This window comes from Vulpes vulpes, unplaced genomic scaffold (assembly GCF_048418805.1).
Source record: "Vulpes vulpes isolate BD-2025 unplaced genomic scaffold, VulVul3 Bu000000627, whole genome shotgun sequence".
Lineage (NCBI taxonomy): Eukaryota > Metazoa > Chordata > Mammalia > Carnivora > Canidae > Vulpes > Vulpes vulpes.
This window is the reverse complement of record NW_027325667.1, coordinates 1,569,068-1,713,246: the sequence shown is the minus strand read 5'-3', so window position 1 is coordinate 1,713,246 and position 144,179 is coordinate 1,569,068. Positions and strand designations below refer to the sequence as shown.

Genomic DNA, 144,179 nt, shown 5'->3' with positions numbered 1-144,179 from the left:
AGAAATAGGTTTCTATCTATATTTTGAAAATAAACACTTGGAATTGGACCTCCAACCACGTACACCTGTCCCTGCGCATCCTGAGGTTCCACGGCTCGGGGCCCAGTGATGCCAAACTCAAATCTCTCAGTATCTTCTCGGCTAGACCTTCTCTCAGCTCCCATGTCTGTTGGGGGGTATAGAACCCTCAGGGCCAGAAAGCTGAGCCAGTAGTGTTCTCAGCTCATGACACCCCAGCATCATCACCGTGAATCCATTCCAGCTCATTCTCTCTCTCTCCCTGGGCCTGGCTCTGCCCCTCCATCTCTGTCTCTGTCTCTCTCTGTTTCTGTCTCTCTTTCTCTCTCTTCCTCGTTCTGTTTTCATTCCTTCCCCTCTCTCCCCCAGATGTCTCTTGCCTCCCAGACGGGTCACTGCTACAATGTGAGATTGTCCCCTGTATACGTGGGCACCCTTGAGAAATGCGAAATACTGTTTTCTGTGCCTATATCTTAAATGTATACTAGTGACACTATGCTGATATCTCATTTTGACAAGAAAGTCCCTCTGGTTTGTTCCTTCTGACTGCTTCCTGCCCCATAGTGTGCTCACACATTTTACCTGTGACCCCATGGGTGGGCACCTGGGCTTTCTTTCTAGTACCTCCTGCTCACTCAGAGCAGAAATGAGCCACCTTGCATTTGATCCCTGTGTGGCAGCTTCTCTGCTGGGTCATTGGCTGTGCACCTGTTATTTGACCGATGCCGTCTGTCGTCTCCCCTGGTACAGAGGAAGCAGCGAGTGGGGCCACCCACCAGCATCACCACATTCCCATGCCCACATCCCCTCTGACATCCTGAATTACACTTCCTTGTCATGTTTGTCAGGGTAAAAGGTATCCCTTTAATCGTTTAAATCAGCATTCTGTAATTACTGAATTTGGACATTTTTAATAAACACATTAGTGAATTAGGCTTCCCCGTCTGCCAAGAGGCTACTAATAGCCTCGGCTCATATTTCTACTCCATTTAGGCCTTTTATTTTTTTTTTATAGTCAGGAATTTTTCTTATTATTATCTATATAAATCATGTATCTGTTTCAGAAGCTGGAAGAGTCTCTTCCTGGCTTGTCATTAATTTAATTTCTATTCCTTTGAATAGGGATCACTATTTCCTGCGTAGTGAGGACAGCTCTTACTCCCCCGCAGTTGGGGATTTCTGTGAGCCTGTTCTGTCACTCTTCATCCCAAATGACAGCCCCAACGCGCACCATTTCAGAGCTCAAACTACTCATCGTCCCTAACTGCTGTCTCCCCCCTCTCCCGATTGCCAATCACCAGCCCTGCCTGTGCCTGAACTCAGCCCCCACCAGCGCTGTCGCTGCCCTGGCTGCACCTCTCCAGCTCTCACCTGGACTGTCCATGGCCTCCTGACTGGTCTCCCTGTGTCCAGCCCCAGCCCTTGTCCCTCCGCTCTGGACTCCCTGCGTCCAGCCCCAGCCCCTGTCCCTCCGCTCTGGACTGCCCGATGAACCACCACTCCGGGCACCCAGCCCAACTCTGTCCCCGACCTGCCTAAAATCCCTTCGTGGATCCCATCAGCCCAGCAGTCTCGCCTAATATGGCTGCATCACAATCATCAAGGGAAGCTTTTTTTCCTTTTTAATCATAATTACTAGATCCTGACCCAGGATTACAGGGTAAGAATATCAGCACACAGGCCTGCTTGTGGAGCTGTTTTTAGTGGCTGATTCACATGCCAAACTGTCTTTCCAGGATGCTCCACACGTGGTGCTGTACACTCCAGTCCCGAAGATGGCACACCTTCCCCTCTGGGAGGTAGCACCAGATCGTCATGCCAGCATCCTCCACCACAGCTGGCCTCAAGTGCCCCAGGAGTAATGCTGGGATATTCATTCTTTCACTCAGTAAACGACGATTTGCTTCTCTGCCTTTGCCAGATTCATGCCACCTTTGGGGGATTCTTTCCCTTGACTTCGTTTCAGTTTAATTCTTTAATTCAGTTGAATTCCTCAAGCGTTCATCAGCCCACCCTTTCTTCAGGAAGCTCTGTCCTGCCAGTCATCCTCACAGATGTTGCCCTTCCTTGGTGTCCGTCATCGACCTTGACCTTCACCCTTTCCAGCAATTAGTCGCTGTGTTTTCCTTTTTCACCAGACTCTGCACTCCTTGAGATACAGCAGTGTTCACGATCATTGTACCTGGGACAGTAGGTCTAGAATTTCAGCAGTGAGAAGAAGGACGATGAAAGCTGATTAACCAGAAAATCTCAAGGCTATCTACAGAACTGTAGGAACTGCAAGTGAGAACATGGCCATTTCCTAGAGGCACAATGGCATCTTTTATAATATGAATGAGCGTGAGCTTCTGAGCCCAGGGCTTTATGCCCAGAGGTTTACTGTGAGATTCACTTATCTATGACTGCAAAGTTAAGAAACCACTCCAAACTTAGAGCAAGAACAAACCCCAATAATACACCATTTTTATCATTGTCTGTTAGTATTATTACCACTCCTCTTGGTCTGAGGGCCAACTGGACTCACTCACAGGCTCCCACTCCTGGTCTCTCGTTCAAGTGCAACTAGACGTGGCTGACATAGACTCTCTGAAGGTTGTCCACTCTCACGTCTATCAGTTGGGGCTGCTTGTTGGCTGGGGCCTTCGCTGGGATTGTCAGCAGGAACTCCCACACATGGCTTCTCTGTGTAGTCCGGGTTTTCTCACAGCATGGTAGTCAAGTTCCAAGAGCAAGAATCTCATGAAAGAGAGAGAGCGAGGAGCAAACTTCATTTCAGTTCATGACCCTAAGTCACATGGAGTCACTGCCCCTACAGTGCATTGGTCAAGGCAGCCACAAATGTCCACTAAGTTTCAAGAGGAGGGACACATACCCCTCCCATGGATGGGGAAGTAGCAGGTGGGTCACACTGTCAGAAGAGCATGTGGACTATTGTGATGGCTGCATTTGGAAACCACGACCCGCCCCATCAATAAGCTACTGAACATCTCTGAGACTCCATCTTTCCATCTGTAAAAAATGGGCAATAGCACAGACTTCATGGGAATGTTGGTTGTGGGGTTTAGAGATGATACTGGATTTCTGTTCAGTACATATTAAGCATCTGCTGCGTGAAAGCAGTAATGAGTGGAAAATGCCTAAGGTACACAGACATAACGCATCCACAATAACTATTCACTTCAAACTCCCTGTGGAAAACAGCAACATGCAGTGCTCTAAGTTGGATTGTCCATTTGGGAATGGGTCTTTCTGAAAAATAGCAGAGCCGTAAATTACCGCAAACGCTCTCCGCAGCCACCACGGCACCCCTCCTGCCTTTTCTCACCCTCTTTCTGGGCTGCTTTCATCCAAATCTGGGCATATTTCCAGCATACAACACCCTTCAGTGTTTTGCCCTCAAATATTGCATTTTGGAAAAAATCCAGGTATAATTAAATGAACAGCCCAGTCGGTGTTGAGGAAAAGACAGATTATGCCCATTTACACTAAAAGAAGGTTTGTGAGTCTCTTTTCCTTTTCATCTTATTAAGCTTCTTATATTCACAGATTTCCTCCCACAAGTCACACTACACAACATGCACAAATTGTATGAAAGAAATATGGGGCTTCATTTTTTAAAGATTTTTATTTATAATTATTTATTTAGACAGACAGTGAGCAGGGGGACAGGCAGAGGGAGGAGAGGGAATCTCAAGCAGACTCTCTGCTCTCGCAGAGCCTAACATGGGGCTCGATCTCATGGCCCTGCAATCATAACCCAAGCCAAAATCATGAGTCAGATGCTTAATCAACTGAACCACCCAGGTGCCTCTGAGGCTTAATTTTTTTATCATGTAATAATTTATACTCATATACCTAGACTATTATCTCATAAATGACCAAATTAATAAATGCATATACACGTACAAATATACATATGAAGGATTTATGTTATATACGTAAACAATAAGGCAAAACGAAAAAACTTAACCGTGGATGTACTACCCAAATAATAACTACAGCATTACAACACCAATGACTCAAAACACGTGCTAACACCCAACCCGTCCTCTGCCTCCCACCAAAGGTAAGTTTCATTTTGAATTGTGAAGTTATTATCCTCTTGGTCTTTTTTAAAAAAAATTACACTATACATGCACACTTATATCCCCAGCAATACAGTATTTAATTTTGTTTATTTGGAGAGATTAAAAATAAATGCTTTCAGGAGTGAAGTGAATAATTCCAAGATGGGTCTTGCTAAATTATGGAGTAGTAACTAGGTGGGAGCACGGTATAGTGATTTATGCCCAACCTAAGGAATTCAAAGTCAGTTAGAAGTAACAACAGCAACACCAGGACCACCACAGTTCTTGTGTATAAAGTGTATCTTCAGGCTTTGGGCTATAGGCCCTCCAGCTTAAAAACCTTGGCTTTGGAGGAAATGTCTGAACCCCAAAGGTAGGGCTTCCTAAAATCTATCCCCAAATCACTTACCAGCTTCTTATTTCACTCTGAATAATAAGGATGTGGAACAGCTACATGATTTATATGCTGCCAATAGAAGAGTAGATTTGTCCAAATGCAATGGAAAAAAATTAGAACTCATTATTAAAGCTGGTATGACCCATCCTTCATGACTGAGCATACCATTCAACATAATATATACTCAATGGAAATAAATACATATGTGTATCAAAAATATATACAAGGATAGTTTATCTAGATTTATAGTACCTAAACTGGAAGCCTAATACATCAGGAATTACCAATATATATTCCATCCCATATGCTTTTCTTACAATAAGACATTGATATTTCTCCATTGAAAGGTGAAGTTTTTAGGGGCGCCTGGGTGGCTCAGTCAGTTGAGCAGCCAACTCTTGATTTTTGCTCAGGTCACGATCTCAGGGTATTGAGATCGAGCCCCTGTCAGGGGTTCTGAGCATGGAGGCTGCTTGGGATTCTCTCTCTCCCTCTCTCTCTGCACCTCACCCCACTCACTCAAACAAACAAACAAACAAACAAATAAATGAAGGAAAGGTGACAGTTTTATTTTTCTTTTTCCTTGAATCCGGACAAAGTTTTGTATTGCCTAAACCAGTATAATGCAGTGGAAGTTATACTGTGTGACTCCCACTTGAAAGCTAGGAAGGAAAAGGAAATTTGACTTTTGCTTCACTCTCTTACTCCCTCAGACCACTCAATTTTGAAACTCAGGCATCATGTTATGAGGCATCCGAGTTCACATGGAGACTCCTCTTGTGGGAGATCATATTCTGGCTGGTAACCAACATCAACCCCAGGCACCGGAAGGTAAAAATGAACAAACAAACAAAAAACAAACAAACAAAAAAAAACCTGAGCCTTTTAGCTGAGCCTGATATTGCAGAGGGCAGACACGCCTGCCAGGCCGTGCTCTGTCCAAAGTCCTGAATCTATAAGTACAGTGAGTTGTTGTGTTATGCTACAAAGTGTGGGGATGCATTGTTATGCATAGCATAGTACCCGGAACAATTATACACAAAAGTTAATAAACATCATAAACATAAAAAAGTTAAAGAAGCAACAGAAGTGAGTACATACTGATGAATCCCTTGACACCGAGTTCAAAATCATGAAAAATCAGCTTATAGTCATAGAAGTTGAAAGAGTGGTTACTTTTCAGGGTATATTTACCAGGACAAGACATGAACAAGGATCCTAAACATGTGATGACAAGAAAATCAAGAAAACCTCTGGAACTGCACTAATTCTTTCAGACATTTAAGGAGTTCTTTCAAATCATTTGACAAATTACTGTTCATTTTTAAAATTACCACTTATTTTGTAAATTTTGTTCTTTCAAGTAGCCCCCCTTCTTGTCAGGTGGGAACTTAGACTGGTCATCTCATGCCATTGATGCTAATTGGTGAGACTTGGGGTACCCTCCTCAGAGGAAGGCTCAAAAGAGACACCAATTGCATTTAGTGTGTTAATAGACAACTATGTTTTGTGTGCTTTCTTCTGCTGTTGAAATTCTATTCACTCTTTAAATTTTTAATTGAACATTTTATCCTTCTTAACGACTTCTCTAAACTTTTAGACAGAATTGGTGGTTCTCATCAGAGATTATAATATATACATCCTATATATTATGTATAATATTGTGTATATAGTCAATCTCTACTGCATTATATAATGGAATATATGTGCATATCCTTGACTCTACCAAGAGGAAAGTGAGAGATGTTAAAGGGAATATCTATTGAATGACTCTTATGTTCCAGCAATGTATAAAAAGAGCAATATAGCTTGACCTAGGGGGATTTATTCCAAGAATGAAAGTTCAGCTTAATGTTAAAATTCTTATCACTTTAACGTACACATTAACAAAATACAGAAAACACACAAAAAGATGTCTACTGTCATCACCTTTAATCAGCTTTGTAGTGGAGACACTAGCCACTGTCTAGCCATCATGCACACACGAAAAAGCTATAAAGATCTAAAGTGGAATTTAAAATGCCATTTCTCTTCATAACTGACATGATTGTGGATGTAGAAATTCCCTAAATCTATAATTAGAGCTAATAAGTCAATTTAGCAAAGATAGTTGAAACGAGGAAATGTAAGTTCTGTATAAAAATAATTATGCTTATCTATTCTAGCAGTGAAGAATATAAAAATAAATTTCAAAGCACTACCATTTATATTTGCATAGGAAAATTCTCAAGTACATAGGAATACATCCATAGAAATATATGTAATATTAAAAATTATCAGATAATTGTTAATAAATCTAAGGAAAGTTGTGTAAAAATCATAGACAGCGATACAAAATATTGATGAGAAAAATAAGGAATATGTAAATAAATATACAGGTAATCTACATTTATGAATTGAGATACTTAATGATATTAATATTTCAATTCTTCCCAAATTCATTTAAGAATCAATATAATTCCAGCCAAAATCCCAGAAGTTCATTATTTTTGTTAGTGTTGTAGATATCGATAAATCCAAACATTTAACGGAAATGCTATGGACATAGAATAGCCAAGACAATATTAAAGAAGAAAAAATTAGAGGATTTATAGGTTTCAAGACTTAATATGAAGCTAAAATAATTAATTCAATGTGTAATGATGCATAGATAGAGCAATCAGCCAAAATACATCCCTACATACACAGTCATTCGATTTACAGTGACACAAATTTTCACTGGGAAACAGTCTTTTCAATTCATTTTGCTAAAAATGTTCTATGTATGCAGAGAAAAATGAACTTTTCTCCCTATTTCACAATCTAATTTGAGGACAATAATTTGCACAATTCTGAAAGTTTAAATAATCAACCTTCAGAATAAAGCTGTAACATGCCTTCATAACCTTGTTTTTTGAAAAGCTTTCTTCAATAGGCTACAAACCACTAATCAAATAAGAAAATAAGACAAATTAGAACTTATCAAAACTAGGAAATTCTGATCATCAACAGCAAAATTGTTAAGAAATGGTGAGTTGGGCCATGCCTCAGTGACAGTATCTGGGATCCATGCCATATCCTGGGCACCCTTGTAGCCCAGGCCAGGCCCACCTTGGAACCTGGCACTCATTAGTGCCAGCAAGGGTTGCCTTCTCCCTGTCCCTCTTCCTGGCCCCAACCGGTGGCCTCTTGCTGTGCCATGCTGGCATGAGTCTCTGGCACTAGCAAAGGGATCAAAGGCCTTCCATGCCTCATATGAAGACTTGAGTCAAGGTCTGCTATCTAGTTGTGGTGCTTTATTGTGCAAACATCCAATAGAAATCATTTCAATAGCAAGGATGTAAGATTTAATTTGAATGGCCCAGTACACACACAGATCAAGATTCAAGTTGCCAAAAGAAATGCATACATCTAGGAAACATACTTTGGAATCAGACAGATAACAGGTTTAAATTCCAGGGATAGAATTTACTTGTTGGTTTTATTCAAGTCACTGTGCCCCTCCAGATCTTATTTTTCTTATCTGTGTTGAGAAACCTATTTACTAGTTTGTTTTTAATGATTAAAATATCAAAACCTATTCCATGAAACACCAATTCCCATGATGCTAATAAATATTGCACATATTATCTGTTCCATTATCAAGTATGGTTCAACAGCTCTGAATTTCCTTTAGGGGTACCTGGGTAGCTCAGTCGGTTGAGTATCTGACCCTTGATTTTGGCTCAGGTCATGATCTTAGAGTTGTGAGAGTAATCCTCATGTCATGCTCCACACTCAGCAGGGAGTCTGCTTTAGATTCTCTTCCTCTGCCCTTCTCCCATTCACAAGTACTCATGTGCTCTTTCACTCTTTCTCTCTCAAATAAATAAATATTTTAAAAAAAGAAAAAAAATTAACTTTGTGACTCCTACTAAAGATATTTTTCTGGTGGACATTATAAATATCCATGGAAGGACTAGAGTATTCCATTTTTCCAAAACATCTCTGTCCCAAGAAAACATTATCCATAACCAAGGACATGTTTTCAATGGGGAAATGATGATGTAGAATAGAATAGAAATTCCAAAATGGTATCTGATATTATTGTTGATAGCTTGCTGTAGCTATTGATATGTGTATATATCAATATATATATATTAGGTAAATATTACTTTGCAGCAACGAGAATGATGCAAGAGACAAAAATCTGAAAAAAATCCAAGTTCCAGCTCAAAATCCGTAAAGCATCATTTTCCAAGGAAAATTTTGCATGTTGGATTTTCCTTGGCACTTTGCCTCTGAATTCCACTAGTTTAAAATAAACAATTTGAAAATAGACAAATCCCTTCACTCCTTGCTAATTTGCATGATAGCTTGTTGAAATGGGATTGTTTCATCACAGTCAAGATGATGCCATTGCTTTTAATTAAGCAAACAAGGACTTGAATTGATTCAAAAAGAAGGAAAATTCCTGAGCATGCCTACTTACCTGGGTTAATGACTAAAGACGACGGGAAGTAGCATAGCTATGGGCTTATATTTTCTATTGAGCTTTTTACATGACAGTGGATTTATGCATACCACTTTGAATATTTGCAGTCGTCTGATTTGTTATAAGATGGAGCTCATGAGAACATTGACAGATAAAGTGGTAGACTCACATCATTCTATAATGCTCATCTTTCTTCCACTGCTTTCCTGGTTTATGCTATTAATTCCATGGAAAGTTTGAGTCATAGTAGTTGCTAGATAATGAGTGATTTTCCATTATTCATAAGTTCATTCTTGGGATCCCTGGGTGGCGCAGTGGTTTGGCGCCTGCCTTTGGCTCAGGGCACGATCCTGGAGACCCGGGATCGAATCCCACGTTGGGCTCCCGGTGCATGGAGCCTGGTTCTCCCTCTTCCTGTGTCTCTGCCTCTCTCTCTCTCTCTCTCTCTCTCTCTGTGACTATCATAAATAAATAATTAAAAATATATATTAAAAAAATAAGTTCATTCTTGTACATAAACAACAGTGTCTATGTGCCAGCATTTGTTTTACTTACTGAGACAGAGGCCCCAGACACTGCACTTCTGGCTCATGGCCACTCCATTATCCCAAGGTCTCTGGGATGCATGGAATACCACAAAGAACCCAACTGGGGCTTTTGCCTCTGGGCTTTTATCTGGACTCTTCCTATGTGGGAACTTAGACAACGGCCTCTATCATTCTCATTGTCTTTCCTGGCAGGGCTCGATGCTCTCCAATTCCAAGACTGCATGACTTCATGGCTTCAGTTTCACATCAAAATGAAACCATTGGGTTGGATGAAGAATATGGGAATATTTGGGTTGTTGCTGGTTCCAACTATTTTACAACTATCTAGCAGGCATCTACTGATGTACCAGGCTGTGAGTAACTAGAGAAACAGAGATGCTCACAATCGAATTGGCAACATAAACAATATGCCAATAAAATAATATGATGTGGAACATTCAACACTGAAAGGAACATACTACCCAAGGGACTAAAAAGGGGTAGAATGATCGCAGTGGGCCTCACAGAAGAAGGTACGCTAAAGCTGAGATCTGAAGGTTGAATCTGAGTTTGGCACCTGGTTAAGGTATAGGCATGAGCACTCTGCATAGAGAGAACAGCACATGAACAAGTTCAGTGAGACTGAAATACACAACTGGACAGTGGCCAAGCTATAAGTAAAAACAGAACTCTGACCCATGATCTGCAGCAACCAGCCCAGAACCAACCCACAGTTGTCAGGAGGCAATTTACCATCTCTCGAAACTGACCCAGACAGCCAAGCAATGACTCCATAATACTCAGCTCCAAAGGGCCATTTCTTTGTTAGTAACTGACAGCTTCTCTAATTTTTTCCCCCACTTCCAGCTCAAGACCAACAGGAAAAAGATGAAGACTCACCCCTAAACAACCACACAGGATGCCCCTTGTAGTTAGCAGACCTCCAGCTCCCCCAGGCCAACATCCTTGAGTCAGGGCACACCTGAAGCCTGCCCTTTCTTCCACTCAAAATCTTTTGCTCTCCTCTGCCTGCCTTTGAGTCTCTGCCAGATGCAAGTGATGGTGGCCAGAACCTTTGCCATAACCAGCCTTGAATAAATAGCCTTCACTTGTTCTCTTTTGGATGATCTTCATTAATTTTTACAGCACAGAGGCATGAAACCGAGTGTTTTGGGTAGAGAACTAAAAGTGCATACTTGGAGGTGTGTGTGTGTGTGTGTGTGTGTGTGTGTGTACATTCTGTGAATGTACATATGTGTGAGTTGAGGAGAGGCAATGGCAGATGAGTTTGGATAAATAGGTAAGAGCAAAGCAAAATAGCCTTTTATATAATGTCATAGTTAACCATCATTGTGTAATAATATTACCACAATCTTAGCTGCTTAAACCAATGCACATTTTTTATCTTACTTACTGAGGGTCAGGAGTGTAGGCACACCTTACCTTCAGTCAAGCTGAGGCTGGTCTCATTTGAGGCTCAACTAGGGAAGCATCTGTTCTGAGCTTTCGTGGTTGTTGGAAGCATTTGGTTCCTTGTGGGTTGTGAGTTTGAGGGCCTCAGTTTCTTCCTGGATGTTGGCTGTAGGCAGAATACTGCCCTCCAAAGATGTCCATGTCCTCATCTCCTGAATTTGTGAATATGTTCCCCACTGTGGCAAAAGACACTCTGCTGGATGACATGATTCTTTACATGGAAAATCCAAAAAACGCCACCAAAAAATTACTGGAACTGATGCAGGAATTCAGCAAAGTCACAGGATATAAAATCAATGCCCAGAAGTCAGTCACATTTCTATACATTAACAATGAGGCAGAAGAACGAGAAACCAAAGAATCAATCCCATTTATAATTGCACCAAAAACCATACAATAGCTAGGAATAAACCTAACCAAACAGGTAAAAGATCTATACTCTGAAAACTATAGAACATTTATGAAAGAAATTGAAGAAGACACAAAGAAATGGAAAAATATTTCATGCTCATGGATTGGAAGAACATTGTTAAAACGACTATGTAACCTAGAGCAATCTACATATTCAATGCAATCCCTATCAAAATACCATCAACATTTTTCAGAACTGGGATAAACAACCCTAAAATTTTTATGGAATCAGAAAAGACCCCAAATAGCCAAAGGAATGCTGAAAAAGAAAACCAAAGCTAGAGGCATCACAACTCCGGACTTCAAGTTGCATTACAAAGCTGTGATCATCAAGAGAGTATGGTACTGTCACAAAAAAAAAAAAAAAAAAAAAAAAAAAAAAAAAAAACCAGACACATAGATCAATGGAACAGAATAGAGAACCCAGAAATGGACCTTCAACTCTATGGTCAACTAATTTTTGACAACTCAGGAAAGAATATCCAATGGAAAAAAAGGCAAATCTCTTCAACAAATGGTGTTGGGAAAATTGGACAGCCAGTTTTCATTCATGCAGAAGAGTGAAACTGGACCACTATCTTATATCATACACAAAAATACACTCAAAATGAATGAAAGACCTAAATGTGAGACAGGAATCCATAAAAATCCTAGAGGAGAACATAGGCAGCAACCTCTTTGATCTCGGCCACAGCAACTTCTTGCTAGACACATCTTCAAAGGCAAGAAAAACAAAAGCAAAAATGAACCATTGGGACTGCATCAAGATAAAAAGCTTCTGCACAGCAAAGGAAGCAGTCAACAAAACTAAAAGGCAACCTACAGAATGGGAGAAGATATTTGCAAATATCTTACCAGATAAGGGGCTAATATCCAAGATCTATGAAGAATTTATCAAACTCAGCACCCAAAAACCAAATAATCTAGTCAAGAAATGGACAGAAGACATGAACAGACATTTCTCCAAAGAAGATATACAAATGGCCAACAGACATGTGAAAAAATGTTCAATGTCACTGGGGATCAAGGAAATATAAATCAAAACCATAATGAGATACCACCTTATACTAGTCAGAATGACTAAATTTAACAACTCAGGAAATAACAGAAGCTGGTGAGGTTGCAGAGAAAGAGGAACCCACTTAACACGTTTGGTAGAAATGCAAACTGGTGCAGCCACCCTGGAAAACAGAATGGAGATTCCTCAAAAAGTTGAAAATAGAGCTACCCTACAATTCAGCATTGCACTACTAGGTATTTATCCAAAGGATAAAAACACAGTGAGTCAAAGGGACACCTGCACCCACATGTTTATGGCAGCAATGTCCACAATAGCCAAACTATGGAAAGAGCCCAGATGCTACTGACAGGTGAATGGATAAAGAAGATGTGGGCTATATATATACAATAGAATATTACTCAGCCATTAAAAAGAATGAAACCTTGCCATTTGCAATGATGGGGAACTAGAGGGTATTATGGTAAACAAAATAAGTCAGTAAGAGAAAGATAAATACCATATGGTTTCATTCATATGTGGAATTTAGGAAACAAAACAGATAAACATAGAGGAAGGCAAGGAAAAAGAAGGCAAATCAGAGGGAGACAAACCATAAGAGACTCAGACAGAGGGAACAAACTGTTGCTGGAGCGAAGATGGGTGGGAGGATGGGGTAACAGGGTGATGGGCATGAAGGAGGGCACTTGATGGGATGAGCACTGCGTATTATATGCAACTGATGAATCACTAAGTTCTGCCTCTGAAACTAATAATACACTATATGTTAATTAAGTTGAATTTAAATTTCAAACATTTTAAATTAAAAAAAAAAAAGACACTGCAGATGTGATTCCATAAGGACCTTGGGATGGGGAGTATCCTGGATTATCCAGGTAGGCCAATATAATCATGTGAATCTTTAAAAGTGGGAACATCTCCCAATAACAGCCAGTCAGAGAGAACCCTGACGACAAAGGAGTGGTCAGACCACTGCTGGCTTTGAAGATGGAGGAAGAGGGTCATGAGCAAAGGAATGTGGGCCACTTCTAGAAACTGGGGAAAGCAAGGAACAGGTTGTCCCCCCGCTAAAGCCCCCAGAAGGTATCTGGATTTTTGCCCCTTGAGCTCCTTGTCAGACTTCTGAGCTCTAGAGCTGCAGAAGAAATCTGTGTTGTTTCATGTCAGCAAGTTTGTGGTGATTTGTCACAGCAGCAAGAAGAAATGAACATAGTCACCCTTAGTCCCTTGCCACATGGTCCTCTCCATGGCAGCACTCAACCTCGTGGCTTCTCCAAAGCCAGCAATGGAGAGTGTCTCCTTGCAACTCAGAAGTTATAATTTTATGCAACATAATCACATCCATCCAGATCATCACCTTTGCTAAGTTCCACTGGCTAGCAACAAGTCACTTATCCTGCCCACACTCAGAAGAGGTGGCTACACAAAGGTCCCAACACCGGTCACAAATACCAAGTGTTTGCACCTTTCTGCAGGTCTGAGGTTCTGTCTTTTCTTGCCTCTGCACATTTGAGGGACATCCATGACTACATCTCTTGAAACCACACCCTCTGATCCTGGGGAGCCTCACAAAGGAGGGATCAGACCCCCTGGGGTCAAGAGCAGTGGGAATTGCAGATGCAGATGAGGGGGGTGCAATTCTGTGGGATGCCTGCAGGGAAAGGGTGTGATCAGGTTTGTGCTTCCAAAGGGAGCCTCTGGCCCCAGCCTGGGAGATGCTGGGCTGTGGATGGAGAGGAGCTGTTTGATTCAAGAGCTATTCACACAGTGAAATCAGTTTGAATTGAGGACTGGCTAGATGAGGTCGACTCTGTGCAGGGAGGCTTCTTTCTGCATGTCTGTGCAGGTAGGGCTGTGCAGATGCCTGGTTTGCACACAGCACAAAGCTCCCTGCCAGACTCCCTCCCTCCCTGGCCTGCTGAAACCCTTCCCGTGCTCTGCTCACGGAGCAGCAGCCTACCCAGGCAGTGTCTACTCCCAGGGGGTCATCTGTCTAACTTGTCCACCTGAAGATGGTGCTATTTTCTAAATCTCTCTAGAAGGAATGTTCTTTTACCTTTTGCACAAAGGCAGCAAATAGCAAGTCCTGTCTTCACTTTTACAAATGTCTCCACAAAGTTACTGTAACCTACTCCCTGGACACAATGCTTAGAAGTAAGTGGCATTTTGCTGTCAACTCAAAGGGATCTTGGCTCTAATTTTCATGCCTTCCCCCCGCCCCCCGCCACTGCCAAGCAAGCTCCTTCATTTATAAAATCCCCAAAGCCTATACCAGTGAGAGGTGTGGATGGTGCTTGGTAAAATTTACCAAGTTTGTTGCATTGAAGTGATTCACTTGTAAAGAGATGTGCATAATAATGAAGCTCCCATATTGGGGCTGCAGTGAGGAAGATCTGTCACCAAGGCAGAGCCCATGTGGAGTCTACTCCAAGCTATTTGCACTCATGACACTTGCCCTCACAACAACCCTATCTCTTAGGTGTCCTTGTTCTCAGTTTCCAAATTAATAAAAAAAAAAAAATACAAGGCTGAGTAGGTTAACTAACAAGCCCGGGGTTGTGGAGTTAGTAAGGACAAAGCTGAGATCAAACCCTGCCTCCAGACACCAATCTGACGGAATTCTCTCTATGAAGTGCTTGTCATCTCATCATAAATTGCCCAAAGGAAAAGAGAACCAGGATCACAAGAGCCAGTTTCTGCCAATCTGCTCTTGGAAATTATTTTTCATCTGGGTTGGGGATAGGGGATACTGTCTAATGCAGTATTTTATTTTTGCAACTAGGCTAAGTTATTCACAGTCCTGCAATGCAAACGTTTATTCTCACAATTTATTATTATTCACACATGTGACACCCAAATTCAAATAAGAAAACTTCTACAGGAATGTAAATTATGAACACTGTTAATCCAACTTTACACTCCCAGATGCCTGTGATATTATTATGTGTCAGATTCAACCTGTACACACAGATTTCAAGATGACGCTGTCCCAATTAGCCACTACTTCAAAACAAAGCATATTGGATGAGGGCCGTGTAGAAACATTGCTTTGAAAAGTCTGTTGGAAAAAAAAAAAAAGAAAAAGAAAAGAAAAGTCTGTTGGAGAGGAGGAAGGATGGGAAATTCATCTGCTTTCTTCGTTGGTCAACTTGACAGTGTGTTAACTCCTTGGAGATTCAGGGACTGTTATCTAGACCCTGCAGGAAGCCCTGGGGGAAGCCAGAGCCTCTGGTGGTCCAGCCCTGCCCAAACACAGGTGTGATTCCTCTCTCTGACCAGGTGATGGTGCACATCAGGGCTCTTGTACTGTGGCAGCTGTGCCCAGACCTTTACAAAATCCTTCTCTGATTGACTTACTTCACTCAGCATAAGGACAATCATCATATGGTTTCACTTGTATGTGAAATATAAGGAATAGTGAAAGGGATTATAAGGGAAAGGAGGGGAACTGAGTGAGAAAAAAACAGAGAAGGAGACAAACCATAAGAGACTCCTAACTCTGGGAAACACACAAAGGGTTGTGGAAGGTGAGGTGTGTGTGTGTGGGGGTAACTGGGTGATGGGCACTGAGTGGGGCACTTGATGGGATGAGCACTGGGTGTTATACTATATGTTGGCAAATTGAATTTAAATTAAAAAAAAATAGCACAAAGTCCAGTAGCCTTTACCAGGACACCACTTGCAAGGAAACAAGATGTGGAACCAAGAGCTAGAAGGAGGGGTGTGCTCAGGCTTATGTAGGCAGAGGTATAATTCAGGACCAGTTCAGTCCAAACAATAAACTGAACAAATGCTTAGAGAAATAATATACCATTTGCAACATATCAATATAATACAATATAATAGTACATACAAATGTGTACACAGGACACTTGAATCAATAGGAACAACAATCACCAGCATTAGATCTTTCGGAACTTCAGATAAATAATGCTTGGAGTTTATGAATACGTATACTTAAGGTGAATTTTAAAAATGAAAGGTGGAACAGATATCATAAGAAAATAATAATATGCCAAGAACTCCTATTTCATCCAGGAATGAAAACAGTCATCGGAATGTTAAATAAAGTTAATGAACTGATAAAAGCACACATTGAAAGAAGGTGACAATACAGTATGTGATGTAGACATTAGATGTGATGACATTGCCATATCACCCCAAACATAATCCAGAGAAATGGGGATAGAAAAACACGAAAGACATGAATTCACAAGGAAAAAGATATAACATGCATGTAATTGAAACAAGCCGATGAGAAGGTCAATATGTAATGGGGTAATGACTGGAAAAATTGATAACTGCCTAGGACTTCTTAGGGACATAAATTATCAGATTCAGGAGGCACAGAAGCCCCAGTAAAGATGACTAAACAGAAAGATGCACCTTGGACCTGTTGCAGTGACATTGAATAATGCCAAAGGCAAACAGAAGATCTAAACAAAGAACTCAAGGGAAGAGAGACATTGCCTACACTGGAATGGCATTTACGCTAAATTACTAGGTTCTAGGGAAGATATTTTTGTCGTTAAGATGTCTAAAGCTGCAGGGTTTTCCCATTCCCCCGTCTCCAGAGAGAGGACAGCTGAGGATACAGGAGACACCCAACCACATGGAGTGGAGGGCCTGCGGGGACCAACCTGCCCAGTAACGTCTGGTCTTCTGGTCTTCGACTCAGTTAAGCATTACCCCTCTTTTTGCCAATGCTGCTGTGTCCAGAAAACCTGTGCAAACGAAGAGCAACCACAGGCGAGCCAGGTGACCCATAGCTGAGCTCTACTTGATTGGGTTGGTTTGAGTGGAAGTTGGGATACTTTGCAAAGGAGAGAGTCAGTTATAATGGGGATGCACTAGCCACATAGGGGATTGCACTGAACCTAAGCATGACTCTTGCCTCTATCCTTTCTTTCCTATTGCATAAATAGGAGAAGACTTTTTAAAATTCAAATGGCCCCCTCTGTGTAGTTTCTCGCTGTTGGCTCCCACCTAATGAAGGTAGGAGATCCACCAACCACAAGGATGGAGCCCCAAGTCTCTGCTCGATAGGGGTGCTGAGTTAGGGACAGTGACCGCTCAGAGCAAGCACGAAGGCAATGCCAGCTTTGGCCCTACCCTGCAGATTCCTGGACTCTTCTCCTTACCCGCAGACCATTTGTCCAGGTTCCAGCCTCCCCCAAACACCCAGCTCTCCCTTGTTTCCACACCCATACCCCTTCTGTTTGTTTTAGGCTGGAGGATACGGGGACATTGGATGAAAACACAGCACAGTCATCTAAACAACGGATGCCAAAGAGAGAAATTCCAGCCTCACTTTAAGGCAAGAACATGTTTTCATGGCTTTTTAAGCTGTCTTGAGAGCATTCAATCCCAATGTACTTGTGGGAATGCAAAACCCAACATAAAAAGAAAAAAAGCAATAAATATGAAGAAATAAAGATGGGGTGCCTGGGTGGCACAGCTGGTTAAGCATCCAACTCTTGGGTTTTGTTTAGGTCAGGATCCCAGGGTCTTGAGATCCAGCCCCGGGTTGGGCTTGTGCTGAATGCAGAATCTGCTAAAGTTCCTCTCTCCCTCCCCTCTGCCCCTGCCTTATCTCAAATAAATAAACCTTAAAGAGAGAGAGAGAGACAGAGAGAGAGAGAGAGAGAGAATATTTATACCCATAGGCTGACTGCCATCTCTCCCAGAAGAGGTCCTGTCTCAAGGCAGTTCTGACAAAGACCATCGGATGAACTGAAGCAGGTCAGGTCACCCAGGGCCTGAATTACTAGCTTTTTTTTTTTATTTTTATTTTATTTTTATTTTAATTTTTTATTTATTTATGATAGTCACAGAGAGAGAGAGAGAGGCAGAGACACAGGCGGAGGGAGAAGCAGGCTCCATGCACCGGGAGCCTGACGTGGGACTCGATCCCGGGTCTCCAGGATCACGCCCTGGGCCAAAGGCAGGCGCCAAACCGCTGCGCCACCCAGGGATCCCTTTTTTTTTAAATAATAAATTTATTTTTTATTGGTGTTCAATTTGCCAACATACAGAATAACACCCAGTGCTCATCCCATCAAGTGCCCCCCTCAGTGCCCGTCACCCATTCACCCCCACCCCCCGCCCTCCTCCCCTTCCACCACCCCTAGTTCGTTTCCCAGAGTTAGGAGTCTAGCTTTAATTCTTCCTTCCTCAGAGTCTCTTTGGCTGCTTATTTTAAAGAAGACAAATATCTTTTTTTTTTTTTTTTTTTTAAGAAGTAGTCAGTGGGAAAACAGTCTACCTGGGCAGAAGGGACTCCAAGTACTCTCCAGTATGAAATGGCCCAGTGGAGCAGATCAAGGTGTCTGACCTTGAGGCCAGGAGGGACCAGGAGACACTTGTCTCTGAACTTGCACATTCGGGTTTGCCCACATCCATCTCCGTGCAGCAAGTGACTTCAGACAATCAGAGCTCGTGACTCTTCTTATGCTCCCCCTCTCGTATGCAATCTCAAGTCCAAATGCCTCAGCAAGACCTGCCTGTCATGACCTGCTCTTGCCATGTCCCCAGCACCCTGTTACCGCACATGCCTGCTTGGAGCCACCGAGCCCCCCTGCTGCCTCGGATGGATGCTGCTCTCCACCTACCCGATCTAAGCGTTTGCTTCCTCCTTTTCCTTTGACGTTGTCTCTCTGCTGAATCCATCAAACTGACAACCCCTGTGATCCAGATGTGAACTCGGAGCTGAGGACAAGAAGGTGGCCCCCGACAAGTGGCCTGGTGTTCTGTTGCTGAACATGAACATTTTGCGGCACGTCGACAGCTGACCAGGCCACTCTGCCCATGATGGATTGTGAATAAGGATCTTTACCCAAACTACAGAAAGGACCAAACATGCCCCACTCCTGGCTAAGAGAGTGACTGCAGATTCTTCACCAAACACAGCTTGAGCCTCCCTCTGATTTCCCCTCCATGGGGGAGATTCCCGTAGGTAAGACTTAGGTCAGATGCCCACTATGGAACTACCTGCTTCTTTATCACATCTGAAGCAGAGCATGGGCCTGCTTCCTTAAACCCTTCCCAACGCCACCTAGCAAAATAGGCTTTTATAAGCATAAACATACCTAGAAGAAAGTCGTTATGGCCATCATCAAAGAGATTATTTGCTGTGTTCTCCTCTAGCATTTTTATGGTTTTAAGTTTCATATTTAGGTCTTTTAATCCATTTTGAAGTTATTTTTGTGTTTAGTGTAAGAAAATGGTCTGGTTTCATTTTTTTTTTTTTTTGCATGTAGCTGTCCAATTTTCTTGTTGAAGAGACTGACTTTTTTCCATTGGATATTCTTATTGTAATCTTATTAAAACAATCTTGTTTTTGGCGCAGTTGTAAATGGGTTTCCTTAATTTCTCTTTCTGCTGCTTAATTATTGTTGTATACTAATGAATAGATTTCTGTATATCAATTTTGTATCCTGAGACTTTACTGAATTTTTTAAGTCATTTTAGCTGTTATTTGATGTAATCTTACGGATATCATGTTGTCTGCCAATAGTGAAAGTTTCACTTCTTACTTGCCCATTTGAATGCCCTTTCTTTCTTTCTTTCTTTTTCTTTTTTCCTTATCTTTTTCTTTTTTTCTGATTGCTGTACTTAGCTCTTCAGGTACCATGTTAAATAACACTGGTGAGAATGGACATCCCTCCCTTGTTCCTGACCAAAGAGGAAAGCACTCAATTGTTGCCCATTGTGGATGATAATAGCTGTGGTTTTTAACATATGGCCTTTATATTGTTGAAGCACGTTTCTTCTCAGCCTACCTTGTTGAGGGTTTTCAATCATGAACGGATATTGTACTTTGTCAGATGCTTTTTCTGCGTCTGTTGAAATGATCATATGGTTCTTATCCTTTCTTTTATTAATGTGGTGTATCACCCTGATTGACTTGTGAATATTGACCCAAGCGTGCAACCCAGGAATAAATCCCATTTGATTATGATGAGTGATTTTTTTAAAGTATGTTTTGGATCCGGTTTGCTAGTATTTTATTGGGAACTTTTGCATCCGTGTTCATCAGGGATATTGGCCTGTAGTTCTCTTTTTTAGTAGATTTTTTAGTAGAATCTTTATCTGGTTTTGGTATCAGGGTAATACCAGCCTCATAGAATGAATCTGGAAGTTTTTCTCCCTTTTCTATTTTTTTTTTTTTTTTGGAAAAGAATGAGAAGAATAGGTATTAGCTCTTGTTTAAATGTTTGGTAATTTTCGCCTGAGAAACCATCTGGCCTTGGACTTTTGTTTGTTGGGTATTTTTTGACCACGGATTCAATTTCTTTGCTGGTTATCAGTTGTTCAAGTTTTCTATTTAGTTTGATTGGTTTATCTGTTTCTAGGCATTTGTCCCTTTCTTCTAGGTTGTCCAATATGTTGGCATGTAGTTTTTCATAATATTCTCTTATAATTGTTTGTATTTCTGTGGTGTTGGTTGTTTCTCCTCTTTCATTTGTGATTTTCTTTGGGTCCTTTCTCTTTTCTTTTTCATATATTTGTCTTGCAATTTCAGAATATGTTGTAATCCATTGCCTATAAATAGCCAATGCGTCCTAATAATACTTTTTAGATGGTTGACCTTGGATAATCCTCAAATATTTAAGCTTTTCCTTGAAGAAGAACCTCTCTTCCACTGACAGGATATAGCTAATATCATGGAAGTTTTATAAAATTTTAGGTTTTACTTGGAGATCATGTATTCTTTATCAGTTTTTTAAAAAGGTTATATTAAGAAAAAAAATTAAAAACTAGTTCTAGACATTCTCATAACTCTATAGATCAGAAGAATTAAAAAGTCAATGCCTCCATATTAAATCAGTGGAAACTACAAGGAAATTATTTTTAATTTTCTGTTTTAATTTTTTTTAAATAAGATGCGATTTCTCAGCCTATTCAGCTTGCTATAACAAAGCACCAGAGACTGTGTAGCTTATAAAAATTAAAAACAAAACAAAACAAACAACAACAAAAATCCCATACCAGAATATTTCCAAATACAGGAATTCCAGTGTTCCAAATAAGAACACAAGGAGACCCACTGCAAAACACATTATAATTTAAATGAAAATGTTAAAGACAAGAAGAAAATATTAAAAATAACAAGAGGAAGCCAATTGTTAAATACAAAGAAACTCCCATAAGACTGCAAATTTTTCAGCAGAAGCTGAAAGAAAAAATTCCAATCAAGACTACTCTCCCCAGTAAAGTTATTGTTCAGAAGTGAAGCTGAGATAAAGAGTTTTTCAGAGAAGCAAAGGCTAAAAGAGTTTATCACTACTAAACTAGCCTTACAAAATATGTTAAGGGATTTAGGCTGAAAATAAAGGTTGCTAATTGGTAACAAGAACATATATGAAAGAATAAATCTCAATGGAAAGGTAAAGGTAATAAAAGTAGTGGATTAATTATTTATAAAACTAATATTAAGGTTAAAAGACAAAAATAGTAAAAAATAATAACTATCATTACCACAATTAGTTAAGGGATACACAAGATAGAAATATTTAAAATGTGATATCAGGAACATAAAATGTTTTTGGTGGGGAGGAATAAATATGTTGAATTTATAATGGGATCAAACTGAAGTTCTTATTAACTTAAAATAGACTATTACAGATATAAGTTGCTACATGTAAACCTCATGATAACCATGAAATAAAACCATTTAGTAAATACGCAAGATAAAAAGAAAGGTATGTAAGCATAACACGAAAGAAAGTCATCAAACCACAGAGGAAGAGAGCAAGAGAAGAAAGACGAGCAAAGGAGAACAACAAAAACAGCCAGAAAACAATTAAAATGGCAATAAGCACATATCTATTAATTATTTACTTTAAATATAAATGGACTAAATCCTCCATTTGACCAACATAAAGTGACTGGGTGAATTAAAAAAGAAAGAGAATAGAAAAAAAAAAACTGTCTATAAGCTGCCCACAAGAAACTGACTTTAGATGTAAGGACACACACATACTGAAAGAGATGGCATGGACAGATACTTCACGTAAAAAAAATAAAAAGAAAACTAGAGTGTCTATTCTTCTATCAGCCAGGTTGGCTTTAAAATAAACTGTAATAGAAGACAGAAGGGTGTTACATAATGGTAAAGGGGTCAATCCAGCAAGAAGACATAACATATATAAATCTTTGTGCACCCAGCATAGGAGTGCCTAAACATATGAAGCAAATATTAACACCTAAAAGGAGAAATAAATGGCAAAATTAGAATACAAGGGGGATTTTAATAGTCCACTTACATCAATGAATAGGTCACCCAGATAGGAAGCCAATAAAGAAACATTGGCCTTAAATGACAAGTGAGATTAAATGGATTTAACAGATAATTTACAGAACATCCCATCTTTTAAAAGCAATAGAATTCACATTCTTTTCAAGTACACAGGATTATTTTCCAAGAGAGATTGTATGTTAGGCCCCTTAATAAGTCTTAATAAATATAAGAGGATTGAAATTATTTCAAGCGTCTTTTCCAACCACAGTGGTATAAAACTAGAAGTTAATTACATGAAGAAAACTGGAAAACTGACAAATGTGGAAGTTAAATAACATGCCACTAACTAATTAATAGGTTAAAGAAGAAATAAAAAACACTTGGGACAAAAAAATAGAAATGTAAAATACCAAAATTAATGATATGCAGCTAAACAGTTCTTTTTTCTTTTCTTTTTTTTTTTTAGATTTTATTTATTCGTTCATGAAAGACACACACACAGAGAGGTAGAGACACAGGCAGAGGGAGAGACAGGCTCCATGCAGGACCCTGACATGGGACTCAATCCTAGGTCTCCAGGATCACACACTGGGCTGAAGGTGGCACTAAACCCCTGAGCCACCCAGGCTGTCCTAAAACAGTTCTAATAGGGAAAATTATAGCAATAAATGCCTACTTGAAGGAACAAGTCTCAAATAACACGAAATTACATCTGAAGGACCTACCAAAAAGGAACAAAACACAAAATTAGAAGAAATAAATAGTAAACATTAGAGCATAAGTGCATAAGTAAACACAACAGAAACTAAAAAGAAAATCAGAAAAAAATCAATGAAACTTAGAGTTGGTTCTTTGACAATATAAACAAAATTGGCAGATCTTTCACTAGACTCAATAAAAAAAGAGAGTGAAGACTCAAATGGAATCAGAAATGAAAGAGGAGATGTTACAATCGATACCACAGAAATAGAGAATCATAAGAGGCTACTTTCATTAATTATATGCTAACAAACTAGACAAGCTAGAAGTAAAAGATAAATTCCTAGAAACATAGGAATTTCTATTGCTGAATCATGATGAAATAGGAAATCTGAACTGACTGATAATTAGAAAGGAGATTGAATCCATAATCAAAAATCTCTCAACACAAAAGATTAGGAGAAGACTTCACTGGTAAATTTTACCAAGCATTCAAAAATTAATACCAATCTTTCTGAAGAAGAAGAAGAAGAAGAAGAAGAAGAAGAAGAAGAAGAAGAAGAAGAAGAAGAAGAAAGAAGAAAGCAGCAGCAGTAGAGGGAGAAACTCTTCCAAACTTATTTAATGAGGCCAGTATTACCCTGATACCAAAACCAGATGAGGATGCCATTAAAAAAAGAAAATTATAGGCCAAGATCCCTGACATATATAGGTACAAAAATTCTCATTAAAATATTAATAAACCAAATTCAGCAATACATTAAATGATCATACACGATGATCAAGTCGGATTTATTCCAAGAATGCAAGGATGTTTTGACATTCACAGCAGTTCATGTGATATACCACATTAACAAAATAAAGAACAAAAGTCATATAATCTCAAAAAATGCTAAAAAGCCTTGACAAAATTCAGCATACATTTGTCATAAAAACACAAAAAGCAGGTATAGAGGGAATGTACCTCTACATAATAAAGGTCACAAATAACAAACTCACAGCTAAAGTTATATTCAGTGAAGAAAAGTGGATTTTTTTTTTCAGAAACAAGACAAGGATCCCCATTCTTGCCACTTTTATTCAGCATAATATTGGAAATCCTTAGGCAAGGAAAATATATCAAAATCATCCAAATTGGAAAGGAAGAATAAAACTGTGACTATTTGTAGATGACATGGTATTATAGGTAAAAGCCCTAAAAAAACCTGTTTGAACTAATAAATGAATTCAGTTAAGGTGCAGGATAGAAAGTCAATAAATCAATTTTACTTCTATACACTAGTAATTAACTAGCAGAAAGAGAAATTAAAACAACTCCATTTACAATTGCATTAAAAAGAATAAATAAATATTTAGCTTAAGAGGTGAAAAACCTGTATATTGAAGTATACAAAACATTGGTGAATGATATTGAAGATGATACAAATAAATGGTCAGAGATTAGAAGAATTAATTTTGTTAAAATGTCCATATTACCCAAAGGAATCTATGGATTCGAGGTAATTCTTATCAAAATCCCAATGGCATTTGTCACAGAAATAGAACAAACAATCCTAAAATTTGAATGGATCCATAAGAGACCCTGAATAGACAAAACAATATTGAGAAAGAAGAGCAAAAATGGAAGCATCCCTCTCCCTGAATTCAAATTTTATTACAAAACAGAGTAGTATTGGCATAAAAACTGACATCTAAATCAATGGAATAGAATAGATAGCTCCTAATATAAACATGCAATTAATTTATGACAAAGGAGCCAAGAATAAGCAATGAGGAAAGGATAGTCTCTTAATAAATTGTGTTGGGAAAATTGGACAGTCACATGCAAAAGAATGAACTTACACCATACACAAAAATTAACTCAAAATGAATTAAAGAGTTGAACGTAAAACCTGAAACCATAAAACTAGAAAAAAATATAAGTGGTAAGCTCCTTGATATAGTTCTTGGTGATAATTTTTTAACATGATAGGAAAAGCAACAAAAACAGTAGTAAACAAGTGAGACTTCACCCAGCTAAAACTCTTCTACACAGTAAGGCGACCACCAAGAAAATGAGACAGCCTATTAAAGAACAGGAAATAATTACAAATTATATATCTGATAAGAGGCTTGTATCCAAAATATATAAAGAACTCCTATAATTCAATCACAAAAACGAAGCATCTGCTTAAAAAATGGACAGATCTGGGGCACCTGGGTGGTTCAGTCAATTAAGTGTCTCCCTTTGGCTCTGGTTATGATCCCAGGGTCCTGGGATGGAGCCCCATGGTGGGTTCCCTGCTCAGCACGTAGTGTGCTTCTCCATCTCCCTCTGCTCCCCCTCTGTCTCTCTCAAATAAATGAAATCTTAAAAAAAATATACCTAAGTAGACATGTATCCAGAAAAGACATGCAGATGGCCAACAGGTACATTTAAAAAGGATCTATATTATTAACCAAATCACCAGGGAAATGCAAATCAAAACTACAATGAGATTTTACCTCCATCTGTTAAATGGCTATTATCAAAAAGACAAGCAGCATCTGGGTGTCTCAGTCAGTTAAGCATCTGCCTTTGGCTCAGGTCGTGACCTCAGGGTCCCAGATCAAGCCCCTGTGTTGCATTCCCTGCTCAGCAGGTAGTCTGCTTCTCCATCTCCCTCTGCCCCTCCCCCTGTATTCTCTCTCTCTCTCTCAAATAAAATCTTTTTTAAAAAAAGACAATAAATAACAAATATTGGCAAGGATGAAAAGGAAAAGAGAACCTTCATGCACTGTTAGAAGGAATGTACATTCGTGCAGCCACTGTGGAAAACAGTATGGAGATCCCTCAGAATTTTAAAATAGAATTATCCTATCATCTAGCATTCTACTTCTGGCTATTTATCCAAAGAAAACAAAAGCACTAATTTGAAAAGATATTGCACCCCTATGTTCATTGCAACATTATTTACAATTGTTAAAATATGGAAACAGCCTAAGTATTTATGTGTAGATGGATGGCTAAAGATATAGATGTAGATATAGAAGTTGGAAATAGTTCAGATTTAGCTCCAGACCATTACAATAAAGTGAATATTGGAAAAAGGAAGTCAAATGAAATTTTTGGTTTCCCAGTGAATATAAAAGTTATGTTTACACTATAATGTAGTCTATTAAGCGTGCAATAGCATTATGTCTAAAAACAACAGTGTATACACCTTAATTAAAAAATACTTAATGGCTAAAAATGCTATTATCTGAGCTTTCCACAAGCTAAAATCACTGATCGTAGATCACCATAATACATTTAATAATAATGAAAGAATTAGAGATATTATGAGAATTAACAAAATATGGAACAAGGACATGAAGCGAATTAATGCCATTGGGAAAATGGGGCCAATCGACTTGCTTGATGCAGGGTAGCCAACACCTTCAACTTTTATTAAAAAATGCAATATCTGCAAAGTGCAATAAAGTGAAATATAATAAAATGAGATATGCCTGTACAGTGGAATATTATCCAGCCATTAAAAAGAATGAAATATTGCCATTGGCAATGCAAATGGACATCAAGGGTGTAATGCTAAGTGATATAAGTTAGACAGAAAAAGACAAATATAGTATGATATTTCTTATATGTGGAATCTAAATGAAAAAATAGTCTCATAGACACAGATTTGTGGTTGTCAGAAACAGGGGTCAGAGGGTAGGAAAAATGGGTGAACTGTTTTGCTCTTTTGTATGTTTAGTTTAAAAAACTGATTTTTTTTAAAAGGAAAAAATAGATTTATATTTTACTGTTCTGAATGTTGGGATGTCAAGATCAAAACACTGGCAGACTTGTTGTCCTAGGAGGGCCCAATTTTGGTTCATAGATGGTGTCTTCTTGCTATGTCCTGACATGGTGGAAGGGGCAAAGATCCCTGTGGAGTATCTCTTTCTAGAGTACTAATCCTATTCAGAGGGATTATCCACTTTGATGACCTAAGTATCTCCCAAAAACTCCACCTCCTAATTCAATTACATTGGTCCTTAGGTTTCAACATACAAATTTTGGGTGGACTCAAACATTCAGACCATAGCATTGAGCTTTATGAAAATTTTGATGCCTTAGTGTTCAAAGTATTTGGTTATAATATGTGAATTTGCATAATATTGGCTGTCATGATTGACTCCACATCTGAATATCCTGTCAAAGTGCAAATTTTTCCTTCAAGTGGCATTATATAGGGCATAGTGAGATTGCAAACCGTTAGCAAACAATACATGATTATTTAGCCAACTGAAATAATTTATTCTCAACTATACTCTCAACCATTAGGCCTTTAACCAAAGGACAAGGTACTGCTAAGACAGTACAAAGAATACTATTTTCTATAAAAAGATATTTGTGTGTACCTGAGGCTTTCTGTGAGTTCTATCTTAATAAAATACTAAGGTAGCTTAGTCAGTATTTTGAGATGACAATTCAGGCTTTAAATGCTTTTGTTTTTATTATCCTACCTTGGTTTATGGGACCGTTACTCCAGTTAGATCTATGAGATCAAGGTTTAGTTGCAGAAGCAATTAATTTTGTTAGTCTTAAAGGAGCAGATATCAGTTCAGGGGCTATTGCTTAATTGGTAATACTCTTTTTGAGTACTTATTTTCTAGGATACATTCTATGTGGTCATGCATATACTTTAATTCCTCTGAATCAGTGATTCTCCATATAATTTGATGTTTTCCTTATTAAATGTCTTATATTGCATCTTAGTCAATTGACCAAACTTCCTTAAACTTGGAAATCTATTTCTATTGTTGTCACTAGACTCATTTTGATATTGGAAATCTATTTCTGTTGTTGTCACTAGACTCATTTTGATATTGGGAGAAAGTTTCATGAAGAGACTCTCTAAGCTATTATCAAGTCTTATTTCTATATTTAGCTGTTCTTGAATTTATAGAACTCTAATTATACTAATATGATCTATGTAGTCATCACTATTTATCCATTTTTCTCATCTGATGACTCAATAGATGAATTAAGTGATAAAGATCATGCAGTTCTAAGCAATACATTTGTAATACAGTTCTGAAATCAGTTGTGAATTTAATTCTATCTTTTTTATTCTAGAAAAGTCTTTGCAGTGGAATGAAGTGCAATTTTGATTGCACAGCATTGTTTTTTTTTTGGCTTATTTTTCTTCAAGGGTAATTGGATATTTCCTTCAGTAGGACTATCTAAGAGAAGGAAAATGTTGAAGACTGAAGGAGTGTTAGCAGCACACCGAAGTGTTAGAGAAAGATACAAGGAAGAGACAGATCTAAGGATATTATTACAGATTTACTGTTGGACTTGAAAAAAGAAAAAGAAGTCAATAATGGTACAAAAATTTTTAGGCTGAGCAAACAAATGGATGAAATTGTCATCAACTAAGATGGGAAAGAATGTAAGGGGAGCCAATTCAACATGTTACATTTGAGATGTTGCCTAGATTTTCAAGTAGATGTCCAGAGGAAGCCATTGAATAGTTAAGTCTGGAGTTGAAAAGTCTGGGACTCATGGACACAGAGATGTACTTACTGCTCCAAGACTAGGTAGATCACCGAGGGATTAAGTTCGCAAACAAAATAGAAATAAGAAAAAAGCCCTGGGTCAATCCAACATTAAGAATGTATATTTATGCTATGCATCTTTGTGCATATAGCTCACCAGTTCATGTTCATTACTTCTTTTCAAGGAATGTCTTGTGCTGCTTCTTCAGTTGTCAGAGTCCCATCATTTTTGAAAATTGATCTCTTTCTTTCACCCTCCTAATCAAGCTGGCACTATTGCCTCCATACTTTTCAGTTTCATTATTGTCTTGTTACAAATACATCCAGCAGTTAAGAGTGAACATTTGTTTTTTCTCCATCTGTATGTGTGTTAGTTTTGTTCTTACTGCTAAGTTTTAACAGCTTAGATGGGTATTTGGTAAGGCTGAGTAGAAAAGGATCATTGGTATAATCATCCAATAAAATTATTTTATAAAAAGCAGTCAAAATTAGCAAAGGAAAATTATGTTTATCTCCCTGATTTTTCACTTAGAAGAATTAGAATTATTCTATTAAAGTAAGAATACACCTCTGCCTCCTCAGGATGGGAAAACAATTTGTGATACCCCCATAAGTCTGCCCTTGGTGTTTGTAAAGGCTCCATTAACTGAGAACTGTCATCCAGTTGGAAGATCAAAAGTAAAGGAGCAAATTCATATAACTTTAATGCTAAGATTGGAAGTAGGTAGTGTGTTTGCATGATGATTATACCAAAAACACCAAGGTGAATAAATCTGGAGTTTCAATGTGTAGTGGTTATAGTCAAGTTAAAAATGGAATTTGGAAGCATTTACTTCTTTGAGCATTAAAGGGACTGTTGTTCCTAGCAGTCATAATAAATCCCCTCTCTTGTCCCAAGGGACATGAGGACAAGGTTAGAGGGGAGAGCATATGAAGTATTATACTGTTTTATTCTAGTAAGTAAATATAGGTTTCTTCATGTCTGGCATGCTAAATATTCAAAGTCAAAGAAGAAAAATAGAACTTTTAAAGATTTTATGTTCTGTGGTTTAAAGCTACCACTTTTTACAACTTCAGACTTAAAAAGTTAATTTTTAAGAATATATATATACTTATTTTAGGAATAGTTATACATCTGCTTAAAATAAACCATATGCACATAAGCACATGATAACTAAGCTTGTTGCCATAGTAAATATGGTGAAAATGATGGTTGCTTTTTAGAAACAGTTGATATTCCTCTAACAGACGATAAAAAAACAAATTCTCACCCCCAAATATTTAGAAGTATATCATTAAATAGAAGATTATGTCATGAGTAAAATAAAATGTACTACAAATGACAGTTATTTAAAATTCTAATAGAAAATGTCTATTTTGTTGGAATTATTTAAAAAATTGCTATAAATACAAATATAATAGTTCTGATATATATTAAGCATTTTTTTTCTAATTTGAGAATTACTTTTTAGACAATCACTAAACCTAGATAAAATAAGTTGAGGTTGCATCTTGTTATGCTAATTTTATCTTACATACAAGCTTTGAAATTTATTTTTAAAATATCAGTATATGTAAAAATGTCTTACTATTTTTTTGTTTATCGACCATCAATATTAGTCATTAGAGCATTTCATATAATAGTAAACTACAATAAAGTTATTTTTATTCACTTAAAATAATTCTTGGTACCATATAATGTGATTACTGAGTCAAAAGATAAACATCATTCAAACACATATTTTTTATACTTTCAAGTAATTTTTTATGAATTTATTTATTTATTCATGAGAGACATGAATAAATGGAGAGAGAGAGAGAGAGAGAGAGAGAGAGAGAGAGAGAGAGAGAAAGAGATAGAGACACAGGCAGAAGGAGAAGCAGGCTTCTTGCAAGGAGCCTGATGCGGAACTCGATTCCAGGACCCCATAATCACACTCTGAGCCAAAGGCAGATGCTCAACTTAATGAGCCACCCAAGCATCCCTCAAGTAATTCTTTAATTAAGATTTTGTGGGTTTTTTGTTTGGTTGGTTGTTTTTAGAGAGAGAACATGGGGGAGGGGTGGCAGAGAGAGAGAGAGAGAGAGAGAGAGAGAGAATATTAAGCAGACTCTATGTCCTGTGCCAAGCGTCTGACTGTGCTGAGAGTCTGACTCGGAGCTCAGTTTCACAACCCTGAAGTCATGACCTCAGCCTAAATCAAAAGGTGGATGCCTTAGTCTGAGCCACCCAAGTGTCCTTTAAAAATGTGTTTTGTTTTTTTTTAAGATTTTATTTATTTATTCATGAGAGACACAGAGAGAGAGAGAGAGAAAGAGAGAGAGAGGGGGGGGAACAGACATGGGCAGAGGGAGAAGCAGGCTCCATGCAGGGAGCCTGACATGGGACTCGGTCTGGGGTATCCAGGATCACACCCTGGGCTGAAGGCAGCGCTAAACTGGTGAGCCACTGGGCTGCCCTAAAAATGTGTGTTTAATTGAAGAATTGCTTAGTATTACATTTTAAGAATGGATATATGATTCTCCTACTATTTTTTTTTAATACAGGAAAGCAGTGGCTTTTCTGTTCTCAAAATTTAGAATTTTCTTAGCCAACTATTAAGGACTGAATGTTTGTGTCTAATGCAAAATCCATATGTTGAAATCCCAGTCCACAATCTGATTGTATTTAGGAGATGGAGTCTTTGGGAAATTATTAGGACATGAGCGTGGAGCCCTCACAAATAAGTGCCTTTATAAGAGGAAACCAGAGAGCTTGCTCTCCCTCTTTCTTGTTCTCTGCCCTGTTGAAGACACAACTAGAACTTAGCTAATTGCAAACAGGGCACTGCATCTGGCATTGGTGCCTTAATCTTGGATTTCCTAGTCTCCAGGACTGTGAGAAATAAATTTCTCTTATTTAAACCATCTTTTTTTGGGTATTCTGTTATAGCAGCCTGAACCAACTAAGGCAACAACATAATAGAATTTTCATTTATATAGATCAAGAGGGTGGAAAAAAGTTTGTTCTTCCTTCTGGAATATCTTGAACATGGGCTTATAAAAGAGAATATTATTTTTTATTATATGCAACCATACCACATAAAACCTATCCCTTTTAAGTTATACTCAATTTAAACACTATTTAAACTTCTAATCAGGATACGAGATTGGGCTTTTCCTTATATAAAGTGAAAATTTGCATTTGAGGTACATTGGATTGATAAATCTTTATAATTAAGAGATAAAAATTATAGGGTTATGTGTGTGTGTTCTCCAGATTACTTAGATATAGCAATAGTTTTCAACCCTAATATATCTTAGAACCACCTGGTGGTCTTACAAAAAATATTACTTTTGCTGGCAAAAAAGTAAGTTAAAGGGGGAGAAGAGAAGACTGAGAATTGGTATAATTTACTAGAACTCCAAAAGATTTCATTGTGCAGTGAGGGATAAGAACCGCCTGCCTAAGTACAGGTAGATAATGGGACAGCATTTTTTTTTAGTAAATCTTGCTTCTGGTGAGAGAGAGAGAGAGAGAGAGAGAGAGAGAAAATAGTATTCATTGAGGAAAGCTATTTTCTTTCCTTTGGTAAAAACATATTTGTTCTTTGTCCCAGGAAGGAAACAAATGTTGAGACTGAGGGAACTCATTTGGGACTAAAATGTATTTTGGGCCATTTCCCTTTCTGTCTATCTGGGTGAAACCTTGTGACCTATCATTTTCAATATTTCTTGGTAACCTTGAGGTACTTTAACAAAGAGTTGCCACACTTGTTTTATATACTCTCCATTTCCAGTATGAGCAAATTTAGATTCATTTTTCAAGTTTTTTTGCTGTAGCCAGAAAAATAAGAAAGCTTAGGCATCTACAATAAATTGTGTTTGTCTTTGCAGGGAGTACTAACAAGTTTGTTTAAGGTATTATAAGAGTTGTTGGGCCATTTTATTTTATGTATAATTTGAGGCAGTGTAATGCCAGGACAAAAGTGCACAATCAGAAATATGTAATTTTTACATACGTCAGAGTGAGAATGCATTTTTATAAAAGTGCTCCACATTTATTACTTTATGCATTTGATTTGGCAAAATTCATTGCTATTTTCATGTACAATGCAATGCTAGTTTCAAATTTGTATATATTGAGTTTGAAAGGGTAGAAATGTGCTTGATGGATCTGTCAATAAACACCATTAGTACCAACTGTATATCTGATAATAATATATTATTAAAACAATGTCCCCATCACATTTTAATGAATCCATCATGCTTCCAGATGGTGAACATGAGATTCTGTTTTAACTTAATATCATCTTAGTTTTGGTGAGATGATGTGTATAAATTGTAGCCTTAAGAATAACTGGAGCAAACAGAGCTGTCATTTCTCCTTTTCTAAGGAAGGAAGGAAAGGAAAAAAGGACAACTAGAATTCTCTAGGACCTGCTCCTCAAACATATTTGAAGAAAGAGAGCAGAACAATGAAGTAGGTAGGCTGTGGCAGACATGGAGATGCACTTCCTAAATTGTCTTCTCAGGTAGGGTGAGTTGGCGTGTTTTCTGTATGCATATGCAAGGGATACTCATCAGACACCCTCTAAACCCTCTGCCTCCTTCCATACTGACCCTGGCAGGGTCTTAAGCTACAGCTAATGAGGGAGAGAAGGAAGGAGTTGACTTGAGAAAGAGAGGGAAGAATGATAATGATTGCTTTTGAATTGCTAAAATCCTTAATTATGGGAGGGGCAAGATGCCAGATCCTGTCCTTTGAGGTTACATGTATACAATTCTGAGTTAAAATGTCATTTTGTGGATAAGGAGAAGTTTTACGATTAAATATGATGGAGATGCTGAAGACCAAAATGAAGTTGTGTTTGCAACCTAAAGAGTCTCACAAACTTTCATGTAAAAGGCTACTAAAACAAGTTAGGTATCTGAGGAATTTTTATCTCATTAAAAAGGAAGAAACAGGGATCCCTGGGTGGCGCAGCGGTTTGGCGCCTGCCTTTGGCCCAGGGCGCGATCCTGGAGACCCGGGATCGAATCCCACGTCAGGCTCCCGGGGCATGGAGCCTGCTTCTCCCTCTGCCTGTCTCTCCCTCTCTGTCTCTCTCTCTCTGTGAGTATCATAAATAAATAAATAAATAAATAAATAAATAAATAAATAAATAAAATAAAATAAAAAAAGGAAGAAACACTCCACACTGATTACATTTTAAAAGGATGGTGGGAAAGAAATATGTGTATGTGCCTTGATTAGGTCATGAGACAATTCAATATATTCGTCATTTATATTATGTCATGTATAAGCTTTATATGATGTATGAATATACGATATCTTTTAATAATTGTAAAGTATATAAATATCAATATCATGGAAACACCATGAGGGCTCAGGCTTCTTATATTTCCATTGAATGCTATAATACCAACTGTAGAAGCCTGAGCCCTCATGGTGATTCCATGATATTGATATTTATATAATACTGTAAAATTATCAAAAGATAACATGTTCAGTTTCTTACAGTTCCATTGAATGCCATAAACCTATTATCAAAAATATTATTTTTATTTATTAAATTATATGCTATAACATGTATAATCCTAATGTTTTTATTGGGTTATATTGTTTTCTTTCTTAACATATATTTCTTTTCTTAATGATCTAAACTTTGTTGCCAGTGTGTAGGTCTGCAACTCAACTTACTTTTTAGACCAAACCCATTGCTCTTCTGCTTACATTTATAAATTATTTTTTGCCATATTGTATGTTTGTTCCAAACTATATAGCGCATTATAATGCTTTACTGTTCTCTATTTGAACAACGTAGTTATTTATTTGTTTTTTATTTAAGTAGGCTCCACAGTCAGCATGAAGCCTAATGAGGTGCTTGAACTCATGACCCTGAGATTGAGACCTGGGCTGAGATCAGAAGTTGGATGCTCAACCAACTGAGCCACCCAAGTGCCCCTCAACAATGTAGTTTTAAATACTGAATTTTATCACAAGACTTTTGAATGTTTTGGATGTGTCTTGTAATTTGTTGCTGTCATCTGTATCAGATGATGTTGTTTTAAAAAAAGATCTAGTCAATCTCCCTTGAGTTCACAGTGCAGCTACGGAAAGCTTACAACCTCTCATATCAAGCACTTTTGCTTCTTTCCTCTGGCTTTACTATCTAAAGGCTTGCTTGAGAATTTTGGGGATTCACTTAGCCCTCATGTACAGGATCATACTAGGGATTTCATGTTCCTCAACCAATGAGAGACGAGAGTTGACAGACATAACTCCTAGCCTCTCTATTCCATACAATTCTGATAGGAGCTGCTCAAAGAATTCCCAGCAGGATTGAGTCCAGTTACTCACACTGATCACTTTTTCATTGGAACACTACTGGCTGGTCTCTCCTTACTTTGTCAATTCTCTATTATTACTTGTACTTTCTAGAATCACCTCCCAAATGAAGTACCTGCCTTCCAGTGCCTGGATGTGCTTTCCAGGGAATCCAAATCAGGACAAGATCTTTTTCCATTTTTATGTCACTGGCTCGTTTTCCTTCAGAATTAGCCTTAAGTAACATAGTACGCTGAATAATCATCTCTCAAAGATGTTCACATCATCATTCATGGAATATGTGAATATGTTACCTTACGTGGTAAAAGGGACACATGATTAAGTTAAGGTTTTTAAAATGAGATTGTCCTGAATTATCCAGGTGGTTCCCATGTTATCACAAAGATACTTACAGTGAAGAAGAATCAGAGAAGAGTAAGAGAAGAGAGACTGGAAATAGAAGACACAGTAGAAAAGATTGTATATTTCTGGTTTTGAAGATGGAAGAAGGACCGCAAAACAAGGGATGTAGGGTGACATCTGGAAATTGAAAGGGCAAGGAAACAGTTTTTCATAGATCCTCCAAAGGAATGCAGCCCTGTAGACTGCATTCTTAGACTTCAGATCTCCAGAAGTATATGGCACTTAATTTGTGTTTTACGTTGTAGTATTTGTGATAATAAGTTACAGCAACAATAGGAAACTAATACAAATGTCTCTACTTAAAAAGTTTTTCTTTATCCCCTTAACTACAGAAAATTTCCCTCAAACAACATATGGAAAATATGATCTGGTTTTGTTCTGTCACATAGTAAGTGTCCTGCATTAAGTCAAAAATAAGGATTTCATGCACCTTTATTTTGCTATTTATAGTATTATTGTCACTCAGTATTATGGAAAAATCTATGTTCCCATCTCTAACTTATGATTCACATTTAAAGATTTATTCCAAGATGGTGTCTTACCACAATTTCTGAACTTTTTCACAGACATTATTTCCTCAGGCTATTTTAGTGAATACCCAGATAGTTTATTTTTCTGCCTTCTCAATTTGTGGGGCTACATATGCTTTACAGTTCAGAGATGTGTGTGATTTGCCAGGCACATAGTGATTTTGCACTTAGGTTATTTAACTATGCTGCTTAAGCTTCACAATAAACAATATAACTGATTATCTTCCTAATATAACTCCTTTATTACACGTCTCTAATCTCTTGTCAAAAAGGACACTTATTTGATATGTTTCCTTATCTCTCAGTGTGCACAAAACATCTCAGAGCTCTTGAGTAAAAGAAAACAAAGCAAAAGAAATAAACAAAAGATGCAAAAACCTCACCCTGACATACTCAAGTTAGGCAACCAGTTTATACCTGTTCATCACTATTATACTTTCTACTATTTAGAAAATTACTTACTTTTTCCAGGATCCCTGGGTGGCGCAGCGGTTTGGCGCCTGCCTTTGGCCCAGGGCGCGATCCTGGAGACCCGGGATCGAATCCCATGTCGGGCTCCCGGTGCATGGAGCCTGCTTCTCCCTCTGCCTGTGTCTCTGGCTCTGTCTCTCCTTCTATCTCTCAAGAATAAATAAATAAAATCTTTAAAAAAAAAAAAAAAGAAAGAAAAGAAAATTACTTACTTTTTCCTAGTAGCCAATGCTCAAATTTGTGGATCTTAATAGCACGTAGTGACACTTTGCTCTCCCACAGATCTCTATTGTAAATTCGACTGTTTTAATTTCTAATGTATATATTTTCCTACCTTAATTTTTTGATGTGCTATTAGTTATATTTTATACTATTTTTGTTTAGCCTAGATTTTTTAGCTTACCATACCATATTTAGCAGATCATAAAATGTCATGATTAGTAAAAATCCCAAATATTCTTTTTTTTCCCCAAATATTCTTTTTAAATAAGATCTCTGAAAGATCAAGAAGATTCTGAGGGCTTGTTGTGAATTTAAAAAAAAATGCACTCTCTGTTAGATTATGGATTAATTGCTAGAAAGCTGCCTCAAATTATCCATAAATTAATGCATTTGATCATACTTTCTACAAGTATTTACTGAATACATAGGATAATAAAGACACTGTGTTAATATCTAGCATGCAGCACAAACTAAACATACATAGCCCTTGCATTCATGAAGCATCCTTGTGAGGTGTGGATAATAAAAAACAAACAAACAAACAAACAAAGAAAACCTTAAGCAACAAACAAAAAACCTCCTTAGTTATGGTAAGTGCTCTAAATGATAATAGGGTATATATAAGAGAGAAAAATGGGGCAGCCCAGGTGGCTCAGTGGTTTAGTGCCACCTCTGGCCCAGGGCGTGATCCTGGAGCCCTGGGATAGAGTCCCACATTGGGCTCCCTGCATGGAGCCTGCTTTCCCTCTGCCTATGTCTCACCTCTCTTTCTCTCTCTCTGTTTCTGTGTCTCTCATGAATATATAAATAAAATCTTCTAAAAATATTTTAGAAAAATAGGAAGGATGTGTACTATTGTATCTTTGTCAAACAGTGAGAATCTCTTGGAAGGTGACATAAATTGAGAGTGGTAACTGAAGAATATCCAGAAAGAAGAATGAGGCCTCCCAGAAGGAGGACACACAATATGTAACATCCCTTAGGAAAATACGTGCTCATGAAACAAAGGAAAAGTAGGACAAAATGTAGGGAGAGTGGGTAAGGGTAGGATGAGATAAAATTTGACAGACTTTGACCAGAACTTGAACAATTTTTTGAAGTCATCATGAAGAGTCTGGATTCTCTTTCCATGTTGGAGCAGGTCATTAAAGGAGGCAACCACCAGTTGACTCTGAGTTACACTTGGGCAGTTAGAGGCTCCTCACCTGTCTCCTTTCTTTGGAATATATGTTTTGTCCATTATTCTCTTCCATTATTCAATGGAAGCCATTTTTAAGGTCACAGCCTTGAGAAAGCAATGTGTTGTTGAAACCATCTGGATATTATACATGACAAAACCTAGTTAAGGCCTCCGTAGAAACTTTTAAAATTTTGGCAAGTGGGTCCAGAGATCTACTTGTCTTGCAGCCACCCAAGTTTGTATGTAAGATCCCTTGCTTATTAAAACTATCACCTACTAATCTGGAATGGTCTGCCTCTTTCTCCTATTTTCCTCACCCTCAGTACACAGGGACGAGTTCGAGAACCATCATACCATTGCAATGTGATGTAGTTTTTAATGAAATGAGGTGACTTTATTTTCTTAGAGAGCACCCTAGGTACTGTGGGAAAAGAGATGGGAGTCTAGATATTCCCGTTTTAAAGTAAAAAACAATAAACAAAAACAAACTAAAAAAATACACTGGTTTTGTTATTCTCATTCTTATAGTCAATAAAGTTGACAATTTAATTTTTAAAAATATTTTATTTGAGAGAGAGAGCACAAGCAGATGAGATGCAGAGGGAGAGGGAGAAGCAGATTCACTGAGCTGAGCAGGGTTGCCATCCCAGGACCCTGGGATCATGATCTGAGCCCAAGGCAGATGCTTAACCAAGTGAGTGACCCAAGCACTCTGATCATTTAAATTTTAAACCTGTAACTAGGGGATCCCTGGGTGGCGCAGCAGTTTGGCGCCTGCCTTTGGCCCAGGGCGCGATCCTGGAGACCCGGGATTGAATCCCACATCAGGCTCCCGGTGCATGGAGCCTGCTTCTCCCTCTGCCTGTGTCTCTGCCTCTCTCTCTCTGTGTGTGTATGTTACTATCATAAATAAATAAAAATTTTTAAAAAAATAAACCTGTAACTATTTTCCATGAAATCAGTAATTTAATTTTTTAATTTAATTTAATTTAATTTAATTTAATTTAATTTAAGTGAAAATAAAGCCACCCAAAAATTCTGATTTGTCTTCAGTTGATTTTTCTTCATAAACTGTTACTCAATCCAAAACAGTGAAAGCATGGAAAACATTACATGTCAATTACTCTGTTTACCCTCTTAGGAAAGTTGTGTGGCTAATGTTAATACAGCATATTCTCAGTAGAGATTTTTTTTCCCTTTTATAATGCTTTTATAAAATTTCTTTTTTATTCTGGATCTAAAATTATTGCTCTATTTATAGACAGTGTGTTTCTTAAAAGAAGAAGGCATCAGATTTTGGACACATAGGCCATTATATTTCCTCCCCATCACATACAATTGATTCTTAAATTAAAATCCCTAAATAGAATTTTTCCTTAGTTTACATGCTAACAATTATTTACATCTAATGTAAGCACCCTAAAGAACTAAATCTTAATGCATCAGTTTGAGGCTAGACAAACAGATGTCTCCAAATATAATAAGATTTTGCCAAAGATCTGATTAAGAAAATGAACATTGCCTAATATATTATAAATAAGGAATAAATGCCAGTCAGTGAGTAGCAATCAATCCAAATCTCAATAAATTGTATGCAAATAGAGATGTAAAAATGATTGTTTGCTATGGCATGCAGTAGCAATAATTATAGTACTGCCAGTAGCAACAGCACTAATATAAAGAACACCAATAGGATCAGGAAGAGGAATAGGATGTTGAGGAAAAAGAAAAGGAAGATGGGAATGAGTAAGAATAATAGCAACAGAAGCAATGTTAATAATAATCTGAATTCAAGTAAATTATGGACACAAATGGATTTCTAGTCAAAAGTCATAGCTGATTGGTCTTAATTAGCTTGGATACTACATGGGTAATTTCTTTAATTCTTTTTGTTGGCTTCACTTTGGTTTCATCAATTTGGATAATTCAAAATAGGTTCTGCTAAGAAGGCTGTACTGGCCACTTGTAAATTCAGTGAGAATTACTCTCAGTGACAGCCTCAGTGGTTTTATTCAGGTTGGAAGCAGTGAAGTTTAAATGAGTGATTAATTCATTAAAACTTATATCATGAGAAATATAGTAACAGGCTGAATACATTTCTCACCTATAAAACTAATTAATCTGAACTATATTTGTCTTGTAAACACTTGTCATAAAATAGAATTGACTTAAAGAATGAAAGCAGATGTTCTTTTTGTTTGTTTAATGATCTTTTTAGTGGAATGACTTATTAATGGAGGACCGCAAAACACAATTGTAACAAAACTTTGTTGCATGTAGACAAAATGATATGGAGATTTGTGTAAATTATCTTTGTTGAGATTAATAGATGCTCTTTTGCTGGAAATGTTAGATACCCATGAGCATAATATAATTTTATGTTGTGTTGACAGGGTAAATATCATATACAGATGCAGAGTTAATTATTTAAGGAAGTAAGCAAATGGTATCCCCATTTTACAGAGTTCTTCCAAGAATTTATTCACTGTTACTTAAAATATTAAGTCCAGGTATAAAAGCTAAACAAATATCAATATAGAAATCATGTAGTTTCTCTCACATTCATTATGGTCTATCAAAATCTGATTTTTATATTTAATTTTCTTCTAGTTGCCTGGCATTAATTTGAGAGTGCTACTCTTGCAATTTTCATATTGATTTTCATTACCAAAATAAAAGGGTTTTTTATAGCTGTTTCCTCTTCTTGCATTTGTTCCTGAAAATTACAGCACTTTAATTAAACATTTGTGTTAATGGGCTTAGGACTAGTCCCTACCTCAATAAATCAGAACTACCAAATCTGTTCAGTTTACTCAAAGTGCAATCAATGCTATTTCCTTTTGGTTCAGCAATTTCATTTACTTGTGTATTGGAAGTTCAATTATTTGCAATTATAGTTTCAGTGTGTTAAGATAAATGTGACATACATCTAAATTGTAAATTACTGAAGCTCAATTTTTATTATTTTGTGTGTTGGAACTTACTTAGAAATAATCATAGAAAATAAATATAAATGTTCTTAATTCTAATATTTGTGTATTTATCCTAGACATTAATTAGGCAAATCTACACATAAAACTTCACTTTCAACATATACATTTTAAATGATATGAATAGCAGCATCATGTAGCAAAAGTTGAAGTAATCCACATGTAAGCACTGTTATGTAGCATGAAGATTGAAATCATACCTGCACATTTTCTGACCACAATGTCGTGAAAGTAGAAGTCAACCACACACACACACACACACACACACACACACACACACACACACAAAACAACTTGGAAAGGCCACAAATACATGGAGGGTAACCCCCATGCTACTAAAAATGAATGAGTCAACCAGAAAATCAAAGAGGAAATTTAAAAATGCATGAAAACAAATGGAAATAAAAACACAATGTCAAAAATCTTTTTGTTACAGAAAAAAAGATCTTAAGAGGGAAGTTCATAGCAATACAGGCCCTCCTCAAGGAGCCAGAAAATTCTCAAATAATCAACCTAACATAATACCTAAAGGAGCTAGGACGAACAACACATGAAGCCTAAAGCCAACAGAGGGCAAGAAATATTAAAGACTAGAGCAGAAATAAGTGATATAGGAATTTAAAAAACAATGGAACAAATCAGTGAATCCAGAAGCTGGTTCATTGAAATAATTATGAAAGTTGGAAAAAAAATTAAAATTGATATTTTTTTTGCCAGACTTATCTAAAAGAAAAAAAAAAAGAAAGAACCACAAAAAATAAAATCACAACTGAGAGAGGAAAAAAATAACCAACACCACACAAATACAAACAATTATGAGAAAATATTATGAAAAACTACATGCCAATATATTGGACAACCTGGAAGAAATGGACAAATGCCTAGAAAACTTGAACAGACTGCTAACCAGCAAAGAAATTAAATCCATGATCAAAACACTCCCAACAAACAAAAGTCCAAGGCCAGATGTTTTCTCAGGCAAAAACTACCAAACATTTAAACAAGAGTTAATACCTATTCTTCTCAATCTTTTCCAAAAAAAAAAAAAAAAAGAAAAGGGAGAAAAGCTTCCACATTCATTCTATGAGGCCGGTATTACCCTGATACCAAAACCAGATAAAGATTCTACTAAAAAAGAGAACTACAGGCCCATATCCCTGATGAACACGGATACAAAAGTTCCCAATAAAATACTAGCAAACTGGATCCAAAACAATACGTTAAAAAAATCACTCATCACAATCAAGTGGGATTTATTCCTGGGTTGCACGCGTGGGTCAATATTCACAAATCAATCAGGGTGATACACCACATTAATAAAAGAAAGGATAAGAACCATGTGATCATTTCAACAGACGCAGAAAAAGCATCTGACAAAGTACAATATCCGTTCATGATTGAAAACCCTCACCAAGGTAGGCTGAGAAGAAACGTGCTTCAACAATATAAAGGCCATATGTTAAAAACTACAGCTATTATCATCCACAATGAGCAACAACTGAGAGCTTTCCTCTTTGGTCAGGAACAAGACAGGGATGTCCCCTCTCACTAGTGTTATTTAACACAGTCCTGGAAATCCTAGCCTCAGCAATCAGACAACAACAACAACAAAAATAAAAGGCATCCAAATGGGCAAAGAAGAAGTCAAACTTTCACTATTTGCAGATGACACGATACTCTATACAAACAGCATTTTCACAGAACTAGCACAAACAGTCCTAAAATTTGTATGGAACCACAAAAGACCTTGTGATCATTACCAATGAGATGTGGCAGAGAAGGACAGCTTCTACGGGGTTAGACTTATCTGAGTCCCTCCCCCCTTGCTGGAACAGAGCCAGCCGTGGAATCACCATCTGTCAGCATAGCCTCTGATCCCAGGTTCTTTTACATATCTAGAGGCATAAATCTGGCTTTGTTATTGGTATTTTTAAAAAATTAAGATGTTGGTTTGAGGAAAGCACTGTGAGAAGCTGCAGAAATCCTATTTTCATTGCCTTATAAAAAATATAGGATGCCAAGTTTAAATGAGAAGTGATTTTTATAGCATGATTATGTCCCATGTAATATTTGGGACATTCTATTAAAACAGCTGTTTTTCTGAAATTCAAGTTTCACTGAGCACTATTATCTGGCAACCCTTTCGAAAGTAGATTATAAGACAAGCAAATAAGTCAACAAGTGGAAGTTGTATTTCAGAATAGTGTGGAGTAAAACATGCAGAAACCCATGACCTTCTGAGTCCAAAGGGCTATGTTAAAATGGACACTTCTATTTAGCATCAAGTATATTGGACATTCTATTAATGTGGACCAAATTGAAGTGAATAGAAAGAAAACTAATAGAAGCCAGTGAGGTGCAGCATATGAATTGGTGACCAATTCCCTACAATCAAAAATCTCCACTTGGAATGGGGCTTTTTCATCCTACTAGTCTCTTTCTAGCTTTTAAATTTGGCTTGGAGTCCTTGTCAGGCCACATATCCAGCCTTCTGTTATTTTTTAAACAAATTCCAAACAGTCAACATAGTATAGTGAGTACGTTCTTTAGAAGGGATATAGCAACATGCAAAAAGCTGGGGATGAAGCTGTGTTCTGTTGGGTGTTAAGTCTGGAAATAATTCTGTAGATAGCAGGCCTTCAACTCCACAGAACCCTGTAAACTAGGCTCACTGCATGAGATCGGGGCTGTAGGAAATGCAGGTTTTTGAGAACTATCACCATGGGGGCCCTTTCAACATTTACACTGAGCCTTAATATACAGGACCTGCCCAGCCATACTCAACCAGTTCCAGTTCTTATTCACTCCAGCTGTTCGATCGGCCTCCCTTACTCTTTGCCGCATGCTAGAGAGGTCACAACACAACGCATCCCCCTCCCATCTAAGTTCAGAGATGGAAGTCAGCCTTTTTGTAGGTACTTGAAATACCTACAGGGCTTGTCACAACTGACTAGGCCCCACTCAGTTTGATTCAGCAGGTATGGGATAGGGCCCATGAGCCTGCATTTCTAAAAACATTCCCAGAAGATGCTGATGCTGGTGGCCTGGGGACCACATTTTGAGAACCACCACTCTAGCTTTACCATTCCTGTCAATAATCCACTTATCTCCAGGGATGAGATCCTTATCATTTGACTGGTAAGCAATTCGCCTTCAAGAGATCCCATTCCATAAACCCTCCTTCCAAGGAGGGCTTCTGGTAGCAACTGCCTTGCAATTATCCCAGAAACATAAGATACATGCAAGTGGTTTATGAAGCAAAGTGCTTCCATAAGGAAGTAACAAGGGAGTGGGGATGAGCAGCATAAGAAAGAGGAAGCCAAGAATAAGATTTCACATAAAGCGCCATTGTAGTGGCTGTTACTCATGTCCCGCATGTACAAGGGGCAGAGTCCAGGAGATATCAGCCACAAGTTTCTAGTGGTCTTCTCCCAGTGGGGTCAGATATTTAGCTCTCCCAGTAATGTGTGAGCATTCACATGGAACCAGGGCAACTCATGTGAGCCTTGGCAGCCAGGTTTTTTTTTTTTTTTTTAATCGGTGGTAGGCCTGGGATGTCTACTTCTGCATGTGGTTCCTAGCCCTCTCCAGAGGTCAAGCCAATACCTCATGGCCCAAGTCCCCCATAAGTCACATTGTTAACAGACTGTTTCATGTGGCTCATGGGCTCCAAGTCAATAACAAACCACTCATCTGGCAGAACATCCCAAGGTGTCAGATTCTTAAGAGCCAGGCAGGGGCCAAACCCTTATTTAGAACATGCAGGGAGTAGACAACTCAGTACTGGGTTAATCTTTCAGTACATCCGTACAATTCCTCAAAGCTGAAGCACTGGTTTGCAGGCAATACTGGTTCCCAGGCCCATGGCAGTAGTAATCACAATCCATCCTTTTTATACTTAAAACGCACTTGTTTGAATGGTACACCCCTATAGATAGGTTCAGCCTTAAAGTATACTGCATCAGGGGGTGGTCACTCAAAAGGCTTCCAAGTAGGCATGCCTCCTATTTGCCAGCACTCCCAGTGACCCTGTTGTGGTTTTGTATTTCTTCCTGATCCTACATCTCTGGGACTTAGATTTAGAGTTACTGGTTCCCAAAAGGCACATGCTTGTATCAAGGGACAAAGACCTACTTTAAAAATGAGCTATGGTTGCTGCCTCAGCCCTCAAGTCTCCTTGAGTTAACGGGCCAGCAGACAAGGACATCATCTTGGCAGAGGTAATTGGCTTTAGTCACCAGGAAGAAGCAGGGTTGCTCTTATACAGTGGGATAGGAGACAACCTATTTGTAGGTTTCTTGGTGATCTGATTTGATGATAAAGTACACAGCATCCAAAGCCTGAGAAATACAGGATTTCAGCTCAGGTCCAGGAGAGAGGAGGACCTTGTCATGCCACCAGGGAATCCACCAAAAGGGTATATAAGGGTAAGAGAAATCTGGACAGAGGAAGGGGCCGCTATGTACCAGTTGAAACCCCAACAGAACTCCTTCACAGGATTTGTCTTTCCAGTCTTTAGTTTCTTCAGGAAGAAACCTACTTGAACTTAGGGAAACTCCCTCTAGAATTTATTCCAAGAAGTGGCTCTGGGTGGTGCAGAGGCTATAGTGGACATGGTTATATGTTACCCACATTCCTCTTTAGATGCAAAGAACCGATCTCTCTCCCCACCCCAGCCCAGCTACTTGAAGTGCTACGTGAGGAAAATCCTGTACTCTTCTATGGGATTGCCTCAAAGATCTACTTAGCTAAGGCCAAGCACCATTCTCAGGGACACATTCCAGTGGAGCTGAGAGCTCTGAATCACCAAGATGCTTGAGAGGACCAGGCCTTTATGTTCCTAAGTGATAGATTAACTTCTCCGCCCAGTCCTGCTGGATCACTTCTTTTACAGACATTGCTCCTGATAGCACTCCATAGTACGCTTTTCTGTATATTCAACTCCCTCTCAAAAGCTGCTGCCTGAAAAGCTCAGTCTACAACAGCTTTCACTGTTAAAGACGATGGCCAGACTCCTTCAACCTCCTAAGCTCAGGCTGTAATCATTTCCCCCCAGATAGAGAACCTGTACAATCCCAAATACGCTGCATAGAGTGCACATATCTCCTCTTCAGGAATGATCCACAACAGAAGCTACAACAGTGGCCATAGAGGCTTCACCCTGGAGGACCTGGCATAAGAGAATAAAGGGACCTTGTCTTCAGAGATTCTGGTGTGAAGGAGCAGAAGGAGACCATTACTGCCAAAGAATAGACGGCTCCTGCTGACAAAGCATCTCCAGCCCCCCTCTAAGACCACTACAATTAAAGAGGGGTCAGTGGGTTTACCGGAAGTGTACTCTTCATTCTTAAATCCTGTTATTAAATCAGATCTGGAAAGATTGACAGCATCTGACCTTTCTCAGTGTCTGGGGATCTCCCAGGCAATCTCAGTATGGGTCATGACTGCATCCATCTGAAACTGCTAATGAGCCAAAACTTTACTATCGGCTCATTAAGGTTGAGTTGAAGCCAGTTCCTAAAAAATCATTTATTATGCACACATAGTTCTGCCAAACACATCTTCTAATACTCTTAGAAGTTCTAGAAATATGATTATGTGGTTTTAACATCTTGGTTTTACTGATAGGAGGATCCTTTGAGTACACAATAGTTCATTCAGATGGATCCTATATAGCTCTCCAGTTGATCTCCCAGAAGACATTTCAAAGTTATGAAATTTAACAAAATTCACCATTTTAAAATATACGATTCCATGGCATTTAGATATCTACAATTTTGTGCAGCCATCACTGCTCTGTTCCACAATGTTTACGTCATCCTAATAGGGAACCCATACCAATGATTTCTTTACATGGAGTTATGGTCTAATGTCCTTTAAGTCTGAAGGACTGTTTAGGATTTGTGGGGGTTTTTTGTATTTTTTGTGGGCTAACTAATGACAGACTCAGTTTTTATCTGGAAATATCAATCTGACTTTGTTTTGGAGGATAGTTTTGTCAGATATAGAATTCTTTTACAGGGTTTTTTTTTTCTTCTTTCCTTTCAGTACTTTAAGTATTATCCTTCAGCCTTCTGGCCTTCTTAATCTAATGAGAGTTGTTGATCTTACTGGAGGATACCCTTGTACATGATGAGTGGATTCTTTTGTCCTTGGTCTTGAAAATTTGATAATACATCTTGATATGGATTTGTTTGGGCTTATCCTCCTTGGGCTTCATTGAACTTTTTGAATAGATTCATGTTTTTCTTCATATTTGGGGGTACTTTGGTCCTATTTCTCAAAATAGTGTTTGTGCTCCTTGCTCTCTTAGTATGCTTGAGCAAAGAATCAAGCAGGCCTGAAGGTTGACCAGGTATTTCTTATGGTTCCTACATATCTGAGACTGAGATTAGGCTTTCAAGAGATTTCCATGAAGCGCTTGCTTGATTCAAGACAGAACAAGGCCAATTCTACTACTCACCCCTCTTCATCTGAGGAAGATGCTAACACTTGAGTCTTCCCCTCCCTCTAAAGATACCATTTTAATGCAAAAGGACAAAAATCCACCTCTAGCTCTACAATCCACTAGTATCAGCTCCTACTCTGCATTGTGGGCAATATTTAAAGAGGCCTTTTTAATACCTACTACTTCAATCCTTAGTGGAAATACATGGTCAATCCTCCACCATGTTCCTTGAATCCTCATGTCAAGTTCTATGCACCCTGGGCTGACATCCTGAATCCTGCATCTTCTTTGGAGGCAGCCCTTGGGCTACAGAACCCATGTTGTCTAACATGGTAAGCTTAGAATTAACAGCTCACCAGAGGTACTCTAAGTGACTAATAAGTGTCAGGAGTATACATAACCCATATTTCTCAGTCCAGGATAATTCTGAAGTCTGTTTTATACTAATTCCTAAAACTTTTCTGGAGGATTAGTCTCATTTATCCGCATAGCAACTGGTTTATGAGGAACCTCCGCGTCCTGCTTGCTGTCACATCTTTCTAGATCACCTCCCCAATTTCTTTGCCAGCATTTCTTCCCACTCAAAGCCCTTGTCTCAAAGTCTTCTATCTTAGAGCCTGATTAGGGGGGAATCCAGTAGAGACCATGGAATAAAAAGTTTTGCTGAAATACAGTAAAATATTTGATGCTGGCTATTGATAGAACTAATGTCTCATCTTTAAGGCAAAACCTTTCTTCAAGTGTCACATGTGGAGAACTAGGTAGGAAAAGCCAAAGGAAAATTGCTTCTGCTCAAGAGTGTTGCCAGAGCTCAGGTTTGATTGCAAGTGAATTAGAATGGCATCACTCATTACTGTAGAAGCAGCAGACTTGGAGTGGAAGGGGTCTACCCCAGCTAAGATTTATTGAGTTTATACAACTTGTATAGAGGCAAAGGGAAGATTTTGAGGGGAAAGGTGTTACAGCTAACCAAAGCCTACTCCTCCCAACCCCATTAAGTCATGTTGCCCTCTTAGGCTTCCCTTCACACTAGAGCAGAAGCCTTGTCCATCTTGTTCACAGATGCATCCCTTACACTTAGTGCCTTGGTAGGTAGATTCATTAGCCATTTGGTTAATTGATCCAAGAAGTCCATTGTGTAGACAACCAGAAATATTAGAACTTCCCAGGGGAAGGGGAATGCTAGACTCCGCATGACGGTAAAGAGGGACAGGGTATCTTTTCACCAGCTTGTGGCAAAAACACTGCTTTCAGAAGGCTCCTCACTTACCCGAAAGAGAAAAGATCTAAAACAGGGCATCAAGCAGTGTTGCTTTTGGTAACAGCCACACAGCTAAGCTGATGGCCAGGGAAGGTAGTGTTGAAAGCTTCAGCTGAAGGCCTCCAGTGTTTGCCTTTGTTTCAGCACATACATACCCAGTCCCCCTCACCTACTTGAGGGGCTGGTATAAGCTATTCCCTATAGGAAGTAAACTCTAGACACGATCATTCATGTTTGAAGCCCAATGGCTCATTCTTGGATTAGATGCTTAAGTGATCAGAAAGTCAGTTGTCGTGGTCTTACATTAGTGTGCTCATTCTTAAAGGTCATGTGACAATCAGACTAAAGCTCCTATAGAAAACAATTTTTACTGTTCCTAGCACTGATCCTTGTATTGTTTTTGTTCTTCCCAATGCTGCATTTTATAAGCAAAGGTATTCAGTGCCATCTATCATAGTGGCAGAAACTACCCTTAGGGCCAAGCTTGGTCTCTCCCCAAAATGTATTGGTCTACTCATTCACCCTGAAAACAACCTTAGGAGTCCATTAGCACCACCAACCCTATAAAATGGCATATTATACTAGACTGACCTCACAGAAAAGCCTGGATGTTACTGGAAAATTCCTAGAGACCTATATATTCTTAAGTGGCCTGAGACAGGTTTCAAAGCCAAAATGTTTTTAATTTGGGAGGACACTGGGTTATAGACTTTTTTGATAAGACTAATAGTACCACCTCTTCAACATTTCAGAATAAGGATGCTAAAGCCTTTAAATATGGTTGTCTTATTCAAGAGTCACATTAACCCATCTTATGGAGTAGGAGGGAGACTGTGGCATACAGGCAGAGGGTCGTATACTATTGTTTGAGAACCACCAGTTTGGCAAACATCTCCTGATATCACCCTTATGGACACTGAATTCTAAAGTGCTAGTTGCAAAGACCATGAAACCAGAACAGGACCCAGGCTGTGACCATCAAAAAAGGAGTTTTAAGAATGTCCTCCAATCAAGCTACAGGCAAGGTGTTAGACCATAGCATTTTCTACTCCATGAGAGAGGGCTTTAGTATATATGATAGTATCCTCTTACCTAAGTGGATCATCTCTAAGATTTTTCCTTACAGGCCATTTTCTACTGCTGTAGTTCAATTTTAACTAGGAACACAAGGCCTCATCTAGAGTATTTAGACTTGGCATGGGTGATGGCTACCTATGTTCACTTATTTGGGTCACTGGGTGCCTAGATATTTGGTCAAGTATTCTGGGGGGTAACTGTAAGCATTTCTGGAGATTAACACAAATTGGTGGAATAAGTAAAGCAGAGTGGATGAGGGCCATTCACACTAAAGAGGGCTGTTAAAGACCTGAGTATAAAAGACTGACCCTCTCCGGGAGATAATTCTTCCTGCCTTGCCTTCACACGGATGTCAGTTTTTCTGGTTTTGGACTGACTGGAACATTGGCTCTTCTTGGATCTTGAGCCTCATGGCCTTATGGATGGGAACCACATGATTAGCTCTCATGGGTATATACCTTACCAAGTCACCCTGCAGATTTTGGGACTTGTCCACCTCCACACAATTGCATGATCCAGCTTTTTATCTGATTTATCTCGTTTCCCCAGAGAACCTGAACACAGCAAGTCTAGTTAGTGGCATTTCCCACGAGTTCAGTTAGCATTCCAGCAGGATGCCCATCACATTATTAGCTTTCACTTAGTATCCTCCATATCTACTCTATCATCCATGGAAGAGACTTGATAAAACCCCAGGAGGTCATCCTTGTATACAGGTGCAGGAAACCTAGCATCACAATCTGGGAGGTTAGCCCAAATGTACCAGGTCTGTGGTAAATCTAAGGCACAGTTCAATTCTTGATCCCCAGCATCAGGTAGTAAAGGCCTTCAGCCTAATTGGGAGGCTGCATACCCCATTCCTTCTGCACCAGTAACTAGTTGTGTTGCTTTGAGCAAGTCAAGCACCAAGCCCATTTACTCCGCCTGAAGTGGGAGGATGGCTTCTGTATACTTTTGAGTAGAGAGATCTTCTACATTACCTCCTCATACACAAGTTGTCTAGGACCACAGTACTCCCATCACCATGAATCCTACTGAAACATCTTAAGAAAAAAAGATGGACTAACCAGAATTCCATTTGTAAGATTGAGTCTTAGTGAGCTGATGTTTACTTAAGTTGCATAAGCAAATACTGTCTATAGTAGAGATTGGGTACTAGACTTCAGTACTAAGACAGTGCTTTATGAACATATTTATGAAGTTTACTTGCAGGTTTCCTGGGATCAGCAGGAGCTACTGACGGTCTCTTAGGTTATACTGGAGGCTCCATCCACCTCTTGCATCCCACGCATAGTTAATGAGATCTCTCTAGAGGGATCTAGAGACAAGCTTCATGTTTATTCAGTTACAGCTAAGAACCAGCATCAGGAATTTTATACTTTGTTTTACTGGAAGCATCTTGCCTTTTTCAGTCCCTGGAAAAATCTGTCCAATATGGGTTTATTTGAATCAAGTGATACACTGAAGCTTTACATAGAGCTCTACTAGTTAATGAAGAGAGCATCTCTACCCATCACCGTTTAATCCTCAGAGACCACAAGAACTATTGATTTAACATTCTAGGACAGAGCCTGGCTCTCTATGGGCACTGCAAGGGCAGCTATTTTCCCCTCACTTTGAGGAGGAAATAGAGTTGCTAATTAAAGACCATACTGTATTTCCCCATTTAGGGATCCACAGGACTGCTCATAATCAATGGAGAACTACACAAGGCTCGGCTGTCTAACAATTGCCAGGTTAAAGTAGAAATTAGGGAGTTCAACAAGGAGTATGAAGAGTTTCACTGCTTGGCTCTCCCACATGTGCACAAGGCTCCACCCCTCCAGTATTTAGCAGCCCTCCACTGCTTCCCCAAGCTCCCTACCAGGCACTGGTTTCCATGGTGAGGTCAAATCCCTCTGTCCCTCTGCTGCTGCTCTTCCTTGCCCTATCTTTTTTAATCTGTAACCCAATTCTCTCCCTGGCTTCCTGAATTGGAGATACTCCATTCTCAAGATCCCTTTCTGAAGGACATAGGAAGCTTCCAGAAGAAAATAAGGCTCTTCAAAGGGGCAAAGCTCTGGCAGGCCCCTTATTTAGTCTCCGGATCCCCTGAGAGGCTCGCATTCCAGCAGCCCTGCCTGTCATCCCCTTAGGATGAGCAAGTAGCAGCAGTAAGGGCAGGAGAGCTGTTAGGGAGACAGCCAGAGAGCTTGGAGGACCAGTTTCCTAAGAAAACAGCCCTTGCTTTTGTGCCCTGCCCTGTATTGTTGCTCAACATTAGAAACATGACAAATATAAGGCAATTAAGTGGAATATAGGTAAGACTATGTAGAATTAAGTGTTGGAAGGAGGTAAGCTTAAAAAGGAGGATTAAGTTAGAATGCTGCTGTAGTGAACAGGGAGAAAGAGATGAAGACTAATTCAAACCAATCTTTCACCTGTTGCTTAAATCCAAACTCTAGAGGATTAGAATCCAGACTCGGATTAGATTTAGGTGCATGGCTAGGTAGAGAGACGAATCCAGCAGTGTGGTTCCGACCTGGCCATCTAGGTGCAGAATGCTATCAGAAAGGGAAGATAGGTTTGGAGAGAATGCACACAAGATCCATTTTGTGATGGGAGAGATCATGAAACAGGTAGATGAATATACCTGGGTCTGAAGCTCTGTTCAGGCTGGTCATTTGCAAGGTGGAAAAGAGATCTAGAGGTATTAGGTCACCGGGGCTTTCGTTTGTCATCCTGGAGAGAATTCTCAGGATAAACAGTTTAGAGTCCCATGGAACAGAACTGTTAAGGAGAACATGGTAGAAAAAGGAGCCAGCAAAGGAGATGAAGCAGCAGCACAGAGGGTGAGGGTACAGATCAGGGGAGTGTATCTAAAGGAGAGCAGAACCCGGGCAAGGAAGAAGCAGGAGGATCAGACTCAAACTTGAAGTACAGGAAAACAAGTGGCACCTCAGCCCTTCGTGGAGAAGTCCACGATGACCTGGTAGGAACTTGGATATTCCACAACCCACAGAAGGTTCTCCTTGAAGTCCTGTGGTGCTCTGGCCTCCGGATTTAAGAGGAGTCAAAAGACTCACCTAGAGCCATGAGGAACAGAAGTTCCAACCCAGGGGTTGTCAAGAAAACTGACAAGAACATTAAGGTGAAAGACCAGGAGAGTCTATATTCTAAAAACATCCAGAAGCATTGGTGAGGGGATAGCCCCCGAAAGACTTTTCTGGAATGCTGTATTCGACATAGAATTCAATGTGCCTTCTAGTTTTAAAAAGCAAGCCTGCCTGGGCTCTGTCCTACAGGTGATGGATATTAAGAGACCTGGCTGGGGCTGCATGAAAATTCAGCCATGCACCCAACCAACCTCAGCAAAGAAACTCAATGTGGGCTTGACCCACAGTGCTAAGCCTGGAGCCAACACACCGAATTACACCATTGTTATAGTCCCAAGCCAAGGATTCCTCCCCAGTACCTGGTCTTGAATTAGGTTTCTTAGCAGTCAAGAAACCAATTGTTTCCAATAATACTCCCAGCGGAGCCCTGAGAACAGGTGTGGAGTCTCATCTAGGTCTTCCGGCTTTCTGAACCACCACTAGACTGGGCCCCAACTAGCTATTCACTGTGGCTCCCTGTCAGTTATACTGGAAGCTGGACCACCTCACTCCACAGCCCAACCCTGGAGTCCTGTGACATTTCCCCCCCCACCCCTTACATGATTGGGAAGGAAGTCATGGCATGCTAGGTAAAGATGCCCAGCCTAACTTCCTACAGAGGATCTCAAAATGTACAGTTCCACTTCTCTAGGGCCCAATAAAGTCTGAAAGCCTTTCTCCATGTTCCTGGGAAGTCACACCTCTTAAGGTCTGCTCTCTTCCTCCTGAGAGGGGAGGAATTTGAACTGAGAGGGTTTTGAGGTAGGAGGAGACATCCTCAAGCTTTGCCTTCCTGCCCCTCAAGCTTTGTTGGGAACTGGGGAGATGACAAGGGGTGAAGTGAAGTGCCAATGATGCAGTAGGAAGCAAGATCTATCCTTTGGCTGGGCACTCCGTGCTTCCAGACTGGTCCATATTCTGGTAGCTCATGGAGCACTGAGCACTGGGAACATCTTAATATATTCAGGTTCTGTTTTTATTAGTAGCATTGTATACTGGAAATAGGAGTTATAGCCTATAATATACAGTTGCATCAGAAACTTCAGACACATTAAGAAAACATTGATTTTGAGTAAATGAGAGATCACTTAGTCTTTTGTTACAAAGGATAAGCTCCTCTCCTACATCTCCATCAGCACAAAGGAACCCATCAGAAACTGAAAGCAGGTGGGATGGTTTGAAGAAAAACCATTAGTCACAAAAGACTGAATCATTTTCTTCAACTCCTATCAAACATGGTTAGTGTCAAATCCAGGGCCTCTAGAAGAGCGGGCCAGGCTCACAAAGGGTCAGAAACATCCTGGGGTCCCCTTCTTACTGGTTATGTAAGGCAGAAAAGGGAGAGGGGGGCCTCACAGCACAACTGGGTCAAGCCTGTACCTCAGGAGCCTAAGTGTCCAGTTTCAAATGTGTGTGGGGGAACCTTTCCCCTCCAGACAGGTTGCCCCTCTACTTCACCCTCACAGCAGTGGTCAGATTCAAGGTACTTCAAGCAATCCCAGAGCTCTAGTGCTGGTGAGGACTGCAGAGGAGCATCAGTTAAGGATACTGCCCCTGTGCAGGGAGCAGCTCTCAGAAGAGCCCCATCAGGTTTCATCCTTGGCAGCATTTTTCCATTACTTCAAGACCTAGAAGCATTTGTTCCACCAGATGGTTTACTTCATTTGAGATAGGGCCCTTTGCACCATTTGATTTGGAGGGGGATATGGTCTATAAGTTCAAGCAGCAGTTAGAGGCTGTGGCCAAGACGCACTGGTAGAGAAGTCAGTTTGGGAAGCTATCAGAACCATTCCCAGGATAGTCCTTCTCATCCTGGAACCAGTACTCCTGGGCTTTTAATTCTTCATGCACATGAACTTGCCCCTATCCATGGCAGCTTTAGTCACCAGTGTGGCCTGGTAGCCTTTCCCTCATGACCTCCTTACTATCAACCAGGTTAGTATTGCTATATCCTATGAAGGAATCTCTCGCCCAGGCTTAGTTGGAAGTAGAGGAGCTACTTCTAGCCTCCTAGAACCATCTTGTGATTACAAGACCAAGGACTTTCAGAGCTGATGACACCATCAGGCCCCTCTCCTACTGTTCCCAAATCAGATGCCCATCAACATAACAATTGGATCCGTCCAAATCAGAATCCACTGGGGACATCATGTAAAAAAAAAAAAAAAAAAAAAAAAAAAAAAAAAAAAAAAAAAAAAAAACAGCCTGGGAACACAACACCCTTTGGGATCTAAGATAATTTCCTTTGGCCTGCAGTACAAAGGTCTTTCATTCAAAGCTCTAAAAACTTGTGCTTTCCCATCCCTCGATGTTACTTGGCAATGGGAAGATGTGTCACTATTTTTATAAAAAAAATCAAATCAAGGGTCAAGGACAGACAAGGACATTTTGTCCTTGAAGGATACCCAAAGTTGGCCAAGGTCATACTCACTTGGATATATTTGCAGAGTAGGTCTGCAGCTGAGCAAGGAGCTAGCTGTGAACCTTTGGGATTTTTGTCACAGGACATGGGGGAAAAGTACCTCTTGCTTAAGAGCCACCAAACACAGATTGGAGCATGTGGTGGGGGCAGAGGTGAGGGTATATGTGGCAAGACCTCGGGTTCAGGCTAACAGAGGCCAAACAAGGAGTTCTGGTGACAACATGGTGACATGTCAGAGACCCTGATACCAGGAGAGACGGTGGGATTCAGGACCACCAATGATAGAGCTCTACCACTTTCTAGCAGTCTTCAGGTTCTCCAGTCCAAGAAGCTGTGCCATGGCCTTTCTGGAATCCATTTATAACTCAGCCCTAGGACACTGGACACAGTTAACAAAAGTTAGAAGGGACCACGGCCTGGCAGAATGGTTCCTTAGAAAAAGGGTCACTATCTTATGCACAATATTGAGATATTGTGAGCTACCTTGGGGGGTTGGCTCTAAGGTTTCCTCTCTGGTGGAAGATGCTGAGGAGACAATCCTGGAATCTAGTGGCTGAAGCTTATGCTAGGCCTTTCAGGGGGTGCTGGTCTGATAGAGCATTGGAACAGCTTCCTGAAGACATAGCTATAGCACTAGCTCAGAGGCAACCCTCTGCAAGGACAGGTATCCTCCTGGATGCATGCAAACAGAGGTCTCTAAGGGGCTAGGTCCCTAGGGGAAGGGACACATGGGTATAGAAACCAAGAGGTTGAAATAGCAGAGCACCTCCCCCCTTTGCCATAACTGACTCGCTGGGGACTTCGTGCTTCCTGTCCCTGCAACTCTTGCTTCTTCTATAATAGATTCTGTTCAAGAATAGCACACTCTTGCCATAGGATCCTGTTGACCTTCCAATCTTAACTGTTACTGGGGATCTTGGGTTCCTTGTGTCCGAAACCAGCAGACAAAAAGGGCCACTATTCTGGTAGGAGCATTGGCCCTGATCATCAAAATGCAATAGGGCTTCTTTGATATCAGGCAGCAGGAGGGGATCTAGGGCATGGAGTAGTCCTCTTGGACATGTTGTCCCACTTGAGTGAAAGAATGACTAGTACAGCAACACCAGCCTGAGAAGGGAGGAGTATCAGGCACTCAGACCCCTCAGGAATGAGAGTTTGAGTCATATCATCAAGTTAGTCACTGAGACCAGGGAAGGTGTGGGTTGGTAAAGAGAATTTAGGATGGATAGTGGAGGAGTAAAAGTGAGTGCCAGTAGCCCCCGGAGACTGCCTGCAGTGATGGGCACTAGTTCTTTCTTCCAGTCTCCCACTTCTAAGTTTGCCCACTAGGGACTGGGAAGCTGTTCCTCTACACATGTGAGGTGGACTTCAGTAGGACAGGTGAGGGCTAGGGCAGCTATGAAGTATAGGCCTTGCATCCTTAAGGTTTACCTTAAAGGGGAATACTTGTCTGACAGGCTCCAGTGGTCAGTGATTTCAGGAGTCATCCCACCATTTGATTGGACGGTGTATTCTTCATAGGCAGCCCTTGCCAGTGATTTTGCAGCTCTACCCCACACTGGACCTCCAGTGGCCGTGCCCTGGAAGTCCCCCATTTGGTTGAAGTGGCCAGATCTGTACTGTGACTGGGCCCTGCTAGGGGGAGGAAGTGGAGGAGGAAATGAAGTGATGGGAGGCCATACACTCCTCTGGCTATCTGGTCAGGAACTACAAGCTGACCTAGGTGATGCTTAGCAGGTCTGTTCACTGGGACCAGAAGTGTTACAAAGATTATACTTTTAGTCCATTGAACAGAGACCTGTTCCGCCTGTGTCTCTGCCTTTCTCTCGTGAATAGAAATATTAAAAAATATTTTATTCATGAGAGAGATACAGGCAGAGGGAGAAGTAGGCTCCATGTAGGGAACCTGATGCGGGACTCGATCCTGGGTCTCCAGGATTCCACCTCGGGCCAAAGGTGGCACTAAATGGCCGAGCCACAGGGGCTGCCCAAATAAAATCTTAAAAAAAAAAAAAAAAGGAAAAAAGGAGAACCCAAATACTACACCACATGTCATAGGGTTTCAACTAGCTGTGAAAGTAGGTCAACCTTCAACTGGCCAGCTTGGGGGTGGGGGGGTGGGAGGAACTTAACAGGCCAGCTTGGCACTTGAGGGCCAAAAAAAATTCTGAAGTGTGTACAAGATTATCACCAACACACTCTGTATCCTTAGAATAAGCTGTTCCATTAAAGTAGAAGTGTTCACACTGGGAATTGCCCATGAAACAGCTTTCTTTTCGAAAGGGAGTTAACCCTGCTTCCTAAAGTGAGCAACTGATGTGCTGGCAGTACACTCACAGACATGGGTCTAGCTTTGGAAGACTTGACACTCCCTGGCATGGGATTCTGGAGAACTTAGGGGGTGGTCATGAAAGATGCCATGTGGAGACTTGAACTGCAAGGAGAGATGCCCCAGTCAGAGGTAGTGGGAGTGAGACAGGGCCCTGGATCCAAAGAGGAATGTGGGATTTCAAGACCTAGAACAAAACAGAGGAAGGTAGAGATTTTTCCATATACCTCCTGCCCCACAGGTGCATAGGTACCTCCATTATCAGCATCCTCCAATAGGGCTGTAATATCCACATCCAATAAAGTTGTAATATCTTATTTACAATATTGTAATATCTGGGGATGTTTTAGGTTCATTAAGAGTTCATAGTTTACTTCAGGGGTCTACTCTTGGTGGAATAGCATTTTTAGGGTAGTGAAGACCCTCTATGACCTAAGTACATGCTGTTGTGTATTTGACACATAGGATGTACAATGTCAAGTCTCCATTTTAATTTCCTTCAAGAAGCCTCCTGCCAACATCCTAGTATTAACTTCCACTGGTCCTTTTCTCTCTGAAGGGCTTGGACCCTGAGAATCACTTGTTCCCAATGATCTTGATATATGGATTATTTTAGGACAAGGAGATCTGGCAATGCAAGTGTCGGGAAATTCCACCCTCCACTAGAGGCAGGGGAGTTCTTGAACACCTGCTCCCACGAAGTGTCTAATGATCAGAGGGGACATTCCTCTCCCATTGTAAGGGCTACCCATATTGAGGCATGTGCTATTTTCTTTGGGCTCATGTTTAATACCAGTAAAAATTCAGGTAAGAAAGGATTTAGGAGGTTTTCCTTGGACTACGGTCCTGAGAAAGAACAAGTCTACTTACAAGTCTACTTACTGGTAGCTTCCATAATTGATTCCTATTATGGCTGTGCCTGTGATCAGATGCACAGATGCCACAGGAAAACAGCTTTTCAAGTTCTGGGATGTCTGAGAAAAGCAACTCTAAGTCTGGTAAGCTGACCTATTTGACTTTTGCTTTGAGTATACAATCCTTCAAAATTCCAATCTACTTCATTTCCAAGGCCACTGAATCATCTTTCAGCGCAAGCACCTCTGAGCCTCTCCAAGAAACATTGGCCTACATCCTACTAAATACTGTGTTAAGACTCCATTTGTGAGCAGGTTGGCATGTTTTCTGTGATCAGGCGGGGGATAGACCCCTTGCTGTGAGGGGAGTTAGAGCCTCCAGGTTTTTTTTTTTTTAATATTTATTAATGAGAGAGAGATACAGAGGGAAAGGGAGAAGCAGGCTCCATGCAGGGAGCCTGAGGTGGGACTCGATTCCAGGTCTCCATGATCAGGCCCTGGGCTGAAGGCGTCGCTAAACCGCTGAGCCACCCGGGCTGCCCTGAGCTTCCAGATTTCTTAGAGTGGATCAATGCCCTTCCAAGGAAGAAAGGAGCATTTCTGGAGAACTTGCGGACGGTCAGGAATTGGAGTCACGTTGGCCATTGTCTGAAACCTATCAAGCAGAGGGCAGAGTGACACCTCTTTGGTCTGAGTTTTGGGGGAACAGCTCTTCCTAGGCCCTGGTAGGCCCCTTCTTCCTGAGCTCAGGAAAGGGAGGAAAGGGCTAGCAATATGATGCATAGCCAGTGTCACTGCATTTGGTCCCAGGACCTTGTCTTCTCCCATCTCCAAAGATTCCCCTGACCCTCAGTCACCACCTTTGCTACCCTCACTGGTTTAGGGGAGAATTAATCCTCATTCCTGAGGAGGAGTCCCCAGTAGACTTCTTCTTCTCAGGTTGGGTTGCAAAACTTGTCCATTCATAGTCACACCTGGGAAAGGGAATACAGTTGTCCAAGTAGATCACTGGGCTACCATACTTTGCCCATTGCCCTCCTCGTATACTGGCAGCTCCACACCTTCACCTGATCAGCCAGAGTCAGCCACCCCTGCTGCAGTCATGACTTTTCCTGCCTGTGGGTCCTGGATACCAGGAATCCAAGTTGTCTGGGCTGCAGTCATATCCTAGGATTCAATGGGACCCTTGCTGTGTCCCCTGGCAAGAATGAGCCCTCCCTCCTATCCTTTCCCCCAAGCTCTTCTCTTGGAACTAGGCCTCTAACCCTGCAGAGCCAAGTTTGAGATAGTAAACACAAAGTCCCCCATGGGTCAGTGGCAATGGTAGTATTATCACCACACCTACTTCTACACTTTGGTTTCTAGACCCATGTTCTCTTTATTGGGATAGACCACCACAGAAGAGTTCTGTTCAGGGTTCTCAATCCTCAAGGATGGCACCCATCCTCACAGATCATTGCTAAACTATTGCTTCAACTGCTTAAACAGCAGGCTAATGTTTTGCTTCATTAGGACCATTCTCTGTGGGGCTATATGCACATGGCATACCTTTAGGTAGGATCTTGGGAACCCACAATCTGATTTTCTCTGGACGGTGTGCTATGAGTGCCACTGTGCACCTTTTTCCTCATCGAGCTCTCTACCAGCCCTGAGGTTTGCTGGATTATGCAGCTCAAGTTTCATGTCAAGGCCATTTGCTCCACAGCCTGGACGTGTTGTAGAGCCCTTTTCAGCTCTCAACCGCAAACAAAGCTGACAGCTTCTTCCAGGTCATTGAGTATGTGGGTTAGAACAGTACATGCCTAGATCTAGAGTATAGCCTCTAGAACCCTCATGGCACCTGTCAGGCACTGGGATTCTTTGCAGTTGTAGATGCAAGATGCCACAATTTCTTTTCCTACAAAGGGATGCCCCAGTGTACCTTAAGCTCTTGAATTCTACAAGATTTTGGGAACTTATTTCCAGAAGAATTGGAGTTTGTCTCCTACCCTCTGAGATACATGTGTTTTACCAAGGCCTCCTATATACTAGCCTCTTCTTACTCCGCATGGTCAACATGACACTGAACTGGCTGGGCATCCTGAAGGGAAAAAAAAACAATTATGTTGACAGTCCTTCTGTAGTATGGACAGAACAAGTTTAGACAGTCTTGGAAAACTGAATGCATATGGTGATCAGGCTCAGGAGTTAGGCTTGAGTATTATGTCCCTTACCCTTTAATCTTTTGATCCTAATATTCAGCCAAACGTGCTGCTTAATATCGGACATGTTCTCAATCATTTCTACAGTTCTTTGAAAGTCATGGTTCCTTGACTACAATAGTCAACTGCTCTGACCACTTTGCTTGGGTCACTATAAGGGTGTGGAATAATCCCCATTGCTAATTAGGGAGCCAAATTCCATGAACACTTCCCCTGCCTTTAACCTAGTCCTGTAGGAAGTGAACTTAGGGTTGCCATGTCCCACTCACTAGTGGGTCCCCAATAGCCTTCACAAGTGCAGGATCTCCCATTCAATTTCTGGACTCCTGTAATAGATTCTCCCCAGCATGCCCACTTCACTGGGCCCCATCGCCCCTTTCTGTGCTGCCAAGGTAACTCCAGTATTTCATTTAGAACCTCTAGGAAATTTGTGGAGTAAGGTTCTGCCTGGTGAGTTTCTACTGTCCTGGAGGTCTTAGAGTATATTCCAAGAAAGGGACTCCACGTTGACAAGCTCCTTCATTCCATCTTAATTTAAGCCCCTTTAGATCAAGCAGCTTCACTATCCGGTCCTATGTGAACTATCCTGGCTCCTAGAGCCACATGTTTAGACGGCTAGCTGTTTTTGGTAGAGACCAGTTCTGGTTCCCCTGCTTTATCTTCTCCTGGACCATACCATAGAAACCTGATAACTCTTATGAGAAGAGTGGCCCAGTTTCTCGGCTGTGAAGGCACCACCAAGGAAGCCAAGATGGTCCCACCCAAGGAATCTGGGACAGGTGAGATTCAGTACTATGCTCCAGGAAAGCCTGCTGCAACTTCTACAGGAGATGCTGCCTTTGAGCTCAGCTGCACATCAAGGCCAGAGGATTCCCAGGAGTAGGAATTAAGGATCCTGGGGCCTGCTCCACCACGGAGAATTCGAACTCCTGGGAGGAGCCCAGTTTTTATGATGTTTGGTGCTTCATAACCATGTGGCGGGCTTCCTTGCCAGGATGAGGCACTTGGGTTTTGGTAACCATAGGTAGAGGTGCTTCATGTGGACATAGAGCCTCAGGAATGGTGTTCCTGCAGCCAGACTGGCCATTCACATGTTCCTTCTCCCTCCCTGTCCCAGGGGCTAACACTGCCTAATCAGTGCAAGATTTAGGCTCAGTCTAATCCTGGCTGTGTCAGGAGCCTCTTAGACCCTAGCCTGAGAGCAAGAGCCAGGCTTTGGGGGGGGGAGGGTAGTTGAATATTTAGCCCCTGAATATTTCATTGAACCAGAGAATGCCTAGATCTTCTGTTTCTCAGCCTCAAGCCCTAGCAGGACTATGGAGGATGTACAGGCATTTCAGAAGCCCTAGAAATATCACCATTTATTTAGGAATGAACATGAATTATGGAGATGAACACTCAGGTCTCCTACTGGCTCTGAGGTTTTCTCATATTGGAGACTTCTTGGAGGTTTCTCCAAGCTGTGAGGAAACCAGGACCCCCAGGTTCATCCAGAACCACACATGAAGGGTCTATTTTTATATGTGAACTGATTTCTTTCAACACTAGTCAGAACTCAGGCAAAAAGCCTCCAAGATACAGGAGACCCAGTTAACGTTAGAAAGATAGGAGCATCATGGTAGACCACCACCTCAGCCATGCTGGTGGAGCCCTTATTTTGGGCCCTGTACCCAAGGGCCTGCCTGGCCGCATACCCCCACTAGCCCACTCACCCCTGATTTTTTACTTCCGGTCTCTTTAGCATTCTCCAGCATTTCTCTTTCGGCAATCTGGACTTTCAGTTCACCGTTTCACAATACCAAATTCTACCGGGACATATACGAGTCAGTTATTTTGTTTAGCACTATACCAAGTTTTCCTTTTTGCTACAAATTAGCAGCATAATCACATCTGAGAGGTTTACAGAAAAAAAAAAAAGCCAGAACATAGAATTATAGGAACTTTCTGCATCCTGGGCATAATGAGCCTATGATAGTTCTGTTTCATGATGTTATACTAAATTTGGAATTTTGAGTTTCTGAAGAGTATTATGATCAGTTGAGAGGCTCTGAGAAAACACTTTAGAAGTTTGGGGGGAAAAAATGATCTGTTCCCAAGACAAAGTTATACTTAAGTCCAGATCAACTAAGTGAATCCTACAGATGGATTTTCAGTTGGAGTGGTTAGTCTTAATTTAGGTTTAATTTGAGACTTAACCTACAATGTCCATGTGAGTAAGGTGCTGTTTGGGAGTAACTGCCTATAGGTCTGAGAGTTGAGACACAAGGTCTTAAAGTACTTACCAAATGGCTCTTTTATCTAGAAGTTCCTATGATGATTGAGGATTAGGGTTTTCTTGTACACAAATGAATTCCCTGTTTTCAGTAGGATAGCAAAGTATGGCTTAATACAATCAGTTGGAAAAGAACTATGGGATGGCCCGTGAGATCTTGTTTTTCTGTAAGTGAATAAACGCTAATGTGTGAGGAGTTAAGCTATCAGCTTTTGACTTTCAGGCTTCCAGGTACGTTTTTACCTACTCCCCTACCCCACATTAGGAAAAAACTTAAGCGTATTGAAAAGTTGAAGTTTTATAGTGCTGCACCACTTAGTCACTACAGTTACCATTTTGGTATTTGCTTTGTTTTTGATGTATTTGTTACAGGCGTCAGCTGCGTTTGCCCTAAGTACATAGAGTAGTTAATATGCATGTTCTAGTTCGATATTGGTTTACAGCTTCTTCCCTTTGAAAGAAAAGGCACTTAAGATCTGTGCATCTCATCACAAGGGTGCCATTTAAGCCATGTTGGAAGTGCCTGTGCCAATAACCCAAATCCTGATCACAAAGTCCTCACTACCCCAGAGATCTCCCTTCAAGTCTGCTCTCTTCCCTTTTCTGTCCTGTGTACAGCTCAGGACATTGAAGACCAAGAGTAGAATTTACATTCTTTCTGGATCATTTATTATTTCATACAACCTCTCGCTTTCATTTTGACTAAATCTATTGGCAGAAGGGTCTTGACCTTCACCAATATTTCTATCCCTTTAACCTTGTAAATTTAACAGGAGCTATTACTCCAAGGCCTGGCCATTCCTGAGGGTGTCTGGGTCTAACAGAGGACCTGCACCTCGGACCTTCCCTGGTCTCGGCCCATCATACTACTTCAGCATGTCCTAATGTATCTTACTAGTTCAGCTAAGTCCTCTTGTACAAATTTAATCTTGAGACCATAAACTGAGACAACACAAAATAAAGCTGGGTATTTGGGTTGGCTGGTTTTGGAGAAAGATGGAGTAGGTATCGCCAGTCATCCTGGATTTTCTCAAGCTAAAAACTCCTAAGAATCTGTTCCCTAGCCAGTACAGACTGGTCAGCTCCATGAACTCAAGTATCACCATGGATATAGAGGTCCTTTTACATAGCCTCATTTGCTACAGGTGAGCAGCAAGACCCTAAGTCATTTCAGCTACCAGCTCTTGCAGAATTTGCTTCATTTGAGCCACTTTCCCCCCACAATCCTCCCTTTAGTATTCAACAGTCAGTGGCCAAACAGATGCGAGTGTAGAGTACCTGCATGCTTTGACCTAAGGCATTTTTGGGCTTGGATCCAAGTTCGATGGCTCTTTTGCCCTCGTCTTAGGCTTAATACCCATCCATCCTGTCCGACTATTTCTCAATATCTTCTGGAAAAATTGAAACAGGAGAGAACTACAAGATTCAGGGGGAAAATCATGCTGCTTACTGATACTCGGTCATTGGAAGTTTATCTGCATGTAGGCAACAGAGATCTTAGTGCCCTCATTCCATCGTTGTGGGGTGACAAGTTTGCCGGTATTCAATAGAACTGCTAGGAAGACCGGCACTATAAGTCTTCTTTCCATCCCTGTCCCCCTTGTTGGCCTCTTGGTCAACGGAAGAAATAAGACCATCCAGATCTTAACTATTGTAGCAATTCCAATTAGAGAGCTTTCCTGGGAATGTAGCCTGTAGTTAGACTGAAGTCACTCCTACTCCTTAATTGCCAAAGATGTAGAATCATCTGACTTAACAGATGTACAGTTGAATCCTAACCAGAATCTTTAAAGCATCATCCAACTCTAATACAAAGTTATTGGAAACAGAGCTTGTTAGTTCTTAGAGACCTAGTAGCCAGGGACCTAGGTTACTAAGTGCTATTCATGTTGAATACTGGTCCAAAAATACAGCTGGGTCAGTTCTAGAAAGCCAGGTGGTTTTTGTTTTTGACCTATTGACTTGTTCTTGACCATATTCTAGTTCCAGCAAGAAGCATTTGTACTAGCTCCAATTCCTCTTTACCCAACTAAGAACTAAGTATAATTGCTCAACTATAGCTAGTGAATTTATATTTTTGGGCCTCTAGACAAGAGCAGGTGTCACAAGTAGCTTTTTTTTTTTGGAGGAGAGGAGTTACTGACCACCTTCCATTTGTATTATTCTTATCATGGGAATCCACGCTTGTGTATCATGCAGGAGGGAAGTATCGGTCTTAGAAGTTTTCCAGTAGCCCGTACTTGCCTTAATTTGGGGGCTTCTGGATATCCTTAGGGAAGGACAGTCTACTGGAGGGGAGAGCATTTTAAATATCTGGAAGTCTAACAATCAGCCCCAATAGAGGATTAGTAGGGAGCAGGGGGGCAGGCAGATTTAAGCCTGGTATCTGCATAGCAGTAGTACCCGATTTGGATACATCCTATTTTGAGAGTACAAGTATTGTTTATCACAGACTTAGCCTCAATCTTGACCTCTGCTTCCATGGTGAGGGAGACCAAGAACCAGGACTTGAACCAGGAGATATTATCATTGTTTTAGATCAGAAGGACCATGCTGTTTTTACTCGACGAGGAGAAGATCTTTTCATGTGTATGGATATACAGCTGGTTGAAGCCCTGTGTGGCTTTCAAAAGCCAATATCTACTCTTGACAACCGAACCATCGTCATCACCTCTCATCCAGGTCAGATTGTCAAGCATGGGGATATCAAGTGTGTGTTAAATGAAGGCATGCCAATTTATCATAGACCATATGAGAAGGGTCGCCTAATCATCGAATTTAAGGTAAACTTCCCCGAGAACGGCTTTCTCTCTCCTGATAAACTTTCTTTGCTGGAAAAACTCCTACCTGAGAGGAAGGAAGTAGAAGAGACTGATGAAATGGACCAGGTAGAACTTGTGGACTTTGATCCCAATCAGGAAAGACGGCACCATTACAATGGGGAAGCATATGAGGATGATGAACATCATCCTAGGGGTGGTGTTCAGTGTCAGACTTCTTAATGGGGCTGGTGAATAACACTGCTGCTGGCATTTTATATGCAGTAGTGGATGAGTGAAGGACTATAATCATAGCTCACTACTTGCTATTGTTTTTGTTTTAATATTCAACTATAGTAGTGTTTTAAAAGTTAAATGAAGAATAAACTCAAATATAAAAGCTCTGACTTTGCCCTGTATGTATGATGACTTCAGTGTGCAAGATTCTGAGTGGATTAGAGCATGTTGGAAAAAAAAATTCTTCCATTTCTGCAATGGTCTATTTGATTCCTTCGAACCTAGCCCACCACTAGCATATATTCCTGATGAACTGGCTTTGGCTGATAGGGTTGGAATGAAGTCAGCAGCAGTCCTGATTATTGCAAGAGGCTTAAAACTGGAGGTAGTATTAATGATAGGAGGGGAATTGGGGAATTGAAGTATTAGAGGAAATCTGTAGAAGGAAGTCTGCCTTCTGAAGTGTTTAGAGGTGGTACTAATTGGTCTGAAGCATAAGGGTAAAGACCATGGTTCTTCCAGAGTGGCTTAGGCCTAAAATAGAGACCCTGTGTTAAGAACTGTCTTGTTCCCTGGGGAAGATCAGAGGGCCTTGAATGGCCTTACAAGTTCCCCACTAGACTCTGCTCCTGTGGAGGAGGCCCCCCAGCTAGACAACCCTTCTTGTTAAGGGACTAGGCACAGCTTCTGCTTATCCCTAGGTGTCTGGTTTCCATTCCCTGCTAGCTTATAGAATTAGACAAAACTTAAGACATCTTCCATGGGAACCAGAGGACACCCACATCCTTGTCACTACAGAGCCAGCCTTTTACAACTCCTGGTTGTCCCTGTTCCATATGGCCCACATGGCATGTGTCCTCACCTAGGCTGTATGTAGGACAAGTTTCTGATATCTCATTATATCCCCGTACAGTGGTAATTGTTTACTTGCTCATCCATGGGTGAATAGGAGATTAAAACTGTTATATTCACAGCAGTAGTCATGGTCTGAGACAACATTCAGGATAGCTTTGTTTTTGCTTAAGTGTCAGAAGATGGGAATGGGGGCCAGAAGGATGAAGATAAGCAAACCAAAAGGTTTTTGTACTTTGATAATACTTAGCTGCCAACTATAGTTAGGAGTAAGGAGAGATTCTGGGAAGTATATATTAAAAAAACAAATTCAGGGGTCGGGCGGTTTGAACAAGACGAAGACGGAATCGAAGCCGGGCACAGGCAGTGGACGCGGTCCCGCCGAGAGCCGAAGATGGCAGTGAACGTATACTCAACGTCCGTCACCAGTGATAACCTAAGTCGACATGATATGCTGGCCTGCATCAATGAGTCTCTGCAGCTTAATCTGACAAAGATTGAATAGTTGTGCTCAGGGGCTGCCTATTGTCGGTTTATGGACATGCTATTCCCTGGCTCCATTGCCTTGAAGAAAGTGAAATTCCAGGCTACACTAGAGCATGAATACATCCAGAACTTCAAAATACTACAAGCAGGTTTTAAGAGAATGGGTGTTGACAAAATAATTCCTGTGGACAAATTATTAAAAGGAAAGTTTCAGGACAATTTTGAATTTGTTCAGTGGTTCAAGAAGTTTTTTGATGCAAACTATGATGGAAAAGACTATGACCCTGTAGCTGCCAGACAAGGTCAAGAAACTGCAGTGGCTCCCTCCCTTGTTGCTCCAGTTCTGAACAAACTGAAGAAACCTCTCAGCTCTAGCAGTGCAGCTCCACAGAGGCCCATTGCAACACACAGAACTAATGCAACCCCTAAGGCTGGCCCGGGTGTGGTGCGAAAGAATCCTGGTGTGGGCAACGGGGATGATGAAGCAGCTGAATTGATGCAGCAGGTCAATGTATTGAAACTTACCGTCGAAGACTTGGAGAAAGAGAGAGATTTCTACTTTGGAAAGCTAAGAAACATTGAATTGATTTGCCAGGAGAACGAAGGGGAAAACAACCCTGTATTGCAGAGGATCGTGGACATTCTCTATGCCACAGATGAAGGCTTTGTGATACCTGATGAAGGGGGCCCACAGGAGGAACAAGAAGAGTATTAACAGCCTGGACCAGCAAAGCAACATCCGAATTCTTCACTCCAAAACATGTGCTTAACTGTAAAATATCCCATTTTATTATTCTTAGAGGACTCACTGGTTTCTTTTCATGAGCAAACAGTACTTCTTCTTAAAGTGCACTTTGCAGAAGTTTCACCCCTTTTCCAATGAGTTTGAGTTGGGAGCTTTTACCCTGTAGCAGAGCAGTATTAACACCTAGTTGGGTCACCTGGAGAACAGAGAGGCTGACCATGGGGCTCACTGTGTGGATGCTGGTAACACTCACTGCTGGAGAAGGTGCTTTTTATGTTATACACTCAGGTGGAGTCCTCAGTAGAGAAATGTAAAGACTGATTTGAATTTTAAGCTAACGTGAAATCTTGGCAGAGAACGTTTTAATAAATAAATGCCTTAAGAGTATTTAAAATATGCTTCCATATTTCAAAATATAAAATGTACCATGACAGGAGATGTTACATGTTTGACAAGGTGTCTGGGAAGGAAGGGCCAGACCTCTGGACCTTTGGAATCTGCTGTTCACAGGCCTTGCAGGGCTGCTTGAATCCTCAAAGACCTAGACATTGGCTCAAAAGGGAAGTTTAAAACGTTGCTCTGTAAAGCCATTTGGTGTCCTTGACCAATCGTATCCCTCCTCTAAGAAGCAAGAGGCATTGTTGCCTGGATGAATAGAGGGCACGCTTCAGCCCTGAGATGTTGAAGAGCTTGAATTTCATTGAACATTTCTCTGACGATTTTTCCAGTTATCCCTGAAATTTCTATGTATTGTGTTTTTGGGAAAGGAGGTGTGTCCAGTTTCTAAATCTAACAACTACTTTTGGGGACTTGCCCACATGTCTGGGATTTGAATGGAGCTCATGTCCCATTTTACTGTCTTTTAAGTTTACATTGAACATGTTTCTCTTCTCGGCTCCCTGTGCCCACTGGGGACTCCTCTTTGGCTCCTTAAAGTTTGCTGCTTAGAGTGTAAGTTCAGCAGGCAGGTGGTCACGCTGCAAGTCTTTCTGGACCTCTGGCAAAGGGAGTGACTAGTGAAGGCCATTGCTACCTTAGGATCTGCAAGGCTGGGTGTTCTCGGTACCTGCTGTCCACCACCCTCCACTGTTATCGGAATACTTTGCCAGTGCACTAATCTCTTTGGAGATAAAATTCGTTAGCGTGTTGCTAAATGTTCATTTTCTTTTGCAGAAGATACAGTACCGTGTCTGAATTAATTATTAATATTTAAAATATTTCATTCCTTAACTCTTCCTCATTGCTTTGCCCCTAGCCTATTCAGTTCCTTTGTTTGGCAGAATTCTGCAAAATGTGTGTCACCCACTACTGAGATTGTTCAGCCCCCAATGTATTTGTGTTGATTTGTTCCTGGTGGTAGCTTGTCCTAAAATGTGTGTAGAAAGCAGATATTTTATGATAAAATTGTTGTGTAGTGCATGCTCTGTGTGGAATTCAGAGGACAACCCAGATTCAGTGATTAACAATGCCAAAAAAATGCAAGTAACTAGCCATTGTTCAAATAACAGTGGTGCTATTTCTCTTTTGTGGCCTTTTAGACTTTTGTTGCCCTAAAATACCATTTTATTGGGAACCCATTTTCCACCTGGTCTTTCTTGACAGGGTTTTTTTCTACTTTAAACAGTTTCTAGATAAAATTCTGTATTTCAAAAAAAAAAAAAACAAAATTCACTCTTCTTTCATGGTCTTGAGTAGTCCCTGTTGTCAGCAGCTTAATTTTAGAGTGGTGGCTGGAAGTGACCTATTCCCTGAAGAAGTCCCCTGCCAGAAGATTCTAGAATAGAGAAGTCAGCATACTTGCTAGGGATCTTGAGACATGAGCAACAAACCAGCAAAAAAAATTTCCTGGGTGATCTTCTAAGCTCCTAGATGCCCTTGCCTGGGCGCTGCAGATGTCTGCAGCCAGGAGATGCCAACAGGCACAGATAAGAAATAGCCCCAAGGAATAACTCCAGCCAGAAGCCTGAGGCAAGGACACCCAATGGGACAAGAGTGCTTTACTGGCACCTGCCCATTCTTGGTGAGAGGAAAACAACCCAAGCTCCTTTCTGACCATAATGAGCACTACCACAGCAGAGTTCACAGAAGAAGCTGTTCCCTTTACAGTTATTAGGAGAGGGACACCTCCTGGAGTCTGGGGCAGCAGCACACTTCCCCCTCCAGCTAACATGGAGGGAATGACTGGAGTCTTGCCATCTGGGCAACACACCTGGAGACCGACCAGGAGAGCTCTGCAGGTGCTTAACTGAATGGACATTTGTTTTTGTTTTTTTTTTGTTTGTTTGTTTGTTTGTTTGTTTGTTTTTTTTTGAATGGACATTTGATCCACAGCTCGTGAAAGTGATGTACATTCTGGGCTGATTAACTACCTGCTCAAATGGGGACATAGGCCTGTTTTATAAGAACAGGATTTTAAGCCTGATTTCTCAATACAGCCGAAAATTACTCCTACTGAGAGCCAGGAAAATTTCAGCTTGAAGGGGGAAGACAGACAAGAAGTGAACACTGAGAACAGATTAGAACGATCAGAGAAGGGTTGTCAGATGCTCCAATGAACAGTTATGAACACTTGAAACAAATGGAAAATAGAAAATCTCGAAATAGAAGACGTGCATTTCAGTTGGAGAACTATTGGACTTTCCCAAGTTCTAACTCACTGGCTGGACTCGAATAGAGAGGACAGAAGAGAATTCATGAACTTGAGGTAGAGCAGAAGTAATCTGTTCAGATTGGGTCAATAGAACCAAGTGGTCTGCAGAACCAGGGCTCGCCTTGATATCATTGAGGTACCCCTAACTCTAGCAACATGCAGGAAATTGGGTCAGCCTTAAACTTCTAGGTCTATTCTCTAGTTCTACAGAGAATTTCATCTCCCAGGACGATTGTAGAACAGGCAGGTTAAGAAAGTCCCTTCAGGAGAGTTTGTCCTAGGAATACTGTAGTCAGAGCAGGATCATTGGAAAGAACATCTTCCCCAAGCTCCTGGCATCCTGTATCCCAGGATATCTTTGGTTACAGACCCAAAGACAAGCAGATGGACTTAGTACTGTATACCTCCTCTACTCAAGGACAGAACAGTGACAGACAGAAATAGCCACATCCTTAGAGGCCAGGGGTAGGCAGTAGGGAAGGAGTCCCAGAGGCAGCCCTGACCACTAAGCCCAGCTCTAGGCAAGGGCTTTCCCAAGCTGACCTAGTTCATGGAGCTAGCACCTCTGGCTGGTGAGAGGTCAGAGCTCTACTTGGTCCATGTCAAAAAGCCAAGGGACCTCTGATTTTTGGGATGGGGTGGTGGTGCTAAGAATCTGGCTGTGCTTCAAGCACATGCAAGGAGAATGCTCTAGGGAGAGATGTGCCTCAGGGTCACTACGGTGGTCAGGGATCTGGAACTGGTCAGGAGATACTTTCCAAGACAAGGGCAAGTTGCTGTCTCTGCACTAATGTGAAGAATTGGAAGACCCAGCACATTGGGTCTTGGAGGGCTCAGACCTGTGGAACAGTTCACCCTTACAGCTGCTATTTTGGAGTAGGATGCAGAGCCAAGGCGGCTTGGCTTCATGCAGGCCAGTATAGGGGTGGCCATGCCACGTAGTATACAACTTAACAGATAATATGGAAGGATCTAGGGCAGAGAGAATACAATATAGAGCTAACAAAAAGCCTCAGTTGATTGATCACAGATTCCTAGAGAAGCAGCATGCCTAGTCCTGCTAGTTTGATAGTCAATTCCTCTCCTGCCGGGGTCCTGGGAGTGATACATGCCTAGAGAGGGGTCACTAAATGCCTGCAACTTTCCAGTGACTGAACTATCAAACTGGATGTCATCTGACACAAGTAATCACAAGCTCATACTGCATAGAAGGTCAGTACAACAAATTTGAGACCAAGCTAACTCCGAGGTCAAAAGACTCCAGTTTCACCAGGTTACCATCTTGCGTCTGAGGGTTATTCCCATTCAATCTCTGGTCCTGGTTTGAACCTTGATCCTAAGGCTCATGCTGACTTGACTTAGTTTGTGCATGAGGGTCAGGCCTGACTTGAAGTCAAGCTCAGCCTGACTTGAAGGCGTTTGAAGAACTTTGGCCAGACTCCATCCTCTGTACGTGTTGTGCTGAGGTCTATCACCTGGGGAGACCCATCACTGTCCTTCAAACCTCGGGGAGGTGGGAGTAAAGCGGTATTTGAGAGGATTCGGTCATTTGACCTAGGCCTGATGCATTCTTTAGAAGAACACAAGTTTGGCCTTGTGTGGCCCTGGAATCTCCTGTGTTCGATGCCTGTCTAGAGGCCCACGGAGAATCTGGTTTCACTGGACATCACCAGGGGTACCAGTGTCCTAGAAGTGGAGTCTATCCTGGTGGTAACTCTAGAGGAGGTGGGTGGTTTCAGACTAGAAGCCCCCCCGCCTTTTTTTTTTTTTAAACACCATACTTGGTTTGCAGACATGAACTTCCCAGCTTCTCTGGGCTTCTGGTTAAGATTTTTTTTTTTAAATGGTATCAGCCAGCTTCCTTTCCTTCACTCCAGGGCTACAGGCTCTCCCTGAACAGAAGACTTCAGGTCACCTTTTTCTATTTCGCATTGGCTCAGCCTTCTTTGACTCTTCTTGCTACGGTCACTTGTCACCACAGATTGTTCTCTGGTTAACTTTCCCTTGTCTTGGTTCCCTGTAGGAACCTGTCAATGGTTTCTGGTGTGTGTGAATTTGTAAGAATATTCTTGTATAAACTACTAGTACCATGATCAAAACATGTGCCCAAACTCAAGGTATAACAAGCATGTGTAGTTTTTACATAAGATACACCTGAGGAAAAAAGCCCTCTTTATCCCTGACCCCTAAGACCCAACTATCTTGAATTCCAAGGTACTTCTCACCTTGTTAGCCAGTTAAAGACAGCATAGAGCTTAAGAAGCACACTTCTTGACCTTGCCAAGGAAACCAAGTGTTCTTGCAGAACACAAGACGTTGCTAGGTAGGATGCTCCTACTTCATCTACAGAGGATTCAAGCCGTGTCCTGTCCTAGTGAGCACAGTTATGATGTATGAAGGTCAAGGCCCACACTGTAGACCCAGAAGGGTTATTGGTCAGGTTCCTGAGTGAAAGCTGGCTCTCCACTCCATCTCCTTGATCTTTGGAGTGCTGTCATATTTGATTGTACCAGGAAACTGGGCATTTGTGGCCAAAGTTCTTGTTCCCTGATGGTATGTTGGGAGGTCCTTTGTTTGGAGTTGTGGTCCATGCTGGTGTTCTAGAACAAGACCACCTAGCATGAGGCGCAAGGAAAGGAGAAGCTCTGAGCAGAATTTAATGAGAATTTAAGCTTTAAGCAGTTCACTGTCAAAGCTATTTGCTCTTATTGATCAAGCTTGGTTCCTCACTCCACTTTCTTGAACTTTTTTCATACTGGCCTCCCTACCTCGAGTATCCAGCAATTGTTCATCCTTCCTGAAAAAAAGGTTTTTTGGGCCCATTCTCACTTCCACTGCCATGTACACCCTGGGCCAAACCACATCTTGATTTCTACATGGTGCTCTTAACTGGTCTCTTCCCTACCACCCGTCTTCTACAACAAGAACTTAAGGCTCTTAATGGCTATTTTTTTCCGCATTGAGTGAAATGGGAATCTAGTGGTGAGCTTTAAGTAGAAGACCAAACACAAAGTCCTTGCAGGATCTATGACCTGAGACTTTCCTATACTCACTTGGCTATATGGTCTACACCACTGACTAGAGAAGGGGCTCCTTGCTGGTGGAGGCACATTTGCTCCCTTAGATTACCACTATACATTATAGGTACTCCATATTTGTTCATTTAAATTCGATTTGTCAACCTACTATAACAACCAGTGCTCATTCTATCAAATACCCTCCTCAGTGTCTGTCACAGCTACCCTATCCCCCCCACCTACCCCTCATTCTGCAACCCTTTGTTTCCCCAGAGTTAATCTCCCTCTAATTCCAACCCCCCTCAGATCCCCTCTTTTCAATCCCTTTCACTATTTCTTATATTCCATGTATGAGTGAAACCATAGGATTTGTCCTTCTGATGGACTTCACTCAGTATAATACCCTCCAGTTCCACCCACACTGAAGCAAATGGTGGTTGTCATTTTTAATGACTGAGTAATATTTCATTGCATATACAGACCACATCTTCATCCAGTCACCTGATGAAGTACATGGAGACTCCTTCCATAGTTCGGCTATTGTGGACATCACCGCTATCGTGGTGCAGGTGTCCTAGCATTTCACTACATATCTTTGGGGTAAGTGCTCAGTAGTGCAATTGTCGGGTTTTGGGTATTTGACTTTGAGGAACCTCCAGTTTTCCAGAGTAGCGGTACCAGTTTGCATTCCCACCAACAGTGCAAGAGGGTTCCCCTTTCTCCCACAACCTCTCCAATATTTGTTGTTTCCGGTCTTGTTCATTTTCGCCATTCTCGCTGGTGTCAGGCGGTCTCATTGTGGTTTTTGACTTGTGTTTCCCTGATGGCAAGTGATAGAGCATTTTTTCACATGCCCGTTGGCCATATGTAGGTCTTTGGAGACACTTCAGGTCTTCTGCCCCTTTAGTGACTGGATGGTTTACTTGGGTGTTGAGTTTGATAAGCTCTTTATAGATCTTGGATACTAGCCCTGTATCTGATAGGTCATTTGCAAGTATCTTCCCCCATTCTGTAGGTTGTCTTTTAGTTGGTTTCTTTTGCTGTTCAGAAGCTTTTAATCTCGAAGTTCCAAGTTCATTTTTGCTTTGGTTTCCCTCACCTTTATTAGATTGGTCTTGCAAGAGGCTGTGGACAAATTCAAGGTTTTTGTCCGTTCTCTAGGATGTTGTATTCTTGTCTCACATTTAGATACTTCAGCCATTTGGAGTTTATCTTTGTGTATGGTGTAAGAATGGTGCAGTAGCATTCTTCTGCATGTGGTGGTCCAATTCTCCCAGCACCATTTTTTTTTTGAAGAGTGTCATTTTTCCAGTGGATATTCTTTCCTGCTGTATCCAGTATTAGTTGACCAGAGTTGAGGGTCCATTTCTGGGTTCTGTTCCATTGATCTAGTGTCTGTGCCAGTGCTATAATGGTCTTAATGATCAGCTTTGTGATACAGCCTGAAATCAGGCATCATGATTCCCAAGCATTGGTTTTCTTCTAGATTGACTGATTTGTTGACATATGGTTGCTCATACTTTAAGAGTCTTGTATTTTTTCAGTATTGGTGATCTTTCATTCATGATTCAGTGTTTTTAAATAAGGCCAGACAAGAAAAAGGACCATTAAAGTGAAAATTTTTAAAATAGTAAAAGGGAAAAAAAAAAGGTGGAGTAGATAATAGAGTCTCCCAAAGGGGACCCTAGAGGGTGATCCTCCTGGTTTAGAATGGATTTCATTCTCTATGTTAGAAGATGCTCAAATCCAAATTTAAGTAAACCAGCAATACTCATCAACTACAAAAATGTAAAGATAGAAGAGGGGGGCAGACTGGGAAGAGACTGTAGTCTCACAGAATGAGCCAACATGGTGTTCCAATTGGTTTTGGGTGTATCTTGATCCAGGCGTTAGAAGGCATTAACTTTTATCATTGGAAAACAAAATGAGACAACCCCCCCCCCATATCCCATGGGTCTACCAGAATTAAGCTGACTACATTGAAGGGAATCCAGAAGAGATCTATCTAAAACATGTAATTGTAGCAATATGAAAGTCCAAAAGGAAAAAGCTTAGAAACAAGTTGGTAAAATGTAGCTAAGGTGGGAAGAAAAAAATCTTGGGAATTTTTAACTTTATACAAAAAAAAGTTGTGATTAACGAAAGAGGGTGGGTTTTTTGTTCAAAATTTATTCGTGAGAGACACAAAGACACAGGCAGAGGGAGAAGCGGACTCCCTGCAAGGAGCCCAGTGTGGGACTTGATCCCAAATCCTGGGATCATGACCTGAGGTAAAGGCAGATGCTCAACTGCTGAGCCATCCAGGCATCTCCAACCCTCTTCTTTATGCTGTTTTCCCCTTCAGCCCTGGAGCTTTCCAGCGCTGCTTGTCCAGTGAGCTTGCTTTTCCTTTATTCTACTGGTAGTTCTGGGGAGGGGCTTGTTGCACGGATTCTCAGGTGTCTGTGCCTGAGAGGAGATGCCCTGCCTCTTGCCAGGTGCAGGACTCAGTATGAGCTGTTTGTCCTGTGAGGCCTTTGTTCCCTAGGTCTTGCCCCTTCCTTATGAAAGTCGAGGAGAAAAAAAAAAAATGGAGGCAGCCAGATCTCCAGAGCCAAGAGCTCCGTGTGAGTACTGAACCGGGGCCTCCTCGTCCACACTGGTCCAGATGCTCCCGGGGACAGGTGAGGATGCACCAATCTGTACAACTCGCAGGGTGCCCAGTGGCAGGAAAGCTCTTGTTTTCCTGTGCCCTCCGCATTTCCACCAGTCTCCCTGGGGGAACAGGATAGCCAGCTTTGTCCGCTTAGGTGTCCTCGGATCCAGGGCCTGTGCTCCTGGACCTACGCTCCCAGGGACCCCCTTCTCCTGAAGGGAATAGAGGACAGCCACCTCCATTGCTGGGCTCTAGGGCAAAGAGCTCTGGAGCAGGCCCATGTAACTGGCAGGCTTCTCCCAAATGTCCAGGAGGGTTGTGGTGCTCTGGCAGTATTAGAGATCAGGCCACGATTTGCTATGAGCTTTACCGAGATCAGGCCACGATTTGCTATGAGCTTTTCCTCCGGGTGCTCCTCTACTAGGGTCTTCAGGAATCTTGAAGCTTCACTGCCCCCTCCCCGAGTCTGCACTACTTCCCTGCTAAGCACTTTTCAGTCAGGGAAAGCTCAGGCATGGATTTTTTTTTTTAAGTTCCCATTTGCCCATGGCTGGGTTTTCATGCCTGGAAGCTTGTGGGGGCTTCACTTTCACCTAGGCTTGTCATGGTTCCCCCCCTTCCACTCCTTGTCAGGAGCAAAAACTGTAGCATTCCAGCTGTTCTCTTTACATCTCAGGTTGTATTCATAGGTGTTCAGGATGTTTTGAAAGTTATTTAGGGAAGTTTGTGGGAGCAGGAGTTGAGGACCCCTACACTTCCCCCATCTTGCCTTGACCACTCTAGGTACTCCATATTTGAATGGACTAGCATCCATTAGTTATAGGCCACATTGTTTCCCCCCCCCCACTAATGTTCTATAGGATACGAATGGGTTTTTCCCTTCTACTGAAAATACAAGCAGAAAAGTAGGTCAGTGGGAAACCCTGGTGGCTTTAGCTTTGCTGGTTTAGTGGTTTTACACTGGTAAATAAGTCTTAAGTTACCTGCCCAAACATGGTTAGGGCACCAAGCTGGGTTTAGACTTAAGAACCACATACAGAAACCCACTTGTATAGGTAGGAACAGCCATATTACTAGTTGAACTGGTTGGAAGCCCCACCTGGCCAGGCTTCCTAGAGCTCCAACATCAACCAAATAGGCAAGGACTTGAATGGAGACCTAGGAATTGCTTATTGGGCAATTCTTGAGTAGGTACCAGCCTCCAAGGGATTCTTTGAACCAGTGTAGGCCTAGGAGCCAGAGTCTGGGGAATGAGGTCTAGAGGAAAACAAGCTGAGTGAGTTGTACTGGCTGTGGCTTTCTCTGAACATTTTCAGCCTATTTCCTAGTGTCCTTGGAGGCCCAAGTCCCCTTCAGCTCTATACTTGTATAGACTTCTACAGAAGTCTAGAGACTTCTATAGTCTCTACCATGGTTGTCTTAAACTACACATAGTTCCGAGGATCCAGAGAGCCACTTGTGTTTTTACTACCCACGATGTGCCACACGGACAAGAGTCCTGCTCAGAAGACAGGAGAAAGCAGGATTCCATTTGCTGTTTCTGCAGCTGTAACAGAAGGTCACACGGCCTACTTTAGGACATCACCAGTGAAGCCTTTTCTTTCAGCCTCTCAACACCCGGGTCTTACCAGGCTGCAGACAAGATGAGAGAACACTTGCCATTATCTTGTTCTAGAGGCAGCAGGGATAATCATTAAGGAGTGAGGTGGTTAGGATAGTTGCCTTAGGCTCTTTGATCTTCACCTCCATCTTCAGAGGTGGGGACATGTTGAGGTGGAAGGAAAGGTGACCTCGTTTCCCTTGGAGTATCCCAGGAATCCCCCACTCCCACACCTATTTCTTAGCACGAAACACCTCCAATGCGTTTCCATCTTGAAAGATTGTACCAAGTCAACAGCAAGGCAGGGTTATAGATTTTACTAAGCCTCGGCAAATACATAGGAGTGTTCCAGTTGCTCTGTCAAAGTGAATTACTTTTTGGAAGGCCATTCCGATGTGTTCCCCTCACCACTTCACACTCTGAAGCCAGGCATGAAGCCTAGAACACGGGTTTTACTGCAGAGTGCATAGAGCGCATTTCTGTACACCAGTTGCCATATTCGACATGACAGCTTGGGGACGGTTACAGTTAGTGCAGCCCACTGAGTGTATGACACTAGAATGGATAAGCCATAGTAGGTTTATAATGAAATACCATACAGCGGTGGAGAACTGCTACAAATAATATGCAGAAGTTTCAGACAAGGGTGAAGAACTATATAGAAATGGAGTCCTGTGGTATATGAAGTTCAAAACCGTTTGTGTTTTCACTTTTTTTTTCATTTTAGTTGAGTCTGTATTGTACAGGAGAGCATAACTTAAGCTCAGAATAGAAGTCATAGCATCTTCCAATGAATTCTAGGTAGCAAACGAAAAAACTAATTACAATAGTTTTCCAGTGACTAACTATTCAGGATGCCAAAGTAAAACAGATTCCTATACAAATTTCAAAGAAAGCTAGAAAATACATTAACAAATATTGAATTCAGAATAATTTCTGCTCAGAAATCAACTAAAATGTAAGGTGCACTTTTTTAGATAGAAGATAAATCTCTTTCACTTAAAAATAATTTTTTCGTGCATTCCAATGGTCATATGAAAAAGACATATACTTTATTTTCATTCTAACCCTGAGGAAGGAAAAACAAATGTGGAGTAGCATACTAAGAACTTAAACTCCACACTTTTCACAACTGGAAATAGCAAGTAATGGAAGAAGTCCAGGACTACATTTATTCAGGCTTCCACACACATCAGTTTAAATTCCCCAAAACTAAAATTTGGGCAACTGGTACTAGTGGCATTATATTTTTAGTCCCTACACTGGTTTAAACAAAACAAAATTTGTATTTACCACGTAGGAACTTTCAGCTCAGCAATATATAGGGACATTATAGTTTCATTGCTTAAGAAGCTCTATTCAGAAGAAAAATATGAATAAGGTCTATGCACACATCTCTTTCACTACAAAGAGGTCAGCTGTTACAGGGGAGTTAATGAGAGGAAAAATGTGGAATTTCATCACAATGGAATATGGGAAGAGCTGGTATTTCCTCTTTGCCATTACAATTATTCTTCTTAGGATGAAACTTGGAATTGCAAATTTAGCTGACTTTGCCACAGTTTTCAACCTTTGTAAAGGAAAAAAAAAGTTCACTCCATGGGCCAGAAACCCCAAGCAGCAGTTGGGAGTAAGAGGGCAATAACAATGCAGTGAACCTGTTTTCTTCAGTTGTTATCAAGAATGGGTTTCCCCGCTATGTACTTCACCTCATTCGCTGGGCTGTTGACCACCATGCCTGTGCTTTCGTCTAAACCAGTAAATTGCATTGTAGCTCCTAAATATGAGTCCACAACTGATCCTAGTAATCCAGCCAGACCCCCAAATGCAATAATTGGCCACTGGGGGGCAGAAATGCCTAAATCATTAATGAAGACCAACTGTGTGAGGAAGTAGGTGATGCCCACAAAGGTACCGCCAAGTAGACTGGAGACAAGGCCCACCACTGTGACCCCTCCATTGGTCCCAACTGGAACTTTTTCCCAGGTTGTTATTAGCCTCGGCGGGCTTTTACTCAGAACCGGGCCCACTTCTGAAGCCCAGGTGTCTCCAGCAGAGCAGGCCAGTGCAGCCAAGAGAGACAGACACATCCAGGAAGCGGTGTACTGCTTGGAAAAATCTATTGGGATCTCCCCGGGGCCATTTTCTATCATGTACAGCAGGGCCAGCTCTGTGGGCACAGCCCCATTGCAGAACACCTGAACCCAATTCCTCTGCCCACCTTCTTTGTATTCTGAATCTAGACGCTTCTTTATTTCTCCCTTCCATTTAGTGAGTTTTGAAGAAGAAAGGAAAAACATCAGCAAAGAGGTAAAAGAGCTGAAATTTGCAATGCTTAGGATAAATCCAACCACAAGCCCTCCCAAGGCCCCACTGTGGTCTAGACTTTTCTTTTTAAAGCCATTGGAGACGATCAAATCAGGAACGACGACAGAGAACAGCCAACGCCAAGGAGAAATAGGGTGTAAGTTGCCGTAGTAGGTGCTGGCGGTCAGAGACACCACCCAGAAGGCCAGGGAGATGCAGAGCGCGAGGCTCAGCAGCTCAGCAGCGCGACGTGGGCATCATCCTCAGGCACCGCGTGCACGCGCGGCCGGCGGCGTCCGACATGGGCTCGGGCCCAGGGGCCCACTCACCGGGCGGGGTCGCCGGCCTGGGGCTCGCAGGGGCGCCAAGGCCAGGCCCGCATCGCCCGCGCCGCTCCCCTCCCTGTGTTTTCACTTCTATCACTTGATAAATCTTGCCTTTGATAAGGATCAGGGGCAGCGCAAGGAATGTGTCTGGGCTTGTCAGTAATGACTTCATCTTCCTGGATCAGTTATATGCAGGGGATTCACTTTAACACTTCACCAATGCAGTAGAGTAAGGTTAGAGGAACACCACTGGAAAGTACATAGAAGTTCAGGCTCAGTCCAAGCTTTGCAAATTTGCCTCTCAAGGTTTTTGGCCAGTTCCCGGTAATTGGGTCTTTGCAATGGGGCCCTGGAGATCCGGACTTCCCCCAGGAACCTGCTGGTTACAACGGAAAACACCCTTGGCTGGGCTGACCTCAGGGAAGTGGGGTGGAATTCCTAAGGCTGCCAGAACCATTTTGCAGTTGACTTCTTCAAGTTGTTGAAACCTGTAGTGCTAAGGAAGACTTGGCCTGTCTTCCGGGAAGAGAGGTCTTGTCTACTAGTTTGCTGAAATCTAGTATTTTTCAGCAGTATTAGGAGCTTGAAAAATTGCTACTAGTTGAAAGGACAGACATCCTGTGTGACCACACAGCCAGTCATTGACGTGGTGGGACTTTCCTGGACTCTTGTCTGCTTTGGACACTGGTGATGCACCAAGGAGCAACAGTGAGGACTTGTGTTATACCCACCTCCTCAGGCCTTGTGAGCCTGCTTTCTATGGTCCAGAAGGCCCTGCAGGAGGGGACTCCAAGTTGTTGGAACTCCAAGGTCTATTGGAGCTTGGAGTATAGAGAATGCTACCTCCATGGCCCCCATCCCGGTATAGCCAGCAAGTTGCACTCCCCTCTGCTCCTAGTCTGTGCAACACTAGCTCCTATCCACCATGCTCTTCAATTCTGCTACCTTCACACCTCCATCCTCTAGCGCAGATTCAAAGATCAGTTTTATGTCTGGAACACCCTTCCTTACCTCCTCAGCCCCTTGTTTTGTGTGCTTTTGGGTCTTTGAGCTTCTGCTCCTTGCATGGATCACGGTAACAGTGTGAAGGCAGGTCTGTGTGGACCAAAGCCTGGTCACATACAAAGGAGCTCAAGAGGTTCTCCAACCAAGGCCCCCTCAACATATTAGGTTTGAATTTGAAAAAACTACTCCATATTCTTAGGGCAGAATATTCAGGGAGATACCATAATAGTGGTTAGGTCATTTGTCTAAGCTCATTAGCCATGTACACGAAGAATTAACCCCAATATTAGCTATGGGCTTTGTGGGAGAGGTTTGGTCCATGTAGGTCCATTGGTGGACAGATGTACCATCTGGTGGTATATATTCACAGCAAGGGAGGGACACTGCATGTGAGGGAGGCAGAGGGCATGTATGGAAGTCTATAGTTCTGCTCAAGTCCTGTGAACTAAAACTGCTTAAGGTTTAAAAAAAAAAAAAAAGAAAAAAAAAGCAATGCCTAAACTACATTCACAGAATCAGGTGTCTAGAAGACTGATCAAACTTTGACAGGCCTCACAGCATTTTCTAGGTTAGTCACATTCAACCATCATTGGTCATTTCAGTAGAGGGTTCTCCGGAGACCATGTTGGAGAAGTGTCTTGAGCCAGGATTGCCTTGAAGTCTAGTAATAAAGATCGTCAACATCTCCAGTTTTGATCAAGGGTAGTGCCTATCCTCTCCACTATCCAGTCATTCAACCAGGTGAAGTCCAGAACTGAAGGCTCCTGCCCTATGTGCTGGGACAACTTCCTCCTCGATTAGACCCCAGTCCTGTGGCAGGTAGCCACCAAGCCATCCCCTAGTCTCTCCTATGTACTGGGTACATGAGTATGAGACTCTAAGGCATCCAGATATCTAAGGTGGGAGCCCTTTTGCTGACAAGAGTTGGCTCTTTCTAAAGCCACGTGGCAGTAGTTCTACAGAGACATTTACCAAGACAGCATTAAGTTTGGTTATCTGATAGTCCCTTGCTAAAGTTAGAAACATGGAGAACGTTTTGTAGGGAGGATGACTGGAAATGTTAAGTTTCAGTAGCAAAGTTGGTACTCAGGAAAGCCCCCTGGGGAACATCTAGGTACCACTGAATGGCTGCTGGCAGTGCCCTTTGACATGTGGAGCTTCAGTCAGGATGCCAAGGTAATTCTTTCCTAGCACCAAAAAACCCTGGTTTCTACTCCAATCTTGGGTTTCACATTTTAAGTGCTTTGGGGCATCCAGATTTTAAGTAAAATGTAATAGCCAAGAAGCTAGCATATCTCAAAGATGGTCCTCCTTACAGGTCAGTATCAGGAGTACCATTTGCCAGGCTTGTTCATCTGATACAAGTCACCATGGGCTTAATTTCACACATGGGCCTAGCTTTCAACCCCCTAAGCTCCTTCCCAGGATTCCCCATCAGACATGGATTTTGGAGGATTTGTGGAAGGGGTGGGGGGCCTGCTAGGAGATGCCACTGTATTTAGAAACCATGGCGGCAGCACCATTGCCCAATTTATAACCCAACAGGAAGGGGACACCAGCTCTCCCTCAGCCCCTTCTAAACTTCCGAATAGCTCCTAAACACCAAGATACCAAGAAAACCATCAGTGCAAGGACAGCAGGAACCTGAAGCAGCATCAGTTTTAGGCTTTCTAAAAATAAGTGTGGGATGGGGAATTGTGGAGATCTAGCTGGTTTAAGGAAGATGGTGAATCACAGAATCCTCCATGTTTGGAGCACCTAGGAAATTCTAGTAGGGACCAGTAGTAGGCATTACAACACACTGAATGGCAGCTCAGAAGAGTGCTACTGGAGGAGAGCGGGGGGCGGAGGGCAGGGAGAGCAAGCACCTAGCTGCTAGTTGAAGCTATGACGTCCTGAGACCAAACCTAGAGCAGGATAGGGACCAGCTAAAGAACAGCTTGCAAAGGAGACCTGAACAAAATAGCTGGAGACTTGTCAGTCCCTGGGCCAGGTGTCAGCTGGGCCAGAAGCGCTTTAGACCTAGATCTGTCAGGGAGATTTGAAGAGGTTGAAGTCTGTTTGGGAACATTCAGACCCCAGACATTTAGGAAGGTCTTGCAAACGTGGTAAGGCACTAGTGTTAGTGGGGAAATGGTTTTCAGGATAGAGATCCTGGTTTTGTGATAAGCTCAAGGTCTAGAAGGAGTTGAAATCCCTCCAGAAGATGGTGGGGGTGAGGGGTTAGAGAGAATCCTAGAAAATAGATACATTTTTCCAGGGCAGATAACCCCCAGGGAGTGACAGATCCCTTACAGGCTTTCTACAACCGAGAAGCCCCCCCTTGAGGGACCAGGAGGACCACCAAGGTATTGGCAGAACAGATATGGCGTCCTGGCAGGACTCCCTGAACTCCCAGGTAGGCAACCAAGGGATAGTTATTCATCCAACCCAGAAAACTACCGTTTGGAGCACCAGGCACAAGATGGTTTCCAGGTTCACCATGACCTGTACAATCAGAAGCCCTGTCAGCAACATTGGACACGTTTCTCTAGGCACACTAGTATGTGAAGTCCCCAGCGAGCCGCTGGTTTCCTGACCTAGTTCTCTGGAGGCAGAGAAGAGAGAACCCAAGAAGATACTAATAAGGAAAGAAGATCCAAGATTTGTCTGGGTCCCTAAGGTAGAAACTACGGCTCCCCCAGAGCCCTGAAGACCCCAGCCTTGATAGAGACTATAGCACAGATTCACCTGGATTTCACCTCTGGAGAACAGGGAGGCCCCGGCATAGAGTGGTGTCCGGTCCTCCATTCACAGGAAACGGCACAGAATTTAGGGTAGGAGGCAGCCAGCCCTGTTCTTCGGCAGTTGTGCTCCAAACCCTTACTTCAGGCATGTTGCCTAGGAGGATAATCCCTCCATGCTTTTGATCCCCTGAAAGGGATTGCAGATAGGATCTGCTTCTCGATCCTGGAAGAGGGAAAGTTACAAATGGAATGTATTAGGAAGACGAGGGCTTGACCTTTGCAGACTGATCTACAAGGTTAGGGCAATAAGTTTAGACTTTTTGCTTCTCACCACCAGGATTTTTTTTTTTTCTTTGAGCTCAAGTGACTGATGGAGATACTGCTTTTGACTCATTCAGGTTGAGCAATTCCCCTAATACTTTTCATCCCTTCATTCCTTAAGACCTTAAAGCCACCTGTGGCTCGTAAAAGCCAAGAAGGCTACTTCACCAGCTGTGCTAAGAATGGAGGAATCCGTTAGAATAGGGAGTCGGCTTTGTAGGTTTTTCCTGTCCCCCCCCCCATTTGTAGCTTTAATACAGTCCATGCTGCACAACTTCAGCGGCAGTACTTCCAGCCCATGTTAGTGGGACCACCTCCCCTCGGAGGTCCCTAGTGTTGGGGTCTACTCTTGGACTCCATTCTCAGTACAAGCAGATCTTGTGAAGCTATTTTTTCCCCCTGACTGCTTGGCCATAGGCAGTTTGGGTTTTGTAGTTTCAAGAAGCAGGTACTTAAAACTCATCCCAAGAATGGAACAGCAGTCCATCTGTACGTTCCTGATCAGCACTTGTGAGGTAACCTGGTTGATGAAAACCTTGCTGCTCACTCCCTCACCCCCTAGAAGAGCTCCTGGCCTAAAATCTTTTATTCTGATTTCCTCACCCCACCTTCCTGCCTAGAAGACCATCCCAATTTTGTACAGATCCTCGGAGCAGCTCTCTACTTGTGTGGAATAGCTGCCTATTCATGAATGGGTTAGTAAAGCCAGTTAGAGCAAACAAAAAGTGTGGTCTGTGTATACCGCAGAATATTTCTCAGTCACTAGAGACGACAAATACCATTTGCTTCGATGTGGTTGGAACTGGAGGGTATTATGCCGAGTGAAATAAGTCAATCGGAGAAGGACAGACATTACATGGTATCATTCATTTGGGGGAATAGTGAAAGGGAATAAAGGGGAAAGGAGGGGGAAAAAAAAGGAAATATCAGAAAGGGAGACAACATGAGACTCCTAACTCTGGGAAACAAACTAGGGGTTGTAGAAAGGGAGGTGGGCAGGGAGTGGGGTGACTGGATGACGGGCACTGAGGGGGCAACTTGATGGGACGAGCACTGGGTGTTATGCTAGATGTTGGCAAGTTGAACTCCAATAGAAGACAAACAAAAACAAAAACCCACCAGAAGCTGGGTGAGTCACTCTCAACTAAAGCCCTCATTTGAGGAAGAGCCACAGCTGGGCTCCGGAAGTTAGCTATCAGGATAGAGGGTTGAACAAGATCCTTTCATTTTAAAGCCTGGTCCTGATAACCCTCCATCACAAAAGGTACGCTCCTAGTACTATACAGGAGGATACTATGCTCACAAAGAGCCTCATTTTCAGAGCTGTCCTGGGATGGCACTGGAGATCTCTTGGGCTCAAGTTCTTGAAAGGAACTTGCTGCCTTGAAAGGAAGCTTCAAGGGAAGGCATAGTCACCTCCAAAATCCAGTCACAGGGCTAGGCTTTGATGGATGCCAGGTCATCTGGGACCCAAGCTAAATGCCTGTAGGGATCTTCTATCCATTTAAGTAGATCTTAATTCAAAAGTATCCTCCAAAGCACAGCTGGTACAAATATGGCCACATGCAGTATTTGTCAGACTGTCCCCTAATTGACATTAGGCCTTAGGGCTATAGTAGAAAGGCCAGCTAGACGTCAGCGCTCTGGACCCTGATATTAGGGAAAATGCTCTGAATGTGGTTACTCCGTGAAAGCACCCAGGATTCAGAGCTGTTATTTTTAAGCAGGCAGTTGCCTACTGGGCACACACGCTGGTCACATTTAACTCCATGTTCAATTTAGTCAACACCTAGAGCTTCATACCAGTGTCCTGTCCTGTTGTGCATGTTATGGGAATACTACATTTTTCAGGTCAGGAATCTGGGAGAGCTCCCCACCGCTCCTCTTCACAAGTAGCAGAGGTAGGGGGCAAGTGTAGTGTCTTGATATAGATGACAGAACCTGTTTCCTTAGCTCGGGTCTTTAAGTCTGGTCAAGTTCATTAGGCATGGACCAAGACCGACCGCAGGATTTGGTAGTGTACAGCTGATAGCCACCCCAACTTCCACAGCTCACCAGGGGACTTTAGGATTGGCTAGGACGAACCCCGTAAGACCTGGAAGTTCAGTGGTCCTTACTTGGCTTTAAACTTCATTGCCAATCTCCAACCACACCTGTCAGGAAGAACATGGATGCTCTTATCTGGAGGCTTTTCAATAGGCCCTTGCCTTCTTAGGAAGGCTTAAATAGGCTTATTCATGAGAAGGAGGCAGAGACAAGCAGAGGGAGAAGCAGGCTCCTTGCAAGGAGCCTGATGCAGGGCTCAATCCCTGGATCTGGGACACAGGATCACACCCAGAGCTGAAGGCAGATGCCCAACTACTGAGCCACCCAGTCACCCCCTAACGGAGCCCTCTGTCTCGCTGAAAGTAGACTAGAAGTTGCTAACCTTTTCTGCAATCAGCTGTTCATTTTATTGCTGCAGTATAGTCCGAGCCCAGGGTCCAACACTGGGTATTTGGGCCAACCTTTGCTAGTTTTTACCACTTGAATTCAGTAAAGACTTTCCCTTTACAAAGCGAATTCTTATTAGATACTAGGCTACACTCAAGCCCAGAACTGTAGAGCCAGAGGAACAGTTCTTGGGAGTCCCTGAAGGTCTTCAAACAGCAGTTAAAGAAAACTCAAGACCAGACAAACCACGGGTAAGGAAAGCAGAAACAAGGGAGCCTGAAACTTCAGGCAAACCCAATCCGTGGAGATCTGAGAACATCTAAGGGGGTACCCTGAGTGCAAACTTGAGTGCAAACTTGCTCAGTCCAGTATTCTGCTCCTGTTTGGAGGCCTTCTAAACTTTGCCAGGAGTATAGTCTAGCTGTGACTCATTCATCTGGAGCCCGACCAGATGGATTCATCTTAGAAGCAACCACTATTCTGAAACTGAACATAGTTCAGGGCAGATCCCCATGTCAGAGGCCCTCAACAAAACCCTGTGCTTAGGAGATCTGGTTTTGTACTCCAGGATCTGGAAAAGCACTCAGTTGAGTTTCAGAGTATTCTTATGGACCTAATACTCAAGTATTTTGAGAAGCTCCCCACACCCCCGCTTGGGAGGAGACGGCACAAGCTGCTCTACATCTGAGCCTGTACAAGCGTACCTTGGGTCCTTACACGCTTAAGAAAAAGTTTGTGGCAACCCTGCACGGAGTGCATTTCCACGTGCCATTTCCACGGGAAGCACGGAGACTGCTCAAGCCATTCCAGTTTTCAACTCCGTGATATTATACAGGATTCCAAAAAGTGTATGTTTGTCCAGCCAGGTAGCCTCTCCTGTATGAATGCAAAAAAAAAAAAAAAAAAAAAAAAAAAAAAAGAAAGAAAAAGAAAAAAAAGCTTAATTCTTTGCAAAAACATAAAACAAAAGAAAACAAAACAAAAAACCCACAAACCAGTCTCTCACAAATATTTTTATTATTGAATTTATTGCTTCTTTGAAAACCTAGAGGGGGAAAAAAAAAAAAACCCTTACCTTCCAGGCACGCTTCCTGCTTTTGCTATTAGTCAAGTATAGATGCTGCAGTGTTATTAATTTTAACAATATTTCAGCCTGGCTTAATTTGGCTGCCTTTTTGGTTCAAGGTGAGACCCCGGAGGGGGCGGGGGTTGGGAATCATCAAGCCAGTCCCAAAGCCTGTTTCTGGAGGCCGGCATTTGATCTGTTACAAGCCTCTCCTACCCTCCTGTGGCTTTGCTTTATACTCTCTCAGAACAATGCCTTCTCTGTGGCCCACTTTTGCTGCCCATTCTCAGGTCTGGGTCATTTGGCGCCTCCGATGGGTCAGGGTGTTGGGGTCCTGAGAGTCCCTGGTGACTCGCAAAAGTAAGACCTCATCCGAGCCTTTCCTCAGAACGAGAGTCCCAAATGGCCTAAGTTTTGTCAGCACACAGGAAGCTTCTGTTCTTTTAGGATTTGTGCCCAGATCAGGTCTACCATCTTGAATACTGTGCCTTCAGGGAGATTCTTAACCTCCAGGCAGGTTACCCCCAAGGAGGGTGTAATTGAGCCTTGTTCCATGAGGCGGACAGTGTGGAGCCACAACAAAGCGGCTCTCCTCCAGGCCGCTGCCCCTCGGTGCCTTAGGCCTGCTCCTCAGACCTCTCTACTGTGGTGTGGCTAACTGGTGACTGGAAGCAATTCGGCTCCGCTTCTCACTTGTTCTTAGATCTTAGTGCCCCTGACTGCTGCAAGGCCATATTATCAGTGTTTACTTTTTTGGGGTAGTATAGAAGCTTTTTGCCACCCCCAAGCTCGAGGGAGCAACAGGTGCTAATGAGCAGTGCCCCCACCTCACCCCCTGCCCTCCAACAACACACACCCACACAGAGTCATATACACAAGACATTTAAAGGATTCTGAAACAAAACCAGAGGAGCAGTGTGAGTTCGAGGAGCCCTAACAGAGTATATACAATTTTCATGAAAACCTGCCAGAGGCTAAGAAGCAGCAGAGCATTGTGAACCAACACTAGACTGTCGTAGCCAGCTTTCAAAGGAATTGCAATGCTTCACCCTGGATCTGTTCCTCGGCAGCAGGTTCGAGAACCCAAAATGTGGCCTCCTCTAGCATGTAATCAGTATTTCTGCTGCATCTGAATACAAAGTGGTTGGCTTTGTCTCAGACCGAACTTAATGTAGCCTCACATGATTCTCCCCCACCTGGCTCCGGGAAGACTGCTCCTGGCTTAATAGAAAATGAAGATAAAATAATGCTCCAGATGTCTCCAAATAAAAATGTTCCATTTAAAAAAAACAAAACAAAACGGGAGTCTATCTGTGCCATTTCCACTCCCTCCTATACCATTCGTCTCTGCAGCACATTTTGATAGTTCATGAGATTTCATAATTATGATCTGTGATCAGTGACCTTTGAGATTATAATTATGGTTTCAGGTCACCATGAACCACAACATAGGATCGGAAACGGACAGGAGTGTTCTGACTGGTCCACCCACCTGGTACTCTTGTCTCGTCTGTTCAAGCCTCCCTGAGACAAGAGTAAGCCAGTTAATATACAGTGATCTCCGTGTGAGAGATGGAACACTTCCTTTGCATTCACAACTTGTATAACTATCACAAGGCCCAGATTTGGGCCTATCAGCATTCAGTGTACCTTCTCTGCTAAGCTTGTTTTTTGACTTGAAGCGTTCAAGTGGAAGGAAAAGTTCTTGAAGTTGGTACTTCACCAGGGACCACAGGAAGGTTAAAGCCAGCAGCCTTAATGCAGACATGGATATAAAGTTCGAGTGATGGAGCTAGAGGGTCAAGTCTGGCTCAAAATTCCCTCAAACTAAAGCTTAATCCAGAGCAAGGCCAACTCTCCAATTTTGTGTGAGTGGAGGGACCCGGGGATGCTCAAGTTTGAGGCCGGCAGAGGTCCGTTCTTGAGGTTCAAGAAGTGGTCTCCATAATAGAAGCACAAGTGGATACAGCAAGTTCTCTAGAAGATCTAGCTAAGATAGTGAAGATTTCCACTATAGTGAGAACAGCTTTGTATCGTAGGACGCCATCTAGGGACTTCTAGTAGACTGGGGCAGGAGTTCTGAGAAACAAGCTGCCACTCTTGTCAGGGGCAAATGCAGCTGGTGACTAAATTGAAGCCTGTGTTCCTTGGCCATTCCAAAAATCCTAGGGCCCTTAGGAATTATGCTAAATTGACCCTGCCTGTGCTCCAAAAATGGAGCAACAAAGCCTGGATAGCCGATAACATGGCTTAGAGTATTTCAAGCTTACTGCTGAGACCTGCTACTCAAAAGATCCTTTTCTAGTTAACTGCTCATTGACAATGCATCTGGTCACCCAAGAGCTGAGGGGGGCCTACAGAGCGATTGAGGTGTTCACGCTAACCACCTCTATTCTGCAGCCCACAGTTGGAGTATTTCTGACTTAAGTCCTCTTAGGAGACAGTTTGTAAGGATATAGCTTCTGTAGACAGGGAGCCTGCAGGTGGATCTGGGCAGAGGAAGTTCAAAACCTGGGAAAGGATTCACTGTTCCAGAGGCCATTAACATTCATGATTCCTGGAAAGAGGTCAAAATGTCAACAGGAACAAGAGTTCAGAAGTGGATCCAACCCCCATGGATGATTGAGGGGCTCAGGACATCCGTGGAGGAAGCCCCCTCAGATGTGGTAGAGACAGAATTAGAAGTGGAGCCTGAACGTGGGACCACACAGCCATGATCTCATGCTAGAGCTAGTGGGAGAATAGATGCGGCTCGGGGAGGAGTAAAGAACATGGTTTTTGAGATGGAATCTACTCCTGGCGAGGATGCTGTGAAGCCTGTTGAAATGGCAGTTTGAACTCTTCCATAAGCCTACTTGATAAGGTAATAGCAGGGTTCAAGAGGACCGACTCCAGTTTTGGAAGCTCCGTGGGTAAAATGCTGTGGAACAGCAGCACATAGCCACAGAGCAATCGTGTGGGAGGAGAGTCCGTTCATGCGGCTAAGTTCATTGTCGTCCCAAGAACTCAATCAGTCGGCAGCTGTCAGCACTGGGGCAGACACTGCACCAGCAGAAAGACCAGCTGAAGGTTCAGGGGACAGCATTTTGGGGAGATTTAGTTCAGGCATTTTAGGACTATTGTACACTTAGTAGGCTATGGTGTAGTATAAACGTAGCTCTTACGTGCTCCAGGCAACCAAGAAGTTCATTTAGCCGCTTTATGGTGGTGTGCAAGAAACCGTGGTATCTGAGGCCTGCCTGTCTGAACAGACTTTTCATCTAGGATAAGTCGTACCTCACCGGAGACTAAGGGGGCTGTACGGCAGGCACCTAGAGCCTCTCAAGGCCCACCAGAGGCCACCTGCCCTTTATAGGGTGGCATCTAGAGCCCCAGCACAGATCTCAGGGGACAGCGTGCAAGTTGCCAGAGAAGCTCACCTCCCAGCTGCACATGACTTCAGAGAGCAGCCTCAACACCTATACTTTACATGCACTTAATTGTTGTATGAGTGGAGGGTGTAGTATGGCTGAGAAGATCCTTAGGATTGGATCTTAAGGATCCATCTAAGATGGATATATAGCGAATAGAACCAAGCACCTTCTACTCCACATTTCCGAAGGCAAGGTTAAGGCCAAACCACAAAGGCACTTAGGGGCTTAGCTTTGTAGTAGGATCCTCCCTAGAGGAACACCATGAAGACTAAGTGGTCACCCACCCACCCACCTCCTACTGTTTGGGAAGGATTACTTCAGCATGAAGCTAAGGACCACTTTTCTGCACAATGATGGATGGGGGAAATGGCAGCTTGGACACACTATAGGAGGACACCGGGCTGGGAGCAAGGCAAGAGAATCCATAGTGGCTTCCTCTAAGCTCATGAGCAGGACTGCGGCGTTCTGTGCACCATAAGGGGGACCTAAAGACCCCTTATGGTAGGACGGCTAAGCCAGACTATGCTCCATGCAATTTCACTCCCTGAGCTGCAGGCTTACAAAGGCTTCTGCATCCTCTGCATTTCCCCCTTTCCCACAAGGAACGCCAACATCACCTGCATTTAGAACGAGCCTCATCTGCTGGCCGCCTGTGGCGGTGTTGGCTGCTGCCTCACACAATCCAGCTAGCACGCCACTTCCAGCCGGAGGCCCACGCCAGTACCCACAGAAGTGTTGCAGCTAGCGCCCGGACACTTTGGGCACACTCCATGTTGAAGTGGGGTCTGTGAAGACCTCAAGAGCTAGCTAGTCCCTAACTCCTTGTTTTACAGGGGAGGGCAGCAGCACCAAAGCAGACAAGAAAGCTCAGCTTCACAGGCATAGGAAGGAGTCAGGCTACAACTAGATTCAGGTAGTTCCCAGCATCATGAAGCAAGATCTAATGAGTTGATTAGAACCGGGCCCAAATGCCTTTTCAAACAGGGACTTGTGCTTTGAGAAAGCCCCAGCTGATAAGACTTTCCCTCCCTCCCGAGGTGAGGATTAGGGGTTCTGTAGGAGAGAGTAAGTGTACAAACAGATCCTAGTTCCTCTCTTTTCTAGTGATCAGGTCACTTCATCCTTGGGGAATGAAACCTGACTAGAGAAGCAGAACTAGCAAGGAATGTTGAACCCTTGCCAGGTTAGAGGGGCTGGGGGAGAGCTTTGGTTTATTTAGTTCTAATGAACTAGTAGCCAGATAACCCTTCAGGGAGAGGAGCGGAGGTCCCTATCCCTCACGAGTTAGAGATGGCCTTAAGGTTTTCTGGAGGACAGCTACACCCCCCCCATCACTGCAGGACTAATCCCTCTGACAGCGTTGACAAGATTTGAGGAAGAAAGCCTATTTTAGTCACAGCCCAGAAAAGGAACCAGCTTCCTGAACCTCAAAGATCTTTGCCCGTCTCCATTCTGCTGAGCACCTCCTTAATCTGGTGCCGTGCGGAGCCAGCCCGCAAAAGGGTTGAGGGGTCCCTATCATCACAAATTCAGATCTAAGAAGCCACCTAGACCTCCAGGACCACAGAAGTAAATGAAGAAGCATCTAGAAGACCATGTCTAGTGCCCAGGGCAGCCAGTCCTGGTGCTGGGGAGGGAAGATGCCTGCTGCTCGTGGGTTGGGAGCTCAGGTTCACCTGCTCCACCATCACTAGCGCTTTGTTCTGACCTAGTTAATAATTCCGCTCATGAACGACAGGCACGGAGAGCTGCAGACTGCTGTACCGCAGACTCCAGGCTTCCCAACTTCTGATTCAGAGGCTTTGTGAGGCCCTGCCTATGGTTCCCCCACCAACATCGGCTTCCGCGTACCAGGGGGCTGCTCTTGAAAGGCTGCTTTAGCATTCCCTCCCAGGCTGGGCCCTTAGGGACCCAGCAGGCTCCTTCCCACCCTGTTCTGCTGGATGAAAGAGAACTTCGCCTTAGCCCAGGAGCCAAGGAATTGCTCCTACGATCCTCTTTAGAAAAGGAAAGAAAGGTCTTAGAGCAAAGGAGGCCTCAGACATGCCGGTGGAGGTGCGTTCGAACAGGCTTATTGCGGGCTGGAACCTCCTTAGGCTTCAGCAGAGTGAAAGAGAGCAAGAGAAAACAGGAGCTTTCTCAGGAGGAAGGAACCCAGAGGAAGAGCCAACCTTGCCAGCTTGAAAACAAAGGCCCAGCAACCCCCACCCCCCTCCCTCGTATCAGAGAGCTCCGGCAGCCCCGCTGGGACCACCAGGATCTGACCGCCCAGGGCTGGACCAACAGCTCACACCAGCCAAGATACCCACGGGAGGGAGGAGGCCGCAACCTGCCTCTTTATAGGCCTGCCTTCTCCCCACCCCCTCTATTAGCTGGAAGGACAGCCACCTGCGCCAGCAGCCTCTCACCTGCCCTGCCCCCGCCAACCTCCTGTTGGGTTTTGGGGGCTACTGAGGGGCAGCTGGGGTCTTCAGGGTCAGAGACGTGAACACTGTTAAAGCAGTCGGAGAGACTTGGCAACAGTTCTCTGCAGCTCAGCAGCTTACTGTGAACGAGGAAACCACTTTTGGGAGGTCCTCCCTGGCCCTGGGGACAGCCACGGTGGGGCAGGGGTGGGGTGGATTTTCCTTGGAGAGCTGAGGGTTCAGGTAGGGCAACCAACGCATCCCTGTCTGCCTGTGACTGTCCCACTTTTACCACTGGAAGTTCTGTGTGTCCTGGGACATCTCCTAACCTGGGCAAATTGGGGGTTGGTCATCCTTTTTTTTTTTTAATATGTATATTTATATTTTTTATTGAAGCTCAATTTGCCAACATACAGTCTAATGCCCAGTGCTCATCTTGTCAAGTGGTCATCCCTGCAGAGGAAGGTACAGTGACTTTCCAGGGTCTGGACTCCCGTGGCTGGTAGGGCTTGGGCTGGGAGCTGTAAGGGAGGGAACACTTTGCTTTATTTAAATGCCCTTGAGTGTTTCTAAACCACTTAGATTTACAAATCACCCTAGACATATTCCAACTCTGCCTATTTAAAGACCCGAAGCATTTCCTATTACTCTTAATTCACATTGTTTTAATTTGGGGGTAGAAAGGCTAAGAGTTTTGTGAGATTTGTTAAATGTGTACCTCTGTGTCTTAATTATGAACAAGCTCACCAGCTAGGCCCGCGGAAACTTTTTTTAGAAGTCTGATTACCTCCTATTTAAGGAGTTAAATGTCAGGTTTTTACTGTTAGGACCCCTTAAAAGATGGCAGGTAGTTCCAAAGGTGAAAACTGTAATCATACATTGTTTGTAGGGTTAAGAATTTGGAATCCAATCACTCTATGGTGGTGGTAGGTTTATCTCATTGTATTTATCCTCAGGACTGGCCAACGCAATGAGTTCAGTGGATTACACGGTTTGGGGTTCGGTTGCCAGTTTTGATGGGAGATCGAAGCTTCTTGAAATTATTTCATTTGTGATGCCTTAATTGATACATGTGCTGATGATTTTCGCTAACACGTTTTAAAGTTAATATGTAGACATGTGGTAAATTGTCTATATGTAGTTTAAATAAAAATATTTCAGTATAAATAGCATAAGGTGTTTGTATACCTCTAGTCTACACCCTTGGGGCCTCTAGGTAACTGCAGTCACTTTAACGAGATTCTACTCTCTAGAGAGGACCACCAAGCTCTTTAAATGCCTTCATCTGTTTCTAAGGGACGTTAGAAGTGACTTCAGCACCGTGAGCAATGGCTAAGCCACGTGGCCGGCTTGAAATACTATGTGGATGCCACTGCTGTTGGAGGAACAGGGTCTGAGGACCTCAGGACCGAGTGGCCCATCAGCCCAGCATCTTCCCTGCCCGCTGTGTGGAGAGCAGATTGCGGGGCTAGGTTCTCCTTCCTCAGCCTCTCTGCTTTTAAGGAGGTCTCAAATCCCCTGAAGAGATGAAAGGCTTGGCTCATCCTGCCTTCAAGAGACTGCATTTACTCAGTGAAAATTACACGCCGTTTCTGCAATGCTCGGGGACAAAGTGTAGGGAACTCTCTGAACTTGCAAAAATAGAGTATAGGGCTGCTTGGTGCTGATTGCTAATGCACGCGTGTGTGCTTTGTCAGAATGGGCTCTGAGCCTCATCTTTGCGACACTATTGGGTGCGGGTTGTGGGGGATGGGACGTACCTCCCACCTGTCGCTATTGCCTGATTATTCATTCAGAAACAACAATAAGTAGCTGGCCATCGTGGACTAATCGGATTGCTTAGAGTCATTTCGCAGCAGCATTTTCAAAGTCCTGTTCCCCTTCCCCACACACGTGGACGCTCTACACATTTGCAAAAGAGATGCTTTCTGCAGATGGTTCCTTGTGCCTAGGGCTCAGGGCGATTTAATTCCAGCATTTGCAGAATGAACGAATGGTGCTGCGCCCGGTGGGTGGTGTCTGGTTAGGGCAGCTCCCTGTCTGTAAACTCCTATCCCACACATTGGTTGAGCACCTCTTGAGTGCTGGCAGAGGATAGTCCCACTGTGAATAGAAGTGGGTCTGATCAACGCCAATCTCCGTGCTCATGGAACTGCCAGTTCAGTGGTAGGAGGTAGACAATAAGCGATGATTTATTTTCTTGCTTGTCTGATGGAGACGGTGCTGCAGAGCAGGTCAGCGGGGATGTGGGGGGGGGGGTGCATGGTGCAATTTAAAATCGGGTCAAATGTAGAATTATGCGATGGTGGAAGGAGGGGTGTCTCGGCCCTGCATCTATTTAGGGGATAATCATTTAACGGAGGAGGAACTATTGGTGCAAAGGTCCTGGGCTTGGACCCTGCCTGGTTCAAGAAAGAGCCCTGCAGCCAGTTTCTGTACAGAGCTCAAGGGAAGCAATTAGGAGGCGTGGCAAGAGAGGTTATTGCCAGGGGGCCTGGGCCCTTGCAAGCCTTTGTCAGGACTTTGGGTTTTCCTTAACGGTGATGGAGAGCCCTAGAAGTGTTTGAGCAACACTTAAACATTCTTAGACGACAAAAGGCATTTTGAGCATGTTTGAGGTCCCCCAATCAGCAGAATCAGCTAAACCTGGGAGGTTCATAGAAGGGCATATGCACAGACCTCATCCCTGATCTCCGGAATCTGGGACAACCTGCTTTCACTGAGCCCCTCCAAGGGAGAGACAAAATACAGCATGCCCAGGTAAATTTGAATATGTTTGACAAACAATGAATAATTTTTTATGTAACTATGTCCTCTGCAATGTTGCACACTTATACGAAGAAAGTACTTAATTATCTGAAATTCAAATTTACCTGAGTGGCCTCTATTTTTATTTGCTAAACCTGGCAACCCTCCCTCAGATGATTCTGATGCATGCTGATGTCTGAAAAGCGCTGTTCTATTAGCTGTAGCTGACCCACCCAGGTGCCCTCCGCCTGGGAGGCAGGGTGTCTCCCACCCAGTGAGTGCTGATGGCTGAGGGCCCTCGGCTGCCACCTTCTTTGGGGTATCGCCCCATGGTTGACCAGATCTACGCTTGGTCCCTAGCACATGACCGAGACCGCTCTTGTGTCGAGGGCTGATGGCTCTGTTCATGGCTTATTCTTCAGTCCTCCCTGCTGTGGGTCAAGCTAAGGCCAGACTTCACTGAGACCCCATCCTGGCTCTGCTCTGTCTCCTTGTTATTCTGTGTCCCCTACTTCCCTACGGATTTCTTTTCCCCCCTGAGAGAACTCCTTCAGTATTTTGTGAACATCCAAATCTCTTTTGTAGGCTCTACTTATGGGGGCCATGTCTGAGCTCAAGGGTCACTCTGTCTGCTACTTTGAGGATAGCCTCTTGAAGCAAGCGTGAAGCAGGGAGACGTTAACATATTATTGCACAATCCAGTGGTCTAGAAGGGTGCTGGCAGCAGAGGAGTCAGTTTGGGTTAAGTTTGCAGGTACAGTCAACTGGACCTGCTGGTGAGTTGGAGGGAGGATGAGAGAAAGAAGCCAAGGTTGACTCCAGGGATTTTTTCCACTTACCACTTCCCCAAGGTGGGTAAGATCAGGAGTGGGGATTTCTGGGAAGAAAGATCCTGATTTTAGCTTTTTTTTTTTTTTCTTTTATATGGCAAGTTTCAAATACCTTCAGCTCAGGCGAGCAGGTGTATTGAGTCAGATGGGATCACCGGGTTGAGGCCAGGAGAATTTGAGCATTTTCAGTGGGCAAACAGCCATGAATGCCAGCCATATTGTGGGTCAAGGTCACCCATGGCGAAGGGAGGAGGTGTGGTTAGGGAAGTCCAAATCGAGAAGGTGATAACAGATGAAAGGACACGGAGGAGGAGCTGAGAAGGAGGCAGGAGGACAAACCAGGGAAGTGCGCGCTCGTGCTGGATGGCAGGTGAAGCAGCTTTGTCTGGCGGAGAGAAGAGTCTGGGTAGGTGGCTTCTTACTGTGTGGAGACCACACGTGCTGAAGTCGGCTCGCTCCACCATGTGCACTAGGATGCACTGCCCACCTGCAGGCTTGCACCACCCTCACTCTCACACACTACTCATGTACTCACATGCTCTCACATCCACATACCACACTACACACGCCGTTTACACACTCATGCCCCCATGCCACTTACTCATGCTCTCACATATGGTATATCCTTACACTCACATGCTCTCACACACCATAATTACACATTCTCGCCACTTACTCATGCTTTCACTCACCCACATACCACACTACACACTCACACCCTCACATGCCACACACTCATGTTCTCACCACAGTTACCCGTGCTTTCACATTTGGCCACATTACACACACTGCTTACATGCTCACACATTATACTATACACATTGTCTCACACGCACACTCACACATTTCTCACACTCTCAATGCTGATGCCCATGCCATGCCCAAGAGCACCTCCTCAGGTGGCAGTGGCAGAAGAGGAGCAGTAACAGGACATCTGGGGGAGAGAGGAGAAAAGAGGTGGGGGGCTGGAAGGGGAGAGAGATTTGGAGACGCTCTGCTGCTGCCTTGAAGGCCAAGGAAGGAGCCACAAGCTGAGAAATGCCAATGGCTTCCCAAATCTGAAAGAGACAAGGACATGGACTTGACCCTAAAGCCTCCCAAGGGAGGACAGCAGGTGGATCAGTCCGAGAAGAAATTTGCTGTCAGAAGTGCAGATTAGAGTGTTGGGGCCAGGAGCCAAGGAAGGCAGGTGCCTTGGAAAGCTGATAAAGGCAAGGGAGCCCCCAGAAGGAAGGCAGCCTGGCCACACCACAATTCCTGCCCCCAGAGGGTGCTAATGGGATTTCTGCCCTCCCCCCCCCCCCAGAACTGTAGGAGCATAATTTTGTTTTGTCTTAAGGAACTAAATTTGGAGTTGTTACAATAACAAAAGGAAGCTGATCCAGGAGGAACAAGATGCATCTCAGAATGTCTTTTCCATCTGAGGGGACAATGGAACAGGAACCCAGAGTCGGGGCGTGAGGCCCATCTCCTGCTCTGCTCCACTGGCTCTGTTCAGAGGTGAGGGCCTCTCCACCGTCTCTAACTGGAGGTACTGCTCCTCCGTGTGTGGACGGGTTGGCAATCTGCCTGAGCCAGGAGCTGTCCTGGACTTTCCCTCCGGAGAGGGCATGAGCGTGGTTTGCTTTGTTGTCTTACAAGGTTGGGCCCCAGCTTCTAAGTGGATGCCCTTTGGTGGCTGTTTGATGATTCCCTGTGCTCATAACATAAATTATTTCTGCTTCAGGTATTGCAAAGTTGCACTGCTTCACCTCTGAGGAATTCAGCCTTGGAAAAATAGCCAGAATGCTAATTATCGCCAATTTCTGAGGAGGATTGTCTGTAAAATAACCCAAGAAGACTTTGCCTTCATTAACACATTGTTTCCTCAAGTTTCCAGAGCTCCACAGCATGCAGAGGAATGTGTTTAGGGGCAGACCCGTTTCCTCACTGGTACATGTCTACAGTGATAAAGGGCCTGACTTGGAGCCCACGAGGATTCAGGACACCATGGATATCCTGCAGATGGCAAGGAAGTCAAGATGGGACCCAAGAGGATCTAGGCTGGAATTCTGCATCCATAAGACCCACCAGTTTGGGGCCTGTGTGTGTTTCCCTTGTCTCTAAGTCAGACTTTTCTCCTCTACAAGGGAGGGATACTGAGTCTCCAAGCACCTCTGCACACTTGTGCAAGGGCAGCACTGCGCCCAGTGGTGTCTGGTAAGGGCAGCTCCCTGTCTGTGTGTGGGAGCTTGCGACGCGGTATTCGGGTGGTAGGTAATTAGTGGCTGAGAGCAAAGCTGCTTTCCCTTTTCACCGACCTTGCTCTTATTCTGGTGTGTGATGCGTTTGCATCGATTGCTGCTCAGCTGGTTGGAGCCGCTACGTTCAGAATCAAGTCACTAGAGAGGTGATGCAGCTTCCCAAGTCGTGTGGTAGGGAAGCAGTCTTAGGGATTTGGGGTGTGTGTGTGTGTGTGTATGTGTGTGTGTGTGTTTCCAACAAAGATCAGCTACTTCCAGAATGCCTAAAGTTGTGCTGAGATGTACACGGAGGGAAGTGAAGGGTGTGGAAACACAGAAAAAAGAGGAGCAGGTTGTGATTCCAAGCTGTTTTGTTCCCCTTGTGTGCTTGGGTTGATCTGATCTGATTTGCTTTGGCCCTGAAAGGTGCTGTTAACATGCATGCCTAATGTCATCAAGCAAAGATGTTGGTGGAGAAAAGGGACATGTTACAAGCATACTGTGGGGCCTGACATGCGTAGATTTTCACTTTTCGGAGCTATATGACCAATATTTAAGGTGCTTGCAATTTTCTGCACCGACTTCGATGAAAATAGGGAGCTGGTCACACTACCCAGGAGTTGTCTCATTGTGCATCTTTCCATCAGCTCGGCTGCGTCCGGTGGTAGACCAGTTCCTCTCTTGGCAGTTAGTAATTCACCTCCAGGATTAAAAGGCATTCTGGCTGCACCGCTTCTAAAATCCCACGGAGGAGTGTTTGATAAGACTTAGGTTGAATTACAAGGATGAACCTGGGCATGACATGGGGAGCTCGGTCCCTGAGAAGTATGACATGTAGGGGCGGGCATCCTCCAGTGTGGACTGGATGCTTTAAACTGCCCTAAATTCTCTTTGCCACATGCAGAATCCATTTTCAATGTTTTGGGGAAAATGTTAAGTGGCGTCCTCACTGCCCTGTGGGTCACAGGATCTCAGGACTTGGATGAAGATGCTTGCGTTTGGAGTTAGATGGTGAGATTTGGGAGGCCTGTAATTACACAGCTAGCAAGTCTCAGTGTTGCAGGAAGGCTAGCAAGCTCCATACGGCTTGAGTTAACTGAACAGTGCGATTGATTAGCTCTACCTATATTGTGTTCGTTTCAGCTTGTTCACATCTAGAAAACTTTACAAGAGCACTTTGAACACACTGTTGTACTTGCTGCCTTGTTTTAATATAAAATTTCTTTCAAAAAGAAGCAATAAATGGGGTAGACGTTCATTTTTCTTTATTCCTTTTGAGTCTACTGTTGAGTTTTAAACACGATACTTAAAGGACTAGTAGACACTGTTCTGTGCTTATGTGTGTATGCAGAGAGCAGCTGATGAGCATGAGCAGCACTATACGTGTTGTATATGTGAGTTTTATGTCATGTTGTGGATTGAAAATGATAGTACCTGATTGAATGGCAATTGTAGTAAGTACATGAGGTTGTTGCCCTAATAAAATTGTCATAGTCTTGCAGAAAGGAGTTATTTAATTTGGTGAATGTTTGTGTAGTTGTACAACCTAATCATTATAGATGTCACTAATGTTTTCATTGTTTGTAATAAAAGTCATGCACTGTCAAATTATAATATTTCCGGGATCCCTGGGTGGCGCAGTGGTTTGGCGCTTGCCTTTGGCCCAGGGCACGATCCTGGAGGCCCGGGATCGAATCCCACGTCGGGCTCCCAGTGCATGGAGCCTGCTTCTCCCTCTGCCTGTGTCTCTGCCTCTCTCTCTCTCTCTCTCTCTCTCTCTCTCTGTGACTATCATAAATAAATAAAAATTAAAAAAAATAATAATACCCTATTAAAAAAAAAATATTTCCATCAACTTCACATCCTCCACAGTAGAATACAAGCCAAGTCTTTCTCCCAGTGAAATGGTTCATCAGGGAGAAAATGAAATTCAAATGAAATTAGTTGGAAAATGCAATTTATAGTTTTGTTAAATAATTTCTAAGGATAATGTCACTTTCATAATGACCTTTAAAATTAAAAATGAAGTTACCATATTCTCAAATATAACATTACTTTTGACATATAATTATAAAGGTGGTGCTCTCCTGAACATAAGCTTTGTCAAAAGTGTTATGTGAATGTAGGTGAAAAGTTAATTTGAGTGGGAACAGTTCATGATACTTGTTGCTGGCTTCAAGTTTATCTGATTATATGCCAGAGCAACAGCTTTTTGTATTAATGTAAAATATTAAATGTGTCATAGATAAATAGTTTCTATCCCATTGTCTGCCAATCTAGCCTACTGATTAATAAGCTGCCTGGTTGGGTTTAATGAATCTAATTATGTTCAAAAACAGTACCTCAATTGAACACCAATAAAAAATAAATTTATTATTAAAAAAAAACAGTACCTCTTAACACAGGAAAGTCACAGAAGTATTTTATCCTACTGTGCTTTTAGTCCATTAAAAATGTGAAGACTCGTAACAAAAATGTGTAGTTATGACACTTCCAGTTGTTTATCTTTTGATCACTGAGCTGTTAAGTATGATCTCAAGCTCCATATCTCGGATAACTGTTTTGTAGGAAATGTCTTAGCTATATTAGGATATTGAAGTTATATTCTGTATCAATTAGTTTTTGATAAATTACAAACAGTGCTTCCTAGAAGCTTTTCATCTTAGAGACATATTCACATGTATCCCTTGGTGAGGTTCCTGAAAGTGATCTGTAAAATGAATTACATCTATTGAAACTTATTATTCCATTAATTGTCATTTCCTGTCACAAATATATTTCTAGAGAAAAAAGTTGGGTTCTGACCCACAATGAATATATATATATATTCAAAGCCAGAGTGCTGGCTTTGGGTGGATCCCAGCTCTGTCTCTTCTTTAGCTGTGACGTTGGCCATTTATGTGTTACTTAGACCTTAGTTTTTTGTTGGTTGGTTTTCAGCAGTAAAATGGGTACAAAAGGATAGAATATCTGAGGAGATTTATTTCAGGATTAATTGAAAGTGTAAGTGGCTTGTAAATTATAAACATTTGCGTAGACACAAGAGATCTGTATCTGCATGTTAAGATGGGTACTTATTTATTTATTTATTTATTTTTATAAATTTATTTTTATTGGTGTTCAATTTGCCAACATTTAGAATAACACCTGGTGCTCATCCCATCAAGTGTCCCCCTCAGTGTCCGTCACCCGGTCACCCCCCCCAGAGTCCCCACCTCCCCTTCCACCACCCCTAGTTCGTTTCTCACAGTTAGGAGTCTCTCATGTTCTGCCTTCCTTTCTGATATTTCCCACTCATTTTTTCTCCTTTCCCCTTTATTCCCTTTCACTATTTTTTATATTCCCCAAATGAATGAGACCATATAATGTTTGTCCTTCTCTGATTGACTTATTTCCCTCAGCATAATATCCTCCAGTTCCACATCGAAGCAAATGGTGGGTATTTGTTATTTCTAATGGCTGAGTAATATTCCATTGTATACATAAACCACACCTTCTTTATCCATTCTTCATCTTTCGATGGACACCGAGGCTCCTTCCACAGTTTGGCTATTGTGGACACTGCTGCTATAAACATCAGGGTGCAGGTGTCCCGGCGTTTCATTGCAAGATGGATACTTATGCTTCATTTGTGTATTATTAAATATGTTATATAGGCCTCTCTCTAACAAAGGCTATTAAATGTATATATTCTCTCCCTACTCCTATTGTAATGTTACTTTATTGTGCAGATTTTCATATGAGGTATATTAAGTTCTCTAATCTACAACATACCAGTCCTTTACATATTAAAATATATATTAGTTAAGCTAAAAGAGAAGTAAATTATATCTCCCAGCACCATTATTTTTAAAAAAGATGCCAATCAAAGAGTCAGAAATTATAAAATTTTGATATTCTCTATTAGTGTTGTGTACTATTCATCTGGTTAATATCAAGTTTTCTACAAGATTCATACAAAAAATATTATAGATAGTTGAAGAAACACGGCCTCCCTTTCTGTGAGGTCACATATTAAATCTGTCCTCTGTTTGGAACCACAGGGCATGAATCCCAGCATAATAGCAATGTAACAAAAAGGAAAGAAACCTTAAAAGGTTGAATTTATTCTTTAAAGAGAAGACCCACTCCCCCCATTAAAAATCAACTTTTTGAAGTGAAAGTGTGTGTACTGGTACCTTTTTTGACAATAAATAGTAATTTTCACTTGTTTTCTTACTCTGGGTACCTTTAGTAAAGAGCTTAGCTCCTGTGGGTTTGATTATGCCCAGCTCCTTCAAAGAAAAAACATGATCTTTAGCAGCATAATTTTTATAATAATGTTTAGATATACCTTAAAATTTGTTAATGGAATGTGACCTGTGTAACAAGAGACTAATTTATCTTAAGTCAAAAAAAAACATTTTGACAATAAATACGGTTATTTATATTCAAATTTATGTGTTGTTGTGGGAACTCTAATTGTAAGTTACCAGAGTAAAATACGTGTTATAATAAGACCTTCCTGTTTTTTGGCTCAACGTAAGCAGTGATCCAAGTATGTTTGGTTAAATATAAGTGTCAAAATTTCCACAAATTTTGTATCATACAGATATATTACTAAGTGAGATGCTTAATTTCTAGCATTAGATGATGAAGAATAGATATAATTTAATTCTGTCATCACAGGACCTTGGCCTTCCTCTCTTCCTGCAGGACAGAGCTGATCTGAGCCCTAGAGCCTAGCCTTGTCTCTCTGTAGGCAGAAAGATCTCTAGAGGAAGAAGCAAGGAACTAGCCAAGGTGCTTCCTTTATTTTTCAGAAACAGAGAAAGTGAAGGGTTGGAGGGAGGCCAGAATATCACATGAATTAAGTTCCCTTTACCTGGAAAAAATATCAGAAGTAGGCAAGAAGTGTGCCTCACTGACATGGTTTATAAAGAATTCTGGTTGTAGAATTCTTAATATAATAGCTTCCATAGTATTTTGCTTAGAAGTTGAGCTCTTTAAATATTTTATGGTATTTTGACACTGTATCAGAAATTATCAGGGGAGTGTCCAATGCCTTGGCTGATTTATAGAGAGTACGGTCCATGAAATTCAGCTGATTTATGTATTGCCAACTTTAAAATAACTCATTCTCGGTGTTTCCTCCCTACTCTCCATGTTAGACTTTTGACTACCAATAATTGGATGGCCTTGTAAGTGGTAGGAATTGGGTATAAAAGGGACAATGTCAAAATCTGACTTCCCAAACTATATATAAATAATGATCTCATGCGAACTGTTATCTATAAGGTACTTTCTATCCCAGTGTAGATAATTTGAGTTTGGTTGGCATTTAATGTTTTAACTTTTAATAGGAGCAATAACAGACTCTGTCAAGAAAGAAGAAAAAAGTGAATTTCTAAGTTTTATTTGAATCCGAGCATGACTACTCAACCTTATAAAAGCTTACTTCTTAAAATAAATGTTATTCTTCTTTCTCAAATATTTTGTTTGGACTTTCAAACATTAGAGTAACCTAGCAGTCATTACTTTCAGTAATGCAATAATTTAATTTCCAAGAATAGCAACGTTTTTGGCAGCAAACCAACTCTCCCAAATACAAAAAAGCCAAAATTCAGTGTCTTGTCTCTAACACCGCCCTCATTGGTGCTGATTCTGGTGTGGATTTTTTCTTTTGTTTTGAGTCACTGTATAAGGAGGTAGAGATTTCCAGAAAAGCAGAAAGGTGAAATGGGCATCATCTGAAAAGTCTCAGAGACAGTAGAAATCATGTCATGTTTACCCAGGTCATGGAAGGTGTCACAGGAAGCCTGGGGCTGGTAGTGTGTGGATCAGACTGTTTGGCTTGAGTTGGGTTCCAAAAGAGTAATAATGTTACATCCACCATAAATGCATAAATATATTATGACACCTCTATCCGAAGGAACATGATAACAGTTAGGAATTATCTCTTCCAAGAAACTGGGGAGTGTTTTTAACACTAAGGGTTAAGAAGAAAAGCAAGGCAGTGAATTATATTGAATATGATACCCAGCACACATACCCGTATATACACCTATACAAACACAACATAGCGCTTATGACAGGGTTTCAAGTGTTTTGCTCTTTGTATATTATCTGCCCACCAAATATATAATAGTTGTTATGTATTACATCATTACACAGAAAAAAAAGAAAAGCATGCCTTTAAATTTGAGAAGAATACTATATTTTTGCTTTGGGATAAATTTCATTAATTAGTTGAATGCTTGACTGAAATCAACAACATGCGTTCTTTATTGAGTGTCTATTACATGTATCCTCTTCAGTGCTACAGCTAGATTTTCTCCATTCTTAAATTCAAGAGATGTATTGAGTAGTTTTAGCAAGTTGGTGTCTTCTTGAGAATGTGCAGCATATTAATGAAATATTTTTCTCTTTTTTGAATATTGTTTTCTTCTTTTATTGTTTTCAAAAGTAATGCATGATCATAAAAAATTGAAAATGCAGGAGTGATGAAAGGAAGCTAAAGTTCATACATGATGTGAAGCCACAGAAATGACTGTTTTTAGTAGAAATGCTGATCCATATACATTTTTAAATTTAGAAGAGTCCTCATATTCTGTCTTGTTACTGTTTAACATGTAAAGCAGCCTTTTTCATATAATTTGTATTCATTTTTAGTGTCTGTTTTCCATACCTTTATGTAACATCATTTACTTAAATAACTTCCTATTTTGCGACATTGGTGGCATTTTCATTTTTTGGTAGTATATATGATACCGTGATTAAAGCTAAATAGTTTTCATCAGGCTATTTTCTGTAGATTACTTCATAGAACTGAGTGTTTTCAAGGCTGTTGATACATGTTGTCAATGTGTCCTGCAGAAAGGTTATATAATTTACATTTCCTTTGGCAAGACAGAAGTGTGCCAGTTTTCCCATGATTTTAACAACTGAGTATTATAATTAAAGACAAAACAAACAAACAAACAAAAACAACCCCCCAAAACAACAAAACAAAAACCCAGGCGGCACATTCCAATTAGGGGGAAAATTGTGTTTTCCTGAGATTTAATTTTCTTTGCTGTGACTATGGCTGAGGTTAAATATTACATAAGTTTATGATGCATTTGTAATTCTACTGTAAATTTTCTTTTTGTATCTTTTGCATATTTCTCAACTGGTTTATGCTCCATTTCATATTAATTTATATTATTTTTCTAAAGTAGTTATATTACGCTTTGCTGTATTTTATCAGTTTATTCCTCATTTTATTCTTACTTTTGAAGAATAATTCTAAAACTTAATAGTTAAATCTGTTCCCTTTTCCTCTTTAAGGGAGCATTCTCTTGGTCGCTGATTTTGTGGGTTTCAGTAGTAACTATGGCAATGGAGCAAATGGTGGAGGGAGCATTTAATAGTCGTATCCTGACTTGACTGAGTTCATATCTCAACTTTTCCTTTTTTTTTTTTTTTTTTTTTTTAGCAAGTGGTTACGTTACTGTTGAGTGCCAATGTTGATAGAGGGGAGATAATCCCTGTGTTTTCAGGTTGTTTTGAAGGCAGATTAAGAGACTGTGGACCCTGGGGTGTCCAGGTAGCTCAGTCAGTTAAGCCTCCAACTCTTGGTTTCAGCTCAGATCGTGATCTCAGGATCGTGAGACTGAGCCCTGTGTCAGGCTCCATGCTTCATGCAGCGTCAGCTTGATATTCTTTCCCTCTCCCTCCACTTCCACCCCTTCCCCCACTTGCTTGGGTGTGCGCTTGCTCTCTCTCGCATAAATAAAACCTTAAAAAAAAAAAAGAAACTATGGACCTCATATACATAGCAGAGAACCTAGTATATTTGTGAACCTCCAACATCTTAGCAATCTCTACTGTTAAATAATAAAGATAACATATTTTTTCTCTAATTCTGGCCTTTGCTTTCTCCCCATGAAGCATAATTACTCTCCTGTACTGTCTCAGGACCTGTGTGCGACAGGTCAGGTGTTTGCCGCAGCTGGGGCTCACAGGTGGAAGCTCTGCATATGTGCCATAGTCATCCTCTGTGTGGCTGCTGAAGCAGTGTTTCAGGATGTTTGGGAAAAGCAAGTTAGGATGTCATTCTTAAGCAAATATATGATTTTCTACCTCACAGATCTGATATAGATACATATATATATTTCTTTTTTCTAAAGATTTATTTTAAAGAGAGAGCAAGTGGGGGGGGGTGTGGTCAGAGGGAGAGGAGAGACGATTCTCAGGCAGACTCTGCGCTGAGCATGGAGCTCCATGGGGACTGGATCCCAGGACCCTGAGATCACAACCTGAGTCAAAGTCAAGTCAGAGGGCTAACCGACTGAGCCCCCCAGCTGTCCCCATACATGTATTACACCTATCATATTCTGTGTGTACCCACTGGGTACATGTACCTTTCTCTCTGGTCACCTAGGACTATGTATCTCTCCACCCCCATTCCATACTGATCATCTGTCTTTTTATCATTGATTCTCAAATCCTAGGACCAATAACTGGCACATAGTAAATACTCCATTAATCATGATGGGCTATGTGTAGTCTTGTTCTCATTGTCAAAAGTGGTTCATGAACTAGGATTGGTTTGGTTGCTTTTTGTGGATTTTGGGAACTGGGCACTTCTGAAGGGAATACTGAATTAGGGTTCTGGATTCTGGGATCCACATAATGAAATTGTTTGCTTTCTCCTGTGACCTTGCATGTGTCCCTATTTGGTCACTTGCTCATTAGGATCAACATTTACAGTGTTTTCATGATTGTGATATGATAATAAATGTAAAAATGCTTTGGGAAGCATTATCATGACAAGCAGTTCAGTATAAAATGTATTCCCTGAAATTTGTGATGTGCTTCAAAAGCAGGGTTTTGGCTTTCTTTTTTTGATGAGCTGGAGTCAAAAGATTTTCTTGTCTGTAAAACTTTCTTGTCTGACCTCCATTATTAATATGATTATGAAATGCTCATTCCCCTACTGGTTGTAAAGATACTGCTATATTCCATGCCATTGGGTATCACTTAGAGGATACCATCACTGGAAGTAATTCCTGTTATTTCTTTATATCACTTCAAAAATTGTTTCATATCAAATTGGCTCCCAAAAAAGTTCTATTTTTTTCTTTTTGCAAAGATATGTGCTGCTTAAAAGAGTAGTAAAAACGAAGCCCTATTGTTCCTCACGGATTGAAGTCTATAGAAATGTCCCCAGAATATTATTTTTTCTCATAGTGGGCTGCTGAGTCTGGCGCCTGGAAGGCTTTATCAGAACAGTTTTAGAAGTGTGAACTGTAGCTGGCTTCTGTTTTTTGAACATATTTCCTTAAATATTTGAAGAAGTTTTCAGAGAATTCTTATCACTCTAACTGTAGGCTTCCAATAGGATGAAGTCGTGTGTAAAGTTATGAAAAAAACTTTAATTTGTCCCCTATTCTCAAAACTTTTGAAGGAAGTTCAGAAGGCAAGTTCATATCCTCTCAGTGGGTATGTTATTTAGTCAGTAGTGAAGTTTTAGGTACTCGAGTGGATATGCTAATCATGGTTTTGCTTATGCTTGTAGCACTTTCAGAGACAGCCCCCCCCCTTTTTTAAATTTAGCTGGAAGATTGTGTGATGAATTATATAGTGATTCTGTGTTTCTCATTGCAACAGTTGAGCGGTTCCTGGGGTGCTGGTAGCTTGTACATGTGAATCCCCCAAACCAAAGAGAGTGTAAGAGGTTATGGGGCAAAGGGAAACTGACCTTTGGGGAAACTGACATCCCTCCTCCCTCCACGAATATGGATGGTAGAGACAGAAGACTGTGTTCTGGTGACCTCTGATAGAGAGCTGAGGGGCTTGTAACACCCGAGAAGTGTGGAAATTTTAAGAAGTGAGAGGGAACAGGAAGCTTAAACTAGTTTGGCAACACAATTTTTTGATGTGCTGGTCAATTTTTCATTGATCAGTCCATTCAGTCAACAAACTAGGCTGAGGATGAATTTTGAAGAAGCAATATAAAGAGTAGCAAATGACAGGATATTCCAGGCCCAGATCATCTGCCCCCCTCTGAGTGGTTGAGCCATTTTCTCTAGTTGAAGAGTAGCTGTATCTATCCTGTCCAAACTTGGATTTCAAGCTCAGGGTGCCATGCTACCTTACTTCAAGTCACTTATATGAAATCCTTCCTTTCCTTCCATGTGCCAACTCTGTTAAAATGCATTCTATGATTGCGACTAAGACTCAAGATCTTCCAGTACTAAACGTAAATACTTTACAGTTACACAGTTAAATCATATGAGTTTATGTGGTTTCCTAGTGGCTTGTCAGAATATGCATTTTTTGAGATTTGTTTATTCTTGAGACACACAGAGAGAGGCAGAGACACAGGCAGAGGGAGAAGCAGGCTCCCTGCGGAGAGCCCAATGCAGGACTTGATCCCGGGACCCCGGGGTCATGCCCTGAGCTGAAGGCAGGCGCTCAACCACTGAGCCACCCAGGCGTCCCAGAATATGTATTTTCTACCAGGATGGCGGGTGATAGAGCTGCAGGTGGGAGAGAGAAGGGTGACAGCCTGATGAAGTTCTGTCTTGAGTTGAACAGGGTGTAGGAGGAGATACAAGCAAAGCTATTCCTTTGAGCTTTATAGCATCTTAGTCATTACAAACGCTTCCCCATATTTTATCTTTTGAAAGTGAGGATGAGAGTTTTGAAAACAATTGAACAGATTTTTGAACCAATAGTAGATGTCATTTTTGCTTGTTCTCTGAAGCTCCTTAGCAGATATTCATCTGAATTTGAATATACATGTTGTTCCTTGTAGGTATTCATCATCTGAGCTAAATGAATGTGTGGCGGATACAGTATTTGTTGACTATAGAAATTTTAAAAATTATTTATTTATTTATCTTTTAGCTCTGACCCAAAGAAGATGCTTTTGAACTCAGAGTTATTTTCAGTTTCTCTCTCTGTCCTTTGTGCTTACACAGCTTGTGTTTTGTGCCCTTGTTTTTTCCTCTTACTTTCTAGAAGGAATCGCTTTGTGGACTGGGAGGGATTATTCTGTTTCCTGTTTGTTGTACCTTATTAGTTTGCAATATGCATGCCCACGATTTACATTAAAAAGCTGCCCGTGTACCGTAGGAGTAATGTCAGATTTTCTGCTTCGTAGTTTTCCTGTAGACAGAGCATTGTTACCTGTGTGTTTAACGCTCATGTATCTCTGAAGATGGATATCATTAGGCATTTGGGAAAAGGTAGAACTGCTTGTACCCCCGTTATAAGGCAGGACGGTGCAGGCAGGTGGGTTGTCCTGCTGTATGCCTGTGGTGCCCAACACTTTGCAGTGATCCTGGCAGCACGTGGAAAAGTTTGCCATCATCGTGTGAAGAAGCTAAGCTGCACGTGCATATTAAGCTAAAAAATACAGATACAGTGTGAGGTTTCAGGTGTTGAGATATGCAGACGTACTGTAGTGTGATGTCGGAATTTGCAGAGCTGTTTGTGCTTCACCAGGGGAAGATGGTAGAACATTTTGACAGCTAGTCTTGTAGGATGCTGTGAGGCACTGAGTAGGTAATCGGGTGCCGTGCTCAGTGGCACAAATATTCCTAAATCCAAATGTAAGAACATGCCATGATCCCCTCAGTCACGGAAATGAGGGAATGCCTGGTGGCTTGTGTGTTGTGCTGGTGGAAGTACTTCACTAAGTGAAAACACTGCATGGGAGTCTTAGCTCAGGCTTCCATAACAAAATACCAGGGACATTTATTTGTTTCTCACAGTTCTGGGGGCCGGGGTATCCAAGATCAAGATGCCTGCTGATTCAGTTCCTGCGAGAGCTCTCTTCCTGGCTTGCAGATGACCGCGGTCTTTCTGTGTTTTCACATGGCATTTCCTTGTGCATGTATCTTTCTCTCTTCCTCTTCTTTTTTATTTTATTTTCAAATATTGTATTTATTTATTTGAGAGAGTGAGCACATGAGCAGAGGGGAGAGACAGAGAGAGAAGCAAAATCCCTGCTGAGCAGGGAGCCCAACCCAGGGGCTCTATCCAAGGACGCTGAGATCATGACCTCAGTCAAAGGCAGATGCTTGACTACCTGAGTAACCCAGTGTCCTCTCTCTTCCTCTTCTTATAAGATCTCTAATCCCCTCATGAGGACTTCATCTCATGACCTAATCTAACCCTAATTACCTCCAAAGCCCCCACTCCAAATATCATCATGTTAAAGGAAGTAGGGCTTCAACACATGCAACTTGTGGGGATCCAAACTTTACATCCATAACAGAGACCACAGGTTAAAACCAGCAAGGTCCCAATGCCCAGGAAGGCCCACTCTGGTGGCAGATTTGGGGTGTTTGGTATTGTCGTGGTCCTTAAGGGAATGGGAATCACTGATTATAATCTGGGTCATTATTTAAGGTATTTTAAATTACTTTTTAGTTTACTTTAAACGATTTGCTTTGATTTATAAAAGAGAATGTGACACACAAAGCAATATGATAGAATACCTAGGTACAGATTTCCGTATTTATTAACATCTGGTATTCCAAAATTCTTTTTTATAATAGTTAAAAAAAATTACATGGATGCTCCTCATCTTGATTGAACCTTTCACATCTTATAACCCTCACTCTTAAAAATACTGATCCCAGCCCCCATCACCTCTCACCAAGATTTCTGTAGCAGGCTCCTAGCCAGCCAGCCTGCCTTTCCTGAGCTTCTTTGAAGTTTATCTCCACAGCAGCCAGAGAGCTCTCTCTGTATCCACTCATATCTTTCCTTTATTTAGGACCCTGACAATGACACAAAGAAATAAATTCAACTCCTCCCTGTCTTATCTCACCTGCACCCTCTCCCACCGATTTATTAGGTGGCAGCCACTTTGGCCATCTTGTCTCTTGTACACATCTCCCTGAAGTTGATCCTCTCTTGGTTTTTCACCTAATAATTACTCCCTGTTCTATTTTCCTTACAACATGTGAAAGAACTGGAAATCATCTAATTTATTTATTGGTTTGCAAGCTTATTTTCCTGTCTTCCCACAGTAGAATGCAACCCCTTTGAAGGCTGGTCATTAAAAAGACTTTAAAATACCTGTTCTGATGTAGAAAAAGTAGGAATGCACAAGGATGAATGCCTACCTGGCTTCAAGTAAATATCTTATATAGGATAATTTTTAAATGTACTAACCATTGAATCATATCACAGATATATGTTGAAATGGGAAGATAGAAGACAGATCATCTATCACTGAATGAATGTCAGAGACCAGTATGATGATTAGTTAGGAAGAGCTGATGCGTTGCCACATGCAGATCTAATATAATGCTTTTACCTACCAGGTCAGCTCTCTTGTATTTCCTGGCATTCTCAAGTATTGCAGGCTGTTTTTCAAGGGGAGATTATCTTATAGTAAATAGAATATAAATATGCCAGGAATTTTGTGGCAGGAGGACATTAAACTTACTTTTAGAACAATAAATTAGAACTGTACAAAGTTTACTTTTTCATGGAACAATATTCATCATCTTAAAGAAAGCAGGGAATATGAAACACTGGGAGATATTGATTTAGAGAACTTTCAGGATATTCATTTGTCAAGACATTATCTTAAGAGAAAGTATTGAATGTTGGCAAATATAGGAAATATGATCATATGTGATTTTCAGAAGTAGGTTTGTTTTGTCAAAGTGAATTTATATTATGTTCTCCGTTATATTTAAATTGAAGATACCATCTAAGTTTTGGAATATTGTCAACTGAAAGGAAAACAAATTATTTTAAATTAGAGCAGTATTATCTAGATGTTACTCTTGGCATAAGTCCTTGAATGATATATGTTGGAAATTTTGTGACTTGTTTATAAAGAATGCATGTTAATGTGTCAGGGATATGAATTTTTTTTTTAAACAGCTACATATTAAAATATCAGAAGCCAATTTATGTGACTTCTAGGTGATATTTTCATAATGGCATATTTACTTTCATTTCATCTCATACAGGAAATATCTGTAACTTGGAATTAATATTAACAGAAAAATAAGTTTTTGCTTATAAACTTTTACATCTCACATTTGGATTCTGCTATCACAAAATCCCCTTTCTATTTAAATTAGCTGTGCCTTTAGTCAAATGACATCTTTGAAAAATATAAAGCCTCCGTGTAGAAAATTAGCTTAAAGCTATTAAACTAGGGGAGCCTGGGAGGCTCAGTTGGTTGGGTGTCTGCCTTCAGCTCATGTCATGATCTCGGGTTCTTGGGGTTCCAGCCCTGTATCCGGATCCCTGCTGAGCAGGGAGTCTGCTTCTCCCTCTGCCTCTGCCCCTCCCCTACTTGTGTTTTCTCTCTCTCTTTCTCTCTCAAATAAATAAATAAAATCTTTAAAAAAGTTATTTAGTGTTACTAGATTGAGGAGGTTTCCTTTTAACTATCAGGACTATTTTGAGTTGTTTTTTTTTTTTTTTTTTTTTTTGATGCTTAACTTGTTGCTACACTTAAGCAAAAATGTGGATTAAAATGTTTCTCTCCTATTGTATTGGCTACATATATGTGCACCTTTAGCTTTTGAATCTGTCTGTAAATCGTGTCTGACAGTAAGTGACACAGTTTAGTTTTGGAGAGCAGTTTGGGAGTTTGTAGTAACGGAATAGGTGTCATCTGCCTTCTTGCCCAGATGCTGGTGTCCTCAGGAGCTGAGTGGAAGTGGCATTCTGGTTCCTTCTCACTGTTTAACTGTTGACATTCAGCATGCTAACAATTTCAGCTTTTGGTTTTGAGTCTTATTCAAGGATAGAAATGGTACCTTCGCCTAATTGTTTACCAAGGGCAGTACATGCCTTGGGAAGGTTTTTATTTATGAGTCATTCTGGGAAATCCAGGCCTCCATTGCTGTATCCTTGAGAGTGTTAGGTAGAACCATGTGAAATTGCTGACATGCAACTTCCTTTAACCTACAAAAATGTCAGTTTAAATCTAATCGTTAATCTCATTAATTGAGCTAATTAGTAATCACAAAATAACATGTATACTTTTTTCCAATGCAGTTCACCATTTAGTAGTTTAATAACAAATACGAGATTCAAATTCTCTTGTGCTTTCAAGTACAAAGGGAGATGTGCCAACTCTTGGGTCATGGGGGAAACCACTGATTGGATTAAGGTTGGCCAAGCTGGAAAGAATTAACTTAAATCCCTGAGAAACCTAGAGACCTGTCAGCTGGTGTGTTTGGCCCTCAGGAAGTGGGATGCAGGCTGTCACTTTCTGCCATAGACAGTTACTGTTATCTTCATCAATGATTCTATCTCCTTTGTTTTTTGTTGTTGCTGTTTTTTGTTGTTGTTTTGTTTTGTTTACCCTAGCTCTAAGCTTGTAATTTTGGTTTTTAAGCTATATAGGATTTATTTATTTATTATTTATTTATTTAAAGGACAATGTAAATTAATGTTCTAATGTTTTCATGAGACTCTTTTCTAAGTTTTAATTGATTTTTTGTTCTTGCACTTTAAAATGTCATATGATCATTCTAAATGATGTTAGAATTCATATAAAAATGCCATTGATTTATATAATTGAAACTCCTGAGTCTTGTCCAAATGTTTACTTCAAACTGGATAGGCTGGTAATACTAAATTGAGGGCATTAAAATATAATTTAGTTTCCAAGAATGTAAGTAAGCAATTTATAAAAAATTGTCAATTAAAAAAATCCATCTTATATGATAGGTTGAAAATGGCACTTGACTTTTGTGACTTCTTCCCTAAAACCTCTAGTCGCAGTCTAATCCTAGGAAAAATATCAGGGAAATCCCATGTGAGGGACATTGTACAAAATATCTAGTTCAGTATTCCTTAGAACTTTCAAGGTCATCAAAAACAGGAAAAATCTGAGATCTAGTCGGAGCCAAGAGGAGCCCAAGGAGACATTAAGACTACATTTGGTATGATGTCTTAGATAGGATCTTGGAATAGTAAAAGGACATTAGGGAAAAATTAGGTAAATCTGAATAAAGTATGGGCTTTAGTTAATGATAATATATCAGTACTGGTTCATTAGTTGTAACAAATATACTAATGTAAGATGTTCATAAAAGGGGAAACCAGGTATGAGATATATGATAATTCTCTCTACCATCTTTGCAATCTTTCTGTAAACCTAAAATGATCCTAAAACATAATGGTTGCTTTTCAAACTTTTTTTTTTAATTTTTATTTATTTATGATAGTCATCAAAGAGAGAGAGAGAGAGAGAGAGAGAGAGAGGCAGAGACAGAGGGAGAAGCAGGCTCCATGCACCGGGAGCCTGACGTGGGATTCGATCCCGGGTCTCCAGAATCACGCCCTGGGCCAAAGGCAGGCGCTAAACCGCTGCACCACCCAGGGATCCCAATGGTTGCTTTTCAAATTTTATTTTTAACACTGTAAGTTTTTAAAATGCCTGCTCAAAGATTCCAGTAAGGAATTCAGTAAAGGAAACGATGTTTTTATTTGATTTTAATAGGCTTGGATGATGTCCTAATATTTTGAAATTGTTCTTCAAATTGACTTATTAATTATTCACTAGCAAATCAGCATAAAATATTTTTTATCATCTATGTTGTGGATTTATGGTAAGGTGAGGGAAGAGAGGGAATTTCTCAAAATTACATAAACAATAAAAAAGAAAACTAATGACTTATAAGATACAGATAATGCAAAATTGGCAAAACTTGCTTAAACTATTTTGTTTAGTTTATGTCTTTTATAGAAGCAAAGGGCATTGTTATCATTTGTTTAGAAAATAATTTAACAAATGAAGATATTTTAACAAGTATTTTAGTATGGAATGTTTGCTTCTTTCCTTTACAAAACCCAGAAACAAATGTAATTAGTATTCATTTTGTGAATTGTCTTACTGATAACTTTAATGCCTTGTCCCTGGCCCTCTTATACAACCTATATAATACCCGGGAAATACCTATGAATCCAGAGTTAGAGTTGCCAGATTAGCAAGTAAAAATACAGGATGCCTAGTAAAATATGAATTGCAGATAATCAATAGTTTTACTTTTTTTTTTTTTTTTTTTAGTATAAGCATCTAAATATTGCGTGGTACACACTTATACTAAAAAAAAAATAGTTTTTTCTACAATTCAGATTCTACTAGACCTCCACATGCAGAATCTGCTAGGTATGATAAAATTTGCAATTCTCTTTAATAATATTAACAATAAGAATTCTAATAGTTGAGCCTTTAGTATATGTTTCAGACTCTAACCCTTTCCTTGTGATAGAAGACCTTCTTTTGGGTTTACTAATTCTTCAAAGTCACTGTCTTTTTTTTTTTTTTGAGAGAGCAAGAGAGAGAGAGAGAGAGAGAGAGAGAGAGAGTTTGTACCCACAAGTTGAGTGGAGGGGCATAGGGAGAGGGAGAGAGAGAGAACCCTAAGCAGGCTCCATGCTCAGCGTAGAGCCTGACATGGGACTGGATCTCCAGATCTTCAATCATGACCTGAGCTGAACTCAAGAGTTGGATGCTTAACTGACTGAGCCACCCAGGCATCCCTCTATGTTACTATCTTAAATCCACTTTCTAGTGCTAAGACTTTTAGTTTTAACCTCAACCCAAAGTGAATTCTTACAGAATTTTTGCTTTTCATTTACTATGGAATGTTTCATATTTTGTTTTTTATGGTAATCACCAGCTATGGTCTTGTCACATCATAATCTTGAAGAGAGACTCTCTCGTAATCTTCTGCACACCTCATACAAATGAGCATAATGTGTTGAAATTTTTACGATTGAATAAGAAGTTTGTGTATTCGTTGGGGTAGATTCAGTTATGCTTAAACAAACAGCACCCCCATTTCAGCAGCTTAAAAAGAGTGAGAGTTGGCACATCTTTAGCATGGGGTTGGCAAAAGGTGGGAACAGAGGCTCGGGCAATTCTAGGCGTTTGGGGAGCCAGGCCAATGGACCTGGCACCGTAGTGAATTCCTCATGGTCATTGAGGTGGGGAAAAAAGAGTGAAAAGTTGAGTCATGTGTCACTCAGGCCTGCATCATCAGGCACGGTGAGTTACGTGGACATGCTCAACTTTAAATGCTGAAGGAAGCCAGTCTTACCACATGTCTTGGGGTCAGGGAGAGCCAAGATACTGGTGAGCAGCCTTAAATACAGAATAGAAAAAGAATATTGGTGGAGTCTTTGAAGGAGAGTTGGACAGCTTAGAAATATTTTAACTCTAGGAGGTATTTGTGAGCCTATAGCTTTTATTAGTAAAACAAAATTTTCTTTGGAATTCTTGTAAATAAAACAAAAATTGAGGAATTTGAATAAAAGTAAGAAAAAAATAAATGTCAAAGCCTCATGAAGGGCCCAGAACAGGGCATGATCCATGATCGGGAGTCAATATTATGATAATGTGCTCCAGTGAAATGGTAGCACACTCCAGAGTGGCCTTGCTGTTTTTCAAGATTTCCATGAAAATGAACTTTTCTGGAAATGCTATTCCCAGGTGTTAAGAGAAGGCAGATCAAACTTTTCCTGTATATACGGACATGCACATGCGTGTATGTGTGCACATATGTACCTATATGTGTATGTATGCATATATAGTTTTTAAAAAATAAACTCACAGACCTGATTTTTACGTTTCATTTTGGTGGGAACGTCCGAGACACTTGGCGGTTCTAATGCCTCTCATTCTCATCTCAGGTTGTTTTCTGCTTTGCCCCCGCCCTGTCTTCTCCGGGCCCTCTTGTCCTGGCTGGCGCGTCTGTGTGTCCCGGGGACCCCAGGGACCCAGGAGCGGGCGGCGCTGCTTCCCTGTGGTGCCCCCTCTGCGCGCCCCGTCGCCATCGAAACTGCAGGCTGCAGGCGCCTGTGACTGGGGGGCGGCTGGGGGGGTGCAGGGCGCGGCTGCGGGGGGGGGGATGCTGGGGGGATGCTGCGGGACTGCTGTGGGGGGGCTGCTGCGGGGGTACGGGGCGGGTGTGGGCTGCTGCGGGGGGGCATGCGGGGCTGCTGCGGGGGGGCGTGCGGGACTGCTGCGGGGGGGATGCAGAGCTGCTGCTTGGGGGGCGCGGGGTGTGGGGCTGTCTCTGGCAGGACGCTGTGGGGGTTGCGGGCTGCTGCGGGGGCGGGGCGGCTGCGGGGGTTGCGGGGTTGCTGCAGGGGGAGGGGATGTGGGGCTGCTGTGGGGGGGCTCGGGGCTGCTGGGGGGGCCGCTGGGGGTGCAGGGCAGCAGGAGCTGGCAGAGACAATCAAAGAGCGAGACGGCCTTGAGCTCTGCAAAAAGCTTCCAGTGCAGTTGCGGAGACAGGCCCGACAAGTCATTAATTTGAGCAGCCAGGCTCGTGGCGAAGCGCCCAGGCCCGTCTGTGCTCCCACCTCGTGGAAGGGCGCTGCCACGGCCCCCGCTGCCCTGTGCTGGGGCCCAGGGAGATTGGAGGGGGACTGAGGAGGGCTCCAGGGCAGGGCAGCAGCTCCCGCGGAGCACCCCGTGGTTCGGGAGGATGTGGCCCCCGACCCTCCTGGGCAGCGCTGGCCAGGCTGCGGCTCAGGGCCCTGGGTCCGTGTGGCCCCGCCTGCAGGTGTCTACGCGGCGGCGCGCCGGGGTGGGGTTCCGGGCCCACAGTACTGCGGGAGCTGCGGGCGGTAGAACAGAGCCAACGTTGGCTGCTTCTGTCTTCTCTGAGCATCGCTCTGCCCTGAAGATGGGAGGTAAACGGAGGCACTAATACCGTCTGTGTCTTGGGTGGCAATGAATCCTGCCTTCCTTGGACCTGACCTTTTCTCAGGTAGCTCATCCCAGAGACAAATGGGCGACCTTTTACAAGAAACACACGTAGTGGTGAGGAGACAGAACACAGAAGCCAGAGAGGGAATTCTTGATGGAAGAGAACTGAGGGAAATATGTAATATTGATGATGATTTTTATGACGCTCTTACACCATGTTTATTAATAGACGCTGATGTAGTTTTTCAAGTATAAAATGCAAAACAATTCAGAAAAAACATAATTGCATTTTCAAGTGTCTCTTATTACTTCCAAAATTTGTTCCTCTGTGTGTGCCTCTGTGTGTGTATAAAATCGTTAAGCTATTCTGTAAGGCACTCTTAAAAGAAGAAAGCTTGGATAGAAGTTAATTTTCTTTTCTTATATGCAAGATTCATTTATTTGATTCCACCACTCAGAAAGACTCAAGTTTACGTGCTGCTCTTTGGTGCTTACATATTTTTAGTTATTAGGTGGATTTATATGTAGTTTTACTCGAATTTGATGTTTGTAATTGTATATTTTTTCTTGCCTTTGGTCATAGCATTTTCCCCCCAAATGCATTAGTCTTTCTCATTTGATTCTCTTGTCTTTGTCTTAAAGATCAGTGATACTCTTTCATTTTTTTTTAAATTAACTTTTATTGGTGTTCAATTTACCTCTTAAGAGAATATAATGATAATAATAATGATCAAGATCATTATTATTGAAAGTGAGAATTTTTTCCCAAACCTTTTATTTTCCAGCTATGGATTGAGAAGTAATGTGAAATAAAAGCTTCTCAATAATAGATACTTTAAATATTGGAGATTAGCTACAAACGTATTCAAATATTGGTGATACAGTTTAAAAGCTATTTCTTCCTCTTTTGAAATCTGCTTCTTATACAAATTAAATATGGTTTATTTCTTATATGCATGATTTATAATGATAATTCAACATTACTTTCAAATGTTAACATTGAGACATCATAATAAATTGCAGAAAATGTAACTGGATGCCAATTAAAACAGCAAATAGCGAAATTCAAAGTGTGTAGCTAGTGTAGTACATGCATTTAATGCATTTATTAGAAAAGAAGAGTAATTGATAATGAGCTAAATGTTCGTCTTAAAGGCAACAGAGTAAAATGAAAGAAAGCAGATAAAAGCCAGCTATTGTAGAAGTTTGTACTACAGTCATTCCTAAGTATGCTTTAATGTTAAGAATTTGTTTTATCAGTTACGCACCACTTCTGTATTTACAGCAGAGGGGATTTAATATAGGAGCATAGTTACAAATTTGAAAGAAAAGCTAAGAGTCAAGCAAGGAGGCAGAGAAGTAACTCAGAGATTAGCTTCAAGGAGATGACTTCCATTAGCCCAGATCAGTGGTTCTCAACCAGGGCCTGTGTGGTCCCTCTCACCCCTACCAGAAGACAAGTAGCAGTCTTTGGAGACTGGGTGGGAGGTGCTAGTGGAATCTAGTATAGAGAGGCCAGGGACGCTGCTAAACATTCTCTGATGCACAAGCCAGCCCACATAACAAAGCACAATCTATCTGGTCCCAAAAAGTCAGTAGTACTCAGATGGAGAACCAGTGGTCTTGAGAGAGAGGAGAAGGCAGTGCCACCGGAATCCAAGGCCTGGATTTCCCAGGGGGAGAGGATGATCCAGCAGGATGTAGAGCCATGTGGGTGGGGAGAGGGGGAAACGCAGTCACTTTCAGAAAGGCTACTGGAGGCCAAGAGGAAGGAAGAGTGATATTCTGTATCTTCCCTCCTTCCTTCCATCCAGCCTCTTGGCAGGGACTCCCTGTTGTGAAACTTAGCTGGAAGCCTTCTGTTACAGGTGTACAGAACACGGGCTGCAGGGCAGCCCGGTGATGCTGAGTGGAATCAGGAAGGTAGAGGGGTAATTCTGAGGGGAGGCACCAGCCAGGAATTATTGTAATCCCCAATATCAACAGATGGAGGAGAGGTTTGGGATTATTTTAATCAATCTTAAAGAAGTACCACATTCCAAAACTAGGTTGCAATTAATAATTGCAGTACGCTAAGAATTTGTGAATATTCTTAATCTAACTAATACTGAAATCCTAGATTGATGCTATCCTTCTAATCACAAAAACCAAAAGAATATTTGCTCTCACCATTTCTTAGACCTCAGATATCACAATAAGACAAGAAAAGACAAAAAAAAAAAAAGACAAGAAAAGACAAAAGCATGGGAAAAGAAGAGGAAACATTTAAAAGTTATTTGCAGATAAAACAAATGTTTACATACAAAATCCAAAGGAATCTGAGAATTAACTAACAAAACTACGAAGAGATTTCAGCAAGGTTTCTGGGTAAAATATCAGCATGTTAAATACAGCTTATTTCTTTCATGCTTGATATCTATATTGATGATTCAGATTACCTTTAAAAGCTAACATTGAGACATCATAATAAACCTTAGAAAATGTTTGTACCTCGGTGCCATTTAAAATGGCAGAAGTGCACGGTAAACCAGTGGAGCTTTGAACACTTGTTCAATCCATAGCATTATTAAATGCTCATTGAATGTATGGTGTGTTTTTAAGCTAACCTTTTAACCAAATCAGGCTTTTGGACTATTTCTCTTGGTTTTACTTTCTATGCAAAGTTATCTTTCTATTTTGTTTAAGTATTTATATGCATTTAAATATATATATGTGTGTATGTATGTACATACACATGCACACATGGTTTGTTGAAGGAGTATGATTATATTGATTTTAGCGCTATGACTAAATGTTAGCCTTTTAAATGGAATTCTTCCCTATGAAATGCATTTGTAATCCATGTTACCTTGTTGAAAGATTATGTATGCAATCTATAATTTCATAAATCCATATAATTATACATGTGACATAGTCTTCCTATTCTTTCAGGGGAAATGGAAAGAATGGAAATAGTAAACTCTTGTCTATCTTGTTTTCTATTTCTTTATATGTGAATAGTACCTGGTTAAATATTTTATATAATGTTATTCATGATATGGCTGTTATTAAAAATGGAGAGTTTATATACTTTAAGATTTGGTCTGTCTGGGGATCCCTGGGTGGCTCAGTGGTTTGGCGCCTGCCTTTGGCCCAGGGCCCAGGGCGATCCTGGAGCCCCGGACAGAGTCCCGCGTCTGGAGTCCCGCATCGGGCTCCCAGCATGGAGCCTGCTTCTCCCTCTGCCTGTGTCTCTGCCTCTCTCTCTCTCTGTGACTATCATAAATAAATAAAAATTTTAAAAAATGTGTTTAATCCGAAGTGCTGAGGTGCTTTTGCAGCAGTTTTTCTTTGCAAAGCTTTGAGGATTTTTGATTGAGTTATGTATTCCTAGAGTAACAGACAAAAGAAGCAGTGCCCTTGCACAAATTCAATAGTGAGTTAGGGGGTTAGGAAGTGAAAATTGAGGCTTCAGGGGAAAGGAGATATTTGTGAAGACTGAGAACTGGATACACAATAGGCTAATAGCTAGTCTCTATCGAATGTTTGAAACTCAGTAGAACATAATTTTCTATGAGAATGATTTAACAGTGTAGAAACTTGTTCCTTAATGGGTAAGGACTTAGCGGCTCTATAGGAAAATTATTTCCAAGTTATTGAAATGAAAGATAAAGTCATGGGTAGTGTAAGAGGTTAACAGTATTTTGTTTTCCACTTATGCAAACCTCTTTGGGATTGGATAATTTATAATTTTTTCAAATTTGTTTGAAAGTATCTACTTAAAACATCAATGCATATGTATTTTTTCATGTCTAACTTAAAAGGTATTTAGGTTATACTTTCCTTTGAAAATTAATGGTGGGGTTTACCTTGGTTTAGTACAGGTTATCTGGGTGAGGAGATGTGATGCTAACTTCCTAAAGTAATTGTTGCTACCTTTCACTGACTCAATGACATTTGATATTAATGCCATGTTTCTGTGCGTTGCTGAGGTTATGATAAGTTTATCACAAAGTGGTCATAACAATGAGAGAATTTTAACATTAAAGGTTGTTGTGTTAACTTAGAAATAGGATAAGGCTTCAGTGTATGGTTAATGAATTCCAAAGTCTGTTTCCTTTCCTATCCACTTAAAGCAAGTCTATATCAGTGCTCAACATTGTATTCACCACTGACTAGTAGAGCTTGAAAATCTATGTCAGTCATGATATGACTGTCATGAAAATGGACAATTTATACCTTTGTACACAAAGTGACAGGTTAACCAAACTTGTGCTACTTTTCCCACAAGGAGGGAAAAAATACCAAAGTTCTCTTTGGGACCCAGATATCGTCAGCAAAAATGAAAATGCAAGAAGTCTGTTTTTTTATATTTAGAAGAAAATAGCACTGTCAGAGGAAATGACAAATGTGGGATCTTTTATGTCATTCTTAAATGTTGGCTATGAAAGTGTTTCCCTGCAAAGAGAAGAGTCTTGTGTCATCACAAAATGATGGGGAGTGCAGAGGAAGGGTAGGATATAAGATAACCAACCTGGATAATGGTATGCACCTTGGATGTTAGCAAAAATGAAGCTAATAGCTTATAAAAAAAACACGTGAGATATAGAAAAAATGATTTTGTATACATCATAATTTGACACAATTAATGCATTAAATTCCTGTTTAATAATTTAATCTGAACAACAAATTTAACACTAGTTAAGACTATCAAATTTAAGACCAGTTACTATTACCTGAATATGAAATTTAACCTGAATATCAAATTTAAGACCAGTTACTTTTACCATATTTTTTTCCTACATATAACACACACAGCCTTAAAAATAATATAACACATTTATATTCTTAAATCTAAATTAGTGAAATATTCTCTAGAAATATACAAGTGAGTAGCTTTAAAAAAGAAAGAATAGTTTTTTTTACATTTGTTTTTATTTAAGTTCAATTTGCCTACATATAGTATAACAGCCAGTGCTCATCCTGTCAAGTGCCCCCCTCAGTGCCCATCACCCAGTCACCCCAAACCCCTGTCCACCTCCCCTTCCACTACCCCTTGTGTGTTTCCCAGTTAGGAGTCTCTCATGGTTTGTCTTCCTCTCTGATTTTTCCCACTCAGTTCCCCTCCTTTCCCTTATGGTCCCTTTCACTATTTCTTATATTCCCCATATGAGTGACACCATTATGATGATTGTCCTTCTCCATTTCACTTATTTCACTCAGCATAACCTCCAGTTCCATCCATGTTGAAGCAAATGGTGGGTATCATCCTTTTTTTTTTTCAAAGACAGATTTTTTTAATGATTTTTTAAATTCAATGATATATATACATATATATATATATATATATATATATACACATAGAGAGAGAGAGAGAGAGAGAGAGAGAGAGAGGCAGAGACATGGGCAGAGGGAGAAGCAGGCTTTATGGAAGGAGCCTGATATGGGACTCGATCCTGGGACTCCAGGATCACGCCCTGGGTCCCTTTCACTATTTCTTATATTCCCCATATGAGTGACACCATTATGATGATTGTCCTTCTCCATTTCACTTATTTCACTCAGCATAACCTCCAGTTCCATCCATGTTGAAGCAAATGGTGGGTATCATCCTTTTTTTTTTTCAAAGACAGATTTTTTTAATGATTTTTTAAATTCAATGATATATATACATATATATATATATATATATATATATACACATAGAGAGAGAGAGAGAGAGAGAGAGAGAGAGAGGCAGAGACATGGGCAGAGGGAGAAGCAGGCTTTATGGAAGGAGCCTGATATGGGACTCGATCCTGGGACTCCAGGATCACGCCCTGGGCTGAAGGCAGGCACTAAACTGCTGAGCACCCAGGCGCCCTTATCCATTCTTTCTGATGGCTGAGTATTATTCCATTGTATACATATACCACATCTTCTTTATCCATTCATCTGTCGATGGACACTGAGACTCCTTCTACAGTTTGGCTATTGTGGACATTGCTGCTATAAACATCAGGGTGCAGGTGTCCCAGCGTTTCACTGCATCTGTATCTTTGGGGTAAATCCCCAGCAGTGCAATTGCTGGGTTGTAGGGTCACTCTATTTTGAACTCTTTGAGGAACCTCACACAGTTTTCCAGAGTGGCTGAACCAGTTCACATTCCCACCAAGAGGGCAAGAGGGTTCCCCTTTCTCTGCATCTTCTCCAACATTTGTGGTTTCCTGCCTTATTAATTTTCCCCATTCTCACTGGTGTGAGGTGGGATCTCATGGTGGTTTTGATTTGTATTTCCCTGATGGAAAGGATGCGGAGCATTTTCTCATGTGCTTGTTGGCCATGTCTGTCTTCCTCTGTGAGATTCCTGTTCATGTCTTCTGTTCATTTCATGATTGGATTTTTTTGTTTCTTGGGTGTTGACTTTGACAATTTAAAAAAGAAAGAATATCTTAAATCTATGTTAGTTTTCCTGTCTCCTACACTTCCTGGAGGCAGTAATGGTAGATGTTCTATGGGCGCTCTACTGTCTGTACTTCTTCCCTTGCTACCAGTGGGGGCATCTCACGTGCTGTTCATTCCAAGGGTGGAACAAGTTTGTTGAAGGTAAGTCCCCCACAGAAGGCTGCTGTCAAACTGCTCATGTTCTCCTTCTCCTCACCTTCTTCTTGAGCAGATGTCACAGGGTAAGCCCCTCTACAGGTCCTTGCCCAGTTGCTGGAAGTTGTGGAGTGGCTTGTGAGGCCTCCAATCCAGGCAGATGGGTCAGCTCTGGCAGCAGTGAAGCAGGGGCTATATTTTCAATTCAGTCCATTTTTTCTTAATTAGTTCACAATGGAGAAGTGACTTATTTGCAACCTGTTTGTGTTGATTTTAACTTTATGATAAAGTGGTAAATTCATATGTAGTCAGTAAAATCTCCTGTAACCTAATTTGCCTTGAAAGATAAACAGATAGGCTCTAGTGAGAGGAAGCCTCAGTCCCCACCCAGGGTACATCTTTGTCCATGCCTTGGCAGTGGGAGCAGATACACTATAGTTCAACTCCTGCTGGCTGCTCATTTGTTTGGTTTAGAAAAGATGGCCACTTTTTAGAGCGAGTGTTTCTATCTTTAAGTGTCAATTCAGGGCATTTCAGGTGGTACCATGACACTGATTAAGTTTTAATAGTTTTTTTTTTTTTTTAAGTTTTAATAGTTGTGCATGAGTGTCCTCAGCTTCAGACACTGTTAACATCTTAAAACTACCTTTTGCTTTTTTGTTGTTGTTGTTACTGCCTAGTGGTTTTGGACAGATATGGAAGACTGTTGATTCGAATAACTATTTGGGAATGAATAGGTTTCTGCAGGAAATATCCAGAAATTATCAAATCAGACTGTACTGCTTCCCACCCTCCCCCAAAATGTTTGATAATTTCTCCTTCCCAATAATAGAATGGTAATTTTCCAGTGAAAACTCTTACTTAGCATAATTGTCTCCTATTTTTAGCTAATCTTAGTGCTCAGAATGAATTGTGAAGACTTGCTTCATTTTAAATTATTAAGATGTTAACAAGAAAGAACCACATTGTCTGTGAAGATCATGTAGACACACAAGTAAAGCCTCTAGAGGGTGCCAGAAAGTCTGTCTTTGGTAGAGTTTATAGGATAAACTGCCAGTTAAATATCTAAAGATTGCACCATCATTCCCTTTTTTTGTTAAAAAACTACAGCTAGTTGTAAATCTGATAGTTCTGAAAGAAATGAAACAGTAAACAGAAAGAAGGGAATCCATGAAATGAGACCATAGTGCATGCGTTTTGTGTAGGTTTTCTTCAAAGTGATAAAGAGAATGAGCTACTTGGAGATTTTTTTAAATTATTTATTTATTCATGATAGACACAGAGAGATAGAGAGAGAGAGAAAGAGAGAGAGAGAGACAGAGACACAGGCAGAGGGAGAAGCAGGCTCCATGCACCGGGAGCCCGACATGGGATTCGATCCCGGGTCTCCAGGATCGCGCCCTGGGCCAAAGTCAGGCGCCAAACCGCTGAGCCACCCAGGGATCCCTACTTGGAGATTTTGAATGTAAATGTCACAGTCATGAAACCAACACTACAGTCAAATGACTTAGTCTAGTCCTAATTACTTTACAGTGTCACATCCACTTTACTTGTGGGATTGAGAATAAAGGCTGTTATTTGGCCATAAAACTTTAGAGATATTTATTGGACAGTGACAAGTTTAGTTAATTATTTCAAATTACTGTGGGCTTAACTCTCTTTGCATATTACACACACTGTTAATATTTTTGATGCAGAGTGAAGAACATTTTTAATGTTAAAATATTTCTTTCCCCCAGGTTTTCAAATATTCTTTTTCTTCTTGGCAAGAACACTTTGAATGTGGTGTTGAATGTTCAGTTTCTGGCTACCCAACATTTTCATTTTCATATTGGCTACAAAGAATCTGTGGGTACTTGCACATCCCATTCAAGTTTTTTGAGCCTCACATGCCTTTTCTTTAAAATAGTGCTGTTGGCTGCCTCCAACCTTAAGTGATATTCAATCTTTATTGTGTTATTACAATTGTAGGACTTTTGATATGCCAGGCATTATTTGTAGTCATTTACATAAATAACTTCTTGAATCCTCCCAATAGGCACTATTTTTATCCATTGTGCAGATGAAGAATGTGAGGCACGGGCCATAGAAACACAAGAGGTTTTGTTTCAGTTTGAGCTGCTATGACAAACCACCATGGACTCTCACAGTCCTGGAGGCTGGGAGGTTGAAGGTCCGGGCGCCAGCCGATCTGGTGCGTGAGAAGAGCCAGTTCCCTGGCTCACAGATGGCTGACTTTTGCTGTGTCCTCACCTGGCAGAAGGTGAGGGAGCTCTCTGGGGTTTCTTTATAAGCCTCCTCTAGGAGGGCTCCACCTTTATGACCTAGTCACCTCCCAAAGTCCCCACCTCCAAATAACATTACATTGAGGCTGGTAGTTTCAATATATGCATTTTGGGGGGACACAGACTTTCAGGGCATTTTTGGTGATTTAGATAGAAACCTCTTTCTTGAGTCTCCTCCGAGGATTAATTTCCCACTAATTGATGTTAGAAGTTCTGTCTTGATCAGCCAATAGTAAATCCTACCTGTGTACCTGACTTGGAATTTGTGGGCTTGCCTCTTAGCACCAAGTGCTGTTTCTGGGCAGCTCTGGAGTGTGGCCTGGGGCCAGCTCTGCATGACTGCATTGAGTCAGCAGGGCGGTGCGCAGCAACAGGCAGGGAACAGCATCCTCTGCTCCTCCACAGACGTGGAGGTGACAGATTTTTCTTGCTTTGCCTTGTGAAGCAAGCACTTCACACATTTTTAGCACTTCCTTTTTTACAGGGAATTGAGCTCTGGGAACTTTTTGTTTATCATCAAATTTATTTAAGTCAGGGACCTTTGCAAAAGCCCGTTCCCGGTTAGCAGCTCTGGGGCTCCAGCATTGTTGTGTGCATACGTGGGCCATGAGCAGCGCTCTCTTTCCATCTTCGTGGAGAGAAATGGGCACCAAGGAGGGGCAGCTTTCTTGTGAGGGGGTGTCCCTGCCTCAGTGCCGTTGTTGCTGTGAGCTGGGTAGCTAGCTCTTCGTTGTGTGGGCTGTCCTGGGCCCACACAGAACCTTAGCAGCAGCCTGGCCTCTACCTGCTAGATGCCAGTGGCACCCCACCCTGCATCTGTGACCAACGGTACTACCTCTGGGGATTGCTGAATGTCTTCAGGGGTGGACGCTCCACCCAAGAGGAGAGCCAAGGTGCAGATTAACGGGGCTCCCGTGGACCCATCTCCGCAGGAGCCCATGCTCTCCCCCTGGCCCTCGCCAGCAGGCTTGCAGAGTGGCTGCAGCCGATTCCAGAGTTCTGTTGGCTTTTCCCGTCACAGCCCCCCACCCCATTGGCCAGGTGGTGTTTGTGGGCCATCAGGGCCTCCCCAGTGTCCTCATACCGCTGCCATCTTGAGGTTCACATCCCGAAAATGGTTACCTGTTCTGCCAGAGAATCAAACCAGTTTCCTGCTTCCTTATTACTATTGTTTTTTCTCATTTTGTTCCTCATACCCCCACACCCGTGTTAAGGCCCTAGAAGAGGGAATATGCTTGTATTTGGCACAAATTGCTTTGTCACTTCAGCTGCCGGTATACCTCTGGGGCAAGATACTTTATTAAAATACTTTTTTATTGTGGCAAAATATATGTAATATAAAATCGTTCTTTTTAAGAAAAGATTCTGTGTATTTAATTGTCAGAGAGTGTGCGCAAGCCAGGGAAGTAGCAGAGGGAGAGGCAGGCTCCTCACTGAACAGGGAGCCTCACGTGGGGTTCGGTCCCAGGACTCCGGGATCATGATCTGCACCGAAGGCAGTCGCCCAATCGACTGAGCTACCCAGGCGCCCCTAAAATCTACCTTTTCAACTCTTTTTAAGTGTATATGTAGTTCAGTGGCATCATGTCTATTCACAATGTGGTAGGATTATCGTAACTATCCATTTCTGGAACTTTTCATCCTTCCAAGTGGAAGCCGTGTACCCATTAATCTAACATAACTCTCTCTGCCCTCCTCCTACTTCCCTCTCCCTGCCAACCACAGGCAGTCATCATTCAACCTTCGGTCTCCAGTTTGGCTGTTCTGGATACCTCATGTAAGTGGAATCATACACTGTCCTATTGCGTCTGACTTATTTCATTTCACATGATGCTTTACAGGTTCATCCATGTTGTGGCATGCATCAGAAATCCAGGCCTTGGTGTAGGTGAATAATATCCCGTTGTGCATATAGATCACATTTTGTTTATGCCTTCATGTGTGGATGGACACTTGGGTTGTTCTCAGCTTTTGGCTGTTAGGAATAATGCTAATGAACATGGATATCTCTTCTTGAGTCCTTGCTTTTAATTACTTTGGATATATACCAGGGGTGGAATTGCTGGATCACATAACAATTTTAACTTTTTGAGGAACTGCTGTACTGCTTAACGTCATAGCTGTACCACTTTACAGTCACGTCAGTATTGTATGAGAATTACAACTCTCACCAGCACTTATTTCCCGTGTTTTAAAATTATAGCCATCTTAATGGATATGAAGTGGTATCTCATTGTGGTTTTGATTTGCATTTCCCTAATAACTAATGATGTTGACCATCTTTTCATGTGCTTATTGGCCATTTGTATATCTTCTTTAAGAGAAATGTTTGTTCAAGTCTTTTCCCATCTTTGGATTTTGTTGTCATTTTTATTAGATTCAATACTTTTAAGAACAGATAAATTCCATGATCTTTTTCTGAGTATATAGTCATTTACCATCAGAGGCCATTAGTTTGCTTCATTTAGTTTATGTGGATTTCATCTTGTATTGGAAGGTATCATAACACTCAGACTGGTAGCTCTGTCCCATTGTTAGTGTTTCCCACCTGAGGCTGCTCTGAGGTGGGAATCCCCACCAAAACCAGATCATGGTGGGACATGCGAGGGCCTGACAAGCAGCCCAGCTTGAGGTCTTAGTGGCGGCCAACGTGATCATAAAGCAGCACTGAAGAGAGAGTGGCTACAGGTCAGGGACACCTGCTGCTCATACTTCACTTCTTACTATGGCTGCAGTTGGCATGGCCTTCGTTTAAGAGTGAGGAGTGTATGCCTACATTCCCACACCCCTTGAACCCAGTTGTCTGTGATGGTGTACACAACAGCATGGTAAATCTTGGTATGAATCATACTTTCCATTTTATAGTGAAAACTGAACTAAAACAGGAGTCACCCTCATCATTTCTCATAAATGTGAGGGTGGCAGGGTTTTCAAATGTAGGAACCCATAAAACTGAGAATCCTGTGAGAATGGAGGCAGCCCTTACGCTATTGATGAGAAGAAAAGGATAATGATGGCAAAGAGACTCATGAGAGGTCACATGTGATTGTGAGTCTCAGAACCAGTCCCCACCTTGGGACTGTGTGTGTGCTGCTCCTTCTTCTACCTGGTTGGTTTTTCTGGGTTGATTATAGATGGTACTGAGGCCCTGTGTATGGCAGCCAGTCCATGGTAGTTAGGCAAAGAATCTGATTAGGGTAGATCATGAAATGAGAAATTTTAGATGTCTAGCACTGTGTAGATTCAACCTCTGTTTTTAATATTTTCTTAACTTTATAGAGAATAGGTTATCCTCTGTAGCCACAATATAAGTGGGCATTTTAATGGGTATATTGATTGATCTGTGAAAGTTCATGTCTTAAGATCATAGCTCTGCTGCTGACTTGCTGGGGCATTTGGGGGTCTGTGCCTGACTCTTTGAGACCTGTGCAGGTACTATTGTTGAGTGAATGAATATATGAGGAGTCTTTCTGTTTGTCACTAAGTGGGAAGGTGGTTGGTCTTTCAAGTTACCCTCAGCTCTAATACATAGTAATTCTAAAAGTAATGATTGTTCATCTATCTAGACAGTGACCTTCATGTTTCTGCCGGTGTGACAGAGCATCCTGTTAATGGAACGGAATTGGCATCTCCATGAAGGAGAGAGAGAAGATCTTCTTTTATTTTTTAAAGATTTATTTGAGAGAGCAAGAGCACGAGCAAGGGGAGGGATGGAAGGAGACAGAGAGAGAGAATGCAGATTCCTCAGTGAGTGCAGAGCTTAACACAGGGCTTGATCCCCTGACCCTGAGATTATGACTAGAGCCAAACTAAGAGTTGGATGCTCAAACAACTGAGCCACCCAGGCACCCTGGAGAGATTGAAAATCTTAAACAACTCATTAAAGTTCTCATTGGTTGATTATAATAATCTGAGATGTTCTTCTTCACCTTTAATGTTTTCTCTGATTTTGTATTTTCTTTCCCCAAATAAAAACAAAAACAGCAATCATTTCTTGCCTCAAATAATTATTGGACTTTTTCCTGAAATCAGTACTAAGTCTGAGCAAAGGGCAATTTTCCTGGCTAGAATCAACATGATATAAAATTAGCACTACAGTCTCTAGCAAGTTCATTCTTCTCCAGAATAACTCAATTTGTTCAAACTATCCCTGGCCTTGCCATATATTTTACATGAGCCAACCAGCTGGGTATTCTAGGCAAAGTCATTATGCCTTGGCAGTCCAGAAGGCATTAAAATGAGAGCTTGAATCTGAATCATGTGATATTACATACTAACTTGTGATATTAAAACGAAGCTGAGTAGAGAAAATATAATGCCATATCATCCATTTGTCACAATGATAGATGGCGCTTGCAGATATCCAGAAAAATTGTTACAGCTTATCTACTGCTCCTGATAAGGTGTCAAGGAGGCAGAGACTCCGAGTGAGTTCATGATGACTGGAATCATGTATTGATTGGGACCATACAGAATAGCACGCAGTTATTGATCATCCTAAAGATTTTTTTTTAATTTGTTTTTTAATTTATGATAGTCACACAGAGAGAGAGAGAGGCAGAGACACAGGCAGAGGGAGAAGCAGGCTCCATGCACTGGGAGCCCGATGTGGGATTCAATCCCGGGTCTCCAGGATCGCGCCCTGGGCCAAAGACAGGCGCCAAACCGCTGCGCCACCCAGGGATCCCTATCCTAAAGATTTTAAGAGAGGCCTAACGGCACGTGATTTCTCTCTCTCCCTGTGCATTTTTCATGAGTGGTAGTATAACTTGCAATTAGGCCAACACAGGAAATATTATTCCATTTTGGCAAAAGCTTTTCTATTTGTCCACAGGGAAAACACAGTAGAATGTCCACAGTAAACGAACTAGGGGTGGTGGAAGGGGAGGAGGGCGGGTGTTGGAGGGGAATGGGTGACGGGCACTGAGGTGGACACTTGACGGGATGAGCACTGGGTGTTTTTCTGTATGTTGGTAAATTGAACACCAATAAAAGTTAATTAAAAAAAAAAAAAGAATGTCCACAGTAAACATGTATTTAGCACTTGGGATGTGCCAAGTACTGTGCTGGACACTTATATACAACACCTCCTTAAATTTTCCCAATGGGTCTCTGAGATGGTTTTGTCTTTTAATTTCATGTGTCCTAGAGGTCAGCTAGGGCCTCCTGATTCTCATCTCTGATTTCCTTTGGTCCATAGCCCCATTTATACAGCCATTGAGACATAGGCATCTTCCACTGTACAGTTTCTGTAGATTCCTAATAGGTCACTGGCTCAGGCATCCCTGTAAGCCAAGCCTGGTGTCCTCCTGTGCTGTATCCCTTACAGCTGTTAGTTTTCTGTTGCTCTTGTAGCAAATTACCATAACTTTAGTGGCTTAATGCAACACAAATCCATTCTCTCTCTCTCTCTCTTTTTTTTTTTTCTTCAAATCCATTCTCCTATAGTTCCAGAGGTTAGAAGTCCAACATGGGTCTCACCGGGCTAAAACAAAGGTGTCAGCAGGGCTTTGTTTCTCTCTGGAGGCTCTAGGGGAGAATCCGTTTCTTGCTTCTCCTGGCTTTTCAAGGCCGCCCACATTCCTTGGCTCACGGCCTTTGCTCCAGCCTCAGAGCCAGTGACAGCAGGCTGAGTCCTCACGACACAAACCTTCCTCTTCCTTTGCTGCTATGTTGTTCCTTTTTCAGCACCCTTGTGATCACTTTGAGGATCACTTTCATCCTGGATAATTGCTTTATTTCAAGGTCAGCTGATTAGCAACCTTAATTCTGTCTTTAACCGTAACTCTTCTTTGCATGCGACATAGAATACTCGCAGGTTCCAGGATGTATACGTTTCTGAGGGATATTGTTCTATCTCTCACAGTGATTTAACCTGTTAGTGAAAATTGAACTCCTTTGCTGATCTCTATTAATAAGCCATCTATCTTAAGTATATCAGGAGTTTATTCAGTTTGTTGAAGGCTAAAGAAGTTGATGATTATACTCCTTCTTTAACTCTTTCTCTCTTTTCCCTTTCTGGTTTTATTGATAAATTTCCCTCCTTTTTCAAACCTGATAGTTCTTCCCATCTCAGCTCCTGGAAATCTCTTTCTCCTAGTAGCCAATGAGCTACCTCAAAAAAATCAATCAATAAAAAATAAAGGAAGTTCAGAACAATAGAGAATCTGTCTTGACAGAAACATTATGAATATGTTTTTTTGCCATCTCATATTCACCCATTTTTCAGATTAACAACAACAACTGGGACTGGAGAGATCAGTGATGCACCGTAGACCATTGGTTCTCATCTGGGGATGATTTTGCACCCAGGGAATGCTTGGTATTGACTGGAGACATTTTGCTTGTCACAACTAGGGGAAGTGGGGTGGTCTGATTTGTAGAGTCAAGGGATGCTACTAGATCTTTCAACCCACAGGAGAGCCACTCAACAGAGAGTCATCTGATCCATAATGTTAGCAGTCCTGTGGTCGAGAAACTCTGCTGGAGACTATATGGCTACATGGTGGATCTGGGTAAGGCCCCCCCGGTGCCAGTCAGTCCCGGGTCTGACAGGTAGCTGTGGTTCCAGAGAAGAAAGAGGACACTGTGTAAACTTTTAACTTTTCTTAGTTGTAAGATTATTGTATTTATTTGAAATGAATTGTGTTCAGGAGATTTGTAAATATCCAGAATGCAATGTTTTGCCCATGTTTGGTGTGACTTCCAGATTTCTTGGTAGTACAATGATTATTTCTATGAAATAGCTGCAATACATGTTTCTTAGAAGAGCAGCATAATTTGTATGCCTTTAAGATTAAATGTCTATTTTCCTCTCTGAATTAAACCTTTTTTCCTTGAATTGGAGGTCAATGAAGGCCCTCATTGGTGGTGTCCCTGGGTCAGCTCTTGGAGCCGTACCTCTCATTTGGGAGGAGTGTCTTTCTGGAAATGGTGAAGACAAATGAAGTCAAAAAATAATTAGGAAGCGGAAATGCTGACCTGAACAGTGCAATAAAAAATAGCCAATATTCATGATCCATTTATAGTGAACCAGAGGGAAGGCCCAAAGCATGGAAAGAACTGAGAATTGTTTTAGGTGGGTCATAGAGTAAACCTTAGGTAAGTAGATATTAGCTGTAGGTATACTTCTGCTGATTTCAAATACCTTTCATACCCATTTTGAAGAGAATGTTGAAGGGAAGTCTAGAATTTAGAGGTGCAAGACCATCCCTTTGTCTCAGACAAGCATAAATCTCACTATCCTTAATTGTGTATTATCTTTTATATAATATAGTACACTTCAAAAATGCGATTATGATATTCTCATACTTAGTTCAGACAGAAGTGGTGCTTTGATAGAAGCAAAGTGTGGATGGAGATTATGATTTTATGCTGATTATGTATTTACAGCACATTAGTATTTACCTAGCAATTGGTGAGTGCTTAGATTTTGTTATTTTTCTAAAAATCATCACTAAAAAGAAAAAGCCTTTCTTTCCTCCTGCTTTGCCCATGTAACACATACACAAGCACCTATTGTGCCAATAATTGAATTTACTGCTGGAAGTTATTAATGATTTCATTGTCTTAGTAGCATCCTTCCATGTCATGTTCTTACCAATCAAAAATAATTGGTTTGGAAGCTAGGGAAGCTATTGTGTGGGGGATCCTGTTGTGTGATATATCTGGCCCCATAATTTGACTTATTCCCATTGAGTAAAATCCTTTGAGATCTATAATACACAAGTTGTGAAAGAGAATGTTTTCCAAGATATATTATTAATGCTAGGAAACAGCAGTTGTTTGGCAATCAGGAGTTTTATTGAATGTCTCTTTGCATAACAATGTGCTGAGTACTTTGGAGAACATGTGTGAGCATCAGTATATGATTTGTTCTGTTTAAGAGAATGTTTTCAACTCTAGGAAGACATTTAAACATGAACATTTTCATATAAGTTTAAGGGTTAAATTAAATATGAGAAAATAGTTGTGATCAGGTCTCATTGCTGGGCACTCGGAGTCTCCTAGTCACATCTGAGCTGTCCCACAGAGTCTCAAAGTCCTACTAGTTTTTATGCTTTATTTTAGCCCTAATCTTCTATTGAATGGATACAGAAGACCTTTTACTTTTATCTTACGCATATTAACTCTATGTCATTTGTATTTCATTTTGTTATTCTATACTGCCCTTGCTTGTATCACCTTATATTTATTCAAAAATGAATTGCCAGTAAGTAGAAAGGAGTTTGAGAATCATCACAAAGTAAAAAGTGAAAGAGTTGGTTACCTGTCAAAGGAAATAGGTTGAAGTATAAACAAGATACAGAGTTCTAATGATCATGATAAAAATGAAGAATCCTTTTTGAGGGAAGGATGGGGAGTGAGAAAGGAGAGGAGGTAGCAGTAACATGATTCTTATATTTTTAGTGACTCTTCAAAATGTCAGCTTTTTAGGATTAAAAGGTAGCATGCCAGAACTTCTCTTTTGTGCCAGTTTTTTAAAGATTTATTTATTGAGAAAGAGTGGCAGGTAGGGGAAGGAGCAGAGGAAGATGGAGAAGCAGGCTATCCATAGAGCAGGGAGCCTCATGTGGGGCTTGATCCCAGGACCCAGGTCAACCAAACTCCCCACTGAGCAGGGGGGCCAGTGTGGCCGGATCCCAGGATCTGAGATCATGACCTGAGCTGAAGTTAGATGCTTAAGTGACTGAGCCACCCAGGCACCCCTCTTCTGTCCTAATGTTCAGAAATTTCTTCAGTTTTCTAATGCTCTACTTTACCAATGTGCTTTCAGGGTGAGCTCTTTGAAGAGATGGAATAGAAGTGTATTTCAAAACTATAGTGCCTTCAAAGTAGGAAAAGGTCACATTAGTGAACACTTACTCAGATTCCATTATTTGACAGGAAACTTCTTCGGAATGTAACCAACTGTCCTTAAAATACCATAGCAGGTATGAGTTACCATAGCAAATATTAAATACCTTCATCTTTACTAGTTTATATTGACTAAAATAGAACAGTCTTCGAGAAAAGTTTTATGACAATTGGTCCATAGTTTTGTGATATAAATGTGGGTATTGGGTTATATCAGCAGTTAGAAAAAAATCTTAATTTTTATTTTCTGTTTAATCCCATTTCACCTAATTATAGAAAGTGATAAATGCTATGAAAAAGTAAAGCATGAAAAAAGGGATTGGGTATTAAAAGATAGGGTGCATTGCCTGAAATTCTAAATGGGGTAGTCAAGGCAGGCTGCATTAAGAAGGTATCATTTGATTTTAAGTTGCAGAAATGTGGGGAGATTGGCCTTGTGGATATCAGGGGGCATGGAAATCAGGGAGACAGTTAATGAGGTCCCGAGGTGTAAGAATGCCTAATATACTCAAAGAATAAGAAGGAGGCCAACTGTGGCTACAGACAGAAAGGATAAATCATAGGAAGTGTAGTTATGATATCAAATTGGCAAAAGGAGGACAAATCCAACAATTTTATAAACCACCATGAGTATGCTTTGGCTTCCACACTGCTGAGGTTTGAGAAGAGAAGTAACATGATTCAATTCACATTTTAAAATAATTTTCTTTTTCTTTTCTTTTTTTTAAGTATTTTTGTATATATTTTTTTTTATTGGAGTTCAATATAAAAAGAATTCTCCGATTGCCCTGCAATCTTGTCTGTGGGATCCAGACAAGAGATGTTGATTTGGACAATGATGTAGAAATGGTGAGAGAAGTGATCATATTTGGGATATCTCCTGAAGGTCAGAGGATTTGGGGATCAATTGGACAAGGATATAAAAAACAGAAGGATAGAAGATGCCACAGTAACTGGAAGGATAGGTAGAGTTGCCATCCCGTGAGAGGGGAGAAGGTGAAATTGGCAGGGGGTAAGGTCAGTAGATCACTATTGTTATGTTATTGTGTTGTGTTATGACATGTTGTGTGGCAGCAATTTATCAGACACCTAGGTGGAGGTATCCAGAAGGGAGTAGATAATAGGTGTCTCTTGTGGAGCATGAAAGTCTGAGGAGGAACCTAACATAAAGCATGAAAGCATATAGTTGGTAATCATATTTTTAGATACAGATGTTTCTGTGGTTTAGATCTTACAGGGTGGTAACAGTAAGAAAGTTCCAGTACCTTTTAGAATACTGTTTTTTAACAGTGCTAGATTGTGATTTGCAATAGAGAGATTTCTGAAGAATCTTTATTCTTTAGCAACAAAAAGAATCCTCATGCATTTTTGAGAGAAAAATTCTACTGTAGTAGTAAAATATAAATGAAAATTTAGGCAGAATCATTGCCATGCCCTATACTTAAATACTTATAGAGATGTCATGTTTTCTGTGAGATCTTGGATTAGTGGGGATTTGCCACTCTTCCTCAAGAACCATGCGTTTAAATGCCACATCATAGTAACTGAGGTCACTACTTGAACTAAAATAAATTAAAGCTTCTAATTGGTTTCTAAATTACTTGGTTTAATCTCTTTATAAATGTATTATAAAATAAATTATAGCACTTGTTAAAAGTAAATAAATAACCAAGCAATCTTTGACTTCCATAGGATGCTATTGTTACAAGCAGTGAAGTTATGTATATGCTTTTTTGCTTTTTTCCTGTTTTGTAACTAGAACACATCTTAAGTGCCTATGGAATTTTAGATGCAATTACCAGAAATCCAATTAAGATGCTAGAACAGTAAAATTTACAGATGAGCTTAAAAGTACTTAGCTCTAATAGGGAATTAGTTATAAACCTCTCTGTTAATCATTACTGATCATGTGTCTTTTGAAATGTTACCAAGTATGGTATTAAAACCATAGACAGATCCCTGGGTGGCACAGCGGTTTGGCGCCTGCCTTTGGCCCAGGGCGCGATCCTGGAGACCCGGGATCGAGTCCCACGTCGGGCTCCCGGTGCATGGAGCCTGCTTCTCCCTCTGCCTGTGACTCTGCCTCTCTCTCTCTCTGTGACTATCATAAATAAATAAAAAAAATTAAAAATAAAAATAAAAATAAAACCATAGAATTCACAATTGAGCTCTAAAAGTTACTAACAAGGGAGTTATCCAACAAATGTGATTACAGAATTGACTAGCTGTTGAAATATTAGTAAACCTGCAAAAAATATTTTCACAGCAGGAAGTACGAGTGTTCTTTTGCTTAGAATCTGTACTACTTCGTACCAGAAGAATTGAACATGAGTTTAAAATAGTTGTATAGCCAGTAAGTCTTGGTTACAAACCAATTGTATTTTAAAAAGTCTTTGTGTATTGTTACAAATACACCATCTATACATTTATGTTCGCTAATGATTCAAAAGCATCACCACACTCTATAATACTTAATGAAATCCTTTGCTAGTTAATTCCACTGTGAGTGAGCAAGTACAATAGAGTAAGAACGCTGCTTAAAAAAAAAAAAAAAAAAAAAAAGGTTATGGAGCCAGAATTGGTAGTGGGAAGTAGCATTTTTTTTTTTTTCATTCTCGGTACGTCTGCAATTTCTATTTTCATGAGAAATTGAAGTGGAAATGGTAAGATGCTGATAGAATCATTGTTGCTTGGGCATTTCCAGGCAGATTAGAAACCCAGGACGTACAAAGCAGAGCTGTAGTTTTGAACTTCAGATTTACTGTCTGATGAAATTGTTGGGTTTCTACATCTTTTATTGTAGCATAATATGATTGTACCATAAATATTTTTAGAGACTTAACTTGGTTGATTGTGATTTATACGATGAACTAATGTATGATTGATATTTGTGTAAACAATTTAAACTAGATTTTTCCCCCCTTACTGTGATGGTTCCTTGTATATATGGCAAATAAAGGACTTGGGGAAGATCTATTTCTGTTAATCTCTACACTGTGCTTATAGTGTGGTAAGAATAGGTATTGAGGACAGGGTGCTTAATACAAAGTACATACACTGCCTGCCCTCATACACTGCCTGTACTTAGTAGGAGGAGGCAGATGTGCTGCTGAGAAAAAGGCTGAGTGGGGGAAAGAAGCAGGATGAACATAATCATCAAGGGTAAGGCAGGGTTGGAGAGTTCTAGAAAGAGCATGTGCTAAGACTTTAAGAGGAAGCTTGGACTCTCTCCTGAATTGGAAGAAGGCCAGTGAGAAGCAAGAAGGTGACCAGCAGAGCCCTCCAAGGTAGTGTAGAGAGCCAGGAGGGCCAGGTCATGCCACACCCCCCCAAGAGCCAGGAATTTACTCTTCCTACAGTATCTTCATAATCTGGGTCTGGTGGTGGAAGCAACAATGTTTTAATTATTATTGGCATTGTTAGTATATCTTGTTTTCTGTTTTTCCAGACCTCTTGCTGTCTGGAGGTCTGTGTGTAGAACTTGGCTGGTGTGGGGTTAGTGTGAATGGCAGTACCAGGCACGATGTGTTAAGTGTGGCACCTGTGGCACAGAAATGAAGTGTGTCAGTCATTTGCAGGAATGAGAAGTCAACAGTGAAGGAAGAGGAAGATTCCATATAGGGAAGGAGCTCAGGCTGTATCTTCGCAGACGGTCTTGGAAGAGGTGCTACTGCAGTGGTTCCGAGTCTGAGCCTAGGGTCACGTTGGATTCCCAGCCTGCTAGCTTTGCAACCTTGGAGGCATCCTTCACTGTGAAACATCACAGAGCCTATTTTATTAGGTTTTTCTAATAAATGAGATAATACATGTAAAGCACTTAACCCCAGGGTGGCATACCTAAGCTTACTGAAATTATTAGCTCTCATTGTTGCTCCTATTACTTTTATTATTTGATTAAGTTGGTAACAAGAAGGGTGGACAGGCACAGAATAATTAATGTCTTGGAGATAAGAATATGCATTCATGATAAATAGATCAGTAAGCGGGATACAGGATTCATGTAGAGCAATATTAGTAGATAAGACTAGAAAAATAGGATGAATAGAGGTTTTTTTTTTTTTCCATTTAAGACAGAGAGTATTTTATTCAAACCCATCAGAGAAATGGACAGCTTGGGTCTGTAACAAAGCGTTGTGTTTTAAAGCACAGATCAGTAATTGTATATGAGAGTATACTCTGCTACATACAAATTAACTGATCAGAGCACAAATTTTCAATGTTCAAAACAGAATAAGTTGCCCTGTAAAAGCAGCACCTTTGTGACATTTTTAACTTTAGCATTCCTCTCCTTCTTCTTCACCTTCTCCTTCAACAGAACCCACACCAGCCTCCTCATAATCCTTCTCCAAGGCAGCCAGGTCCTCATGGGCATCAGAAAACTCTCCTTCCTCCATGCCCTCACCCACATACCAGTGAACAAAGGCATGTTTGGCATACATCAGGTCAAACTTGTGGTCCAGGTGAGCCCAGGCCTTAGCGATGCCTGTCTGCGTGCACATAGTTCGCTGTACTTTGGCCAGGTCTCCAAAAGGTACCGCAGTGGGGGACTGGTAATTAATGCCCACTTTGAAGCCAATACACTTGGATGGTACACTTGATCTTGATGGTGGCAATGGACGCATTGACATCTTTGGGAACCGTGTCACCACAGTACGGCAGGCAGCAAGCCATGTATTTACCATGGTGAGGGTCACATTTCTCCAGCTGGCTCAAAGCATGTGTTGGTGATCTCAGCTACAGAAAGCTGTTCATGGTAGACTTTCTCAGCAGAGATGACAGCAGCATGTGTGGCCAGAGGGAAATGGATGTGAGGATAGGGTACAAGCTTGGTCTGGAATTCTGTGAGATCAACATCAAATCTGAGGGAAGCAGTGATGGAGGACACAATTGGACCTATCAACCTATTTAGATTCGTGTAGGTTGGGCATTCAGTATTGAGGTTGCTATGACAGATGTCATAGATGGCCTCATTTTCTATCATGAAGGCGCAGTCAGTGCTCCAGGGTGGTATAGGGAGTGAGGATGGAGTTGTTGGGCTCAGCTGCAGCTGTGGAAACCCAGAGGGGGTTAGGTTCAGGTAAATGAAGAACTCCAGCTTGGACTTCTTGCCATACTCGAGAGATGTTCCATCAGCAGGGAGGTGAACCCAGAACCAGTTCCCCCTCCAAAGCTGTGGAAAACCAAGAAGCCCTGAAGACCTGTGCAGTGGTCAGTGTTTCCGAATTCAGTCCAAGACAAGGTCAGTGATCTCCTTGCCAGTGATGTAGTGCCCTCGGGCATAGTTATTGGCAGCATCTTCCTTGCCTGTGATGAGCTGCTCAGGGTGGAAGAGCTGGCGGTAGGTGCCAGTGCGAAGTTCATTGATGACTGTGGGTTCCAGGTCAGACACTGCCCTGGGTACATGCTTGCCAGCACCTGTCTCACTGAAGGAGGTGTTGAAGGAGTCATCTCCTCCCCCAGTGGTCTTGTCAATTGGTATCTGGCCATCGGGCTGAATGCCGTGTTCCAGGCAACAGAGCTCCCAGTAGGCATTGCTGATCTAGACATCAGCCTGGCCAATGTGGATAGAGGTACATTCACACATAGTTGCTGCTTTGCTGCTGCTGAGCAGATGGTGGAGAGGAGGAAGAGAGGTTGTTGCTTCTCATAGCGCAACTGTTAGGGGGTCAATTAAGAGAACCTAAATATTGATATTTTATTGCTTATATCACAACCTGGCATGTGCAAACAGCAATTCTGGGTTTACTCACTCAACAAACACTTCAAGTTCTCAATGCCACCCAACCCTCTGCCCTCTGTCCCCACTTCCATCAGCTGGGCATTTAACTGTCTGCAAAATTGTGGGGAATCCTTTGTGTGTATCTTTAATGACATCCTCATAAGGAGGGATTCAGTAGAACCAATCATGCCACCTACTTATATTGTTATTAGAGTTGAGAGTCGTTCTCAAAAATGTCTACGAAGGTGTTTGAGGGATGCATTGGTAGCTAAGATGATTAAAGTACACATGGAGGGGCACCCAGGTGGCTCAGCGGTTGAGCGTTTGCCTTCAGCTCAGGTCGTGTTCCCGGGGTCCTGGGATCGAGTCCCTCATCGGGCTCTGGGCAGGGAGCCTGTTTCTCCCTCTGCCTATATCTCTGTCTCTCTCTGTGTCTCTCATGAATAAATACATAAAATCTTAAAACACACACACACACACACACACACATACATGGAAACAAGCGTGAGAAACAAGCATGAGCAGATCTAGTATTAAGCTGAGTTAGAGCCACATTGTCTGTGATTTCACTCAATCACAGTTCTTTGGAGGGAATAAGTCCAGCCACCAGCCATATGCTGTAAGGGGTCCTGGCTTGCTGTGGGCCCCTAACACCAGTGCTCCCAAAGAACCCACAGTGTACATTTCCAGCAGGAAAGCTATCTCTCCCTTTCAGCACTGTGCTGACTGTGAGCAAGGCCCTGTCAGCCTCTGTGGCTCATGGTTGGTAGATTTGTGTTGAAATCATAATACTGCATGTTTCTCCTTTTCCTGTGTGCTCATGTTCTATCTCAAAACACAGAAGTCTGCTCAGACGGGCATAATTTCTCTTAGATAGTATTTTTTTTCTATAACAGCATAGGTAGTGATTAAATATGCACATTGGTAGCTAGCTCAAATTTATTAAATATGACACTAAGTAGGTTAACCCATACTTAATGTATATTAGCTCTTCTGCCGATCGACCCTAAAGATCAAAGATACCCTTATGAGTCAAGAGCTTTTCACATTACTCTGGGTCCAGATGACAAGATTTGCATTATTCATTACAATATAAGTGTAAACTCGTTGGCAGAGGGTCGTCAGATTATTCTGCTTACCACCCTCCCTGGTAATGTGTGTACTAGGAAGAGCATCTTCACCATGGTCTACAAGGTCTACACAGCTCCTGTGACAACTGTTTCCCAGCCACACTTGGCATTTCCTTGTTTCTCACGCAGACCAGGTGTGCCTCACTGCCTTTGGAATGTGCCACATGTTTGCCCACAAACAACTTTGGCAGAGTCAAATACCTGGATATGGCTGGCTTGTCTTATCATCTTG

General features: G+C 41.6%; 4 pseudogenes; 2 read left to right on the top strand and 2 right to left on the bottom strand.

Annotated features, from left to right (window-relative positions):
* The first annotated feature begins 52,796 nt into the window (after window positions 1-52,796).
* On the top strand, window positions 52,797-66,133 carry LOC140596352 (dnaJ homolog subfamily A member 1 pseudogene; annotated as a pseudogene).
* A 985-nt stretch (window positions 66,134-67,118) lies between these two features.
* Window positions 67,119-68,158, top strand: LOC140596375 (microtubule-associated protein RP/EB family member 1 pseudogene; annotated as a pseudogene).
* Window positions 68,159-79,233: 11,075 nt separating this feature from the next.
* On the bottom strand, window positions 79,234-111,059 carry LOC140596351 (transmembrane protein 19 pseudogene; annotated as a pseudogene).
* A 30,126-nt stretch (window positions 111,060-141,185) lies between these two features.
* On the bottom strand, window positions 141,186-142,682 carry LOC140596367 (tubulin alpha-1A chain-like; annotated as a pseudogene).
* Between the last annotated feature and the right edge of the window lie 1,497 nt (window positions 142,683-144,179).